This window comes from Mustela lutreola, chromosome 7 (assembly GCF_030435805.1).
Source record: "Mustela lutreola isolate mMusLut2 chromosome 7, mMusLut2.pri, whole genome shotgun sequence".
Taxonomy (NCBI): domain Eukaryota; kingdom Metazoa; phylum Chordata; class Mammalia; order Carnivora; family Mustelidae; genus Mustela; species Mustela lutreola.
Window position 1 is genome coordinate 121,373,256 of NC_081296.1, and position 144,179 is coordinate 121,517,434.

Genomic DNA, 144,179 nt, shown 5'->3' on the forward strand with positions numbered 1-144,179 from the left:
AATGTGAAATCACAACCCACAGAATGTGATATTTGCAAATCATGTATCTGATAAAGGTCTAATATCTAGAATACATAAAAAACAACTCAACAATAAAAAAGACAACCCAATTTAAAAATGGACAAAGGATTTGAACAGACATTTCTCTAAAGAAGATATAAATATGGCTAAGTCATTAATCATTAAGGAAATGCAAATCCAAACCACAACGAGATACAACTTCACATGCACTAGTATGACTATAATAAGAAAATGGAAAATAATAAGTGTTGACAAGGACATGGAGAATTCGGACACCTCATATATTGCTATCAGGAGTATAAAATGGCTGGGCCATTTTGAAAAACAGTCTGGCAGTTCCTCAAGAAGTTAAACAGGGTTACATATGAACTACTAATTCCACTCCTACCCAAGAGAATTGAAAATACATGTTCCCATGAACTTTTACATGAGTGTTCATAGAGGCACTATTTGTAATAGCCAAAAACAGGAAACAACTCGAGTCCATCCTGATAGATGGATAAACAAAATGTGGTATATCCATGCAATGGAGTATCATCCAGCAATAAAAATGAATGAAGTACTGATACATAGTATCCATGGATGGATCTTGAAAATATTATGCAATGTAAAAGAAACCAGACACAAAAAGCCATGTATTATATTATTTCATTTCTATAAAGAATCCAGAATAGGCTAGTACATATAAACCGAAAGAAGAAGTGGTTAAACAGAGAATGGGGGAAAGAGGAAATCGGGAGGTATGAGGTTTCTTTTTAGGAAAATAAAAAAGTTCTAGAATTAGATAATGGTGATGGTTGCACAATGTTGTGAAGGTAGGAAATTCCACCAATTTATATACTTCATGATAGTTAAAATGGTGAATTTCATGTTACATGGAATTTATCACAATATAAAAATTATTTTAAAGTAAATTGATTAAAAAAAAAAAATCTTCCCACAAAGGAAACTCCAGGTCCAGATGGCTTTAATAGCAAAGCCTACCTAACATTTAAGGAAGAAATAAGATCAATTCTACACAAACTCCTTCAGAGAATGAAAGAAAAAGGGCCACTTCCCAGTTCATATATCAAGGCCAACACTATCCTGATATCCAAGTCAAACAAAAGATTTGATTAGAAGATTAAGAAGAAATGAATCTCTAAAGTACATAGACCCTTAACAAAATTTTAGCAAATCAAACCTAACAGTAGATAGAAAGGGAAATGAGGCATGTCCAAATCAGGTTTATCCCACAAATAAAATGTTTATTTACCATTAAAAAATTAATCAATGTAATTCCCCATACTAGAACAATTTTTTTAAAAGCCTGCATGATCATCTGATTAGAGTCATAAAAATTTTGACAAAATTCAAAAGCCATTCAGTAAGCAAGTAATAGAAGGGAATTTCCTAACTTGATAAGGACATCTTTTTTTTTTCTTCCTTTGGGTAGGTGCCACAGTGTGGAGCCCAACACAGGGCTTGAACTCACAACCCTGAGATTAAGACCTGAGCTGAGAATAAGTGTCAGATGCTTAACCAACTGGGCCACCCAGGTCCCTTGAAAAGAACATCTTTTTAAAAAAACTTTGGGAGGCCCAGATGGCTCAGTAGGTTAAGTGTCTGCCTTCAGCTCAGACATGATCCCAGGATCCTGGAATCAAGCCCCTTTCTCCTTGCTCACTGGGGAGCCTCCTTTTCCCCCTCCCTGCCTCTCCCCACTGCTTGTGCTCGCTCTCTCAGACAAATAAATAAAATCTTTAAAACAAAACAAAAACAAAAAACTTTAGCTAGGGGTGCCTGGGTGGCTCAGTCGGTTAAGCGCCTGACTTTTGGTTTCGGCTCAGGTCATGGTCTCACGGTCATGATCTCATGGCTGTGAGACTGAGCCCCAGCATCTCCAGTACAATGTGGAAAAGAAGTGGTCAATCAGACATTTGTGCCCTTTACCCTTTACCCAATCTTTGGAGAAGAGCATTCAGTCTTTTAGCATTAAGTATTATGTTAGCTGAAAATTTTTACTTTTTAAATTTTTTGAAGATTTATCTATTTAAGAGAGAGAGAGAGAAAAAGAGCGGAGTGGGGGGAGGGGCAGAGGGAGAGAATCTTTAAGTAGACACCCTGCTGAGAGTGGAGCCCAGGGTGCGTGGCTCAACCAGGGGCGTGACCCCATGACCCATGAGATCACAAGCTGAGCTGAAACCAAGAGTCGGATGCTCAACCGTCTTGGCTGAGACATCCAGGTGTCCCTTACCTTGAAAATTTTATTAACACCCAGTTAAAGGGAGAGATACACCATGTTTATGGATTGATAGACTCAATATTGTTAAGATATCAATTCTCAGGGCGCCTGGGTGGCTCAGTGGGTTAAAGCCTCTGCCCTCAGCTCAGGTCATGATCTCAGGGTCCTGGGATCAAGCTCCGCATCGGGCTCTCTGCTCAGCAGGGAGCCTGCTTCCCCCTCTCTCTGCCTGCCTCTCTGCCTACTTGTGATCTCTCTCTGTCAAATAAATAAATAAAATCTTAAAAAAAAAAAGATACCAATTCTTCTCAAACTAAGCTATTGGTTCAAAACAATTCCAATAAAAATGCCAGTTGACTTTGTTTGTTCGGAGAAATTGAGAGGGTGACTCTAAAATGTATGTGGAAATTAAAAGTATGTAGAATATTCAAAACAATGTTATGAAAGAAGAAATTTAGAGGACTTATGATATCTGATTTCAAGACTTATTACAGGGGCACCTGGGTGGCTCAGTCGGTTAAGCGTCTGCTTTTGGCTCAGGTCATGATCTCAGGGTCCGCTTCCCTGCTCAGTGGGGAGTCTGCTTCTCCTTCTCCCTCTACCACTCCCTTCACTTGTGTGCTTACGCTTTCTTTCTCTCTCTCAAATAAATAAAATCTTTTTTTTAAATATATTTTTTTAGATTTTTTGTTTATTTATTTATTTGACAGACATCACAAGTAGGCAGAGACAGGCAGAGACAGAGGGGGAAGCAGGCTCCCCGCTGAGCAGAGAGGCCGATGCAGGACTCGATTCCACGACCCTGAGACCATGACTCGAGCCGAAGGCAGTGGCTTAACCCACTGAGACACCCAGGCACCCCTAAATAAAATCTTTTAAAAAATAACTTCATGCAAAGCTACATAATCAAGACTGTGGTATTAATATAATGGTAGACATATAGATGAACAGAATATTATAGAGCTCAGAAATAGACCAAAACATCTATAGTCAGCCAACGTTCTTACAAAAGCACAGGTTATTTACTGGAGAAACAATAACATTTTCAACAAATGGTGCTTGAACAACTTTATATCCATATGAAAAGAGCTAACTTCACCCATTACCCCACATCATATGCAAAAGTTAACTCAAATGAATCCTAGAAATACAAGTTTTTTATATTGACTTTGTATCCTATGACCTTGCTAAGGTCGCTCGTTAGTTTTGGCTAAGGAGATGGGCAGGCAGGATAGGAAGGAGAGTGGAATGGGGGTCATGCTTGGGGCTGCCTGATTTAGATTAGGTGGTCAGGGAGAGGTGACATTTGAATCAATTTGAAAAAGGCAGGAAAACAAGCTGGGGACAGCCAGGCACGGACCTCCCTGAGAGGGGAGTTAGTGTCTTCCAAGGCTGCCCGGAATCTGCACACACACTGGTGATGGGAGCAGAAGCTGGGGGTTGAGCCCAGGTGTGCCCCTCAGTAACAGCCTGCGGGAAGGGGCTTCTTTGGGCTGGGGGAAATGCCTGCCGTACTTCTGTGCACCCAGACTGATGCTAGTAGCCGGTTGACAGCCTAGGGGGCAAGAGCCTATTGTCTGGGTAGCATGGGGCAAGGAAAGTCACTTGTCACTTCCGTGGGTGGCAAGGACACCAGCACCCTAGCTGGGGACCCACGAGCCTCCCTGATGTCTACTGGAACACAGCTTGTGTCACAACGTGGGACTTTATATATTTATTCCCTTATTTGTCATCTGTCTGTGTCATGGTCTCCTTGGGGACAGAGACCCTCGAAAAACAAGCAAGAGACCCCAGTTTCCATGTTATGAGCAATCTGACAAGCCCCCTCCCTTCCCCTAACCCTGTGAGTCCCCAGGGATTCCTGGGGAGGAAGTCAAAGTGGAGGGCCGGATGCCGGAGCATACAGGTGGTTCAGGCTCTGGGAACACACTTGAGCGGGGGTGATTCATAGTTCTCGTCCCACATAGTGAAACTGGAGACTACGCTGCACATTCCTTTTTCCCATAATTCTCACAACTGCTCTACTCTACTTTTGCCATTTCCCAGATGAGGAAGACCTAGCTTAGAGTTTAGGAAATTTCTCCAAGGTCCCACGGCTAACAGGTTGCAAAGGTGCTTCTCTCCAGTAGCCGGTGTCTTTCTTTCCATGCTTGTGCACACTGGCCAGGACGCCTGGCAGGCTGAACTTCAAAATGGAGCTCGAAGCCGTCGGCGTTTGTCACAGTGAAGGTGAGCTCGGATAGGCGTTCTGAGAGGCTGTTGGCTCCTCTCAGACACCAGGAAGCCTTGGGAAGGAGAGGGGACTGGCTGAGAGCCTGCTTCACGTGTGAGCAGCCATCCTGGCCCATAAACACGGCTACTCTGAGGATCCCACTGGGGCTGGCCAAAGACCCCAGACACAAGGGCAAATCCATTCATTTGGAGGGAGGATCCCATAACAAACGGAATCATCAGCCGAAGGACCTAGCTTGCAGCACCTGTGAACTCACGGGGTGGGGGGGACGACAGCCCACCTAGGGAGACATCAGATACAAAGCTGGGGCGGACTCACAGTAGGTGCTCAATCTCTGGTTGCTGTTATTATAACAGAGACTTCATTTCCTCATGCAAAAACTGAATTGGAAGCTGAATTTCCTTCTGAGCTGAGACCCAGGGAGCTCTTCAGGGTGAGGGCTATGGAAACCAGATGAAATTTGTTCCTAATGGGGGTTCTGTGGAAGCTCAGCAAATAGTCCTATCAAATTAGCAAGCCCAGTGGACACGAGGGAACACATTTCTTCCTGAGCCTGGGCCCTGCTTTCCCTCGTCCCTTGGAAATCAGATTATGAGGAGGGCAGGGTTAGGGAGGAAACTGAGCTAACACAATTACCAGCTCTGGCTTGTTCTCCTCGGCCTGGGAATTGGGCAGGGAGGAGGGGGAGGCAAAGTGGAGACAGAGCCTCTCTCAGGAAGCTGCAAATCCAAGAAAGTAGACAGGATGAACCTGTTCCTGGTGCAGGGCCCCATCTCCACCATCCCACCCTGGAATTAGCTGCCTCGTCTCCACGCTGTTCTCATGCAATGTCTGTAACAGAGCTTTCTGTCCTCTCTTGGAGATCAGTGTGGTCATTCTTTTTATTTTTTTTATTTTTATTTTTTTTTATTTTTTTTAAAGATTTATTTATTTATTTGACAGAGATTACAAGTAGGCAGAGAGAGAGAGAGGAGGAAGCAGGCTCCCCGCTGAGCAGAGAGCCCGATGCGGGACTCGATCCCAGGACCCCGAGATCATGACCTGAGCCGAAGGCAGCGGCCTAACCCACTGAGCCACCCAGGCGCCCCACGGTCATTCTTTTTATAGCCAGAATGCCATCTAGCCTCGGCTTGAAGCTCCCTAGTGATGGGGTGATGGGGTTTTATTACCCATTAAGGCCTCTATTCCATTATTGATTCAAAAGCAGCCAACTCTAGGCAACACCACTAATATGTGGTCTCAGATTGGCCACAAACGGAATGTACAAACTTGAGACAAACCGAGACTTAGAAAAGTAGCACTTTAGAGTCACACAACTGGGGCACCTGGCTGGTTCAGTCGGTGAAGTGTACGAGTCTTGATCTCAGGGTTGTAGGTTCAAGTCCCATATTGGGTATAGAGATTACTTATTTAAAAAAAAAAAAAAAACTTTCAAAAAAATGAAAAAAGTCTCACGACTAATGCTGGCAAAGCCAGGAAGGAAAAACATGGCTTCTTAGTGTCACACTGTCGACTAAGGATAAACTTATGGTTGGTTAACAGAACGCATAGGCCCTGAATATGTCCTTTCTAACTTCCATTGTGAGAAAACCCTCGGCTGCAGTCTGGCTGTGAGCCACATCAGGGGCTGGAGGAAGGGAGCTGTGTGGAGCCAGTCAGTCCTGCTCTGGAATCAGCTCCGAGTCTGTTCCAGGGCGCTGCAGGCCAGTGCTGGGTTTCCAAGCCGGAAGGCCAGAGGCAAGTGTGCACCATTTGAGGGCAGTGGCCCATGGGCAGGGTTAAGGTAGGTGAAGCTCACCCAATTCCAGTATGAAACCAGAAGCACAAAGAGGAAGGACGCACGGGAAACCACATGAGCATACTCTCCATCTTGTTCTTGTTTTTCTTTTTCTTTCTTTCTTTCCTTTTTTTTTTTTTTTTTTTTAAGATTTTATTTATTTATTTTAGAGGGAAAGAGCATGTGGTCAAGCTGCGAGAAGGGCAGAGAGAGAGAGAGAGAGACTGCCAAGCAGACTCCGAGCTGAGTGTAGAGTCCAACATGGGGCTTGATCTCACAACCCTGAGATCATGGCCTGAGCTGAAATCAGGAGTCAGAAGTTTCACTGACTGATCCACCCAGGCACCCTGTTATTCTTTTTAAATATCTTTATTGAGGCGTCCCTGGCCGGCTCAGTTAGTGGAGTGTGCAACTCTCAGTCTCAGGGTTGTAAGTTCGGGCCCCATGGTGGGTGGAAAGATTACTTAAAAATGAAATCTTAAAAAAAAATGAAAAGGTAGTATCGTCATTGAGATAAAATTCACATACCGTGAAACTCACCCATTTAAGGTGTACCATGATTTTTAGTGTATTTACTGAGCTGTACCGTCACTACAGTCTAACACATTTTCATCATCCACAGCCCTAGGTAACCTTAACGTACTTTGTTTCTCCAGATTTGTCCCTTCTAGAAATTTCATATAAATGGAACCATACAACATGTGGGGGCTCCAGTGACCAGCTTCTTTCATCCAGCATGATGTTTGCAAAGGGCATCTGTGTTGTAGCATGTGTCCCTACTTCATTTCTGTTTATGGCCAAATAATACCGCTTACATGGATAGACCACCTACATTCATCCACTCACCAGCTCATGGACATCTGGGTTGTTTCCACTTTCTGGGTATTATGCATAATTCTGCTATGGACATTAATCTACACATTTTTGTGTGGCCCTCTCTTCTCTTGGTTTATTCATGCATCTTCCTTCCCCCACGGGAGACAGTTCTCCTATATGTCATGTGTATCTTTCATTTAATGTTTTTATGGTAAATGTGCATTCCTCTTGTGTGCATGCATTTTTAATCTGCGTACATGGTATAGTGTTACAGTTCTTATTCTGTTTGACGTTCCACTCAGCCTTGTGCTTTTAGGATCCATCTATGTTGCTGTGAGTAGTATATTTGATCCATTACTGCCTGCGGCTGTGTGGCCCTCGGGGGACTGGGCTGCTACCACATTTGGCATACCTACTCCCACAGGGACAAATACTTCCCTGGCACCCCCCACAAACCCACAGTGGACATTGTGGTTCAGGTCCCCTTCAGGACCTTGGTGAGAATGTCTGGAATAGGGCGCTTGGGTGGCTCAGTGGGTTAAGCCGCTGTCTTCGGCTCAGGTCATGATCTCAGGATCCTGGACTCGAGCCGCGCATCGGGCTCTCTGCTCATCGGGGAGCCTGCTTCCTCCTCTCTCTCTGCCTGCCTCTCTGCCTACTTGTGATCTTTCTGTCAAATAAATAAATAAAAAATCCTAAAAAAAAAAAAAAGAATGTCTAGAATATGCGTCCAGGAATGGACTGCTGGACATGGAATCCGTGCATACTTACTGTCAGTAGTGCCAGTTGGGAACAAGATCGGGGACACAAGGAGGAGATGGAATTGCTTTCATCCATGTTTCCTGCAGAGCCATAATAGCCAAGACATACATTCACCATCCAGCCTTGTCAAGCCCCGGGACACCAGTACTGAGACGCACTGTGCCTACTGAAGAATAAAGATATACCTTCATTTCTCATCTTTTTCTTTCACGTCGTATCACTTTGTTAAGTTTTTAACTTAATCCCCTAAAGCTTCTGGTCTCATAAAGGAGGGTTGTTCTTTATCCCTTGTAGATTACAATTCTGAAGGAAGACTACTGTTCTAAACACTTTGCTTTGTTCTTGGGGTACAAAGATCTTTGACCCTATAATGACCATTTTCTCGTTTCAAACTGGGGAGAAGGTGCTGGCAGGGAACCGGCTCCGAGAACCCTGGCCAGCACTCAGGAGTGCCAAGGAATGGGAGGAAAAGGGAGAATTCAAATGATCCACTGGGAATTTTTAGCTCTGATGTCAGTGACTTCCTAGAGAGAGAGATTAAAATCCTCATGGATAGTAGAACCTGAGAAATTTCTTCCATGGGGGAAGTTCCTACATGTGGGGACAGTCACCCATTCGGGCAAGGTTGGGGGTTGACAGATCACGGAGAGTGTACTAAAGAGGAGTGGTTCCTTGGTTAAGTACTCACTCAGAGCTTACCTGACACACCCACACCCAAGGGGGCCTCTTCTTACACAGCAGATGGGCACCATCAAAAGCCTTTTGCAAGGAATCCATTTGTATGTAATATGAGTCCCTTTGTCCTCATTTTGGTTTCCTGAGTTTGGATTTCTCTTGATTGGCTTTTCTGAAAGGGAAAGCCACAGTCCTGGACAGACCAAAGCTCTCTGCACTGTCCCAGCAAGCGCCTGGGACGGGACACAGTGACTGTGTGTGCCTCTTGCTTCCTTGGCCTGCTGCTACTTCTCCCTCCTCACCAGTGGCTTGTTTTCAAACTCTGCCTCTGTGGAGATGCTTCTATGGCTGGCTTAACTCGGAAGGATTTAGGACAAAAAGAGAACCCAGCATTTCCCAACACTGAGGTTTATTTCTAGGATTGGGTTCTCATAAATCCCAAGAGAGAATAGGTAGGAGAAGGTGACATCTTTGAAGTCACCGGGACTCCCTGCTTCTGCTTGTCCTCAACACGGTGCTTGCTTAACACCAGCATTGTGGACATGGGGTCAAAGGTCAGCAGGTCACTGGACTTGAGTGAAGACATGATTATGATGACAATAGGAGCAGCTCTCCTCATCCAAAGCCTGCTGCGTGCTAGACATTGTGTCGGGGGCCGTGCGTGTGCTTGCACAAATCCACACGATAGCACTGAAGGTAAGCCTCATCTCAACTTTGTGCGTGAAGAAATTCAGGGTCAGAAGTATTAAGTGACCTGGCCCATGTCACAGAGTTTCCTGGTTTTACTTTCTGCTTCCCCAGGCTACCTTGGACCTCCACTTTCCACCCCTCCTGGGCCCCCATCTCGCCCTGACTCACTACTTCTGCTATTCTAAGGCGACTGGGCTCTGATTCAGAGCATGAGGGAAGGAGGTTTCTTGGCACCAGGAAGGGACACAAGGCTCAGGAGACAGTTTACAGATGGAATAAAGCTTGTTAGTTCCCTCTCTGCTGGGACTGAGGGGAAGCAGCAGCTGGACAGAAATGCCCAGACGTGGGGGCGGGGGGCAAAGGAGGGGCTGGTCATGAGAAAGCGGGGCCAATGCAGTAGCCGCTTCTCAGTCTTACCCTCTGACCCCACTGCCCCTTCCAAAGCGAGCCCGTGTGCCCCTGAGGGAGGCAGGCTGAACAGCAGAAGCAGCCTGGGAAACTGGGCAGCTGAGCCTCTCCTAGGCCTTGAAGTCACACTGGGGCCCAAAGGGAAGGAAGTCGATATGACTGTGGGGCTCAGCAGGTGGCACAGATCTGAGCTGGGCTCAAATTTTCCCTCCAAGTGCCCACTTTCTCCCCACCCCCTATGCAACGACCTGGGCTCTCAGGCTGGCTGGCTATGGGGCTGGTAGACCTGCCGGGAAAGAGGAAAGGAAGATTGGGTAGGGGAATGTGCCGCACTCTGGGGAAGAGCCCACAGTGCACTCGGCATGGGGGCAGGGAGCAAGTAAAGGAGCAGAACTGTGGAGCTCAAATGTCTCCCTTTCTGGACTGGGAGCTCCCCTTGACGCAGCCTGCAGGCCTGTGGTATACAGCTGGGCCAGGAGTGCCTCCCACAGCTCCAGGACGGGCTGTTCCTATAGACCCAGCTGAATGGTAGCCCTCAGGGATAGGCAGAAGCATAGGCAGATTCTTGCCTTCTGGTGCCTAGAGATCATCCTAAGAGGCTTCCCATCATTCCAGATCTTGAAGGTGGGCACCCTGGAGCTTAAGCACCATCCAGGAATTGAAGAGGCTGTCACTTATCCTGGGGTCAGGTGTCCCCAGCAAGGGCCTGGATAGAGATCCCCCTTCCCCCTTTTTTTTTAAGAATTTATTTTTAAGTAGGGGTGCCTGGGTGGCTCAGAAGGTTACAGCCTCTGCCTTCAGCTCAGGTCATGATCCCAGAGTCCTGGGATCGAGCCCCACGTCAGGCTCTCTGCTCAGCAGGGAGCCTGCTTCCCCCTCTTTCTCTGCCTACTTGTGATCTCTGTCTGTCAAATAAATAAATAAAATCTTAAAAAAATAAGAATTTATTTTTAAGTAATCTCTACACTCAATGTGGGGCTCGAATCCACAAGTCCAAGATCAAGGGTCACAAGCTCTACCAACTGAGCCAGTCCAGTGCCCCCAGAGATCCCCTTTCTGACTCCTAAGTCCTTATTCCTGGCTCCACGGGCACCCAAGGCTGCTGTGGCAGAGTCTTTGATCTATTACTACACATCAGCAATCACAAGAGCCAACCCCAACTGCAAACAAAATCTATATGATCTTGCTGGACAAAAACAAGCTGATCGTCTTGAATGAAGACAGAGGCCTCTAGGGCCTGCTACCCCCAACCACTCCAGTCTATCCTGTAAATTTGACTTCTTTCTGAAGGAGACCCAGAGGCACACTCACCTCGGTCCTCTTTTCAGGCTCTCATCCCTCCTCCTGGCTCCCCCTTGCTCCTGTTGTCTGGTGCACCGACTTCGGGATCAGCCCAGCCAAACCTCTTCCCTCCCTTCCAAGTGGAATCCAAGGACTTGCTTCTTCCTGAGTTCTCTGTTCCACACATTAACACGAGGAATGAAGAGGTAAAAGCGGTGTAGCCGTTAAGGAGGCAGGGGATTCAAACCCCACTCCTCAGGTATATCTCAAGCAGGCTTGCTGGTCTTAGGGGGAAGGATGGTTGCTGCCTGGACCCCAAGTCAGGGGAGGAGAAAGGAGTGAGTAGGTCTCATGTAGCTGCTGCCTAGACTCTACTGGCTTCACTAGGAATACCCTCATTCAATAGGAGCCCACACACAGGTCCCTCTACAGAAGCACAAGCTGGGGGAGATGCAGGATTTGGACACGGCCTGAGTGGAAGGACAAGCTTGCCTTTATGCCAGCCCTTGCCCCACAGTCAGACTTGGAATGAGGCAGTCTCCACCAGCCTTTCCCAGGAGGCAAAGCTTGGCAGCTCCTGCCCAGGGAGTTCCAATCTGCTACTTGGGGAACAAAATGCAGGAATTTCCTTTGGGCAGCAAAGTTTAAGACAGGAATAAAGATCAAGGGGTCTGAGCTTGAAGTGGCTTCTCCCAGCTCATTTTGGAAAAAGATCTCACCAGGACCTGACAGCTAAGAAGATCACAGTGATTTGAACCAGTCTTCCCAGCCCTGCAACTGGGCAGATATCATTTAAAATTTGTTCCATCCTCTTCTGGTCCTGGAGTGCTCACAACTCGAAAGGGTCTGCTTCTGTCCTTAAGTCCCTGCATACCTCAAGCCCCACCACCTCAGCTCCCACCCTCTGGTTCCTTTGATCTCTTCCTCCAGTCACCCAGCATGTTTAGTGCTCCTCTCTGAAAGTCTTCCAAGGGATTTATTGACATCTCCAGGGGCTGAAATGTTAGGGAGGCATGCAGCAATCCAGGAGGGGTCAGACTTCCTGAATGGTGCAGGGATGGGGGGCGTTAGTCTGAGTTTAAGGACCTTGTGTTGATTTTCTGGGGGCTAGGGTGGTCCAGGCTAGGCTGACCTGGATTTTTCTCTGCACCAAGCCCTTCTCTCCTCACTGCGCGTCCTTGCCAGCCATTTTCAATCGTGCTGCTGTGGCTGTGTATTGTAATCAGAGCCTGGAGTCACGCTGGGTGAGGGTGAGATCAAGGGAAGCTCCTCCACCCAACCAAAAAACCACTTTAGGAACAGCAAGATGTCAGGAAAATGCTAGCCTCAGAGGCCAGGCCACGCCATTTTCTCTCGAACACGTGGGGGCTGAACTGGATGATGGAGCTAAACCCCTCCTCCCCCACCCCCGTCCACCTCCTTCAGGACAAGGTCAAAAGTGCTAATTTAGGTCTGAACACTTCCATGCCCTCCAGTGTCCCCCACCGTTGCTCTGGCTTCTCTTCTGGTGAATGTGTTCTATTTGAAAAGCTTCCCCACCCCCCCAAGTATAATTCCATTGCCTCTTTCCACCAGCAATTCAAAACTCTCCTGTCTCATGTTTCTCTGCCTGTCCTCTCCAAGTGCCACGAGTGTGCTCTTAGATCCCTATTCTAGGTCTGTCCTGAGGGTTTAGTGGGCTGGGGCCCAACTCTGCCACTTTTACCCCTTTGGCCTAACCAGACCACTGTTGGCTTCGTTATGGCTCAGCTTCTTCTTGAATCAGATGTTACAGAATCTCTCTCTCTCTGTCTCTTTATCTCTCTCTCTCTCTCTCTCACACACACACACACACGCAAAACAATCCCGCATGGAAAAGTCTGGTCAAAATTTTTCCTTGGCACAGACCCTGAGCATTTCCATGGCTTGCCACTTTCCTGATTCTCTAGGGCTGGTCCATTGCCAGACTGGGGAATTTCAGCTCTGAAGGCCAGAGACAAGTTTGCTGTCCCAGCTCCTGAGGTCTGGGTCATCTCCAGCACTACCACAACAAGACTACAGTTTCATGAAATCTGTCACTCCCCTCCTACCCCCTGCAGACTTGCAGACTTACTGTCATAAGCAAGGAGATGTGAGGCACCAACCAGCCAGGCCTACTTTTTTTTTTTTTTTTTTTTGAAGCTCCCAGCTCACAGGCATAACCCTGAGATTATTGGCTTCCCAAACTGGAGGGGATATTCAAGGCCTTACACACTGCTTTAGAAAGGTCCATTTTAATGGGGGATAATGTAATTCTTTTCCTATGGTTTCAGATTAAGGTTTGCTAATAAATAGTAAATTCTCTGAGAAACTTACTGTCTATATTGCTTGGCAGACCCCATTTAAAAAAGCCCTCTACATAGTATACACATTGTTAGCAATAAGCAAGGAGAGCCAAAAAGAGAGGATGTGTTAATGACAGCATACATTTTAGTGCTTTCTATATATCTGTCACTCTTCTAAGCTATATTTATAGTTGCTCATTTAATCCTCTAATGATACACAGAGACAGGCACTCTCCCCAGTTTATAGGTGAGGACCTTCAGGCTCTGAGCAGTTGCACACCTGCCAAAGAACTCGGCTCACCGACCAGTTCTGGTAGACATGACAGGGATGTCTCAGGAGTGAGAACTCCACAGGATGGGACCCAAGAACCCATGGAATTGAAGGAATCCTATTTTAGAATTGAGAGGGACCTCAAGAGTTTGAGTGACTTGCCCAAGGCTCATGCAGTGACTCTGCTGAAGAATTAGTAGAGAATCCACTTCTTTTGCTAGTTCAATGCCATTTCCAGCCCAGGTAGAGGTAGCTCTTAGGAGGAAGAGAGAAGTTAGCCTTCATGATTAATGTAGGGTCTTAGAGAGGCTAGAAATGTTAGAACACACTGACATGAAAAGAAAGTTAAGAAATGATAGTAGGGGTAGTCCTCAAATACCATCACTAACCAGTCTAGGACTAGTCAAGATGTTTGTCACCCCTTGAAAACTTATGCAATCTCCAACAGCCACATACTCATCTGTTTTTGGTACATGTGAGAATGTGCTGGTGTTCAGACCGTTATAGGATCATTATTTCATGGAATGTATGCATTCTTGCAGAGAGAAGTTCTCTCAAACCAATCCTGCCTATTCACTGACTTCCACTGTATTTTTATTTAAGATTTTAAAGGAATCTCTACACCCATCATGGGGCTCAAACTGACGACCCTGAGCATAGAGAGCTGCCCTCCACTGACTGAGCCAGCCAGGTGCCCCTTGACTTCCATTGCAAATTAAGGTTTTTACTCAGGGATTTTGGTGCATCTTGATGACCAAGTGTTTTGGAGGCCAGTCCATGGCATGTTCAGTGCCAATTCTGTGGATCTGGAAAGCTGCTGAACTCACCCAGCATTTCATTTCTCCCATTGCAGTCTTCCCTCCAACTGCCTTCCCTCCCAGCTTCCCAAGGCCACAAAAACATCTCTCACACCGAAGGATCCTGGGTTGGCATCCAGTTATCTCAGTGGTTTATTGCCTTTCTCCAGCCTTGGTGGGGGTACTCACAAAGCCAGATAAGAGGGAGACTTGCAAGCTGCCATTCTATACTTCAACTGGACTATTCCATTAGCTCATGGCTTTGAGTTAGAGGAGTTCATTTCCCAATTCAGTAATTGGAAATACTAGCTACCCCATTTCCCTACAATGTGACTTTCTTGTCAACAGGCACTGTAGGACCCTTCTGCACAGCTCAAGTAAACGCTGCTGAGTGGAATGGGGCAACTCCTCCTGCTTGTCCCCGGCCATGTTAGTGCTGGCCTCAGGGAAGTTTCTCTTTGCCTCTGAGACTCTGTTGAGTACCATCGCATCACCTCTGCACTAACGATGAAATGCAGTTAGGGTGTACATGGTTCAGATTCTTTTCAGTTTTCTTCTGTTGCATGTGAAAAAATTCAAAATTACTTCCAAGCCACTTGAATTCCTGTTCTTTCATCCCAGTGTGAGCTGAAATACCCCATCTTGGAGAGAACCACACAGATTGTCCACAGCCATCATCTTCTGTTGTAGGCAAGTCTGCCTACGGGCTTCAACGCCAGCCCATTGCTTTGTGTAGGTCGGAAGGAGCGGATGACAGCCTTCCTTTGGAAGCATCTATCTTCCTCACAGGAGTCTTGGTTGGCAAGAACTTTTCAGTTAATGGAAAGAGGCAGCTTTACAGTCAGGATATAAAAGGTCTTTTTCCTTTTTTTTAAGGAAAACGTCTGCAAACCATGCTTGGAACAGGGCAGAAAAAGCAACTTGGTATTTGGAAACATCAAAAACTTTCCTTTGGGGCTGTTTAATGTCCCTTTGCTGCATCACTCCCTTAGTTCCAACTAATAGGAGGTCAATTCCAGGATCTCACAATCCTGAGTCCGTCCTGGTAAAGGAGACCAAGTAGATACCTCCTTTCACTCTACATTTCGTTGTCTAGATGGGACTTTGTTCCATCCCTAGAGAGGCAATGACCACTGGCATGAACATGGAATACCGGTTTTTCTTCTTGTCCTCAGAGTGGCTTTGAATCAAGTTTCAACTAGGTAAGAACTGAAACAGGAAAGACTTTAAGGACCAGGAGTGTCTAACCAATCAAGTCTTCCCTGGAAGAGAAGAGGAAGCCGGGAGAAGTGAATAATAGGTTTATTTGCATATACACAAGAGAAGAGCTAGCTTTGCTGGGAGTCACAGGAGGAGGGGCTTGTGAGGAGATAAGGCTTCAGCAGAGGAAGGCACCTTGACAAACAAGGGACTCCTGGCTTAGTAAATCAGCACAGTTGCAACCTTCTTTTGCCCCAAGCCAACTACCCATTTAACTCATTTACTGCTGTCCTAGAGCCACTGGAATCACTTACAAAACCAGATGGAAAATAAAGTGGAAAGAAACGGTTTTACCTATCTGGACCTGCCACTTAAAAATTTATGTACAGGATGCAGAAAACAAACTAAGAGGCACTTTCGAATAGTTCTTAATCTAATCAGTGCCATCTGTCCTAGTAAAAATACCATCACGGAAGAATTTGGGGATCAAATGAGCCTCCAAAGTTGGGGCCTCAATTAACAAGGATTTTGGCGAAGGGACTCTGGAAGTGGTTCTTGCCAGGTTTTCAGGCCCACGATCACAAGACAGGAGATTTCTGGAAAGGAGAGTAGAGTGGCTACAGAGACTAGCAATTCTCTGCCTCCTCCAGTTATCTTGAGGGCTTATCTCCTGGCAAGTTGAACCTGGGGTGCTGGAAAGAGTCTCTCGTTGCTAAAAAAACAGTCTTTCTTGAACACTAAAATTAAACCAGAATGAACTTGACTTCTCTTTGGAGTACCCAAATGGGATTAAGGCTTTTAACCTGAAAAGACCCAAGTTCTGCGTTTGGAAACTGTAACCACCAAGTGGCAAGTTCCCAAGGGAACTTAACTTCTTTTTCTCTAGGAAAAGTGGATTGTCCTTAGAGAAATGAGAAGGGGCTAGCTACCGATTAGATTAAATAAAACAAAACAAAAAGATTAGGTAGGCTGGCTAGGAAGGGGAAGAGAAACACACACTGAGTGATTATATCTTTTTTTTTTTTTTTTGTATATAAAGGATTAAAAAATTCCAATTTAATAAATTTTGGAAAAGCAAATGTAAAATGACTTGGGCTTATAAAACCAGAATTTACAATTATCTGTGAATAGTCAAAGACAAATCATAGAACCATTTTGATTACAAATCCAAAGTAGTTCTAAAGGTTACAGAATCACTCTCCCACTCCCCCTCCCCGTGAGATTCCAGTTGTTCAATCGTAAGCATCCCCACTGCTACTCATACTCCTTCATCTCCTCCTAAGACAGTGTTTTCACACCCAAGTCACATCACACATACCAGGCACGTCTTCCCTTTCACAAAGCTTAGCCAGATGATGTCTCCTTTTGGCTTAGATCAACAACCTTCCTTTTATAAATAATCCCTCTTCCCCCAGTGCCTAAATTCATCCAAGTCTTCATCCTCCACATGGTCCCGGTCCCAGTAGGACAAGTCCTCCTCTAAAAGGAACGTTGGATCCGAGAGGCCACACCAGTCACATATCCGGTCCTTTCTATGCCAATGCTGGCTGCACCCAAATGGTCTAGCACCTCTGCACCCAAGAAAGTTAAGAGTGTGCTTCTTTCTCTCTCTCTCTTCCTCTTTTCTTGCCACTATTCTGCCTTTTCATGACATCTGTGATGACGAGATATCTGGTCCTTCCTAGATCTTCCTGTCTTGTGCAACCCTTCACTGATAACCAAGTGACTGCAGAACCACTGTGATGCTGAAAATCTCTCGGGTTTTTCCCCCTCTCAGTGAAATGGAGTCTCTTCTAGGAGCCAGGAGTCAAACCAGAGACTCCTCTCTGCCTCCTAACATACCAGCTCAACAGGACTCTGTTTCTTCGAGATGCCCCCACTGCTCTGGAAAATCTGGTCAGAACACCACAGCCTCTGCTACTTGCAAGCCTGCGGGAAGATGCCAGTTCCTTCCATTCTGATCAATCATTTTGGGTTGAATTAAATGAATATAGTACCACACTCTGCTCTTCACGACACTTTTTCATTAACATACCTAGAACGTCCGCTTAAATAGTCTGAGCACAAAGCTCTTGAGAGCGGTCTCTACCCCCTCCTCTCCTCACACAGGGCCCCGGGAGTGCCCACTGGCCCTTAAGAGTGTCTCTTAGGAGCTAGCACCTAACTGGTTAAAGTGTCACCCGCAACTAGTCATGTTTTCTGGCCCCCATACAGTGTGGGGCCCACACTGCTCAACCTGCCACAGGTGAAATGTATCAGGGGATCTGTGTTCTCTGGAATCTGATCTTAAGTGCTAACCTCTCAGTAGCATTAAAAACGCTTTCACTTTTAGTACATCCACATTAAATGCTCAGAGAAGAAGTGCTACTAAGAGAAAACATGGAAGATTTCTCTAAGGATGGACCCATGCTTTCCATTCCAGCCAGCCAATGGGCTGAGGGCCTGTTTCCATTCTCCCCTTCATTCTTTCAGCATTAGTCCCATTAGTCCGCGACTCACGGGCAGCACAGCTGGATCCAGCAGGCACTCACTGTTAAGACCAGAACACCTACAGCATGTAAACAAGGTGAGATGGCAAAAGATACAGATCCATAGATCCTTTCTCATGGAGAAGGGAAAGAAAAGCCTCTGAGACAATGAGCTCACACGGCCGGTGAACACACACGAGAACAAGTCAAACGTCTCAACAAGAATTTACTTTAACAAAACGCACAAGTACGCGATGCTCGAGTCTTACTAGAAAGGAGTCACTTGGATTTTTTCCTTTCCTCACACAGCACAAGCCAACGGCCAGCTAGACATTCAGACCCATTACTGAATAGAAGGGAGCAGCATCAGACACAAAATTTCAGGCCCTGGTTTTATGTGCCTTTAATACTTTTTTTCCTTTCCTCTGTGTTCACTAAACAGGATTAAAAAAATTTTTGTAAAGCTGCTTTTCATAGCTTTTTGTTTTCCCTTTGTATTTATCATGTTTTTAATTTCTTCTCTGAAGAGGAATTCTCTGAATCTGTATCTTCCAACTCGACTCGGTGCCTTTTGAGGCCACTATGGCCATGCAGAGCCCTGCTGCTGTCTGTGTCTGGGGGGTCAGTGGGGTCCTCTCTCATTCCAGCACTGGGGGTCTCACAGGCCATTTCAGACCCACAACAATCTTTGTGTAGGAGTGGCCCTGTCAGGGTCAAGTTATCATGGTCAGTGTCTGAATGTCCCGGGGAAGAGCATGCCACTGCCTCCAGATCTCCAAAGTTCTGCCCATTGTTGTGTGGATGAGGGGGGCGGGGGTGTAAGCGTCCATTGTTGTGGTTGGCACAGATGGTTTCAAGGCTCCTCTCCTCACTGTCATCAGACTGGGTCCTGGGACAGCTGCCAGACCCACTGCTGAGAGTGGAGCCAGATGCCTTGGGGACAGGAGGAGAGGGCGGCTCCTCAGCCCGGCTGCTTAGGGCTTTGCTCAGGGCCTTCCCATTGAGCTTCTTGGTTTCAAAAGAGTGTTCTACAGAGCCACCATTGTTAGCATCCTGGGAGGGGTCCTCTGGTGCCTCTGCCCAAGGGTGGCTGCTGTGCTCCTGGCCTGGGCCACTGCTGGGATTTCTAGCAGAAGTCCCTTCTTTAAAAGCATCCTTGCTGCGACCTTCAGGGGGCAGGTCCTGGTTCCTCTGGCTTGGGGAGTTGCTGAGACAGGCTTCCTTACTGGAAGAAGGGGCTGGGTTGTCCTTGTGGCTGGTTCCTGCCCTCCCTTCATCTGCCTCCCCAGACACGAGGGAGCTCTCTCCATCTTTGTTACTGGAGTAGGAGATATAGGAATAGCGGAGCCACTTGTACGCTTTATAAATCTTCCGTTCGACCGACTCCATGTCTGAAGTTGGTGAGGCCCGGCTGGGCTGAATCTCCAGCGTGGAAGTGCTCCGCTCAGGGGAGGAGGGCGGGGAGGAGGAGAGGTCATCCACCTTGATCTGAGGGTAGTCACAGTTGTCCTCTCCGATGTAGGCGCTGGCGGGCTTGCTGGGGGGCGCGGGCCTCTCCTCCCGGGCCGCCTTCTGCCGGCGCCGCAGGGTATTGCGCTGCCGCGTGGCTGTTCTGCGCTCGTTGAGCTCCTCCTCGTCGTCGGAGCTGCTGGAGCTGCTGGAGCTGCTGGACTCGTCCTCAGGGCTGGGAGACCGCGGCCGCGGGAAGAGGTCTGTGTCCAGCTCCACCTCACAGGCGTTCTCTTCGGAGTCGGACTCGTTGGAGAGGGCCAGGAGGCGTTTGTCCTGGTAGCGCCGCAGAGCCGACAGGCGCTGCTGGCGAGACGCCGCGTCCTCACATGTGGGCGGTGGCGGAGGGGACGCCACTGAGTTGGCGGCGGGGACCCGCAGGGGCCCCAGGTGGAAGGCGCTGTCGGCATTCTCGTCCACTGCGGGTGGAGGGGAACGGGGCAGCGAGGCCGAGGACTCGGAGTCGGTGTAGCCGGACCGCTCGCTGACCCCCGCGTGCAGCTGGAGGATGGTGCTCTCGCTGAGGTCGCTGTCGGAGTCAGAGCTCCAGCCCTCGATCTCGCGGCGCACCAGGGAGTCAAAGAAGGCCATCATCCGCGGGTCTTCCTGCACGGACTGGTTGGCGTAGTCATGTGACAGGCCACTCCCACTGTTCAGCACCAGGCTGATGTACTCTTCATGGGTATAGAGGCAGCGGGAATCATCCTCAATCCTACCGTCTAGGTCTCCTGTACACCCCGGCTGCTTGTATGGGCTCCAGATCTGCACAGAAGGCAAAAACAAAACCAAGGAGGCCTGATTGAAAGTACTCCAAAGCTGGTGGTGATAAAGAACACTGAGGCAGAGCTTCTCTAGGCCCTTCCTGTCACTTAGCCAGGACCTGCTAACCAGCTTTAAAAATACACTCTTTACCAGACTGGATTATGTGGGCCACATATGAAAACAGAGGCTTCTAGAGTCAGGTGTTGGAAAAAGCATCGTCTAGGACATAGCATTAGCCTAGGGTCAGGAGACCTAAATCTTGTCTCTTGACCCAGAATAGTCACAACCATCTCCCCTACCAGCCCCCTCCCCTTTAGCTTCCTCTGGGAGTAGCTTGGAAATTACAATAACCCCCTTCATAATTGCAAAGGGTAGGGGATGACTTGAAGATTGGCCAATGTGTTCAAAACTCTCAGAAGACTGAAGCTGTGCACAGAGAGGTACCACTTTTCCAAAGTGAAAACAGACCCAGCAGTCAGTCCTCTGTGGTAGTTAATATTTCAGCCTATAACTCCACTTCTCCCCAACTGCAACATTTCTATTTTTAACTAATGGGAATTGCTTACTGGCGCTTGATAAGAATAGCCAACTGCCTACACTGCATTTCCCTCCTGGACATGCAGGCATTAGTTACCCAGGAAACTGGTTTCTCTTAACCAGGTTGCTGCTGACCTGCTCCCCAACTCTCCTGTTAGCTGTAGGAATAGGCAGGACATCCCCCCAAAAGACCATCACCCCACCTTAACACTCCTCCATGCTATCATCAAACACATGGGCCGGTAGCCAAAAGAATTACGCACAGTTAGGACTCAAACTCAGGTCTGCCTGACTGCAAAGACCCAACTTTACAAGCAGAATAAGTTATGCAAAAATCAAGTTCAAGGTAATTAAGCTGTCACTGCAGATGAGAACAATTAGCTTCACCTGACTACCAGACTGGTCCACAGAGCAGCACACAGAAGCTCAGTTACATCAGCCGGTAGCCATGGCAACTCAGATGAAATTCCAGGCAATTCTCTTGCCTGACAGGCTGGTGTCTATCTTTAGATGGCACCCAACCCAGAAAACAGAGCTCTTCATTCTCTATCCTCTACCAAGACAATGGCTTTGCTTTCCCAACGCTATCCAAGGACAAATTCACCTCCTTTTGAGTACTTTCTTGAGGCCCCATCCTTCCCATGCTTTATTTGCAACTTCTGAGAGGTAGCACCTTTATGGAAGATCTTCAGTTCAAAAGGGGCTGGAGAAACCTAGGTTGGCTCTCTTCATCAACTACCAACTCAGGTTCATTTCTCCTTAAGTTGTTCACAGCCTACACCTCCTGGGCTGTACTCCTCGCTCCATCTTCACCGCCTGACCCAGGAGAGGTTTAAGGCAGTGGTTCTCACACTCAGGGGTGCACAGGAGTCACCTTCAGAATCTTAATGGTGTTCACTCCTGAGCCCCACCCTTAAGAGATTCTGATTCATGAAGTCATCAGCAGGTACCAGGGCTCTGCAATTTTAACAAGGGGAAGACTAACTTCTTAAGAAACACTAGAATACAGTTAGAAAATAAGTAGCAGAAAATAAAGGATTTGCCTGAAGAGATTCTCAAATTCTTTGTGAGACCCAATGTTCTGAGCCATTTAGACTGGGCCCTCAACAACGGGCTCAAGCTACACATAACTATTTCTACAAACAAATGTCCAAGAGAATTAAAGTTCGGTAGCTTAGAAAGGAAACTGAGGGGTCCCTTAGGACTTTGGGGCGGGGTGGGAGGGTCTTATCCTATATTCCAAGGCCAGGTCTCTTACTCTCCCAGTTTAAAAATGGTAAAATTTTACTAACCATGCTGTCTAATATAAAGATAAATCTCTACGTGCTTCACAGAAACACAAAATTTGTTAACAGAAGTACAAATATTAAGGGTGCAACAAGCCAGTTTCTAGGTTCTAATCTACCATCCAGTCCCTGAGTCTTCACTTCAGGAATGAAAATCATTAACACTGAAAGCAGCTTTTATTTGGGCCCTGGAATGTATTAAGCTGAGGTAGACTTTCATTCCTGAAGCCTGGAGTAATGGAACAAAACGCTGCATCAGGAGGCGAGACGTGAGTGTGGGTTCCTACTCAACTTGGGCTGACCTCAGATAAAGCTTAGCTCCCTGATCTAAACAGTGAATTAGATGGGTCTCATCCAACCCTAAGATTCAGAGCAAAACAAAACCATTATCCCAGACAGCCAGTCTGCAGTCCTCCAGGGACTTGTGGCACCGAGCTGCAGGGACAGGCAGAACAGGTAGGAACCCCAGCCCCACAGGGCCCTGGGCAAAATGACTTCACTCTCGAGCACATCTTTTCTCATCTGTAGAAATGACAATGATGAAATGACATAACCTATACCAAAGCACAAAAGAAATGTGGTGCTTTCTCTTTCACTTGGCAGCTGAATTCCTCACCCAGAAAGCTTTAGACCCATCCTCAAAGAGACTTTTGAACTTCAGAAGTATGGACCATCCCAATTATCTTAGTCCTCATCCTAAGAATATTTTGAAATATTTGTGAAAGTATTTATTTCTTTACACTGAAAGTCAGCAACTCAGAAGTAAAGCACCAAAAAACACAACCTTCTGCCCCGACATGTTAAATGTGGATAGACAAGCCTCCTCCTGGGGCACGTTTCATAAGAAAAGGAGGAGAGGGATGAGCAGATTTCTCTCCAAGCTTCTCTGAGCTTCTCTCCAAGCTCAAGAGATTGCTGGGGGGGAAAGATGCCCTTCAACTCTTATTCAAACATTGTCAAAATGGAAAGCAATTAAGTAGCAAGTGTTCTGATCTACACAGGTGCCCAGGATATCCCTGACATAGCAGCTCTAAGCCCTCTCCTCTTTGTACTATTATATTAAATTAGGAAATCTGGCCATTTACCAAGAAAATCTACACTGAAAGGGACCTAACTGCTATTTAAGGGTTCTCCACTCTCTCTAATATGGCTTCCAAGACCTTCTGGGCCCACCTCCTGCCCCCCTTCCTGCCTTATATCTTAGTCCTCCATTCTTATGCTCTTTCCTGTGGCCAAACATGGTCATTTTCTGAACAGGTCCTATGCTTCACTGCTTCTGAGCAATTATTCTTAAGTATAATGCTAGAACACAGTAGGTGATCAATAACTATTAATTAAACAAAATAATTAACTATCTATTGCCTCTACTTAGAATGTTCCTCATATCTTACTCCGTCCTTTTGCAGTCTTTATTCTCCAAATTCTAGCTCAAATCCTACCTGCCCAAGGTTATCACAGATGGGACAAAAAAAACTCTCCCTCCCCCAGAGCATTTCTGTTTCCATCTCTTGTGTAGCTACTGCACTTTTCATTGTATTTACTTCTTGTCTCTCTTATAGGGTGACCTACATTACCTTTTTCGCCTTTATGTTTCCCATAGAGTCTAGCACAAATGGCACACGTAGGTATATCATACATATCACAAATATAGTAAAAACATAGGAATGGTCTTTTGAGAAAAAAATGTCAGCACTTGCTCTGTCTTGCCCCTTCAGGCTTAACTATAAAACAAACCCCTCCTTTGCTAAACATGCACATTCAGGGGACTGAAGAAGAAGAAGCTGATCCCAACAACTGGGATTCTTCTCTTCTGGGCTAGGACAGCAGCAGTAAAGGACAAGGGAGAAGGTGGAGTAAAGTGGAGAGAAAAAAGGTCTCAGGCTGGTATAGATATTATGCTCTTTAAGCCACTGATGCTCTCAGAAATGGCAAGCAGGAAAGTGACACTTATTAAAATAGTCAGAAATTATCGGGCACAGGTAATCCACAAGGAACTCCTGGATGGCAAGTCACCATAGATATCCTCACTTGACAGATGGGGAACAGGCTCAAAGAACTGTCCAAGAGTACCAGCTGTACTGACTTAAGGTTTCGAATGGCTAAATGTGCCTCCTGGTGGGGAAGGATTCAGACCCCACTGGAACTTGGAAGCAGTAAGCTCCATAGTTCAGCCTGGATAACCTCCCAGAGAAAAAACACTTTCTTCTCTCACTCCTCTGAGAACTTGGCTGGTTTCCAAACTATGACCTTTAGGGTAAAGACTCCAGTTGACTAAACAATAATTGGGGAGACTAAGTACAGAAGCATCCCAGAGTGCACGGCCAAGCAGGAATCTCTCTTCTAAAGGAGATGTCCAAACAGAGCTCTGAGAAACAGAATGACGTCAACAGGCCTAGCAAGGACATACTACTGTGCCAGCCCATTAGTCATAGGCCAAAGGAGAAGAGAAGGCAATTCAAGGGACAGGGCCAATTCCATGACTGTCCAGTGAAGGACGACTGAGGTGACCACCTCGAGCAGAGGCCTCTGGCTCCCGTTGCCTTCCCTCCAGCATGGAGAAGGTGACAGGCCACTGGTAAGAACAAAGAACAGGGCTCTATCCTGACTTGACTACTAACTGGCTGTGTAACTGACCCCAGGTAGGTAGTTTATAATTGAAATCTCATCATCTCTGAAAAGAAAAAGTCAGTAAAAATGATCTAGAAGTCTTGCTCCAGTGCTGTGGGAAAACATGCGCAATCATGAAAGTCAGCACTGATCCACAGGACCAACGAAACTTTACATAAAGGAATCTGGAATGAGAACAAATAAAAATACTGACCCATCCTCCCACATTGTATTTCTGATAGCTTCCCTTGCTTAATACACAACTTGGCTTCACTCTATACGGAGGGAGGGAGGGAGGGAAGCAAACCAATTTTTACCTCTTCCCTGATACCTTCCCTCAGGTTTTCATTATTATTTTAGGGAAAAAAAAAATAGGGGTTTTAACTTTTGGGGGGTTATCATCTATCCTTACTTAAAAATCAAGTTATCAGAGAGTCCTAAAGGATTCATCATTTGCCCCCAAAACCTTCATTTTCACAGATGTGGAAAAGGGTCACTAGCAACTGGAAAGTGAGGGATAGGTAGTAGGCCACCCTCCTGTGGACACAGGCCAGGCTGGGTCTCTTAGCTGCAGGCTCTAGACAAATTTCTTGGCTGGGTTAAGTTCATTCAGTCACTGTGCAATTAATGCAAGTCCTTAGCCTCGATCACAACCACATGCAGTGGGTTTTGATATGTTCTGAGACAATTTAGCTATGGTTCTGGCAGCCACTTAGTGATGTCTGTGCCATATTAGTACAGCAATTAATGCAAACTACACACCAAGTAACTGAGGGGATGGTGGCTTCCAGATGAGGTTTGGAAAGCAGAATGCATCAGATTCAAGATCAAAGGCCAATGGAAATGCAGTGGCATACAAATGGTGTCTAGTTTCAAAGCCTAGTGACTATTTTTAAAAGTGATCCTGAAAAGAGGGTTTTAAACCACTTTTTAATATCATTTTTAAAATATTTTATAATGTTAAAATAATTGAAAAAAATTTTAAGTAATCTTGATCCCCAACATGGGACTTAAACTCACGACCTTAAGATCAAGAGTCGCATGCTATACTGACTGAGCCAGCCAGATGCCCCAAAATAATTAAGAATTTTGATAGACCTTTAGTATGTTTAGGTATGAGGTCCTATATATATTGTTCTAGTTTCTTCCAATTATGAATTGTAATAATTTGTCTAATGAACAGAAGGGGAAGGTGCCTCACCTTGATAATCTTTTCTACACCAGAAGAGCAGATCATGTAGGTGTGAGGGTTAAATCGGACCTGGTTAACAATAGACCGATGCCCTTTCAGCACCATGAAGGCTCCGTTGACCACCCTACCAATGCCACCTGGGAAGACAGAAGGAAACAAAAATCAAATGATGAAATGGATAAAAGTAATAGGTTCCAGTAATGGCACACAAACAGCTCTGAAGTGGAGCCAAGATGTTTTATTAACTATGCCACCAGCAGAATGCTTAATCTTCAGATAAAGTTGCTATGGAAAGAGGGAAGATGAAATATTCTCTCAGCATATGTGCTCTTACCAAGAGCCTTTATTTAGCCTTTAAGCATTGCCCACGCCCACCCACTGCAATTCCATTGTCAATGAAGCCACAGCCACTTAAAACATTTCTCAAGTTTTTGATCCCCAAGATAGAACCCAAGTGTTACCTTAGAAAAGGCCAGTCATGAACAGAATGAGACTGAACTACTTGGGAACAGTTAGGCATCTGAGCCAGGGACATGCAGAACCAGAAGCATACAATTACCTAAATGCACAAAAAAATCTCGGATCCATTTGCCCTTAATTGCTAGGATGAAGGCTGCAAACAAACAAACATACAAAAGCCACTGGGAAAATAATGGAGAAAATCCTTCTGTTACCCTGATAGCAGGGAGTGCTAGGGATAAAGAAAGATTTGGACCACTTTCCTGATAGGGAGAGCCCAAGTACTAAGAATCTGAATTAGAATAAGGGGCTAAAAGACAGGATGTATGGATTAAAATCAAGAGGCCACTGATAAAAAATTACATTTTAAGGACCATCCTATAGGCTTTCTTCTTCAGTGACTGGGAAAAGCACTAGATGCTTGGAATTTATAACACAAATGAATATGTCATCATTTATAAACCTGGAATAATCTCAAAGGTTCGACTTCAATGGATCACACAAGAACACATGCACCCATGTTCTGAACAAGGTTGCTTCTGGGTAACCATCAACAGCTCAGTACACATAGGCCAACCTGTGTTCCCAGCCAACTGGCAAAATATGATGCATTTAGACACAAACAAGTTAAGTGTTCATTTATCTAAGCCGTGAATACCATCTTAGCCCCCTCACCCCAGGAGTATGGTGCCATTAGGGAACAAAGTATCAGTAGGCAGCTTCCGCTCCACATGCCTCTACTTCACTCCCAACTCTACCTTGTTTAAACCCTCATTCCAGACATTTCTCATCTCACTGTCTACAGGGACAATGACTACACAACATTCCTTCTCTAAAAATAATCTGGTTCTGGAGAAGGGGTCTTCTGCTTTTGGCCTCCTGACACAACCCCCACCCCACCCCATTTTTTTTGTTTTTGTCACAACTCCCCTTTGACTCATGGAAGATACTCCTCTTGACTGCCGTGTACATAAACATCTCTTTTATGACAATAGGAGCTTTCAGATCTGCCAACTTAACTAGCACTGGGTGCTTACTCGGTCAGTGACAAAAATGTTCTTTGCCTAAATTTTCCACCATATTTGCTGTTATTTTTAAAAGAGTTTGTTTGTTTGTTTGTTTGTGAGAGTAAGAGAGTGTCATGGCGGGGGGGCGCGGGGAGAGAAGCAGAGGGAGAAGGAAAAGCAGACTCCATGGTGAGCACAGAGCCTGATGGGGGTCTTGATCCCATGACTCAGAGATCATGACCTGAGCCGAAATCAAGAGCTGGAAGCTTAAACTGAATGAGCCACTCCAGGAACCCCTGACATTATTAATATTTGAATTATCCAGGATGGATAACCCACTTAAAGCTATCCATATGCCAACCCAACATCATCAAGTTTGCTAATAAACCATGAAGGAGAATGACTCGGGCATTCTCCTTTATGGACACATAAACATAGGGCATATGTTTTCATGGATCAGGAAAGGTTAGGGGCGCCTAGGTGGTTCAGTCGGTTAAGCTTCCAGACTCTTGATTTCAGGTCAGATCACAATCTCAGAGTTGTGAAATCAAGCTCTGCGTTGGTCTCTGCACTGCACATGGAGACTGCTTAGGAGTCTCTCTCTCCTTCTCCCTCTGCTTCTGCCTTTCCTCCTCCCCAGCTGTGCTCACCAAAAAATAAACAAACAAATAAACAAATAAAAATAAAAGGAAAGGTTAAGCACCAAAGCAGGCTGCCGTGATGGGAAACCCTACATAGCCTCAGTGTACTGGGTTCCCAGAGTGGAGTGGAAGGAAGGGAAGGTAACCTGAGCCTAGTCAAAATAAAAATAAATGAGAAAATTAAGGAAAAGAGATCTATGGGAATGTAAAACAGCTGTTCCCATACAGGGATCTTACCCTCCTCAAAGGAGTTCCCTTGTTGTTGTTGTTTTCCTATGTAAGGTTGATTCAAAAAGTAGCATTCCCGGGGCACCTGAGTGGCTCAGTCGGTTGAGCGACTGCCTTCAGCTCAAGTCATGATCCTGAAGTCCTGGGATTGAGTCCTGCATCGGGCTCCCTGCTCGGTGGGGAGTCTGCTTCTCGCTCTGACCCTCCCCCTTCTCCTGCTCTCTCTCTCTCTCAAATAAATAAATAAAATCTTAAAAAAAAAAAAAAAGTAGCATTCCCACTCATGGGTCCCTTCTGAATTCTGTGTTTCTAACATCCTACTCCTACCCATACCTGCACTGGGGTAGTCACTAGCAAAGAAACTTTGGGTTAAACCTAGTACAATCTCTTATTTAATCTTACTGCCTCCAAGAGAAGTAATTTAAGTAACTCAGAGAATTTGATAGACTTCCTCCTAGTCAAGTAAATGGCAGAATCAAGATTTGAACCAGTCTGTTTGCCCATAATGCCCCCAATATCCTTTCCACTGCACTGTAACAGCAGCCTTTAAGAGATGAAAGGATTTGAACAGGGATGGAGTCTGAAGCTCATAAAATATTTGGAAATCTTTCTGGCAGTTACCGTATGAGTCGGTTTTCTTTTTAAGCCCTCAACTTAAAAATGGGAAGGGGCAGATTTTATCCAGTGGTATCCAGAGCACAAGCTCCACTGTATCCCCCAGGACATTTCATCATATTGCCAACACTGAATAGTTCATGAGAGCTTGCACATCTAGAATGGGGGATGCAATGGCTGGACTAAAGCAGGTGCTCAGTAAGTACTTGTTGAATGGCCAGTGTTTCAGGAGAGGGCGATTCTTTTTTTCTTTTCAGGATTTTTATTTATTTATTTGCCAGAGAAAGAGCACAAGAGGGAGAGTGGCAGGCAGAGGGAGAAGCAGGCTCCCCACTGAGCAGGGAGCCCTATGCAGGACTCGATCCCAGGACCCTGAGTCATGACCTGATCCGAAGGCAGACACCTGATTGACTGAGCCACCCAGGCATCCCAGGAGAAGGCAACTGTAGAATAAGTACTACCCATAGGAGGACAGATGGAAGGTCTCATGTCTTAAAGAATCAACTACCATAGACCTAAAGCTTATCAACCAAACTGACCTTTCTGCCAAAGCTGATTTGGAATACAACTTCAGTAACTTCTGGGCCTGAAGAATAACTAAAGGGTCTCAACATCTATAAACTCAGACCATGGGAAAACTTTCTATTCTCCCATACAATGTGACCTCATCTGGTTTCTCTTCATGGCAGCAACTTTATTTATTTATTTACTTTCTCTTTCAAATCATTTAAATAAGCTTGCAATGATTCAAACTGTGGAAGGAGGATTCAAACTTGTTCCCTTAAGAGGGATGCTACCATGACTGCTTCACACAAGCATGATCAAAGGCAGTGATGAGACCAGATTCCCAAGAGCAAGGGTGGTAAGAAGGCTTCAAGGCTCAGTTTGAAGAGCTTAGTTTCACAAAGTCTCTGAGCGGTAGCAAAAGAGACATGAAATGTAAGGGACCCTCAGAGGGCGCGGTTGCTGGGTCATGAACACCTCGAAGCGTTTCTTGACGGTGATTCAGTGTTGAGAGTATTCGTCATCTGGGGAGAACTGAGCAGGATGGGCCGAGCAGGTCTGCTGTCCCACAGGGTCAGGCTTCTTCAGCATACAGACCCAGTCTCCCTGCTCGTTGAGATAATACTGGAGAAACACAACCACACCAAAGCCAGAAGTTCCAATTCTGCCCATGGCAGCAATTTTAATACAGGTCTTTCCTCCTTCTTCCTGCCCAAACTGGTAACTAGGAAATCCACAGAGCCAAGAGACTGATGGTGACAATGGCTATAGGAAGAATTATGGCTGCCATTTGTTTAAGTCATCCAAGGCTGTGTACACAGAATCCGAACAGTGAATGGGCTTCAGGGAGGCTTGATAGTCTCTCTCCTGGTTTCTGGGTTTCAAATGACTGAATACAGCTGCTACTGTACAGTTTAGGTATAATGATTATTAGAGAATAGATTTTTATCAGTCCTGGAGATTTGTATAAACCAGATTTCTTCTATCTGAAATAGCTAAAGATGCCAGTATCAGTAAAATATCAAAATAACAACGTTATCAAAAATAACAGTATATATGAGAACTTAGGGTCTCCTCTCTCCATTACTTAGCTAGACTGTACCCATCAACAGGAGGATCAAGTTGGCAAAGAGTCAGGCAGGGAATATTCTTTGCTAAGAACTATGTAAGCTACAAAATGTCCCTTCAGCTGATGATTCACAGACCTGTAACCCTCAGGCAAATAATACATTATATGTTAATTTAAAAGAAAAGTCCCTTCAGGATCATCTCTCAGACAGCCGTTAGGGGCCTGATGCAGATCAACCTCAACCCATGGTTACTGAGCTGAGTCAAGACCTCATCACTAATAATGGACACCAATAACTGAAACAGCACATACCCGGGGAAAACCACCTCATTCATTCTTCAGCTGTCATTTGTTTACCCACTTCTGTACAAACCAACGGTCATTTCTCTCAGTCATCTGTTCTGACTGGCCCACCTAACACGTTGGCATCACTCTGTAGGGTTTTTTTCTTTTTTTTTTTACAAAGCCAAAATTCTACATCTCCATCTTCCCTTTGGTTCAAATGGGAATGGGATGCTAGGGAGGTGAAGAAGGCTATAAATCCCCTTACCTATTTTCCTGCAAGGTCTTAGAAAAGCAGTGGACTATCTTACAAGATTCCGGTATCAGTGACTGACTCACTACCACAGGGGGATCCCAGGAAACAAGGGACTCAGAGAAAACACCTTACTCAGAACCCCAACAAACACCATTCTAAAATGCCAAAGCCAAGTGTCCCTCCAGAGAAGACAAGGGGGTAAGTGTATAGTCCTCATTTCCCTTCCCTTTACCTATGCTCCCCTTTCTACAACATTCAGCCAGAGATTTGTCCCCTCAGGACTTTCAAGGGTCAGGACACCACTCCCATTTCTTGACAACTTGTTACTTCTGTTCTTTGTCAATTTTATTTGCTTTAACAAAATCCTCTAAGAATGATGATGTTTTCAGCTCAAGAAGTAAAAGCAGCCAGGTTAAGATTTCTTGATACTTTAGTCTAAGGCCAGTACTCTGTTACTCAGAAATGCAAATTTATCTACTGCCATCTTAATTTCCTGCCTTCCATCAGCCCCTTCCAATCATCTGGTCCCTGTTCCGGGTCCCTTACTACCACTTTCACACTTCACCCTCCCTAATCTCAGTGTTACCCACCATTTCCCCATCCCATTCTCAGAGGGGTGTTTGTCCTACCCATTAATTAATGGAAGGGGGGAAAAAACCCAAAAACTCTGACAGCAAAATTAATACTGGTATTTTATCCAGTTGATTGATTTGGGATTTATTTTATAACAAAATACTTAACATGTCCTGTTCTGTAGCCCCAACTGCCATTGAGGACCTCTTCCCAGTAAGATTGATAAGTTGCTCTTAGATTTCTGTTTTGTTTTGTTTTGTTTAAGTTTTAACTTTTTTTAGTAATCTCTACATGGGGCTCAAACTCATGAACCTGGGATCAAGAGTTGCATACTCTTCTGACTGACCCAGCCAGGTGCCTCCTAGAACATTGTTAATGGTGATATTTAAACAAACAAACAAACAAACAAAAAACCCTTGCACTCCTGGGTGGCTCAGGTCATGATCTCAGGTTCCTGGGATTGAGCCCCAGTTAGGTTCCCTGCTCAGTGGGGAGCCTGCTTCTCCCTCTCTTCCCAGCTCATGCTCTCTCCATCTCTCTCTCTCAAATAAATAAATAAAATCTCAAAAAAAAAAAGAAAAGAAAAGAAACCCTCAATGCTCAGATAAAAATGACAGATTATGGTAAAGGAAATGCTTTTAGCATTTCATGGGCAGATCCTATCTGGTGGGCTCTAGGTTGGAATATCAAACAAAATTATGCAGAATGTATTAATAGGGCAAGATAATGAGTAAATACATAAAAGAGTGGTACCACTTTACAGGGGGAGGGGTGCAGAGAAGTTGAAAAAGGTGGCAGTGGTTACTCAAATAATAAAATGGATATCAAATCACTGTAATTACACAGTCCTTCCCTAACCTCGGAGATACCAAAGAATCCAAAGGTTTAATTCAGTCCTCATTCTACTTATGGGACCTATCAGCAATATCTGATATAGTTGCCTCCCCTTTCTTCACTGCCTTCCTAGGACCACCTTCTCATGGTTTTTCTCTTATGTAATTGGTCACTCCTTCTTGCTTTCCTTTTTGGCTGCTCTCCCCGATTCCGTAACACTGGAATGCCTTAGAGCTCAGTGGTTGCTTCCCTTCTCTTGACTAGCTATACTCACTTGTTTGCTGATCTCACCCAGTCTTGTGGCTTTAAACACTACTTATATGCAAACAAAACTCAAATTTTTATCTCTAGTTCAGAACTTCTCTTGAACTCTTGAATTTCATACCTCTATTATCCAAACTGTTCAACATCCATCTCCACCTGGATGTTTAATAAGAGACATCTCAAACTCTACCTGCTCCTCTTCTCCCCCAGTCCAATCTATCAGGAAACCATGATCAGGATTTACCTTCAAAAAACGTCTAGACTGAAACCTCTATTACCTTGATTTAAGCCACCACCACCATCACTCACCTGTATCATGGGGGACTCCTACTAGTTCTCCTCATTCCTATCCTTGGCAGCCCCATGCCCACCATCTATCCTCAATTCCACAGCCAGAGTGATACTGTTAAATTAAGTTAGATCATGTCACTCCTCTGCTCAGAATTCTCTAATGGGTCTTCTGTTTCACCCACAGTAACAGCCTAATGGGACACCCTTTGTGCCCTACTTAACCCTATTATTCCCCTCCCCCTTACTCTACCTCAAAACACAGTCTTCCTTGTTATTTCTCAAACACATGAGGCACATTCTTATTTCAGAACTTTGCATTGGGTTGACCTAAAATGTTCTTACCCCAGATTTCTGCATGGCTAACTCCCTTACCACTTTGAGGTTTTGCTCAAATGTGATCTTCTCAAAGAGGTCTTACTGAACATCCTACCTAAAAAGCTGCAATTCCCTGACCCCCCAATACCACTTCCATACCCCCTTATTCTACTCTATGTTATCATTTTCCTTAGCATTTCTAACCTATTAAACATAATCTAATTTATTGTGTTTATTGTTTATTGTAAGTTTCTCTTGGTAGAACATAAGCTCGATGATGGCAGGGGTCTTTTGATATTTAATCAAGCCTCGAACAGTGCCCAGCATGGACTAGGTTTTCAATAAATGTTTGACAAGTGAATGAAAAGATATGAGTGCATTTGACTGCAGAATATTAGTATACCGGATAAAACTCAATCTCCATTAGTGTCCCCATCATCCAATGTGTGGGGTATCCAAGTGTTTCTCCATCTTCCTTCTGACAAATTTGGATATTTTTTTTATGGCATTTTTACTATAGTAAGAGCAGAGAAATAAAGGGGCTAAAATCCTATCCATCAGTCATGGTCCTCTGGAATGCTGTTTTCCATGAAAACTTTACTGATCCTCAAAATCTCTTCAAGCCTCCCTTCATTATCTTTTTCTATGGGCCCTGGAACCCCACTTTTAAATTCAGCATGTGCATACACACACATCCCCTTTTCTCGTCTTTCTTAGACTAGAAGTTCTTTGAGGGAAAGAAAGTATTTATTCTTTCAGTCACCCATAGGGTTTTGCATAATGTCTTTTTTTTAAAGATTTTATTTATTTATTTAACAGAGATCATAAGTAAGCAGAGAGGCAGGCAGGGTGGGGGGGAAGCAGACTCCCCATTGAGCAGAGAGCCCGATGCAGGGTTCAATCCCAGGACCCTGAGATCATGACCTGAGCCACAGGTAGAGGCTTAACCCACTGAGCCACCCAGGCACATCGGGTTTTGCATATTGTCTTTTTTTTTTTTTTTTAAGATTTTATTTATTTATTTGACAGAGAGAGATGACAAGCAGGCAGAGAGGTAGGCAGAGAGAGAGGAGGAAGCAGGCTCCCTGCTTAGCAGAGAGCCCGATGCGGGGCTCGATCCCAGGACCCTGAGATCATGACCTGAGCCGAAGGCAGCGGCTTAACCCACTGAGCCACCCAGGCACTCCAGCATATTGTCTTATGTTAGGATACTCAGTAAGTGAACAGACTGAAGTAAATCCCCGTATCATTTTCTCTGGAGCAAGGCTTGAAAGAGAAGGCTAAAGCTATTATCTACCAAAATGAGGTTTGGCAGGTACCTTTTGAGGCAATTAATCTATTTCATTCTTGATACCACTGGTAGAATTAAGAGGTTCCTGTTCTGAGGGGCAAGGGACTACTTCTTTACCTTGCTATGTCTAAAAGAGTTGTCCAAATAACCTGAGTAATTCCAAAAGGCCTGAGTGAACATCCCCTGTGTCTCTAAGTTTCAAACCACAAGAATTAAATCAGAGTAGGGAGGGGCGCTTTGGGTGGCTCAGTCAGTTAAGTGTCTGGGGATCAAGTCCCCATATCAGGCTTCCTGCTCAGGGGGGAGCTTGCTTCTCCCTCTCCCTCTGCCACTCCACCTACTTCTAATCTCTTTCTCTGTGTCAAATAAATAAATAAAATTCTTAAAAAAAGAAAATGATTAAATCAGGGTAGTGACAATACAGAGAGTGTTGGATGCCTCCTAAGGAATCACATAACTACCTAAGACTTAAAGAAAAAAAAAAAAAAAGTCCAATGGGGACAGTCAATGCTCAGTTAAAGCTCAAAGAGCTCCACAGGCAGCAGTGCTTAACTGCACAAAAAGTAAATTATACTAGTTCTTCTTTGATCATCTGTATATCACATGTGTTTATAACCAACTACTTGTGACCAATTAAAAACAGTTGTTCTTCCAGGCATAAGGGAGGGGGGAAAAAAGGCAGATGCCCAGGCCTAACTCACTGAGAGTGAAGACAGGTCTAGAAAAAGGAGGAGACACAGAGCACACACACATGTGCAGGCCCATGAAAATGCATTTACAGCTGTTTCCATTGGCCTGCTGGCAGTGGGGGTGGCTGCAGTGACTGGGCAGTGAAACTGCATGTTTTCCCCTCTGTTCAGGGAAAAATCTGTTACAGAACCTTACCCCTCTTCAACTACCAATGAATCAAGAGCAGCCTTGATGCAACAACTCAACCAGCCATTCCTGAGGGAGAGGAAGACAAAGTCTTGGACTCTAAGGAGTTTTTCAGAGAAGAGTCCAAAGGGAGAAAGCTTTCTTCCGGAGGAGTAACAGTCATGGCAGAGCAGCTGCTAAACACCCTCACCGGCACCCTCAGGAGGTGGATGTTATTACGCTGGCTGTACTGTTGATAGCACTAATGTTCTTGTCTTACAGATGAAGAAATAAGTTTGGCAAGATTAAACAATTTTTCCGAAGCAGAAACTAGACGAATGGATCAGGAGTTAAATGCAGGCCTACCAACTCTATTACATTATGTTTCTTTCCATAAACAGGAAGGTCTTCACATAGAAGCAGATCTCAAGGGAAACAAGTCTTATCTGTAAAAACCTTAAAGCCCTTTCCAACAAGAATTAGGGGAAAGGGAAGGAGAAGATAATAAGAAGATTTTCCAGAGACACCCACATGTTGCCAAATTCATTACTTCCATACCTAAGTTACTAGGGAGCAAATGCTTTGGAAATTACGGATCTGTGGACGACGATCCTACTCTACAAGGCAGTAACAACGTCTTATATTTGAAAACACACATTTTTCAGAAAGCTCCCGAGACTGTTAAATCATTTCGTGATATGAGGACTTGGGAGGGGAAGGGTTTTTACAGCAGAAACTAAAGCTCAGACAATTGCTGTTACATAACTTGCCTAGAATCACTCCATCAGCTAGTTAGTGGCAGCACTGGACTGGAATCCAGGTATGATTTTGAGCCTAATGCTCTTTCCAATATATCACACTGGCTCTATACATAATTGCTGGTCTGTTTATTTTATCTTCAGAATCACCACATTAAAACAGATGCTCTTCCTACATACTTGAGAGGTGTAAAACATTCTGATGGGCTTTTTCTTTGCCACAGCCAAATTCCCAGTTCTAGTCCTTTAATTTTTGGAGAGGTTTTTAGAAAATGAGTTATTATTTGACATCAACTGAAAACCTGAGCCTAACCTTGCCAGGTATTAAGTTTTATGGTGGTTATTAGCTCTCATATCTCAAAATGATTTCCTGGGGCACCTGGGTGGCTCAGTGGGTTAAGCTTCTGCCTTCGGCTTGTGTCATGACCTCAGGATCCTGGGATAGAGCCCTACATCAGGCTCTCTGCTCAGCGGGGAGCCTGCTCCCCCCCAACCCTCTCTGACTCCCTACTGCCTACTGTGATCTCTCTCTTTCAAATAAAATCTTAAAAAAAAAAGATTTCCTTAGCTTACAATGAAGCCCTATGCAAATTACTTAAGAGATTAAGAGTTTATACTGTTTATATAATAAATACATTTCATCTCTTTTGAGTTTGGCACTGCAATTCCCCAGTGACTTTCTGTCTTTCTGAACAGGAGAGTAGAGAAAAAAAGAATGTCCTTGCTTTTGGCTAATGCTCAGGACTGCTCTCCGTCTAGTTTTCTCAGCATCTGGTATGCACTGTGAAGCACAGAGCAGGTCTGCAATAAATGCTGATGGCCCGTTGGACCATTAAGGCATAGAACAGCAAGGCTGCTTCCCCATATTAGCCTGCCTTAGTATCTTCTGTTCAACAAGCATGCAGGCATGCACTGAGAGAACAAACTCAGCCTCGTCCCATATTTTGATTAAATCAAAGAGGAGACAGATTCGAGTAAGGATTTCCCCACGGATTTCCCCACAGACTTTTTGTCATCTAAGCATTCAAAGCTAGAACCCAAGGGCCACATCTAGTCCTCATATGTCTGGCTTGCCAAACACTGCTGAGTATTTTTAAAATTATGAATTGTCAACATTTAAATATAGAGACGTTACATATAAAAATGAGAGGGGCTAAGTATCCCAGAAGCCAGGCTTAAGAGTAGGGCCAGAACCAGGGGGAATTAAAAGCCTGTATAAAGAGCAGTTACACCATTATACTCCTCCTCTGAGCACATATGGCCAGGTAGCTCCCCATTCCCCAACAGGCAGAGACCTAGGGGTTGCAAGCTGAAGTCAACCTAAAGAGGTTATGGACTGGAGACACCAGGTGCAGTGGAGGGTGGGATCAAGCAGAAATCTGTGCATAGACCTGTGAGATTCACAGCTCCATTCCCTTATTTGGCTCTTAGAGTCATGGCTCAAATGCCAGGCAAATATCCTGCAGATCCTAGATAAAGATTCCCTTCTGGAAAGGTAGCTGATTTCAAGAGTAGAAAGGCAACAGAGAATGTCCAAAACTGAAAATTCAAAGATAGCATGAATTATAGGAAGAGAAAGGAACTGTTGCATTTTAAAAAAATAAGTTTTGTAATATCTTAATTTGATTAAAAATTATATACCTGTATTATTTTGATAACAAGAAGTACTTAATTATAAAAACTGTGAAAGTTATAAAAAAAGATTAAAAAGAACAGAAAGAAAAAGGAAAGCTATATTAACAAAGGAAAAGAATGTGGGTGGGTCGTCAGAAGAGTGGCAGGAAGGTTGAATTCCCCAAATGAGCCAAGGTTTATGAAAAATAATCACAAAAGGTGCTTAGTTACATGCAGAACAAGATGACGATCAAAGAGACAGACTTACTGTGATACCCTGATGATGTAATGTGGAATAGTAATAAAGAGAAAACAAACCCCTCAATTACGAGTTAGTGAATCCAACAAGAAAGACAAGCAATCATAAGGTCCTGTTCTTTGTCTTGTGTACAAAGAAATCCAAGCATCAAATAAAGAATGGGGATCCAGGACCAACGACAGCCCATGTAGACACCATGGGGGCCCCTAGCCAACTCTAAGTTTGAGCAGATCACAGGTTCTGTGACCTCCAAAAACAGTTTATGTGATCTTGAGTGTACTTCCTGAAACACCCTGCAACACACTTAATATCAAGGAGCCAAGATTTTCCTCTGGTCTAGCCAGGCTTCATCTGCTGAGCTTATTTAGTTAATCCTTAAACAAAGGTAGAACAAATCTGGAGGAGAGAAATCAGTACGGTAAAGAAACATAAAATCATTTCTTTTGGGGTGCCTGGGAGGCTCAGTGGGTTAAGCCTCTGTCTTCAGCTCAGGTCATGATCTCAGGGTCCTGGGATCAAGCCCCGCATCAGGCTTTCTGCTCAGCAGGAATCCTGCTTCCCTCCCTCCTCTCTGCCTGCCTCTCTGCCTACTTGTGATCTCTTTCTGTCAAATGAATAAATAAAAATTTTTAAAAAATCATTTCTTTGAGAAAATGCAAAACTGAACATCGGGGCGGGGGTGGGCCGAAGATGCTAGCTCTGGAGAGATCTAGAAGAGGACAGGAAAGCTACCTTCAAATGAGCAAAAGGCTACAAAGAGGAAGAGAGGCCATTCTCAGTAAGACAGCATTCAACTCCCGGGAAACAGAGTAAGACTTACGGAAGAACTTTCTAATTGCTGGAGTTACCCTGGAGCAACAAGCACTTTATTATGCTGGACATCCTGGCATAGATTTAAGTCACTCCTCAATAAAAGTGTACTTTACACATGTAAGTTGAAACTCAAGAAAAAAATTATTGTCGGGGTGGGTACGTGAACAGAAAATTTTATAGTCAAATACCCCTGTAGTATCCATGAGAATGAATGCCAGGATGACTTGTTTTCATGTTTAGTTGAGAAAATTGTATTTTTATTGTGATTTATTCTTTGACCCACACATATTTCCAAATTTGTTTCATCATTGAGAAATTAAAAAGATACAGAAAACAGCACAAGAAGTGGAGCTTAATAAAGTTTTTTAAGGTGAACACTATTATAACTGACATTCAAGTCAAAAAATGGCATTTTTTCTGTCCATTTCCATGCCTCATGTGCCTCATTTCAATTACAACCCTTTTCCTCCCATGAAATCGGCTATTAGCCAATCTCCACTGATCTTTATATTAATCACCTCCCTGCATTTTTAATGATTTTATTCATCCAAGTGTGCATTTCTAAATAGTTTCATCTGGTTTTTGTTTTAATATGTCATTTATGTTTCCTTTTTTTTTTTTTTAAGATTTTATTTATTTATTTGACAGAGATCACGAGTAGGCAGAGAGGCAGGCGGGGCGGGGCGGAAGCAGGCTCCCTGCTGAGCAGAGAGCCCAATGTGGGGCTCGATCCCAGAACCCTGGGATCATGACCCGAGCCGAAGGCAGAGGCTTTAACCCACTGAGCCACCAAGCACCCCATCATTTATGTTTCTTATACAATAGGCTTCTTCCTGTCCATCCTTTCCTTTTTTCAGTAGGATGTATTTACTAGAGAAAATGGGCCCTTTGACCTAACGTTTCTAAACTCTGGATTTTGTGGACTGTAAGCTCACAATGTAGTACAATATGTTCCTCTGTCCTCTGTGCTTCCTGCAAACTGAAAGCTGGATCCTGAGGTTTTATTCAGAGTTGTTTTATTTGGCAAGCCTATCAGTAGTATTGTGTTCTTTTTATCAGAAGGCACATAATGTCTAATTGCCTTTCTTATTAAGATGTTGCACACCTGTCACTCCTCAGTATTTAGATGCATTAATTCACTGAGGGCTGTGAAGCAATTGCATTAAAATTCTGTAATTTCTTTTTTAAAAGTATATTTATTAAACCTACATTTTTGGTAGATATTTTCCCTGGATATAGAATTTTAGGTTGGCAGGTTTTAATTCTCTAAGCGCCTAAGAGATATCATTCTATTATATTCTGGTTTCCATAATTTGGCCATCACTCTTACTGTTGCTCATTTACAGGTAATTTGTATATTCTCTCAGGTTGCTTTTGGGCTTTTTCTCATTATCTTTTGTCTCTAATAGTCTGACGTATGATGTGCCTAAGTGTATTGTATTTATCCTGTTTGTGGTTACTGAGTTTCTTGAATCTGAGAATTAGTCTATTTCATTTGTTTTAGAAAATTCTTCTAGCTATTGTCTCTTCATATATTGCTTCTGCTTCATTTTCTCTCTCTTATCCTCCTGGGACTTCAATTTCATCTATGCTGAATCATCTGTGCACCTCTTATCTCTTACACTGTGCTCTTTCTGTTCTCTGTTCCCATTGTCCTTTGATAGCTTTTATTAACCTGCCTTTTATTCACCAAGCCTGTCCACTCACTGCAGGTTAAACCCGCCCAATAAAGTCTTAGTTTTAGATACAGTTTTCAGTTTTATAATGTCTATGTGATTTTCTAAATAGATTACAATTCTCCACTGAAATTCTCCATCTTTTTTTTCTATTTTGTTTGTTTATAACATTTGAAGTCCTTATCTGTTAACTTCAATATATGGATAATACTGTGGATGGCTCCTATCGATTATTTTTTCACTCTTGATTACTAGCCACATTTTCATGCCTCATTATTTGTTATCATATGCTAGACATGGAGTATAAAAAAACCATAGAGACTGCTATGGACTAAATTATCTCCCCCAAAACATATGCTGAAGCCCTAAATCCTAATTTGACTGTATTTGGAGATAGGGCCTTTAAGGAAGTAATTAAGGTTAAATGAAGTTATAATCCAATGAGACCAGTATCCTCCTAAGAAAAAGGGACACCAGTGATGTATGTGCACAGAGAAAAGGTCATGTGAGCGCGCAGTGAGAAGGTGGTCATTTGCAAGCCAAGGAGAAAGGCCTCAGGAGAAATCAAACTTGCCGGCACCTTTCTCTTGGACTTCTAAGCTCCAGAACTGTGAAAAGATGTATTTTTGTGGTTTAAGTCGCCCATTTTGTGGGATTTTGTTATCGCAGTCCTAGCAGACGAACACACAGACCAAAGCTGATTTCCTCCTTATGGCATTCCCCATTCTACTCTTGAGAAAATAAAGTAAGGGCTTGATCAACCTCAATCTAATCGGGAGGAACCAGTTCAGTGCTGGGTTGCTTCTTTAGTAAGAATACATCTACTTCTGGCTTCAGATATCTCAAGTCAAGACCTAGAGTGTGCTTGTTGCAGGTGCCTTTCTCAAACTGTGGTCTGTGTCCTAAGCACCAGGAGATTACGGGATAGTTCACTGATCCTTCCTGGTCCAGCCCATCCTTGAGTGTAAGCCTTTTGGGCCTTTTTTTTTTTTATTATTTTTTCAAATTAATCTCTATGTCCAATGTGGGGCTTGAACGCACAACCATAAGATCAAGAGCTGCAGCTCTACAGACTGAGCCAGCCAGGCGCCCCACCTCTTGGGCTTTTAATGGAGAGTCTGGCAAGTCTCTGTTGTTCTCTGCTCTGAATGTTCTGTCCCTTAGAGATTTTAAGCTTAGCTCTTTATCCTCCTTTCCCAGGTATGCTCTGGCAAAAGCTCCATAGAGCAGGCCCCTCCCATGGCGGGGTGCAAGGGGGGGTGGGCGGTGCTTTGTCTTCAAAATACTGTGTTAAGGTGGGACCCACCTGCATTCCGCCTCTCAGGGCCAGTCCCATAGTTCCCAGGACAACCCTAGCACTCAGCAAATGTCCTACAGGGAAGATTGGCCATGGGATTGGGGCACCTCTAGATTCTGTCATATCAACCCACGTGACCAGAGCAAATTCTGATTTCTTCTGTGGTGGCCCAATCTGCAGGCTCTGTGCACATGCCCCAGGACAGACGAGGGGCAGCACCTGTGGGTGGGCTAGAAGGGCTCTGCCTTCTTCAGAACTTGAGTGTTTCTAGCACACTTTGTTGCCACAGACACCTTTATGGCTTTTGTGACTATTGTAGTTACTGTGCAGTGGGAGCCACCACTGTATACTCTGTGGGATCTGAAGCCCTACAAGTAATTTTTTTTTAATTAAAAAAAATTTTTTTTAAAGATTTTATTTATTTGACACAGAGAGTGATCAAAAGTAGGCAGAGAGGGTGAACCAGGCTCCCCGCCGAGCAGAGTGTGTAGGCCTCGATTCCAGGACCCTCAGATCATGATCTGAGCTGAAGACAGAGGCTTTAACCTTTAACCCACTGAGCCACCCAGGCGCCCAAGCACTTTTTTTTTTTTTAAAGATTTTATTTATTTATTTGGCAGAGAGAAAGAGATCACAAGTAGGTAGATAGGAGGGCAGAGAGTGGGGGAGGCAGGTTCCCTGAGGAGCACAGAGCCCGATGTGGGGCTTGATCCCAGGACCCTGAGATCATGACCTGAGCCAAAGGCAGAGGCTTTTAACCTACTGAGCCCCTAGGCACCCCTACAAGTACCTTTTAAATTTATTTTTTATTTTTTATTTTATTTATTTATTTTTTTAAATTTTATTTATCTACTTGACAGAAAGAGAGATCACAAGTAGGAGAGAGGCAGGCAGGGGGGGTGGAGGCAGGCTCCCCGGTGAGCAGAGAGCCCAATGCGGGGCTCAATCCCAGCACCCTGAGACCATGATCCAAGCTGAAGGCAGAGGCCCAACCCACTGAGCCACCCAGGTGCCCCTACAAGTACTTTTTTAATAGAAATTTTACATCATTCGTTTTTCCTCCTTGAAATAGTATTTCCACATTACCTATTCCCACCCCCTGCCCCCAGACATTTCAGCCTAATATATTTTTGCACCTTGGAGGTTTCTAACTCTTAGAGCAAATGGTTGGAAATTTATGGAGTATTTTTGGTTTCCTGGGTTTTGTTTTTGTATTCTAAAGTGAAAGAAGAGGAAAGGGGCAGTGGGAAAGGAGAATGGGTACTTTCCTAGGAATACTGATTTTATGAAAGAAAACATATAGAATTTGAGAATCTAGAAATGGAATACCTTTAAAGCAGCTGTGCCTAGAATACCCTTGGAAAGTCTGGGTATCCATTTCCCAGTTTTAATATTGGAATCCTAAGTCAGCTATCAGATCCCTGCTGACCCGAAGACTGCATAGTCATCTATACTTAAAAAGTCAGTCCACTGTGGCCCATACCTAAATCAGTACAAAAATAAGCTGGGAGAGGAAAAAAATCTGTAATACTATTGTTAATTCTTCCCTATTCTCTCTTTATACAAACATGAAAAAGATTCCAGAGAACAGCTTAGGGGAAGGGGGCTATCCATTTTTTATTTTAAAAAATCACATTGACTTGGGCGCCTGGGTGGCTCAGTGGGTTAAGCCTCTGCCTTCAGCTCAGGTCATGATCTCAGGGTCCTGGGATCGAGCCCCACATCAGGTTCCCTGCTCAGTGGGGAGCCTGCTCCACCCCCCCCCCCCAGCCTGCATCTCTGCCTACTTGTGATCTCTCTCTGCCAAATAAATAAATACAATCTTTAAAAAAAAATCACACTGACTTAATAATTAAAAGCTTTTTAAGATCAGGTAAAAGATATAATTAAGCCCAAAGATTAATCCTCAGATAATCAATCTATAAGACCAGGGGGTGGAGACATAATAGTCTAATGCTAGAATATCACTTCTGTTCAGCTAGACCGCTGCTGTCTCATCTGGTTGTGCTTCACAAGTAAGCTGCTTCACTCATGCTTTCTAAATTCCAGAAGGAAAAAAAGGTCTTTTGCAAATTGTTTAGTAACCAGACCACAGTAATAGGATGGTTACATCAAAAGTGGGCTTCAACAAGTTTTGAAAGGCAGACATTTGGTAACAATATTGTTAATTCAGCAACAAGCAAACCAAAAACTTCCCTAAACACTGAGGACTAGACAAATTTTAGGTAATAAACTTGGCATAATCCTCTATTACTTTCCTAATGGCCATTTTCCAGTTTGATGCCATGTATCACCTGGAGCAGATGGCTATATTGAGCTGTCCTGAGGATAAAAAACAGACATTTTTCTACCAGTAGGAAGCAACCAGTGGAAGACTGAACTGAGTACGTGAAGACACCATTATCAAGAATGAAGAATAATCCATGATGTTTGAAAGCTCAGATGGCCTAGATCCAAATTCATGGAAAGCTGCAGGCATTTTTCAGAATACATCTAGAGAAATGCAAAACTATTTCTTTCTAAATTTCTTTGATATCTGGGATCAGCCAAACCCCAGGGCCTGAACTTGTCCATCAACAAAGAAAGTTACCCTTTAGTTACCATCAGCAAGGAGGCCAAAGGAAAGGAAAAGACCCTAGAAAAATAAACAAGAATATGCAGATGGATAAAAAGAGAAAGCAAGATAAAAATATTCCAGGGGTGAAATAGGAGCAAGGAAAATGGACATAATGGAGATCTATGAAGTCTAAAGAAAGTTCTTGGGAAGAAATATGAGCATCACTAAGTCAATAAGGATCTGTCTGTATGAGGTTATAGTGAAATCTGGCTTCTACTTTTTTATGTTTAAATTTCCCTTGGTCACTTTTCTGATAAACTTACTATATTAAAAGAGAAATATCATCCTATTTCTACAGATCACTCCCTTCAGGGCACAACATATGCCAAAGGTCAATCAACAGAGCCAACATTAGCAGTAGGTTCATGCTAGGGATATACTTACCTGCTTCTGGATCTGCAGGAATTCTCCACATGTACAGGTTGAAGTCATCAGAGCCTGAAAGGATATACTGTTGGGATAAAAAAAAAAATACACATTTATTATTTATATCTTGACTGATAAAATATCTACATCTATCTACCTATCTATATAGAGAAAGATTTTTTAAAAAATAAATGAGACAAATGGGCAAATATTCGTAAGGCATCACACAGCAAATACCCTCTTTAATGTTATTTGCCAATTAAAAGGTTCACTGGCTGAAACTCAGCAATAAACCAAAACAACCTAATTCCAAAATGGGTAAAGGACTTGAACAGCTATTTCTCCAAAGAAAATATATAAATGCCTAATAAGTACATGTAAAGATGCTCAGCATCACTAATCATTAGGAAAATGAAAAAATCACAATGAGATACCATTTCAAAGTCATTGGGATGGCTAATACCAAAAAAAAACAAAACACACACACACACACACACGAAAAGTAACAAAATAAAACAAAACAAAAAAACAGAAAACAAGTGTTGGCAAGGATGTGGTGAAATTGAATCCCTGCGCATTGTTGGTGGGAATATTAAATGGTGCAAACACTATGGAATACAGTACAGAGGTTCCTCAAAAAGTTAAACATAGGGGCGCCTGCGTGGCTCAGTAGGTTAAAGCCTCTGCCTTCAGCTCAGGTCATGGTCCCAGGGTCCTGGGATCGAGCCCTCCATCGGGCTCTCTGCTCAGCAGGGAGCCTACTTTCTCCCCTCTCTCTCTGCCTGCCTCTTTGCCTACTTGTGATCTCTGTCAAATTAAAAAAAAAAAAAAAAAAGTTAAACATAGGGGCACCTAGGTGGCTCAGTGGGTTAAAGCCTCTGCCTCCAGCTCACTTTATGATCTTGGGGTCCTGGGATCAAGCCCCACATCAGGCTCTCCGCTCAGTAGGCAGCCTGCTTATCCCCCCCCCCCCCACTGCCTGTCACTCTGCCTGCTTGTGATCTCTCTCTCTGTCAAATAAATAAATAAAATATTAAAAAAAAAAAAGTTAAACACAGAACTACCATATGACCCAGAAATTCCACTCCTAGGTGTATGTTAAAGAACTCAAAGCAGGGACTTGAGCTATCTGTACACCAATATTCATAAAAGAATGCCTACAACAGCCAAATGTGGAACCCAAATGTCCATCGATGGATGAATGAATAAATAAAATTAGGTATACACATATAACAGACTATTATTTAGCCTTAAAAAGGAAATTCTGACCTGTGCTACAATATGGATGAATCCTAAATGCATTATGCTAAGTGAAATAAGCCAGATACAAAAAGACAAATATTGTATGGTTCAACAAATATTGTATGGTTCACCCTAGGTGCCTAGGGTACTCAAATTCATAGAGATAGAAAGTAGAATGGTAGTTGCCAAGGACTAGGGGGAGGAAGGACAGGAGAATTGCTGCTTAATGGGTATGGAGTTTCAGTTTAGGAGGATGAAAAAGTTCTAGAAATGGATGGTGGTGATGGCTATACAACAATCTGAATGCAGCTAATGCCACAGAACAGCACACTTAAAAATGATTATAATGGAAGGTTTTGTTGTATATATACATATATTTAAGTTTTGTATTATTAAAGCATAGTTGACCTACAATACTATACTACTTTCAGGTGTACAACATAATGTTTTGACATTTCTACATATTATTCAACGTTCACCATGATAAGTGTAGTTACCATCTGTCACCACACACTATCACATTATTATTGACTATATTATCCCTATGCTATACTTTGCAAATCCGTGACTTACTTATAACCGGAAGTGTGTGCCTTTTAATCCCCTTCACCTATTCCACATCTCCCTAACCCCACCTTCCCTCTGACAACCACCAGTTTGTCTTTCTCTAAGATTTGTCTTTCTCTGTCTGACTGATATCACTTAATATAATAACACTCTAGGTCCATGCACATTGTTGCAAATGGCAAGATCTCATTATTTTTTTATGGTAAATATTTCATACATATATATATATACACATACATATATATATATATACACACATGTGTGTGTATGTATACACTTGTATACACTCATGTATTCACTCATGTATGTGTACACACACACATACACAATCTTCTTAATCCATTCATCTATTGATGCACACTTGGGTTGCTTCCATAGCTTAGCTACCATAAATAATGCTGCAAAAAACACAGGGGTGAATGTATCTCTTCAAATTAGTATTTTCATTTTCTTTGGACAAATACCCAGTAGTGGAATTACTGCATCATAGGGTAGTTCTATTTTTAATTTTTCCAGGTGCCTCCATACAGTCTATATAGTGATTGCTATGTTATGTATATTTTATCACAATTTTTCAAAAACACTTCTAATGCAGAACAAAAAAATTAGGAGCTTCCCAGAGATCTTTTTCCAAGTGTAAGCATCCTGAACGTCCCTGCTGTCAACGGACATCTTTGAACAGGAAGCCATCACCACACAGCCATGAGTTAGTGCTACAATCATAAGCAATCCCCATCTACGTGGCAGTTTCAAACTACTTGATCTCAGATAGGACACTGAACCAGACTGATTTTAATGAGGACTTATAAAAGCATTGTCTAACAGCAACAAGTCAGCAACCCTGACAGCTCATTTATTTGCAAAGATTAACAAAAGTATACTGCTTTAAGCTGAAGTCAGCACTACTTTCTGCCTTTTGGCATCATCCCCTTATTTCCTAGAAAAAGAAGGGCCTATAGTTTTGTTTTCTTCTTCTTTTTTTAAAAAGAGGCACGGAGGGGAGAGGCAAAGGGTGAGAGAGAGAGAAGCTTAAGCAGGTTGCAAGCCCAGCACAGAGCCTAATGTGGGGGCTCCATCTCACAACACTGAGATTGTGACTTGAGCTAAAATCAAGAGTTGAACACTTAACTGACTGAGCCATCCAGACCACCAGGGCCTACAGTTTTCTACAGAAAACTTGACTTAAAAATGACACTGAACAATTCCAAAAACTGTGAAGTTCAACTGACACACAACTTCATGCCTTATGTAAATACTTTACAATAATTAAAAAATCAATTCACCAGTCCTCAAAATACTTGTAAGAAAGTGAGAAAGGAGGCAGAGAAAGGCATGTTTAAAGATAAAGAAAATGTTATCCATAGGGGTTAGGTGATTTAGCTCAGGGCACAGTGGAAAAAGAAAATGGGCCCAATTTCCTCACTTGGTAGCTCTCTATTATTTTCTGAATGTTTGTGTTCGCCACCAAATATACATTTTGGAATCCTAATGCCCAATGTGATGGTATCAGGAGGTGTGGCCTTTGGGAGGTGATTAGGGAATAGGGTAGAGCCTTCATGAAAAGAATTAGCAGTCTTAATAAGAGACCCAACAAGGCCGCCTGGGTTGCTTGGTCAGTTAAGCAACTGCCTTTAACTCAGGTCATGATCCTAGGGTCCTGGGATCGAGCCCTGCGCTGGGCTCCCTGCTTGGTGGGGAGTCTGCTTCTCCCTCTCCCTCTGTTCCTCCCCCTGCTTGTGCTCTCGCTTATTCTCTCTCTCCAATAAATAAATAAAATCTTTGTTAAAAAGTCTCATAATAGGGGCACCTGGGTGGCTCAGTGGGTTAATGCCTCTGCCTTCAGCTTGGGTCGTGATCCCAGGGTCCTGGGATCAAGCCCCGCATTGGGCTCTCTGCTCAGTAGGGAGCCTGCTTCCCTTCTTCTCTCTCTCTGCCTACTTGTGATCTGTCAAATAAATAAATAAATAAATCTTTAAAAAAAAAAAAAGACTCATAATAAAGAAATCTTTTAAAAAAATAAATAAATAAGAGACCCAACAGATGTCCCAGGTGCCTTCCGCTATGTGAGGATACAGAGAGAAGTTCATGTTCTGCAACCCTAAAGACAGCCTTCACCAGAACCAGCCATGTTGGTACCCTCATCTTGGACTTTCAGCTTCCAGAACTGTGAGAAAGAAACTGTAATTTATAAGACACCCTGTCTGTGCTATTCTGTTATAGGAGCCGTAACAGACACTCTCTAAAGCTCATTTAATTTAGGATTCTATGCTTTCTCTGTGAGGGAATGGTGGAAATCTGATTAGAACTAGAAGTCTCTAAGCTGCTGGGTCATGGTTACTTGACAAATCACTTCATAAATATTCTCAAGACAAGGAAACCCAAAGACTAATCCCAAAAGACTTCAATTAAAAAGTTTCCTTAGACACATTTAAAAATAACTGGAGTTTATCCAAAATCTATAAAGAACTTAGCAAACTCAACACCCAAAGAACAAATAATCCAATCAAGAAATGGGCAGAAGACATGAACAGACATTTCTGCAAAGAAGACATCCAGATGGCCAACAGACACATGGAAAAGTGCTCCATATCACTCGGCATCACGGAAATACAAACTAAAACCACAATGAGATATCACCTCACACCAGTCAGAATGGCTAAAATTAACAAGTCAGGAAATGACAGATGCTGGCGAGGATGTGGAGAAAGAGGAACCCTCCTACACTGTTGGTGGGAATGCAAGCTGGTGCAACCACTCTGGAAAACAGCATGGAGGTTCCTCAAAATGTTGAAAATAGAACTACCCTATGACCCAGCAATTGCACTACTGGGTATTTACACTAAAGATACAAACGTAGTGATCCTAAGGGGCACGTGCACCCGAATGTTTATAGCAGCAATGTCTACAATAGCCAAACTATGTAAAGAACCTAGATGTCCATCAACAGATGAATGGATAAAGAAGATGTGGTATATATACACAATGGAATACTATGCAGCCATCAAAAGAAATGAAATCTTGCCATTTGCAACGACATGGATGGAACTAGAAGGTATCATGCTTAGCGAAATAAGTCAATTGGAGAAAGACAACTATTATATGATTTCCCTGATATGAGGAAGTGGAGATGCAACAGGGGGGGTTAAGGGGGTAGGAGAAGAATGAATGAAATGGGATGGGATTGGGAGGGAGACAAACCAGAAGTGACTCTTAATCTCACAAAACAAACCGAGGGTTGCTAGGTGAGGGAGGTGGGGTTATGGACATTGGGGAGGGTATGTGCTATGGTGAGTGCTGTGAAGTGTGTAAACTTGGCAATTCACAGACGTGTACCCCTGGGGATAAAAATACATTATATGTTTATAAAAAATTAAAAAAAAACAATTTGAGTTTAAAAATGGGCAAAGGACTTGAAAAGACATTTCTCCAAAGAAAAAAATATGTAATGGTCATACACAAAATGGCCAATAAACACATGAAAAGATGCTCAACATGCTAACTAATAATTAGGGAAATACACGTCAAAACCACAGTAAGAATCTATCTCACACTCATTAGGACGGCTCATATAAAAAAAACCCCAAAATTCCTCAAAACATTAAAAATAAAATTATCACATGATCCAGCAATTTCACTTCTAGGTAAATATCCAAAAGAATTGAAAAGAGGATCCGTAAGAGATATTTGTACACCTATGTTCGTAGCAGCATTATCACACTAGCCAAGAGGTAGGAGCAATCCAAGTGTCTATCAACAGATGAATGTATTAAAAAAAAATGTGGCATATATACACAATGGAACATTATATAGCCTTAAAAGGGGAATTCTGACTTGTGCTACAACATGGATGACTCTTGAACATGCTAAGTAAAATAAGCCCAATCACAAAAGACAAATACTGTACGATTCCACCTATGAGGTACCTAGAGTAGTCCCATTCATAGAGACAGAAAGTAGAATAGTAGTTGCCCAGGGCGGGGATGGAAGGGAGGAATGAGGAGATGCTGTTTAATGGGTATGGAGTTTCAGTATGGGAAGATGAAAACTTCTGGAGATGGATGGTAGAAACGGTTACATTATGATGTAAATATACTTAATACTATTAAAGTATATACTTTTAAATTTTATTTTCTATTTTTTAAAAAAATTTTTAAAAGATTTTATTATTTGACAGAGATCACAAGTAAGCGGAGAGGCAGGCAGAGAGAGAGGGGGAAGCAAGCTCCCTGTTGAGCAGAGAGCCCAATGCGGGGCTCGATCCTAGGACCCTGAAATCATGACCTGAGCCGAAGGCAGAGGCTTAACCCACTGAGCCACCTAGGCGCACCTAAAGTATACACTTTCTAAAAGTTTCTTTAAAACAAGAAAAAAAAAGAAAAAGTGAGTCCCCGTTGCCCTGACTTTAGGATTCATCCAGTAACTCCCTGAAGTTTCTGATACTTTCCTTACAGGAAGTTAGAAGCTGGAATTCAGGAACCCAAGGGCTTTCCTCTCAAACCTTTTTACAAAACCACCTACTAGTTAGGGGGAAAGATTGGCCTAATTACATAATAACCGGGCACTTATGTGCCAGGTACTCTGGGACTTACGAAGACATGTAGGGTAATACCTGGGTTCCAAGGAGCTACAGTAGAAAATATACATGTGTGTATTCATAGACACAACTACCATGCCAGGAAGTAGAGATCACTAGGTACCATATTAAGACAAATAAGATGTGTGGTGAGTCGTAAGGGGCAAACCAAGATAGCTTTGAGCACGGAGCTGACCCTGGGTAAAGACGTTAAAAAGGTGAAAGGAAGGGGGCAAAGGGAAAGCAATGGGTGCTGTTTCAGGAGAAACAGGAAGCAAGGCATAGCTCAATCCTCCATGATACCCTGCTCACATCCCTCAGGCCTTGCTGCTTCATACGTTCTACCTCATTGCCAACTGCCAGTATCAAAATCAAAGCCTAGGAGCCAGCAGGCTGCTCCGGTGAACGAACATTGCTTCGAAGCTGCACTCAACCGATGACTGGCAGAAGTGGGTGTATCAATATTCCAGCTTCCTCTCCTGGGCGGGGAGAAGGAGTTAACTCTGAAGTGTGTGCTCAACACTCTCTCCTCCCAGGATCAAGCCCCAACTGCCCTCAGCTGTTGCTGACTCGCTAAGTCACCCTTTCTTTCCTTAGTGTACTCCCCAACTGCTCTAGCATTTCTTGCATTTCCAAATTAACCATGCGCATCTGAAACTTGAACCCAAAATAAGACACGTGGGGAGAGGATCCTAAGAGAACTATCTGCTCCTTATTTGTATACATAGTATATACTTATTACTCAACATCTCATTTCATGCTCTGTGTTTAAAAGGGGCTACAAAACTTCATACAGAATTCCTGCTACTCTGTCCCCGCCCCCAGAACTTTCTCAAACTACACAAACAAAAAATAAATATTAAAAAAAAGTGGGAGAGGGGGGCCTGGGTGGCTCAGTGGGTTAAGGCCTCTGCCCTGGCTCAGGTCATGATCCCAGGGTCCTGGAACAGAGCCCCACATCCACTCTCTACTCAGCTTCCCTTCTTCTCTCTCTGCCTACCTCTCTGCCTAGTTGTGATCTCTGTCTATCAAATAAATAAATAAAAATCTTAAAAAAAAAAAGTGGGGGAAAAAAGTGAGACAGGCTGGGCTTATCACAGGTTTAGTATTTCATAGTGAAGGATCAGTGATTTCTTATTTGCTCAGCTATTCAGCAGGGAAAGTCATGAAAAGGTAAAAGGGGACTCCCAGACAGAATGCTGACTCAGAAGACTGCCTTAGAAGGAAGAAAACTCCCACAGAGTAAAGGCCTCTGAGATTTAATATGACAGCGCCTAAAATATGTAGAAAATGCATACAATGTACAGGCTTCACCTCAGGAGTAAGGGCAATTCTTGACCCTCTCTTCCTCTTGGAACCATCACAAGGGAACAGCTTGGGATGATTTCCAAGACGGGGGTCTTGACCCACTGCCGTCTAGTCAGACCGTTTAAGTGTTCACACACTGGAATCACAAAACTGCCCTGGAATTCATTTATGGCATTTCATGGTTGTCTGCTGGGCCCCTTCCAGCATTAAAAGTTGGCTGCCTGGGATACTGCTGACTGTGGGAGACTGAAATAAAAATGAGTTCATCCTTTATTCATTAAACAAATATTTATCCAATGTCTACTATGTGCTGGGCACTGTGCCAAGGAAAGAAATACAGAATTGATTTAAAAAAAAATGCTATCCCTGCCCTCATGAAGCTTCTTATATTTTACTGTGTGGGGAGAGAAAAAATTACATGGACATGTAATGTGAGAGAAGAGTGGGCAGAGGAAAAAAAGTTAAGAATATATATGTGTGTCTGATGGTGTAAGTGTTATAAAGAAAAATTGAACAGGATATTAGGACATATATGGGGTACTGGGAGTTGGCTATTTCTGTTTTACATAGACTGATCACATAAGGCCTCTCTGACAACAAGGAATTTTGAGCAGAGCTCACATGAGGAACAAGTTGTATGAATATCTGGGAGAAGTGGCCTCCAGGAGAGGGCACAGAGTTCTGGGCTAATTTAAAATATAAGATAGCCAAAAGAATTCTTTTGTCTTTTTTTTTTTTTTAAGCTTTGCAAAAACACAGATTATTTCAAGCAGGCTGACTGCAGAGATATGTTTAACATCATCAGAGGAGCTGGAAATGGTCCCTCTTTTAAGGGTGTACTGGAAGGGGCCATCTCCTCCCAAGGTCAGGCTGGAGCCTACGACTGAGGCCCTGCTAACAGACAGTGCTCAAGAAGACAACTGGGGCACTGCTAGTCTTGACCCGCCTTCTCACAGTTAAGTACTTGCTGTGGGATACAAGGAAAAATGAGCAAGAGAACAAAGACCAAATAGTGCCAACACCAATCACCACCAAAAGAAATCACTACCCAAACTGCATAATTATATCCAAATTTAGTAACATGGTAATTACTTGAATTAACCAGAAAATTGAACTTCACCTCAAGTGGTGAAACTGAAGGTACAGGTTTCTTTCTCTTTCTTTTCCTTTTTATGTTGATATCTAATTTCAAATAGTCTCTGCATATTTTTACTCAGGGAATCTGGTGTTGAATCTGAGGCTGACCAGGAGTAAACTCTTCTGGCCTAGATAACAGAATGGTTCAGCAGCAGATAACCCTTTAAAAATAGGTAAGCTACAGAAATATAACAGAAAAAATGCTTGCCCCAAATTCCCACACTTAATATTTTTACTCCCTTTTATGATGGAGGACTTCACAAGCAAAATTCACATTTAAAACACTACCAAGGGGCACCTGGGTGGCTCTTCAGTTAATCGACTGCCTTTGGCTCAGGTCATGATCTTGGGAGTCCCGGGATCGAGTCCCACATCGGGCTCCCTGCTCGGCAGGGAGCAGCGTCTCCCGCTGACCTCTCCCCTTATGTTCTCTCTCTCTCTAATAAATAAATAAATAAAATCTTTAAAAAACAAAAAACAGGGGTGCCTGGGTGGCTCAGTGGGTTAAAGCCTGTGCCTTCAGCTCAGGTCATGGTCTCAGGGTCCTGGGATCGGGCCCCATATCGGGCTCTCTGCTCAGCAAGGAGCCTGCTTCCCCTTCTCTCTCTGCCTGCCTCTCTGCCTACTTGTGATCTCTCGCTGTTAAAATAAATAAATAAATAAATAAAATTAAAACAAAGCAAAACACTACCATGAAAAAACTTAAAGATTGCTGTTCCATTTTAGAAAAGCAAAAACTAAACAAGGTGATATTAAATTTATCACCAAGTAGGACATGAATGTAAAGAATCACCTTCTCTTAGGTCTTTTCTTTGACTTTATTCTAAACAGTGTGGGAGGTAAATGACAAATTAAAAACTCACTTCATACAAATCTTTTATTTTATATCCTAAGAGGAACAGGGCAGGGCTCCAAAGAAGGAGAAAAATATTTTGTAGTCCAGTATCTAGGCAATTAAAGCCCCATTTCCCAAAATGCTCTAGATTATGGGGGGAGGTGGGAGACCCACAGACTCGTTCAGATCAGAGAATGGGAGACATACTTAATTTTAGTTGGACTTTGTGGGTAAAATGGGTGACACACCAATGCAATCACAAGCATTAAGTTGTGGGGATCCATGTCATCCACAATCCTCCCCAGCTAGCTGACCACAAAGGTTAAAGGCTGACCACACTCTGACCCCCCCCCCCCCACTGTTCATTCATTCTACAGTCCCAAGAAGACAGTCTGTTTACTCACCTCCATGCAGCTCAGTCGCTTTTGAGTTAACTCGAGGCCAGGGCATTTTATCTAATCCTTTTATCTAATCCACTATCAATATGGAATATTAACTTGGTCAAGCAGACGGACACAACAGCTGTTCTTCTCAATAGATTTTAAGAAGGAACCACTACCATCAGCATGAAAAAAAGATGACTGCATTAGCACTCTGTCGCTGTCTCATTTGCCCACATATCCTTGTCAATCCATTAACCTTTACAGAAACAGCCATTCACCTAACACTTCTGACTCTCTGGTAGGCCACTGTAATAACCAGTGTCCCCTCCAGGATTTCCTGCCCCTTTCATCTCTTAGCACTCTCCAATTACACAAGTTCTGAGAAAGACCTCTATTTGCAAAGGCATTTTGTTAGCTGAATACCCAGAGAAGTCCATGCCTCTAAAAACAGAGACCACCTTTATAGAGTCACCCAAGTCACAAAAAATTTTTAATAACTTGAAGGGTCAAAGAGGGATCTAAGCATAGCCTGGCCTGCCACAGCAAAACTGCCTACTAAATAGAAGCTTCTTAGAAGAAAATGGGAAACAAAACAAAACAAAACAAAAAACCCCAAATGTATTAGCCATCGTCTAGTAAAGAAATTATTTTTCCTTCCCTAACACCTTTATTTAAAGGTGTTACAGATAACCTTACCAACAATATTCTAAGGCCTCACTGGGTTTAGAAACATTATAGAAGCAAAAACTGCCCCCTTCTTCCCACCCAAAATCCATATTAAAAAGAGGAAAATGTTCTAGACAGCAGGAGGGATAGGCCATCACCTGACATGCTCCAAGAATAACACGTTAATGTCTTAACAAGCCTTTTGCTAACACAGAAATATCTTTCTGCTCCATTTCTAAGTGTATGTATATGTATGTATGTTTGCACAGCATTTGATATTCCCAAACATCTGTTGATAAAGAAGGGAACATATCAATCAGTTTCTATTCATTGAGTACTGATCAACTTACACAGTTTTCTCCAAGGCTCCTTCCATAGTAATTGATTAATTAGTCTCTAGTGAATGGCATGCCTGCCTAATTAACTGTATTGACTAGGATAGAAAAACCAGATGGCTATTCTAGCCTAGATTAGTAACAGCAGAGAGACTGCTATTTAAATCTTACTTCTGACCTTTTGTCAGAAAGGGAAAAAAATGTGATTGAACAACTTCGTGATGTGCTCTTTCAAAGATTATTTCCAGAAAAAAGTTTGCAACTGGTATATAATATTCATATCATTTACACCCAGTACCTGCCACAAATGCCATCTAAAGCAATCAGTGCAATTTTGCTTTGGAAATGCCCAAAGCCCTTAAGTTTATTTTATCTTATTTGTGATAGGAGAAACAGAATTCCCTTGGCTCCCAACAAAAGAATAAAAATATGCATATCCATAAGACTACCACTATTTTCTGCTCAGGTAAAGTTACATGACTCCTGCTTCCACTTGCCATTTCAACTCCATTAGGTTCCTGGAATTCTTTGGTTTATTAAAATAACCAAGTAGGAAAATTCTATTAATAAAGAAATGTTCCATAAAGACAGCCAATAGTAGTCAAATAATCAGTAGGGAAGAAATATAAAAATGCTCTAAGTCTCCAATAGCTGCTTGTAACAAAGTAGGCTGCATTACTTAAATATTAATTCTTATTTGGCAAAACTCTTTTGGAAAGCTGGGCAAGAGGAAGGGCAATCAACCCAATGGGCTTTGGCATCAATCTCCCTCTGTGGGCCTCAGTTGCTGGATGTGGGGCCTGGGCAGTAGAGAGACAGCAGCACTCATTTCAGTCTGCATAGGAGTATTTATACTCATTGTTCAAGCCAGGGTCTCCAACCACTCAGAGGAAGAAACGTTACTTTCCTTTTTCTCCAAAGTCTGAAGACACCGGAAAGAGAGGCAAATCTCTACAGGAGATAGGGCAGGTAGAGCAGGAAAGGTAATATTCTGTTCCCTTCCTGGGTATCTACCAGCAATTTCCTAGTACTAGAGTCCAGCCTCTGAGCCAGAACTATACATTGAGGGAGACCTATCATGTTGTATCACCAGATCCTATCAATTCCTTTTGTTCCTAAGAAGAAATCAAGCTCACCTGTGTTCCTTCTCCGCTAAACACTTATAAACCAGACCATATCAAACAGGCTGCTATACTCCAGAACCTCTGAAGCTTTCAAAGCTCTAAAACTGCATCAGTAAATGAACTAAGGGATCTAATCCATGGGTAAAATCTTAATTCAGGATGTCTAATACCCAAAACTGCTAGGTTTCCAGAATTTCATGAACTCTTTAATTTTATATGCAAAATGATGTGCATATGTACATTTTCCTGAATAAGTGTTCATAGCTTTTAGATTTTCAAAAAGGTTCAGGATTCAAAAAGAGTTATACACGGCTGGTATTATTTTCATGCTACCTTCTCTCTATAAAAGCCTGTAAAATAATTCACCTAAATAATATATACAACAAGGAATTTCTCTTAGTCCATGGAAGGTGCTACCAACACTTCCTGTGTAGAACCCAGGTAGCAGCTCATCTATGAGGAAGAGAAGAGAGCATGATCACAAGCAAGAGACTCAGTCCAGTCTTCCTCTTGTGACCGATGACATCTGCTGTTTCAAACACTCTAGGCCTCAGCTTTGCATTGGGGTGAAATCTGTCACTGGGAGGATTCAACATGAAATGAAAAATGCCTCAGAAGCTAAAGGGCTAAAAATATACAAGATAGAAAAGGAAGATGAGGAGAAGAAAATAATAGCTTCAAGTCACAAAGCAAGTCAAAGGACCGACCCCAAGAGGGTGCCTTTATTTCAGATAAAGGAGAATATATGGCATGCCACACCCCCAGCAAGATTAATCAGGGCTACACGAAGTTATAGAAAGAATCAAGTTAAACTTTATGTGCTTCCCTGCCTGCACCTCTGCTATACCCACATAATGTCAACATAGAAAGGCTGAGTGATGATGTAATGTCTGAGGCCAGGCCACGTATTCAAGGCCATTTTGTTGGACTCACAGGGAACAAGTCAGCTCTTCTCTCCAGGGGATGAGTTAGGATGATTTCATTCTCATGATTTTGGGGGCCCCACCATCTATCAAGTTTAAAAGAAAGCCCTGGGTAAGTGATTGCAGTGCTCAGAAACTCCAATGCTCAGCCCTTTCGAGAAAATGTTATCATACTTTCCCATTCCTTCCCCATCCCATATTCAGCAAGAGGTAGAACTGTTAAGTCCAGGCTTTAGGTTAAAACTAAAGCAAAAGAAGATTTAAAAATTACCACAGCAGGGCGCCTGGTTGGCTCAGTGGGTTAAGTCTTTGCCTTTGGCTCAGGTCATAATCCCAGGGTTCTGGGATCGAACCCCGCATTGGACTCTCTGCTCAGCGGGGAGCCTGCCTCCCCCTCTCTCTCTGCCTGACTCTCTGCCTACTTGTGATCTCTGTCTGTCAAATAAATAAATAAAATCTTAAAAAAAAAAAAATTACCAAAGCAAGGACACGTGGGTGGCTCAGTGGGTTAAGAGCCTTTCAGCTCAGGTCATGATCCCAAGGTCCTGGGATGGAGCCCCACATTGGGCTCCCTGCTCAGCGGGGAGTCTGCTGCTCCCTCTCCCTCTGCCACTTCCCCTGCTTATGCATTCACTATTTATTGCGTTCCCTCTGAGAAATAAATAAAATCTAAAAAAATTTAAAAAATAACCACGCTGTCCATTTCCAGACTACATATATACCTATTAGCCTGAAAGACTGACTTCCCAGAAGCCTGAGCTCTGGTGGACTTTCACAATCTAGGGCAAGAACCATTTAAGGAACTGTGAAGGAAAGGGAACAAAAGCAGAATGCTGCCTTACAAGTGTGTGTGCCAGAAGAGCTAGCAGGTGGAAAATTGGCCTTCTTTTTAACCCTGTTAAGAGACTGGCTCACTGAGTATGCAGAGGGGAGTGTGAAGCTTGGGAGACAGAATGTACCCAGTCAGGATTCAGGGAGAAAAGAAAAAACAAAAAATCCGAGTATGATGGTGATAGCAAGGAGGAGAGCCCTTGGATTTAGGCAGCCTCCAGAGGAAGGAGTGCTATTTTACTGAAAGATTTCTATTCTTTCTTTCTTTCTTTTTTTTTAAAAAAGATTTTATTTATTTCAGAGAAAGAGAGCACAAGCCGGGGAGACAGGCAGAGGGAAAGGGAGAAGCAGACTCCCCGCTGAGCAGGGAGTCCAATGTGGGGCTCGATCCCAGGACCCTAGAACATGACCTGAGCAGAAGACAGACGCTTAACTGAGCCACCAAGGTGCCCTGGCTGCAAGATTCCTTGGGTTAGTTGTTTCTGTTGATGTTCAGCCAATCTGATGGCACTTATACCAGCTTATCTGATGACAGAAGTTATAAACTTGAATAATTAAAAAGACTGTATGAGAAGTAAATAAACTATGTATTTTTGGCCAAGAGCTGGGAAGACAGATTGTATATAGGGCTTTCAATGAAAATCACGAGGCCCCTGGCTGTCCTAGTCAGAACATGCAACTCCTGATATCAGGGTCAGGAGTTTGAACCCCACATTGGGTATAGAGATTACTTTAAATAATGTTTAAAAAAAAAAAAAAACAAGAAAAAAATTTAAAAGAGGTTGTTACTGGGCAGTCGTGTGTTTTTGTTTGTTTTTAAGATTTTATTTATTTGAGAGAGAGAGAGAGAGACAGAGCATGAGCAGGGGGGAGAGGCAGAGAGAGAGGGGAAGAGTACTCCCCACAGAGGAGGGAGTGGCAGTCATGTGTGTACCACAGCCTCTGGCACACAGTAGATGCTCAGTAAGTATCTACTTTCTTATTTTAAAAGATGGGAGGAGAGGGAGGCAGGAAGTAAGGGTCCAGTAGGAGACAGGAAAAGGGAACTTGTCTCCACTCACCTATGAATTAGGGACAGACCAAGAAACTAAACATGAGAGAAAAATATCCTGCTGGAGGCCAGAGGTTTCAAACTGGGGGCTCCTAATGTAGAACAGGTATGATGTACAGATTAATTTATTCATACAGTTAGGTTTTAATTTGTTGTGATATTTTAAAAATCGGGAGATTTTTACACTAAAATCTTGATCTCCGGCTTCCCTTGAAAAAACCCAGAGACCCTCATAGCAACAATGGGCTAAAGCTGAGTCAAAGCTTCATTTAGATGGGAGTCAATTATATTTAAATGGGGTGGGATCTCTTTATTGGCCACAGTCACCACCACCTCCACCACCTTCTAACCCAAATCACTCATTTTTGCTGCTTGCCTTGCTTCTGCTGGCATCAAGGTGTAGAGTGAAAAGGGCTGTAATGTGAATCTTGATCTCAGGGTTGTTGAGTTTGAGCATCCCCCCACCCCTACACCCCACTGGGTATAGAGACTACTTAAAAATAAAATCTTATTTATTTTATTTTATTTTTTATTTTAAAGATTTTATTCTATTTATTTGAGAGAGAGAGAGCATGAGAGGAGAGAGGTTAGCAGGAGAAGCAGACTCCCTGCCAAGCGGGGAGCCCGATACGGGACTCAATCCCGGGACTCCAGGATCATGGCCTGAGCGAAAAGCAGTTGCCCAGGGTGCCTGGGTGGCTCAGTGGGTTAAGCCGCTGCCTTCGGCTCAGGTCGTGATCTCAGGGTCCTGGGATCGAGTACCACGTCAGGCTCTGCTCAGCAGGGAGCCTGTTTCCCTTCCTCTCTCTCTGCCTGCCTCTCTGCCTACTTGCGATCTCTCTCTGTCAAATAAATAAATAAAATCTTAAAAAAAAAAAAGAGAAAAAGAAAGAAAGAAAGGCAGTTGCCCAACCAACTGAGGCACCCCTAAAAATAAAATCTTAAAAAAAAAGGGGCTCTACTGAGATCTCAAAAATCTGGGTTCTAGTCTTGGCTCAGCTACAAACATGTATTTTGTCTTGACTTATGTCCCCAACATCTCTGAGACTCAGTTTTCTTTCTCATCTATAAAAGGAGGGTTATACAAAATGATCTCTAATAGCTCTATAATTAGAATTTATCTACAATGCTAGCGTTGAGCATAGGTGAGACACAAAGTAGGCTCAGCCTATTTCACAGTCTATTCCCTGAATCCAATTTCTTGAAATGTTAATTTCATTCTGAGACTGAAGAAACACCTAGTGAACCTAGGTTAGTCTGAAAGGAAGTATAGGCTCTCTGGCACAGTATCTGGGTCCATTTGTGTGGAAAGACTAATCTCACTGTAATTAAAAGCCAGAAGACTGTCTTAGATACACAGATCACTTAGTGTCTTTCTTGACCATGTTCATTCCTATTATGGAAATTCTCAGATTCCTCTCTGGGATGGTTACCCAGCCTATGACTAAATGAAGAGTTCCAGAGCACAGAGCCTCCAGCTGTGGGCGTTCTTGAAGTATACAAAAACAAGAGCAAATATAAAGACCAATATAAGGAAAGAGTAGGCACTGGAATTTGAAAGCAGCAGAAAAAGTCCTGTCTGGACTAGTCAGAGAATATAATGTCAGTCCTGCAGATCATACTGTAACTGTGGCAGCTGCTGCTTTAGCTCTGAGTGTGGAAAGTCAGAGCCTATAAATCACCTCTGAGAGACATGTTCTAGCAATGAGAGAGTAAGTTTGGCCTCCTGCACAACACTTAGAAAGTATAAGGTCAGTAGATTAGTCTGACTGAAAATCTTTTAATTTATCCTCATAAAGCCCCTGGAAGTTAAGCAGGAAAAAATGGTACTTATCAATTCTGACTTATAGTCAGAGAAGCCTTAGGCTTAAAAAGCTAAAAAACCACACATTGACCAAAGTATTCAAGATTTGCTTCAACAAATATTTATTGTGCTTTCACTGTGTGCCAGGTATTAGAGACCAGACAATGATGAATTAGCTACACTTCATTTCTTAGTCCCCAAAGAGTGAACAAAAATAGCCTAACATAAATCTCTGTACTTCCTATTCCCTACGTTATATACTTCTGATCATCTCTATGGGGACTATGAACAAACTTGAAAGACTCTACCTCTGAAATGGATCCAAAGGTAGATTCAATAACTCTGTATCCTCCTTCACAGAAAACCACATATCCCAACCAAAAAACAGTCTAGTTTGTTAGAGAGGATACAGTACCCATAGACTTTTTCCATAGGATAAAAAAAAAAAAAAAAAAAATCACACATAAGTGGTGCCTGGCTGCTTCAGTTCGAAGACCATATGACTCTTGATCTCAAGGTCATGAGTTTAAGCCCCACGTGGGGTATAGAAATTAAATATTCTTTTTAAAAACACACATAATAAATTGGTCAAATCTGAAGAGAAAAAAAATCAAAAGCTATTCAATGTTTTTATCATTATGTATAACCTTAAAGGCAAAAACAACTACATCTTGCCAATGTATGTAAGTACCCAGGACAATCATGAACACTTACTCTGGTTCTGCCTGTGGAAATACCTGTCCCAATGTATTTGGGCAAAATGGTTATTATAATCTAGGTCAGAGTTTCTCCATCGGGGGCAATTTTCACCCAGGGGACACTTGGCAAAGTCTAGTGACATTTCTGGTTGTCTGGGGGATGACTAGGAAGACATCACTGGCATCTAGTGGGGACAGGCCAGGGGTGCTACTAACTATCCTGAAGTGCACAAGAGAACCCACAAAACAAAGAATTATTCAACCAAAAAGTCGGTATTGCAGAGGTTAAGAAAGCGTGGTCGGGGTGTTCTACATATTGGCTAGAGTAATAATTGGCTAGACTCATATTGGCTGGGTCTTTTAAGGGCTCCACGCAGACAGGTTCTGGCTGCTAATATAGGAACTGAAAGAAAATTAACATCCATTCTCCTTCATATCTTTCATCTTTCCCTCAGCCCCGTTTCTAGTAATAAAACCTAATAAACCATTACATTTAGTGTCTGCTTTTTATTGGCCATTGAAATAAAAATCACAGGAGAGTGACAGAAGATGGAAAATAAACTTAAAAGCAAGAAAGTCAAGAAGGAAGAAAGGAAGGGAGAAAGGGAGGGAGAGGCTTGGTTGTCATTTCCACATCTAAGTGAAATGAAATCAACCAATCGAAAGAGTGGATAATGATCTGTTCTGTTGTGAGTCTGATCTTGTCTAGAAACAATGCTTATTTCCACCCCAGGAACACACAGCCTGTAAAAACTAAGTCATTCAGGCATTTTGCTTCTTCAAGGAGACATCGCTTATATGACTGAGGCCACCTAGTGGTTCCCAGTGTGGATCACAGCTAAGTAGGCCGTAGGCCCCTTGACTCCAACATAGTTCTGTTAGATACATATTCTCTATTTACAAAAGGGAAGTCCCTAGTCTAGACAACCTAAAAGACATTTTCAGTTTCTCTAACATTTAACTCAATTCAACATGTGCCCCTACTGCATATACTAGTCTTTAAGCTCTAATGTTGGGGAGCATGTAGCAATTTCAGTCTGGGAAGAAAAACCACAGGTTCTGCTTTCAAAGAGCAGGGTCTTCACAGGTTCCCCAAGAACTGTTTCTTTTATGTCCCTTGCCCACAAATAACTCTAAAGAAGCAAGTAGAGCATATGAAAATTGTATGTTAATAATGATGATGAGCCCAAAGAAAACACCAAGCATTTGCATGAAATTACGGTCTCTCTCTTCCCATCTAGATGTGAAATAGCGTGAGATTCGTTCTGCTTGAGAAGGGGGAAAAAAAACCCAATTTGTTTATTTGATCAATGCTTCTTTATATTTTTCTTTATTCAGCTTGATTACTGAGACCAGTATAACTGGTCCACACACTGACACCCACTTCAGAACGTCTATGGCCAAGACAGGTGCATGAATGCCAAGCATGTTTCTAAGCTGCCAGTTCTAAGTCAACATCAGTATTTCAATTCCCAGTGAGACTCTGAAAAGGCTGGAAATGCTGCTTGGGTTCTCCTTCCCAGTTGTGAGGCTGGCAATAAAAAGTAAGAGTCAGCATCTGGCTTTCTCTCAAACAAAGCCGCTCAGCCCATCTCATCCACAAAAAAGATGCTATCCCAAGGGGCCATTCAGGATATATGTCTCTTGGATGGTACTTAGGGTGTTTCATTCATCATCGTGTTTTACTGATACACACACACACACACACACACACAGTCTCTCTTTTTTCAGGAGGCTCATTTTCCAGGGACTCCCTCCTTCCTTTTGAAATGACACATTCTTAGAATTTTAAAGTCTGTTCACAAACTTGGCAAATCTTGGTTGCTCAGAACTATACTGTGGCCAGCCTTGGTTCATGGTGTGTGCCTCGTATTACTCAGAGGCAGCTCTGATAAAGAAACTCAATAATATGCAAGAATGTCCACAGACACAGTGTGCCTCAGTAGTTTCTGACATGATGCAAAAGAGAAACAGACCAGCACAGAAGGAGCAGTCTGAGAGGAAAGCACGAATGTAGGATGCAGGAGACAGAGGGCACCTACCTGATCGCGATCCCCTGCAAAGCAGCAACTTTTCATGGTGCAAGAGTTGAAGTAACCCTGATTGTCAAACTGGAACACAGGCAGGCGGGAGTGGATGTCATAGAGCACAGGGGGCAGGCGACGCCTCAGGGCCAGGAGCTGGGTGCCGTTGCTATTGAATCGCACACTCATGGCACTCTGGAGGGATAGATTGCCACCATAGCGCAGGAGAGAACTGGAAGGCAGGAAGCAGAGGGATTGGGCATGAGACGGATGGACAAGAGCCTACAAAATAACCACATTTACTTCTTCCCAAAACGTGTCCAGAATCTCCTGCTAGGTTTGCACAACTGGAAGTATTTCTATGCAGTAGGCTAGACGATAACAATGGGATATGAATGGCTCCTTGATTTCATTAGAGCAAGTTATTTAACCTATCAGTTCCTCTTTTCAATCTCCAAAAGGTGAATTACCAGTTAATTTAAAGGAAATAAAGAACAAAAGCATCATGAAAGAAGAGACATATTAAAATGATTAGTTACTTCATTTTCCTGAGCTAACTACATAATCAAGCAGATACTCACCAAGTCCCTGCGAGATAAGTCGTGTCCACTCTAACTGGCTAATCGTGGATGACATTTAAGGGATATATTTATCCTTGTATTAGAGATACAAAGCACATCAGCAAGAAAAACAGATACTTTACTGCTTAATTTGGATATATTTCTTAAAGATTTTACTTATTTATTTGAAAGAGAGAGAATGAGAGAGCGAGCTTGAGAAGAGGGAGGGTCAGAGGGAGAAGCAGACTCCCCGCTGAGCAGGGAGCCTAATGTGAGACTCGAGCCGGGGACTCCAGGATCATGACCTGAGCTGAAGGCAGTTGCTTAAACAACTGAGCCACCCAGGTGCCCCTGGATATTTTTTTTAACAGTAATCATTTTATTACTGGGGCACCTGGGTGGCTCAGTCTGTTAAGTATCTGACTTCAGCTCAGGTCATGATCCTGGGGTGCTGGGGTGGAGCCCTTGTCAGGCTCCGTGCTCGGTGGCACGTCTGCTTGTCCCTCTCCCCCCACCACTGAGCTCCTGTGTACACTCTGTTATGAATAAAAAAATCTTCTAAAAAATCATTTTATTACCTAAGCATTTATTTTTGAATTTTTAATCTGTTCACAGAAACTTTATGTTCTAGATGGCATAACTAAAGAGTAAATATTAAACAAAAAATTTTAATTTAAATGCAGGGTAAGTACTGTAACAATTAGAGAAGCAAGATGACTTATTTTCCTGTACAATTCCCAACAAGTCTATATGTACTTTGGCTAATATATTTATCCAGCTTCACTAGGGAGACCGATACACTCTGGTTTGCCTACTATTCTTCTGGAGTCTCATAATATTCCTAACATTAAAACAAACTCACACAGTATGGTTCCAAATAATTTCTTTTGATGACTCAGAAGATACTTTCAGTTTTACAGTGAACCAGATTGGCCATGAACATTAACAATTATACAATACAAAACAGCAAAGGGTGTGTATCCGTGTGTTTATCTTCCAGTAATTAGTGCCCTTGATTAACCAGACTCTATTTCATTATGAAGGGATGAACTACTCACTGACCATATCATAACCAACTTCTTTTGTACTCTGTGTTCAACTCTTGGGGCGCTGAATTACTGGCAGGAAAGTGAGGTTAAGTATATACACGGGGAATGATGCAGAAATTTATGTGACATCAAAACTACGAACTCATTTTACCTCACACAGACATTGTTGTCCTGGAAAGAAAAGAGTCCTAGTAGTTTTAGGAAAAAAACAGCTTATAAATTCTAGGGAATCACAGAGCTGGAAACGGCCTTGAGAGACCTAAATTAGAGCCTGGCAGATTTATCTGAACATTTTTAAGAAAGAAGTTTTAATAGCATTTTACCAAGTGAAAACTTAAAGAGCTATAAACTACCAGAAGAGATTTAATATTGAATGGAGACAACGCATTTTCTTTTTTTGCGGTGAGCGTGAAGGGTAAGATTAAGGGGGACAGGAAAAGAGATATCCCATAGGAAAAGGAGCCCCTGAACCACATGTAAAGGCAGCAACCCGACCTAGTCGTCAAACCATCTACACCCACACGAGCGTGGGTCAGCCCTGTGTCTTCCAGAGCAGTCTTCTCACCAGAGGGAGGCAAGCTCTGGTACTGCAGCTCCATGTGGAAACAAGGCTTGGGGCAAAACAGGATTTAATCCTTGTAGGATTGAAAAGAATGGAAAGAGAAAAAAGACTTAGGAAACAGAGCCTAGTACTCCCAACATCAAGAAGAAGGCTGGTAGCCCTGCAGGCCCCAAGTAATAATCTCTGCAGAGAAATGTTCTCATAATGGTCCTCAACAGAGGCCACACTCACTCACATACAGAGAATGAATGACGGGGCTATTAGAGTCCAGGCATTTCCTTCACAGGGTGCCCTAGCTGCCACAGGCATGCGGTGTTATCTAAACACTGAGCTCAAAAACAATGAGAGGCTTTCAATCCCACAGCAGCACAGAGTGTACAAATAAACCACCATCTGTAGGACTGAAGAGGAGCTGGGGGTGGAAACAAGACTCCACGGCAAGAAACTTGGCCAGCCCCACACCAGCAACAGCAGCAGGGGATTGCATCTGCTTGGGCACCTCTGACAGGAAAGCTGGGGCCTCTGGCAAACGCCCTTTGCATCGGATAACAGGAATTTCCTCTGCTGATTCTAGTCAGACCTGTCGAAGTCTGCCCAGGACAGGCATCAGGCCCATCCCACCCCCACCAGAGCTCTTTGACCAATTTTCGCATTCTAGCCATCCTACACAGGTCTGTTTGTGGGCTCTAGGAGAATCACTAACTTTTCTCTCCTGTGCTTCCTTTCTCTCACACAGAGGGAAGGGTGTAGAATTTGCTCCTAAGCGTCTGGGGGTGCTGTCTAAAAAGCATCAGCTACTAAAACAGAATTCTTTGTGTTTGGGCACAAAATTCAACTCCTACCAGAGGGCAGAATGATACCTGAAATCCAGAGAGTGAACGATGTTAACCATGATTTCTCAGCAGGGGCTCTACAGCTGGCTCTCCTGGTGAGAATGGTAAGGATGATCTAGTTCATTAGGAAGATAAAGCTTAGAAGCAGTCTGCCCTCACAGTCAAGATACAAAGATTATGTCAAAGATCTGTAGTTTAAGGTTCCAAGTGTAAAGTGCCTGAGAAATCATCTGGGACTCTTTAAAAATGTGGATTTTCTGGATCCACCCCCAGATATTCTAATTCAATCTGGGAAGTGGGCCCAGGAATCTGAATTTAACAACCCCAATTAATTCTGATGCATGTGACTTTCAAACCACCTTGAGAAAGATGGTTGGTTTCATTTTTGGCATTTTGGGGGAAAGGAAGCAGGAAGAGAAGAGAGAATGGGGTCAGGAGGAAAACAAGGTGGAGAGAAGGTAGATTACCAGAGGTTCAAAAAAAACCAATTATACAATATGGCACTTTTTACAGCCCCATGTCCATTAGCAGAAAGGACTCCAATTCCTTTTGAAAACCAGAGTTCCTCTCTACCAAGAGTGCCTGAAATGTCTTTTTCTTGTCATCAATACATTCCCCAATGGAGAATTTTCTCATTTCCTCTTGGAGAACTGAGGGAAGACTGCCTCAATCTTTACTTGCTTTCTCAACTCTTGATCTTGATAAGGGAGATGGCACTATCCCCGCTCTTCAGAAAAATGGCCACCATTATGCACCCAGATAAGACGAGCAGTATCTTGAAAGGCAAGCAACAGATTAAAATGTATTCAACTCAAAATATCCTTATTTAGAAAAAGAAAAGCAAAAAATCTATTCCCAACCTATCTTCAAGCAATGATTTGTCATAAAATGATACAAGAATGGGGTAGGAGGTAATCCAAGGGTCAGCATGTAAAAGATCCAGGACGAAAAGCAGAAGAACCACAGAACAACAGGAAAAGATTTCTCACTAGTGTGGTCTCCTGAATTTTTCCTTTTTTGCTCCCTCCCACCCCCAGTATTCAAATGGACTTTTTTTTATTGCTCTTACGGAGTAAAAAGAACATTTTTAAAGTACTTGGCCAAGGATAAGGGCTTGGAATAGAAGAGAAACAGGCTAAGCCTGTTTCCAAGGAAAGTAACTGGGAGAAAGATACGTGTGATCATGTGCAACACAAGATAGGGCACTGCTAACTTTTCCAAGATTAGATTCTATGGAGCTAGATTTCCATAAAACCATGACTAAGTAATTCATCTGCCGGTACTAACATGATTTACCAATGCCCACCAGCATGAAATTCCTTACATTTTCCAAGTGAAAGCTTCAATAACACCCATGAAATGTACTGTTATTCCAAATCACAGACATCAGACCTGGTATTGTACCACCAGAGTGGCACAATCAAGATCCTATATAGGTGGGGGAAATCCCTTCCTCCCCTCCAGTTTCTGCTTTAGGATGGGATAACCTATAAGGAGTAAAAGACATTTTGTACTCGCACAACCCATAGAATATGACAAATCCTAGAGAACAATAGAATTAGAAAGCAAACAAGTTCAGGGAGTCACAGCCCACACCAATCTTATTTAAGAATGCTCAGGGTCATAATAATCCCTTAGCCATTTATTTTATGTGAGTTGGCAGGAGAACCTTTTCTCTTTTGTTTTTTCTAACGCAATCCTCAATTTCAAGATTGAGACTTCCCTAGAGGAAGCTGGAACTATTAGACAACTAGTATGAGAAAGATAACGCTGTGATCTATGTCTAAACAAACTCACTTTCCCCAGAACATGATTCACTGCCAAACCTCTCTGGCTTGAAATATAGATACAGGTTCAGCGTACCTGATAAGATTTCCTTCCCTTCTTGAATACCCAGAAATTTAAATTTGACTGAAGTTGGCAGAAGGGCCTGGTAAATTTCTGATAAAGAGATCTTTGGATAGGGGTGGCTGGCTGGCTCAGTCAATAGAGCATGCAACTCTTGATCTCATGGTTGTGGGTTTGAGCCCCATGGTGTGGGTAGAAAGATTACTTAGAAATAACATCTTTTTAAAAAATCTTTTTAACACATCTTTAAATGACCAAATGACATATCTAGTCCCTCCACAAAGCAAACATGGATGGCGGGCTTGCAGTATTTCTAATCACACCATCTTCCAGAAAAGGGACATACCCAAAGTTGAAGTGATTTGGAACCTAAATTTTTGCATTTGGCCCAGAGATTCCCAAAAACCACACAGAACCAAACAAGATCTCAAAATAAAGTAAGAGGCACTGCCATAAGCAAAAGATTTGTTATAGGACACTCATGAATTTCCCACAGAACAAGGACTCAACATTTAGTCATCTCAGCTCATCAGATGGCCTGGCTTACTCAGAATCCCCCTCCATCCCAAGCTACAGAAAACAGAGAGGGATTTCGTAAGCAGCCATTTCATCTTCACTTACAACTAACTACTCCTGGTCCTACCTTCTGACAGATTTTTACATTAGCATCAGCCCCAACCTCACAGTACATAAAACTGGAAAGGAAGAGTTTAATGAACAGTGGGTGGCAAAAGGCAGGAAAAAGCCAGGGGAAGAGGGAGACTGGGATGGCAGCTCCTATAGCAACAGTAGCAGTGCTGCAGGAGGGCGTGGGAATACATGCAGGTAAACAGGCAGTCCCTGATGGCAGGAGGGGAAACTGGGGTGGGTACATGACTGTTAGGGTACAAGATCACAAAGCTGGAGAAACGTTAAAGAGGAAAGAGGCAAAGTCTGGAAAAAAATCCTAAGCAGAAGAGGGTCTGAAAACAAAATCTCAATTTCTTACCTTCTAGGAAGAACTCCTACACAAATAGTTGAAAATGAGAGATGCGAGGGATGCAAAAGAAAGGGAGGGAAGGCCAAGCCAAACTGCTGACTGATGGGAGAAGAAACAGGAAGCCAGCCTGTTTCTCATAGGAGCCGCTCACTGAGAACATATCCAAACACCAAAGTCCCTTCTAGTTGGCAGTCACACAACTGTCTTAGAATAATGGCTTTGAAACTTTTTTCTAGCAACCTTTTGTAAAGTACATTTTATACCGCATCCCAGTACACCCACATCTTTTAGCATAACTTCATTAAACAATACTTACCACCTACTATAATGCTATGCACTGATTTTCTATTCTATATTTTTTTTATTTAATAAATACTTGTGACCATCTACAATGATGTCGTGGCCCACAGAATTATTGAAAGAGCTTCCTACCTTAGCCTCCTTGCTTCCACTCTTGGCCCATGCTTCATTTATCTTGAATAACACAGCCAGAGGGATGATGAACCATGAGTCAGAACACATCATTCCTTTGCTAAAGGTCATCCAGTGGCTCCCCATTTACACCAGAGTAAAAGCCAATTCCTTATGACACCAGTAAAACCCTAGACAACCATCTCTCCAACCCCTGTATCTCTGACCCCACCTTCTAGCACTCTTCTTACTTTACTCTACTTCAACCACATTATGCCTCCTTGCTGACCCTAGAACAAGTCAAACATGCTTCTGCTTCAGGGTCTGCATTTGCAGATCCTGAAGTCCAGAAAGGTCCTCTCCAGGGATGCCCATGATTCTTTCTTCAAGTATCCTCCTCAACCAGGCCCTTTCTGACACCCTGTGCAAAAATACCAGCTCCCCAGTACTCCGTCTCCCTTGCCTGCTTTATTGTTCTGTAGTACATGAATCACCACCTTATACACCATATATTTTTATGTATTTATTTTGTTTCTTATTTGTCTTTTCCCACTAGACTGTGAGCTTTTGTTTGTTTTCCCCATATATCCCAAGTGCTTGAACAGTGCCAGACACATAATCGTCATTCAATAAAGAGCTGCTGAATGAATGATCTAATGGATTGTGAGCAGCTGTTTGAAAAACTCTTGACTTTGTACATTAAAAAAAAAAAAAAAAAAAAAAGGGATCCACCAAAGTTCACATAGGTCTTGACATTTATCTATACATGAAACCCAATCTGAGAGGCAAGCCACAAAGCAGCAGAAAATTGGAAAAATTGCAAGAGGCAGGGCACCTGGGTGGCTCAGTCGGTTAAGCATCTGCCTTCAGCTCAGGCCATGATCCCATGATTCTCATTTCACACTGGTGGAAACCAAGGTCCTAAGCAGTTACGTGATTTGGTCCTGAGCACACGACAGATAAGCAGCAGACGTAGAACCAGCAAATTTTTTTCTGTTTCTTGGCTCAACAGGATTTCACAGAGGGGTGCCTTGGTAGCACAGCTGGTTAAGCGCTGGACTCTTGGTTTTACCTCAGGTCATGATACCAGATGGTGAGATCGAACCCCATGTGGGGCTCCATACTCAGTGTGGAGTCTGCTTGTGTTTCTCTCTCCCTCTCCCTCTGTTCCTCCCACCTCTCTAATAAATAATTCTTAAAAACAAATAAACTGCAAAAACAAAACAACAAAACAAAAAACCAAGATTTCACAGAATACATGGTGGAGATGGATTATTCTACCTCAGAAAATACTATCAGACGAGGAGGCATCATGGCCAGAGGATTTATCTAAGTAATTCACTTCACACCCTGTCCTGTCATTCATTAACTCATGTGTTCATGCATGCATTTACTGAATAAACATTTACTGAATACCTACTAACTATTTTACATACTGCACTAGGCCCACAGTTTCAAGTTTGAAATAAGATGAAGGAGATGGGGCACGTGGGTGGGCTCAGTTGTTAAGCACCTGCCTTCAGCTCAGGTCATGATCCCAGGGTCCTGGGACTGGAGCCCCTCTCAGGCTCCCTACTCAGCGGGGAACCTGCTTCTCTCCCTCTCCCTATCCCCCTGCTTGAGTTCCCTCTCTCGCTGTCGCTGTCAAATACATAAATAAAATCTTTTAAAAAAGATTTTAGGGACGCCTGGGTGGCTCAGTTGGTTAAGCAGCTGCCTTCGGCTCAGGTCATGATCCCAGCGTCCTGGGATCGAGTCCCACATCGGGCTCCTTGCTCCGCAGGGAGCCTGCTTCTCCCTCTGACTCTGCCTGTGCTCGCTCTCGCTCGCTCTCTCTCTGACAAATAAATAAAGAAAATCTTTAAAAAAAAAAAAAAAAAAAAGATTTTAAAATCTTTAAAAGATTTTATTTATTTGAGAGAGAGACACACACACATACACAGCAAGAGATGGAACACAAGCAAAGGGAGTGGGAAAGGGAGAAGCACACTTCCGCTGAGCAGGGAGCCCGATTCGGGATTTGATCAATGCCACCCAGGCACCCCAATAAATAAAATCTTAAGAAAGAAAAAAAAAAAAAGATGAAGGAGACAACCTCAAGAACCTATTAGGTATAAGGAAACCAAAAGTTTCCATCTATAACATACATAGTGTTGTAGTAAGGAAAACGTGTAGTGAGAGATATAGGAAGACTATCTACCCTCCACTGGGGACACAGGGGAGGGAGTGCTTACAATAGACTTCTAGAAGAAAAATCTCAGCTGACTCAACAGAAAGAGTCAGAGAGTTGACTCAAATTCTTAACTGGCAAAAGAAATGAGATAAATCCAGGTATATTAATGTATGGGTAAATTTCCAACACATACTGATGAGTGAAAAACATACATGCATACAGAGACAACTCTGTATGTTTTCTATGGATACATATGTTAGCATATAAAAGTAAAAAAAAAAGAAAAAGTTCTGGAGGCATATACTACAAATTCCTAACACTCATTACTCTCAGGGGAGGGGACAGGAGACCAGTACTGGAATAAGTAGTAGTCAGAATGGACTGCAGCTTTATTCGAAGTTTTAAAAGGAGAACTTTACTAAGACAGAATCCATATTTTTTTAACTTCTAATTCTGAAGCAAGTACAGATTCAGAGGAAGTTGCAGAGACATGTACAAAAAGATCCTTTGTACCCTTTAGCCACCCTCTCCCTGTGTTACCATCCTAGATAACAATAGTAAAATATCAAAACCAGGAAATTTACATAGATACACTCTATAGAGCTTATTCAGATTTTGCCGATTACGCATGCAATCATTTGTGTGTGTGTGTGTGTGTGTGTGTGTGTAGCTCTATGCAATTAGATCACATGCACAGCTCATGTAACCACTACAATTAAAACACCTGTGGTGCTCGCTTCAGCTATACTAAAATTGGAACGATACAGAGATTAGCATCGCCCCTGCGCAAGGATGACACACAAATTCGTGAAGCATTCCTTTTTTTTAAAAAAAAAAAAAAAGAAGAAGACAAGTATGTTACCATCATCACAAGACTCCCTCATGCTACCCTCCCTTGTACGGCCACATTCATCCCCACTCTATCCCCATTGCTAACATCTGGCAACCACTTATCGGTTCTCCATCTGTTCAACTATATTAGTTTGTGAATATTTACATGGAATCATGCAGTATGTATCTTTTGAGACTGGGAAGTTCGTTTTTAATCTATAAAGGAACTACCAAACTATGTTTCAGAGTGGCTATACGATGGTACATTCCCACCAGCAATGCAGGAGCGATCCAGTTTCTCCACAACTTCAGCAGCACCACTCGTATTTCAAAAAGCCAAATTAGAAGTCGGTCAATGTATTTTAAAACAAAAGTAGAGACAAAGCTAGACATTTTTAGCATCCTTATGGATATATCTAATGCCACCTATGAAATATTTTTGTAACAACAACCAAAAAAACCCCCCAAAAATAAAACCACCCACAAAACCCTGAATCACTTCAAGCCCCTTAATCTAAAAACAGTTTATAGGAAAAAATGGGTCAGAAGAAACATGCTAAACGACAGTGTAAAATGCAATCACTATAATCTAAAATGTGAGAAATTCCGTAAGATAAATAATAGTTATTTTAACAAATAGATTTGCAATGGAAAAATGTGAGAGGCGGGAATAGTTATTGATTAAGAGACTCAGAGGCCATATTAAATAATTGCTTTGTATGAACCCTATCTAAATCCTGAATCATTTGTAGCATTCATGAAACAATTAAGGAAATTTTCTTTTTTTAAGATTTTAAGTAATCTCCATACCCAACGCGGGGCCTGAATTCACAATCCAGAGATCAAGTTACATGCTCGGTCAGGCTCTCTGCTTGGCAGGGAGCCTGCTTCCCCCTCTTTCTCTCTCTGCCTGCCTCTCTGCCTACTTGTGATCTCTCTCTGTCAAATAAATAAATAAAATCTTTAAAAAAAAAAAAAAAAAGAGTTACATGCTCTACCAAATGAACCAGCCAGGTGCCGTAACAATTAAGGAAATTTAAACACTAATTAAATAGATGCAATGACATTAAGAAGTTATTGTTATTTCTTAGGTATGATAATACTGGGATTATGTTTTTTAAAAGAATTTTCTTTTTATGGAAAGTAATTTGGCAGTTCCTCAAGAAGTTTAACATAGGATTACCATATGACCCAGTAATTCTACTGCTAGCTATATACCTGAAAGAACTGAAAACAGATACTCAAAACAAATACTTCTTCATGAATGTTAATAATAGCACCATTCATAGTACCAAGAAGTGTAAACAACTCAAATACCTATCAAAGGGTGATTAACAAAATGTGGTATTTCCATACAATAGAATATTATCCAGCCATAAAAAGGAATGAAGTACTGATACATGCTATAATGTGGATGAGTCTTGAAAACATGATGATAAGTATAAGTAGCCAGATCAAAGGTCACATAATGTACGAAACAGCTGGAACAGGTAAATCCAAAGAAACAGAAAGCAGAGAGATGGTAGCCAGAAGCTACCAAGAGAAAAGTATTCTGGGGAGTCACAGCATAAAGGGTATGAGTTTTAATTTAGGAGAATGAAAATGTTTTGGAACTAGATAGAGGTTATAAAACACTGTGAACATGCTACATGCTATTGACCTTTTCACTTTAAAATGGTTAATTTTATGTTATGTGAATTTTACCTCAATTTATTTACTTATTTATTTTTAAAGATTTTATTTATTTATTTGACAAAGAGAGACACAGCCTGAGAAGGAACCAAAGCAGGGGGGTGGAAGAGGGAGAAGCAGGCTTCCTGAAAAGCAGAAAGCCCGATGTGGGGCTCGATCCCACGATCCTGGGACCATGACCTGAGCTGAAGGCAGACGCTTAACGACTGAGCCACCCAAGTGCTCCTGAATTTATCTCAATTTAAAAAAGAATTATCCCGGGGCGTCTGGGTGGTTCAGTGGTTAAGCGTCTGCCTTCTGCTCAGGTCAGGATCCCAGGGCCCTGGGATGGAGCCCCACACCGGGTTCCCTGTTCAGCGGGGGGTCTGAGTCTCCTCCCTCTGTCACTCCCCCTGCTCTCCCGCTGTCAAATAAATAAATAAAATCTTTAAAAAATAAAAAGGAAAAGAATTATCTTTCAGAGATACATATTTACAAAGTATTTACAAAGAAATGAGATCATGTTACAGGGAAATCGATTCAAAATAATTGGGAAGGGAGGTCACAGATGAGGAATAAATGAAGCAAGACTGTCCATGGGTTAATTACTGAAGCTGAGCAATAGGTACATTAGTATTCCTTTTACTAATATTTGTATCTAAAATTTTTTTTAACCACAAAATTTTTTTAAAGAGAAAAGATTTGATTTTACAATAAGAAAGTCCACTTGATTTAAGGATTTGATATCACTTCCTTCTGAATAGCAATATTCGGCAATATTAAAGGAAGGATATGAACTGGTACATGCTTCCAGAACTCCCATCCATTCCCCAGATGTTCTGAGTTCTCTTTTACAAAAGGCACATTTGTGCTTGTGCAAAGGAATGGGAATGGGGAAGCTCTGGCCTAAAATCCAAAGACCCTGGATCAGAATGAACACAGAAATAAATTCAACATGGACCTTCCCCTACGCCCCCAACCCCAACCCCTTTTAATAACCAGAGCTCCTATCTTGCAGGAAATGCGACGTTGCTTAATCATCTGGAATAGCCGTTGCAAATGGCAGATTCACAGGTCCTGCCTCAGGTCTTAACAATTCAATCTCTGGAACTGTGCTCCAGGAAGGAGCATTTTAACTAGATTCCCAGGTGATTCTGATGCCCTCTAAAGTCTGAGAATACCTGGGGCCCGGGTGCCTTCCAATGGACAAAGCTGATTCTAGAGCTCCACCTCGTGGCCTAAAAACAAGACAGCAACTTCACCAGAATCTCTGGCTTCCCCACAGAACTCTGAGAGGCAGTCAAAACCCAGGAAGAACCCTTACAATCTCCTTTAGGGATTTATGCCTTAGAGACAAAATTTTGACCCATGCCATTACACTGAAGGAATTAAAAGGTCCAGAAAACATTACAGAAAGCTTACTCTGAAAATGCAGACTATTTGGGTATAAGTATAAAACTGCATTCATTTGGTATTTACTGAACACAATAGTCTAATGATCAGAGATAAATAAAACATGGCCTTAAAAATCCATAGGAAAACGTGACAGAGGTGCCTGGGTGGCTCAATCGGTTAAGCGTCTGCCTTTGGCTCAAGTCATGATCCCAGGAATCCTTGGATTGAGACCCACATCAGGTTCCCTGCTCAGCAGGGAGTCTGCTTCTCCCTCTCCTCCCCACTGTTGTTCTCTCTCGCTATCTCTGTCTGTCTGTCTGTCTCTCAAATGAATAAATAAATAAAGGAAAACATGACAGGTAATAGTACAGCTCAGGACAAGCACTTCATTTCTGAGAAGCAATTCCTGGGTACTGGGAAGGAAATAAAAAATATACTCTAAGTCTAGCTGGAGATAAACACTCCTATCAAAAGATCACTAATGATGGCAAAAGCAGCAATAGAGCCACTAAGCCAAGCAACATGCATGCCACAGACTGCAAGTCCTTTACAGAGGCTCTGAATAGAGATCCCTTACTGCAGAAGAAAAAACTTCATGCACTGGCACATATTCTGTACCCAGACTGTGCTAGGTGTTGGGGACACAGTGAGTAAAAGAAGCTTTTTATTTTCTTTTCAGAGTACCATGTACATATGTATGTATGTATTTATTATTATTATGTTCAGTTAGCCAGCATATAGTACATCATTAGTTTTTGATGTAGCATTCAATGATTCATTAGTTGCATATAACACCCAGTGCTTAAGAATATGTAACAGGGGGCACCTGGGTGGCTCAGTCGGTTAAGTGTCTGCCTTTGGCTCAGGTCATGATCCCAGAGTCCTGGGATTGAGCCCCAAGTTGGGCTCCCTGCTCAGTGTGGAGTCTGCTTCTCCCTCTCTCTCTCTACCCCCTCCCTTGCTCTCTCTCTCTCATGCTCTCTCTCAAATAAATAAAATCTTTAAAAAAAAAAAAAAAAAGGTATGCAACAAAGGAGCAAGGGTGCTTTTCCTGAGGAGTTACCATTTGACTGTGGACCCTGACAACTAACTAAAATTTGGCCAAAGAAAAGCGCAAAAAAATTTGAGACATACTCCTCTATGTGTATTTGTATATGGAAGAGAGTACAAGGAGAGAGAGAAGGGACAATGGCACCAGAGAAGAAGCAGACTGCTTACTGAAGGAGTTTTTATTTTATCCAGTAAAGCAGGTCATACATTCATTCCAAAAAACATTTTCTTAGAGCATCCCACACATAGGTTCTGGGGATATGGCCATGAACAAAGATATCACGAATCCACTAAAACTCCTGGGTAGGGAATGGCAAGAGTGATGTTTAAGGAAGTGTACTACATGGCAGAAGCAAGAGGCAAGCTAAGAAGCCAGTAGTCAGTCCCTTCTGAATAGAGCTATGGGCCTGAGATGGAGGTAGGGCTTTCAGAACTGAAAACAGTGGCCAGGCACTAACACATAGCAAGGCTGGGTATGGCAGAGGGGCAGAGAGATAGAAAAGGAAAATAGGACTCTGGGCTTTAGGCCAGGATGACTGTGGGAGTGATGGTGACACTGATAAAAAGAAACAAGAAAGGAATACAGTTCTAGAGAGAAAACAAGTGCTTATTATAGGTTTTGGTGGATGGAACACCTGTCTGAGTATTGTATAGGTATGTAAAGATGGGTGAGTGGGGAAAGAAAGAAAAAAAGGAGTGGCTAACCAGAGGCATGTCCCCCAATTAGAGCTAATCATTCTGACAACTAAATGCCAATGGTCCCCAGCTTTTCTCTTGCAGTTTTCTACAGCACCATCCAAACTGCTGGGTCCTCCTGACTGTCCTCTCTCCCTCTTTTGTTCCTTCAAACCATTTCCTAAAGAGCTGGTGATATTGCTACAACCACTGGCATCACAGGGAAGGCAAGTAACCAGGTGAAGATAATAGTGATCTCAGATTTTTTTTTTTTTTTTTAAGATTTTATTTATTTGACAGAGAGAGATCACAAGTAGGCAGAGAGGCAGGCAGAGAGAGAGAGAGAGGGGAGGAAGCAGGCTCCCCGCTAAGCAGAGAGCCCGATGTGGGACTCGATCCCAGGACCCTGAGATCATGACCTGAGCCGAAGGCAGCGACTTAACCCACTGAGCCACCCAGGCGTCCCAGTGATCTCAGATTTTTTTAAATGTATTTTAAGATTTTATTTATTTACTTATTTGAGAGAGAGAGAAAAAGAGTGAGAGGTCAGAGGGAAAAGCAGACTCCCCGCTGAGCAGGGAGCCTGATGCGGGACTTGATCCTGGGACTCCAGGAACATGACCTGAGCCGAAGGCAGTCTCCCAACCAACTGAGCCACCCAGGTGCCCCGTTTTCAAAAAGATTTATTTATTTATCTATCTATCTATCTATCTATCTATTTATTTATTTGAGAGAGAGAGAATGAGAATTAAATGTACTTTAAATACATTAAGTAGGGTGTCTAGGTGGCTCAGTTGGTTAAGCATCTGCCATCAGCTCAGGTCATGATTCTAGATTCCTGGGATAGAGTCCCACGTCAGTTTCAGTCTCCTTGCTCAGTGGTGAGCAAGGAGCTTCTCCCCCCCAACTACCAGCTTGTGTGTCCTTACTCATGCTGACAAGTAAATTAAAAAAATAATAATTTAAATAAATACATTAAATATACTTAAGTAAAGTATACTAATTCTAAGTATATAGCTCAGTAATTTTTTTACTGAAGTATATACCCATGAAACTACCACCCAGATATTAAACCCTGGAAGCTTCCCTCATGCCTCCCTAAGTCAGTACCCTTCCCAAACGTCACCACTATTCTGACTTCTACGACCTGCCTGTTTTTGAAGGCCATATACACTTCCGTATCTATCTGGCTGCTTTCATTCAATATTCACCCATGTCAAAGTGGGTACCTACAATTCATTCTTATGTCTATGTGGTGTTCCATTGTATGGCTATTCTGCAGTTTACTTATCCATTCTCCTTCAATGGACATTTGTGTTGTTTCCAGCTTTTGGTTGTTATGAATAAAGCATCTGTGAATATTATTATACACAAATTTGGTGGAAGTCCGTACTCACTTCTCTTAGATATACCTAAGGGTGAGATTGCTGGTCATAGAATCACATGTGGAGTTTTAGCAGACATTGACAAAAGAGTTTTCCCAAGTGGTTGTACCAAATTACCCTCACCTAAAATGTATGAGATTTTCAGTTGCTCCACACTCTTATCAACACTTGGTACTATCAGTCTCTTTAATTTGAACCATCCAGGATCTACAGTGATAATTTACTGTGGTTTTAACTTGCACTGCCCTTAGGAGTAGTGAAGCTGAATGCTTTTCAAATGTTTATTGGCTATTTGGTCTACCTTCTTTTGTGAAGCACCTATTCAACAGTCCTGCTCATTTTAAAAGTTCCATTTTCTTTTACTGATTTGTAGTTCTATTGCTGATCTGTAGTTCTATTAGAATAGATTCTGTAGATAGGAATTCTTGTTCAATACATGTATGATGAATATTTTTTCCCAGATCATGGATGGCTATGGCTTGTCTTTTGGCTCATCTTTTCACTTGAGTGTCTCTGATGAACCGAAGTTCTTAATTTGAATGAAATCCAATTTAACATTTTTTTTCTTTCATGTAAAGTGCTTTTTGGGTCATGTTTAAGAAATCTCTGTCTACCCTAATGGCCTTGCATTCTGGTCTGGACAGGCTCATTCTTTAAAGTTTCAACAAACACCAGAGCATGAGCACCTTCTCCAGCCTCTGAAGCTGTACCCTGAGCCCCATTATAGCATAAGCAACCCTCAAAATGCAATGCGGAAGAGATGGTCTGGTTTGTTCAGAAGGCAAGGAGTTACATTTAATTTGGTCTCTACAGCAGCAGAATTGAGAAAGTCCCTGCAAAACAGACATCTAACCTAGAGGTCTCCCAAAGCCAGGTGAGGTCCTGAGAGCAATTTCTTTTTTAATAGTGGGAATTTGCACTCGGTGCCCAATTTCATATGTGTCATTTACACACCACGTGAAAACACCATCTTATAAGGTAAGTCTTTATAGGAATTCCTGGCTTGCCCTAGTTTTATTATTGAGTAGGAAAAAATCACTCTCCTTATTATCCTTGTCAAAGCAAGACACCATTACCTATCACAGAACAGTTTCTGACAGCAAGTGACAGAAATTAAAGATACAAGAAGGGAGAGAGGTGGTGTGTGAACAGTCAGCTGAAACAGGGAATGAAAAGGATGAGACAAGCTGAGTAACAGCAGGGGAATCTTTACTTTTTCTGAACTCCCTCAATGTTAGAAGATGGCAGATCTGAAACCTATTCAGAGGCCATTGCATCAGTCCAAGCAAGACATAACTGGGATGTTGGCAGTGACAAAGAATAGGATGGCTGCAAAAAGACATCAGCAGAGGGGCGCCTGGGTGGCTCAGTGGGTTAGGCCTCTGCCTTCCACTCAGGTCATGATCTCAGGGTTCTGGGATCAAGCTCCACATCAGGCTCTCTGCACAGCAGGGAGCCTGCTTCCCACCCCGCCCCCAGCGCCGCCCACCTGCCTCTCTGTCTACTTGTGATCTCTGTCAAGTAAATAAATAAAATCTTTAAAAAATTATAATAATAAGTAAATAAATAAATATAGAGCCATTAATATGCTGAATAACTTTTTCTTCTTGTGGGTCAAAGGTCTCTAGGAGAACCTAGTAAAAACTCTTTCCCAATCCCATGTGTACTCAGTTGAATACACAAGCACACACAATTTTACTTGCAATTTTAAGGGGTTCACAAATTTCCTAAAATATCTCTGTAGACTTTAAGTATCCCTTAGAACAGATCTACCTTGTTCCAGGGTTGTTGTCCCAGGGGATTCAGAATTGCCCCACGATCTAGGTTGAGGTTTCTAGGCAGCTGTGTTCAGGAGACAAATCATCTACTGCCAACTCAACATTATCAATCCTGCATGGAAATGACAAAGCCCCCTCTTTTCCTTCCCAAAACCAATTTATACTGAGAGAATTCAAACAGAAAAGATCTGTAATTTAGTCCCAAAATACCAGCAGATGAAGAACAGGATCCCAAGAATATTTCATGCTCCTTTTCTGCCTCATTCCCATAGAACCCCAAAGAACCTTAGAAGAGTTGAAAGAAACAGGTAAAAACATCCTAGTCCACTGTGCTCCTTCTTTTTATTCCAAGAAAGGAATCAGTTAAGAATATCAATTAGCCTTATTAGATGACTTTTCTCCCATATGGGCTTTGAAAACTACAGGTTACCAAGGAAACCATATAACCTCACCCATAATTAAAGACATAAGCAAAACAGGAAGAGAATATTTCCCCCCATAAGACACTGTAAGTGTTGGCAAGGGTCTGGAAAAATGTGTAGTCATGCATAGTTGGTAGGTTTGTAAATCACTACAGTCTTGTGGTGACAAGACAATGTGACCATTTTTATCAAAAAATAGAAAAGCATACCTCATTTGATACAGCAATTTCCTATAGATATTTTTGCAAAGGTAGGCCAAGATAGCTGTGCCAATCAAGCTCAAGGCAACGCACTGTTTATAATGCCCAAACTGGAAACAAGAAGTCCTGGCTGTTAGATACACCATATAAATGGAACATCATGCAGCCATTAAAAGAATGTGCTAGTGGGGGTGCCTGACTGGCTCAGTCAGTGGGGCATAGGACTTTTGATCTCAGGGTTGAGAGTTCGAGCCCCACATTGAGTGAAGAGATTACATAAAAATGAAATCTTAAAGGGCACCTGGGTGGCTCAGGCAGTTAAGCATCTGCTTTCAGCTCAGGTCCTGATCCCAGAGTCCTGGGATGGAGCCCCATTGCATGGAAAATTGTGTGTGCTTGTGTGTTCTCCCTCTCCCTCTGCCTGCTGCTCCCCCTGCTTGTGCTCTCTTTCTGTCTCAAATAAATAAATAAGATCTTTTTAAAAAAAAAAAAGGAAATATTAAAAAAAAAAAAAAAGAACATGCTAGATCTGTAAGCGCTGATAGGAATAAAGTTCCAATACATATTATTAATTGAAAAAAGAAGTTGAACATGGTTCCTTTAGCCTAAAGTTTTTTTTTTTTTTTAATATTTTATTTATTTATTTGACAGACAGAGATCACAAGTAGGCAGAGAGGCAGGCAGAGAGAGAGAGGAGGAGGAAGGCTCCCCACTGAGCAGAGAGCCCGACACGGGGCTCGATCCCAGGACCCTGAGACCATGACCTGAGCTGAAGGCAGAGGCTTTAACCCACTGAGCCACCCAGGCGCCCCTAGCCTAAAGTTTTTAAAGGATAGATATACATGCTAGTACATGTATTAAATTATGTTCTGATACATAAGAAACTGTTCATTATAGTTATCTTTGGAGAATATGACTAGAGACCAAGAAGAACCATACTGATGTATAAACATGTAGTAAATATAAGAGAGGTAATCTGGAGATGAGATTTTTTTCTTTTCTTTTCTTTTCTTTTTTCTTTCGTTATATTTCTCTAGATATAAACCTTATATTTAATACATGTTATTTTAAAAATAAAGCAATAATCTCACTTTTTTTTTTTTTTTAAAGAAGCCATGTTTAGTGAGGAGGTAAGTAGAAAGGGGGGAGAGCCCAAATACAAAACACAGTAGGAAACTGCTGGGGGTGGGATAATAGAAGGATTAAAACACTCAACCTCTCCTCTACTCTCCAGACACTGCTACAGCATGCACTGCTCAAGCTTTCCACTAGAAATGAATAGCTCAGGGCCCCACTCCAGTAGCCAGCTATTCATTACAATGGTAAGCATGGGAGGTAGCAAGCTGGGAGAAGACTGGCAGAGTTAACCCAGTTCCCGCCCTTTGTAATATGGATAAGGCAGAAGAGCTGTTCTTGAGGTGCTTGGGTGGCTCAGTTGTTGGGTGTCTGCCTTCAGCTCAGGTCATGATCCTGGGTTCCTGGAATCGAGCTCTGGATCAGGCTCCCTGCTTCTCCCTCTCCTACTTCCCCTGCTTGTGTTCCCTCTCTGGCTGTGTCTCAAAGATCTCAAGTGGCAGAGAATGTTACAGATGAACACAGGGAAACACAGGCAGGGAATGAGTATCCCCAAGCATACAGTGCAAAGGCACTATACGCATTTCAGTAGGGGGGAAAGCAAGAGCTGAGTGTGTATCTACCAAAGGGCGGGAGAAACCTCTGCTGCCCTACAGAGCCTCAGGGAGTCCTGCTCAACAAAAGCAGCACCTCTCTGGCCTAACAGATCTGCTGCAATAGTTGTAGATCCCTGTGACGGCCCCATGGAGAGAATTAGCTAGAACTTAAAATCACCAAGGAAGATAAACCTCTGTACTTAATTGCCTTTTTCATCGAGATCCATGAAATAAATCATAACCTCGCTTACTTTCCATGATATTCTTCTGCAATACTGCTTTACAAAGTAGGAAGTTACCTCCATGCAGAATTTCCAGAAGAGCAGACAATGCATGTAAGTCTTTTATTAAGCAAAGCTAGCTTTAAGTACAGGTGCCATAAAAAGTTGTCCATGGGCTTTAAGGAACATGAAAAAGCCTCCTACTCACCTCCACCTACACATTTCCCTTCGTGATGCCTGAAATTCTCCCATTAGTGACTTGTATATCATTGGTTGAAGATTGTCTTAAGTGTACTCTTTTAATAATGCAAACAGAAGGGAAAACACATTAGGTCCCTAACACTATAGTGCAGTGGCTCTTAACCTTTATTGTCTTAGCCACTGGTTTCTTTGAGACACTTAAAACAAAACAAAACAAAAAAACAAATAAACTCCCTTCACAGAAAAATGCACTTAGATGGGTACATAATATAATTTCCACACAATCTGGTGGATTCACAGTTCTCTCAAAGCCATGTAGAAAACCCCTCCTGCCTAGAGCTAAGAATCCCTGGTTCAGTGGCTAGGAGTTTAACAAACTCTCCTCCTCTGTCTCCTCCATCCCCCCTGCAAGAGTTCCCAGGCATCTGGGGAACTCTGGGCTTAAAGACAGAAGGCAGTACTGAAGGGAGGTTCTCATCTATTTGCCTAGAACTGACTTGTCTAGAGTCAGATTACAATTTATGAGTCCCTCAGCAAGGAGTGTGGATTTCTCAGACTGCCTGTCTCTTGGGGACAGGGCTCCCCTGGCTTCACAGGCACCAGTATATGTCAGGAGATGGCCAACTGAGATCAATGGTCAAACAGGTTTTCACGACCCTGCTGATCACATCACCTGAAAGTTGAGGCAGGGGCAAGTTTTAACACCATATGAATAAATGGGGCTCACCTCTGAGGTTTTCGAATATCCCAGAGTCCCACTCCTTCCTTTGAATTGGCTGTGGCCAATAACCTGGGCTCCACAGGGTTAAACATGACACTGTGAAAAGCGGATGGATAGTTTGCCAGGCAGAAGGGCTCTGTGAATAGAGAAATGACAATCAGCCCCAGAGCTCATTCAGTGCCTCTGGGCCAGAGGCAGTCAAAGCAGGAATGTGACCCTGTAGAAACCATCCTAGTAGCTGGAGCCCCAAAGCAGTACATCGCCCCAGCAGTCACCCCTGCTCATTCTCTGCACACACTTACGTCTGAAAACAGCAACTCTATCACATATAAACAAACTGGAAGCTATAATACTCAGAAACACTGAGTATTCTACCTCTTCAGATCCTGTGACAAACGGAAACGGTCACAGGAACTGGGAAGGTAAGCTGTTTTACAGTAAGACTGAATTCCACATGAGCTGAAAAAACTCACAACCGATTACTGATAGGATTATTGTACCTTAATCCAAATTTATTAGTTTTAGAAATTAAAAGTTTTTAAAACTACACAAAGATTTAATAAAGACAAAGAAAAACAATGAGAAAATTGAAGGTGAGGAAAAACAATAGCACAGTGTTCTCTCTAAATTGCTCCCTAAACAATCTAAGAGCCTCAGACTAGAATTCTATGATTTCATCCCCAGTATTGGAATATTTAAAAAAAAAAAAAAAAAGAAGAAGAAGAAAAGAAAGGGAAAAAAGGAACCTAACACCTGAACTCTTACATCCAGCCAGCTCCTAATCAACTTCACTCAGAAACCCTGCAGGCCGCTGCCTGTATTAGTGGGCTCCAGGCAAGGAAGGAATCACTCTGCTACCCAGGACATACTTTTGTGTGGCAAGTGTTTAGAAGCAACAGACAGAAAGCACTGCCCAGTCTAGGATTTCCACATGGGACACAGCAGAGACTCTGGGCAGTCCAGACAGAGGACATGGTGACTCAACCCCAGCTGCTCCTTGCAGCTACCTTATCTGCCTGACCCCAGAAACAAGCTTTTCCTATAGCCTGAGTCTCTGTGATGAGGCACAGCTCTGCATGTTAAACGCTTTGACTATAGAATAATAAGATCCAGATCCTGTCAGACAAGACAGGCAGGAGAGTAATACTGTGTACACAGGTATGATCAAGACAAAGCTGCACTGAAGGTGGGGGCAGGGGGAACACCGAGGGTGATGCTGGAGGAAATTCTTTGAACAAAAACAGAGTTAGAGAGTGAACAGTTTACTCAGGAAACAAGCTGAAAAGATGTGTTTCCTGAAAAACTTCAGAGAAATTCAACAAAACAATCCTTCATTTTATACTTCAGAAGCCCAAAGGGCATTCCTAGAGGAGGAACTCACCTGGACAATCCCCCTTAAACGGGGTGCATCTGCCATCGTTTTCAGTTTCTATACACAAACACCAGAACACCCTCGTTCTCTGTGAATAACCAAGAACTGTGTGTGTCAGCACCATACGGAGCTGGCCCCTGGTAGCTGCCCTCTACAGTGAAGCCCTGCATCTTCTATTCCTTGAGGCCACTGAACACCAACATACGGTGGCGTTTCCGACAGGCCCAAGGGTTTATGGAGGCTCACAAGCGACTGAGAAGGCCTAAGAAAGGTGCCTCACTTCTGGCTTGCGCACATGATGGGACGTCTACAAACACACATCTATGCCCCACCATGAGAGCTGCCTCTCCCTTTCCAACTCTCCCACGCAGGTTACTCAGGTCATAAACTGCTTCTGCAATGAACCTGACATCAAACTCTTCAACACAGTCCAACAGCCCTTTGACCCTACCTCCATGGGGAGACTCCCGGATGTCCCAGATGAGAACCCGGCCATCATCTGAGGAGCTGGCAAAAATGTTGTCATTCACCGGACTCACTGACAAGCCATATACTGCATCTTCGTGAGCAAACACATCCAAGGTCTCGCTGCTGAGAGACAGAGAGCAGAAAGAGGCACACAGGCACACACATGCACACAAAGACTGCAGAGTCCCAGCCCTCAAGTTCCTCACGTAGGGCTCTCCCTCATTTCCAGTAAAAAGTCAATCGAGCGAAACCCAAAGGATATTGTATTTCTTTAAAAAGTAGGTACCCAACTTTCAGGTAAAAAATAAAAATTCATTAGAAAAGCTTTTTATAGATTTCATGGTTTGTTTTTTTGCACTAAATGAGCATAGTTAAAAAAGTGATTCAATATATGAGTTTAGTGTTTTCACTTCCTGCGGAATGTATCTGCTTCTGTACAGAGCTGGGGGGTGGTGCTTGATTTTCAAAAACAAGCGAACTTCAAAGCAGTCAGATCTGGTATCAGCAGGGGAAGAAGAGGATTGATGTGGCTATCTGGTATGTGAGCAAGAGCATGGCCCTGGGACCAGGCAGCCCAAGTTCAAATCCCAGTACCACCTGACCCTAAGTTACCTAATTTTCTACACCTCAGTTTCCTCAACCACAATGACACTAGAATCATACAGCTTTATAGAATCACTGTGAGGATGAAACTGATGAACACATGTAAAGCACTTAGAATAGTACCCCACATAAAGATTAGTTATTATTATGCTGTTGTTTTCTTCTCTTCCAACCTCTTCCTTTAAATTTTCACCTAAATAGTCTAAGTTCATTCCAACTTTACAAATTCTTTCCTTAATCAAAATTTTATTTCAAAATTATTACAGAAATCTGTTTCAGAAAAGGACTGCTGGCTTCATGTTATTTCCTTCAAAAAACAACTACTTCTGTCTAAAGAGATATTTGCCTTTCTTCATGTGAAAACTGGAGTCAGTCACCTTCACATACCAACAATCTATTTACCTTTCGACATCATGGAGGATAACTTGCTCATCATTTCCTGTAAGGGAGAAAAGTAGACATTTGATAATTCCTGCAAAGTGCTACCTGTCCATATCACAATATGAAATTTTCAAGTTTTCAGAAAGCATATGAACAAAGTCAATGTTAATATAAATTAGGAGTATTAATTAGAAAAAAAGTTTTATAAAAATAATGTCAGAAAGATATAAAAGAATTTTCAAAAGCCTAGTAGCAATTAGGTGCTTTCCAAAATGAATTACTAAATGGATTATAATATATACATATATATATATGGAATTAAAAAAACAAAAAACTGTGGCCATTAAGAAACATAAAGGAGTAAATGATCATGGGCAAATTAATTCATCCAAGCTAGCTTTTTTTTTTTTTAAGCAAAACAACTGTGAGACTTAGAATACAGATAACTTATGCCTCAGTTTGTTTATCTATAAAATAAGGATAATTGTACCTACTTCATAGGGTCATTGCAAAGGTAAGAGTACATTCGCAAAACCATTCAGAATAGGGCCGAGCACTTAGTAAGTGCCTAATAAGTATCTCCTGATATTGATATCCTTATCATCTCACAACATTAAAATCTGATGATTGTGTGATTATAAGTGATGGGAAAATTTTTATCCACAACTTCTTTCTATTGCATTTTTCTTTATTCCATCAAGGAATCTAAAAATACTACATTCACAATATGTGTAGTCCTGCCTTCAAAGTGCTTATATAACCAAACATAAAAACCTGAATATGAAAAGAAAAGTAAAAAAATTCCCACTCTACACTGAAAGCACAACCAACAGTCACTTCAACAGAAAGTAACAGAAGCAGTAGAGATGTGGCCCGGGACATCCTAGATCTCTGGCTATAAACTCTATTGTGGGTGCGTACCAAGTAATCAAACCCAGACTAATGCCTCCTAGGTAACAGGCACAGCTGAGGTGCTGGGGATACAAGAAGAGGAAGAGGAAGATTCTGCCTGGCCCTCAAAGAACTTCCAGTCCATCTATGCAGCAACTAATAATGACAAAATGAGTTATGTTGTAGTGATATGCTCTATAATGGGGACACAGAAAAAGGAAATAATATTTCCTTCAGGAGTGGGTTTGAAAGTACATGGCAGAAAAGGAGAACGTTTTTATGGGGAAGAAGATATCTGAACAGAAACTCCAGTAACTCAAAACTCTTACCAGTGGAAGACTTAGGGGAATTAGTGGGGACTGGACAATTAATCATGATCCATGAAGGAAGAGCAAGAGCAAATGATACAAGGGCACCTAAGATGGCTAGTGGTTTAGTGGGCTAGAGTACAAGATACTGGGGAGGGAAATGAGACTCAAGAAGTAGAAGTTTACACTTCATCCTGAGGACACTGTAGGGTCAGAGGCTGACACGGTTAAATTTTATTTTTAAAAGAAAACTTGTAATAAATAAGGAGAGTTACAGACAGGTTGCAGAAATCACAAAGGCCACTGCAACAGTCCGGATCAAAGATAAGGACCCGAACCAGGGCAGTAGGTACAAAAAAGAGAACAGAAAGTAAAGGATGAATATGAGAAGCTTGCAAGTCTAGTTGGTGAGTGACAAGATACGTAAATGAAAGAAAGGAAGGTTTGAGGATGACTTCAAGATTTCTGTTAAGCTGAACTATGTGGAAGTGTCATTTTTTAGTTAAAAGTGCTTCAATATTAGCAATTTCTGAAAGTTAAATTTAATAGCTTAAATCATTTATGTGAATGCTGACAGTAACTGAGAAAAGGAATCCAGGGAACATGAGGAAATATTTGTACAGGAGGAAGACTAATACTCTTGGCTTTAAGATCTGCCGCACTTAAATTGCTTTTAGAACACATAGCTAGATATTCATGGCAAAATCTGCAGTGCAAAAGAGAGGTGAGAACTAGAAATGTTGTGGTCAGAAAGGAGTGTGGTTGATAAGGACCACCGTGAGGCTGGCTTGAGCCCAAGCCATTCTAATTGTACCCTAACACAACGTTTTTCGAACAGGAGCCATCCATGGATCACGACATCAATTTGAGTCACAAACTTTAAGTTCTTTAAGAATAAAGTAGCATTTTAAAAAAATCAAAATGTACCACACAGAGTAAGGTTAAGTACTATTTTAAATATGTGTGTATGTTTCTACATGCCAGACTGCAATGTAGGAAGTTTTCTACCAAAAACAAACAAATGACAGTGAAGAATCAAAAGAACAGAAGGAAGGAAGGAAGGAAGGAGGAAGGGAGGGAGGGAAGAACTGCGCTCCTATACCCGTCTAAACTGCTGTAATGCAGAAAAGACAGCTATGGGAAACCAGTAATTCTACAGCCCAGTGAAATAAAGAAAAACAAGGAGTTATTTTAGCACTCCTTTATCTAAAATCTCAGCCACGGTGAATTGCCCAAAGTAGAAATCTCCCTTCTCCTCACCTCCAGAGAATACTTTGGTGTTCCCACTGTTGAAAGCCAGGCAAAAAATGTTGGAATGGTGCTCTCCTTTCAGCTGTATGGGCTTGACTCTGGAGTGGATAGCTTGTTCCATGTGCCATAGCAGAACCCGGCGGTCATCTCCTCCTTGAGAGGGGAGTTAAGAATCTAGGGTTAAAATGACTGACACTTAAGGCTGACACTCAGTTTTGCCAGCCCTGAATCCCATCCTTTCCAAAACTGCAACTCCCCAATTCTGTAAGATTCTCATGGGGCACATAAACCCAGGACTCTACCCCCTTAACTATCAGTAGACACACAATCTCTAAGCCACTCACTTTTCCCCAGAAAAACGTGGACATATAGAAATGGAAAGGGATAAACACTGATATTGAAACCCTCAGAGCCACCCTATTCCTGACTTTCCAGAGACTGAGTTTAAATATTTCTTCACTTGGGGCACCTGGATGGCTCAGCTGGTTAAGCATCTGCCTTTGGCTCAGGTCATGATCCCAGGGTCCTGGGATAGAGCCCTGCATCGGGCTCCCTGATCAATAGAAAGCCTGCTTCTCCCTCTCCCTCGGCTGCTCCCCATGCTCGTACTCTTTCTCTCTAATAAATAAATAACATCTTTAAAGATTTTTTAAATAAATATTTCTTTACTTGCTACCTAAAAATCCTTCTATAAAGCCCCCCATTTAAAAAAAATATATATTTTATTTATTTATTTGACAGAGAGATAGAGAGCACAAATAGGCAGAGTGGCAGGCAGAAGGAGAGGGAGAAGCAGGCTCTCTGCTGAGCAGGGAGCCTGACCTGGGACTCTATCCCAGGACCTGACATCATGACCTGAGCCCAAGGCAGCTGCTTAACTGACTGAGCCACCCAGGCACCACCACCCCCCCCGACCCACCATTTTTTGTCTAACAGAAGCTGAGCTGGTTTCTAATGCTTGCAACCAAAGAACTCCACAGTAATACTTCTAGCATACTAGTTTTCTCTCCTTAATGTGACCTCATTGACTATGGAACAGCATGCAAGTGACAACTAAGGAACTGCCTGCCCCAGGCACCATCTAGACAGAGCCTAGCTCTCATAAAGCCCAGGCCAGCTCTTCCCTCTACATAACTCACAATCATCTGAATTAAATGAGCAGTATTATACTGCATGAGCCAGCTTCTAACAAATGAGAAGATGTATATTCTATGTATTTTTTATATTTGCAGATGCATTAAAAATGTCTGAAAGATGAGTAACTTTCAAGTGTTAACAATGATTAATAGTGGTAACTATTGTCAGGGAACAGGATTGAAAGACGGGGAAAAAACAGATTGGAGGGTTTTTACTTTTATTTGATATATTTGGCACTAACTTTCTACAACAAGCCTATACTATTCTCCCAATAAAAATTTAAGTTACAAAAGGGGCAAACACGAGCAGCAAACCACAGCTCTCTGTACCTCTTCTTTCCCTCCTCCATTCCCATCCAACAGCCACAAATTATACACATCCATATAAGGGCATACCGTGCAGCCATGAAATCAGTAAATCTGTAAGAACTAACTTGGAAATGTGTCCATCTTTATTAAGGGGAAATGTAAGGTATAAAACAATATGTGTATCGGGGCACCTGGGTGGCTCAGTGGGTTAAGCCTCTGCCTTCGGCTCGGGTCATGATCCCAGGGTCCTGGGATCGAGCCCCGTATCTGGCTCTCTGCTCAGCAGGGAGCCTGCTTCCTCCTCTCTCTCTCTGCCTGCCTCTCTGCCTACTTGTGGTCTCTGTCTGTCAAATAAATAAATAAAATCTTAAAAAAAAAAAAAAAAAAAACCAATATGTGTATCAAACTTCATTTTGTGTAAAACAAAATTTTAAAAAGCTCCATGACTGAAGGAACTTTGTCAATTTTGTACACTGCGGAGTCCCCAAAACCTAACTGAGTGCCCTCAAAGAGCAGACTTTGAACTAACATGTTCATATTTGCATATATATGCTTATATTCTCCTACTTATCTGGCTATTATAAAAACTGTTTATAGTGGAGACGCCTGGGTGGCTCAGTGGGTTAAGCGGCTGCCTTTGGCCCAGGTCATGATCCCAGGGTCCTGGGATGGAGTCCCACATCGGGCTCCTTGCTCGGCAGGGAGCCTGCCTCTCTGTCTGCCTCTGCCTGCCTCTCTGCCTGCTTGTGTACTTTCTTTCTCTCTTTCTTACAAATAAATAAATAAAATCTTTTAAAAAAATTGTTTATAGTGGACACCACCTCCAGGCTAGAGTTGGGAAACTTTTTCACTGTGGAAAATTTACATATAATGTGAAATTTACCATACTAACCATTTTTAACTATACAATTCAGTATATCTGCACTATTGTGCAACCACCACCACTATCCATCCCCAGAATCTTCACATCATCCCAAAATGAAACTCTGTACCCAGTAAACAATAACTTCTCCCATCCCCAGTAACCACCACTCTACTTTCTGCCTCTATGAATTTAACTGTTCTAGGTAACTCATATAAGTGGAATCATACGATAGTTGTCTTTTTTATTCATTTTGCATAATATCTTCAAAGATCATCCATATTGAAGCATGTATCAGAATTCCACTCTTTTTTGAGGCTAAATAATATTCTGTTATACACACTTACACACACCATATTTTGTTTATCCATTTATCAACTGATAGACATCTGGGTTGTTTCCACCTTTCGGCTATTCTGAATAATGTTGCTAACAACACGGATATACCAGTATCTGTTCAAGTCCCTGCTTTTAATTCTTTTGGGATTCTTTTTTTTTAAAATTTTTAATTTTTTATTTTTTATAAACATATATTTTTATCCCCAGGGGTACAGGTCTGTGAATCACCAGATTTACACACTTCACAGCACTCACCAAAGCACATACCCTCCCCAATGTCCATAATCCCACCCCCTTCTCCCAACCTCCCTCCCCCCAGCAACCCTCAGTTTGTTTTGTGAGATTAAGAGTCACTTATGATTTGTCTCCCTCCCAATTCCATCTTGTAATTCTTTTGGGATTCTTTTAATTCTTTTGGGAAACTTTTGTACTTTAATTTTTACTTTATACCTTCTTGTAGTACTTGACTTTTTGTCATAAACATATTTCCTTTTATAATAATAAAAAAAAATCAAAGACGGTACAGTAGCTAAGTCAAAGTTATTCTCCCTCCCCTAGAAAGAAGTTGCTTTTGCTCCTTCGGTTCCTTCTTTCTTTGTCAAAATCAAGTTCTATGTCCCCCTCCCCCTTCATTGTCTATCAAACTGAACCCTTTAGTGTGGCTCAGTTCCTGTATTTATGATTTGCCTGTTTCAACTATGAGTTCTCTGGCCTGGGATGTTTATCTAAAAATTCTGTATCTTGAGGCACCTGGTTGGTTTAGTCAGTGGAGAACATGATTCTTGATTTCAGGGTTATGAGTTCAAGCCCCATGTTGTGTGCAGAGATTACTTTAAAAAAAAAAAAAAAAAAAACCTTAAGAAAAATTCTGTATCTCTTTTATGTTAAAGTCATAAAAATAAAAGTGTGTGTTTTTGTTTTATTTTAATGAATAATGACACAAAGGAATTTTTTAACCTATTAATAGATTCTTAACAGGCAGTGGGCACTTTAGTTCTCTATAGTTCTACTCTTACTGTTTTTCCCCAACACTGAGGCATGGCTTTTGCTACTGTGTATCCTATATTGCAGAAGTATTTCTCTGTACCCACACCTCTACCAAAAGTGTAAAATTAAAAGATAAAAAGGTCCACATGTTTCTTCTACTTACTCATGTTTCTAATCTAATCTCTCTGAGCCTGAGTTTCATCAAATATAAAATGTGGATCATAACAGCTCTACCCTTAAGGGTTTTATAGATTATACAGCCAAGTATACAAGAAGGTTAAGTAACTTGCCATGGTCACACACATTAAGTAATGTGGTTGAGCTAAGATTCAAAAGCAAACAGTTAAGACTCTACAGTCACCATTCTTTTTTAAGATTTTACTCATTTATTTGACAGAGAGAACACAAGTAGGCAGAGAGGCACACAGAGAGAGGAGGAGGAGCAGACTCTCTGCTGAGCAGGGAGTCCAATGTGATGTTGAGATCAATCCCAGGACCCTGGGATCATGACCTGAGCCAAAGGCAGACTGATGGAGACACCCAGGCACCCCTATAGCCTCCATTCTTAACCACTATTCTGGGTTGCCTACCTTACAGAACCAAAAATAAACCGTAAATGAGAAAGCGGTTCATCTAATGGACAACTGAAGGGATCCCCCATCTTGGTAACATAACTCAAAAATGTGTAGGTTAGAATAGAACAAGGGAGCATAGGAATAAAAATAGAAGCTGACTAAACTGGAGTAAACTAAGGGGCCAGGAACAAGGGAGGGAACAAGGGACTCAGGACAGCCTGAGTTGAAAGATTTTAACAATACACAAAACTGACAATGGCTTAGGAGCCAAAATATTCAAAGAATTACTACAAATCAATTCTTAAAACCATTAGGAAAAGAGGCAAATATGACAATTCACAGAAGAGAAAATCCATATAGCCAAAAAATGTAACAGAGCATCTCAACCTCTAAAGTGATCAGGGGAGGGGCGCCTGGGTTGCTCAGTGGGTTAAAGCCTCTGCCTTCGGCTCAGGTCATTATCCCAGGGTCCTGGGATAGAGCCCGCCAACGAGCTCTCTGCTCAGCAGGGAGCCTGCTTCCCCCTCTCTCTCTGCCTGCCTCTCTGCCTACTTGTGATCTCTGTCAAATAAATAAATAAAATCTTTTAAAAAATAATCAGGGGAATGCATATTATAATTTACATACATTCTTACAAAAGTGGCACAAGGAAATGCACAAGAATGTTCACTGCATCCCTGTTTATAGTAGCAAAAAAGCAAACAAACCCATGGACAACCTAAGTATTCACTAATATATAAATTAGTAAGTTCCACTAGAACACAACCAAATAGAACACCATACAGCAGTTAAAATGAACTAGGAATATGTGTAACAACACGAGTAAATCTTGAAAACCTAATGGTAAGTAATGAAGTTTCAGAAGGATATGTAAAAGATAACATTAAGTTTACATTTTTAAATATATAAATACCATAAATTGTAGATAAACACATCTAGTAAAAGGGGACTTCGACTGTATCTATAAAGTTCTGTTTAAAAAAAAAAGGCTACAAGCAAATTTAATAAACTGTCAACATTTTGTCAAACCCAATTACTTTCTTTGCTTTTTTAATTAATTTTTTAAAATTTCAGTATATTTAACATACATATTATATTAGTTGCAGGTGTACAATATAGCAATTCAACAATTCTATACATTACTCAGTGCTCATCTCTCTATTTTTGTTTTATGTTATTAAGGAAGCATTGTTATGTCTCTTATTTTTTAATATAGTTTTTAATTTTTTTATTAACATATAATGGACTATTTGCTCCAGGGGTACAGGTCTGTGAATTGTCAGGCTTACACACTTCACAGCACTCACCATAGCACATACCCTCCCCAATGTCCATAACCCCACCACCCTCCTTACCACCCTCCCCACGGCAACCCTCAGTTTGTTTTGTGAGATTAAGAGTCTCTTATGGTTTGTCTCCCTCCAGATCCCATCTTAGTTTCATTTATTCCTTTCCTACCTCCCAAACCCACCATGTTGCCTTTCAATTTCCTCATATCAGAGAGATCATATAATTGTTTTTCTCTGACTTACTTCACTAACCATAATACCCTCCAAGAGTTCCAGCCACGTCGTCGTCGTCGCAAATGACAAGATTTCATTTCCTTTTGATGGTTGCATAATATTCCATTGTATATCTATACTACATCTTCTTTATCCATTCATCTGTTGTGTTATATCTCTTATTTTAAGTACGCTCCACACCCAAGTTGGGACTTGAATTCATGATCCTAAAATCAAGAGTCACATGCTCTAGCAGCTACACCAGCCAGGCGCCCTAGTACTGTCATGTTTCTTAAGTATAATAATGGCATTATGGTGCTGTTAAAAAAAGAGATAAAAAAGTGCTCATCAATTAGGGATGCATAGTGAAAAAGGTGAACTGATATGTCTGGAATTTCGTTTAAAATATTCGAGAAATAAAAAGGTAGGGGGGAATAGGTGATCAATAAAATGTTGGTAATTATTACAGATGGGTATACTACAATGTTGTGAATACTTGAACATTTCTATAAAATAAAACATTTTGGATTTTTAAAATGTTCACAATAGAGGGGCAGCTGGCTGGCTCAGTCAGAAGAGCATTTAACTCTTGATCTTGGGGTTGTGAGTCTGAGCCCCACAATGGATGTAGAGCTGACTTAAATAAAAATTTTAGAAAATGTTCATGATAGAAAAAGAAAAATGAAAACAAGACTCCCCAGGAAGGGCTGGTTTACTCATGGCAAAGAAATATAGAACTGATGGAACTTCTACTTATTCAATCAGACCAATGCCAGGTAGCACAACCTCTCCTGAATTGGAGCAGCTTAAAAAAAAAGAAGTTTAATAAAAAGGAAAATAATATCTACACCTATGCACTTAAAGACATAACTATTCTCTGGCATTATCGTTAGTGTTCATACTAGACATTCATATGATGATTTAATTTTGCCAAATAATGCTTAGCAATTTAAAATACGTGGTTATTTGTAGAACGCCTTGAGCAAAATGATGTGTCCTTAGTATCTAACACGATGATGACAGCCCAAGTCCATAGGAGATTGGAATCACTGAGTCAGAAATCATGGCTATGGCAGGGCCTGTTTCTTACACTTTGCCCTCGAGCTTAGTGTCAGAAGATATAAGGCGCACCTCCCCACACACACACACATTTCCTTAGGCAAGGTATTAAGAATTCTGTGCAAAGACAACACTTTTCAACCATGTGTTGTCAAAAACCACAGTGGGTGCAAACTAGGTTATCACCTGAAATTGCGGAGCTGCTTTAGAGCCAGTAGAGGGAGCATAACAGCTGTGGCCAAATCTCTGACCCCACAAAGCAAAGGAGGGCTAGTGGAACAAGGATAAATCAGTTCAGAACCTGAAAAAAACTGGCTAGTTCTCCTCTCTCTGTAAATCATCTAGAAAAATTCAAAGGAGCGGAGATGTATTGTGTGCTTCCACGCAGAGAGACTGTTGGACCTGCATATAATCAAGTGGAGAGAAGGATCCATAAAGCCAGCTCTGAGCGCTGGCCAGTTCGGTCCTTCTGCAAGGTTGGTTATCCCCAGTCTCTCTAGGGCTCCTGGGGAGCACAGAGACCTCATAGGAAGGCAAGGCCTTTCTGCTTGGCACCAGGACCAAGCAAGCGACAAGCAGAGGACAGGGCTTCTAAGCCTGGTTTACTCATGAATGACTGTTTAGCTTTAATTCATCTGAGAACTCCAAAGGAACATAAGCTACTCTGTTGCTGGTCATTTGGGGTTGATTTAATTCCGCACTAAACTCACCAATTCATCCCAAAATGTACTATAATCACACTGCGGCAACAGTTTTGAAGTTACAAAGAAGCTTTATATTTAAAAGAGTACTCTTGGGATGCCTGGGTGCCTCAGTGGGTTAAACCTCTGTCTTCAGCTCAGGTCATGATCTCAGGGTCCTGAGATCGAACCCACATCGGGCTCTCTGCTCGGTGGGGAGCCTGCTTACCCCCAATCTCTCTCTGCCTGCCTGTCTGCCTACTTGTGATCTGTTAAATAAACAAACAAAATCTTAAAAAAAAAAAAAAAAAAAGAGTACTCTTTCAGGATGCCTGGGTGGCTTAGTCAGTTTAAGCATCTTTATCTCAGCTCAGGTCTTGATCTCAGGGTCATGAGTTCGAGCCCTGAATTGGGCTAATTTTTAAAAATTTTTTAAATTTTTAAATTTAAAAATAAATAAATACTCTTTTCAAAGGGTTCTTCTAATAGAAGCAAAAACTATACAAGCCCTCATAGCATACTGTAACAAAAGTAATTATTTAAATTTTAAATAATTATAATTATTAATTAAATTAAATATAAATTAAATTATAATTAAATAATTATTCTTATTTTATAGCCCAGAAAAGCTGAGGCCCAGAAGGAAAAGAATTTGTTTTGGGCTTCCTCAGAAATTCAGGCAAGGAGAGGACAGGACTAAGAGAGCATTCTAAAACTTGATCCTTCAAATACTCCTGCAGCACATTGTCTGAAGAGCAAGAAACTAAACCATTTAAAAGTCCATCATTAGAAGTCAGGTTAAAATTACTGTTCAGTGAAATAAACCAAACACGAAAGGACAAATACTGTCCAATTCCACTTATATGAGGCATCTAGAGTAGTCAAATTCATAGTGACATAAAGTAGAAAGTAGCTGCAGAGGGGGCGGGGATGTTGTTTAAAGGAAACAGAGTTTCAGCTTTGCAAGATGAAAAACTCCTGGAAATGAATGGTGATGATGGTTGTATAACAATAACAATGCAAATGTACTTTATACAACTGAAAGGAATAGTTAAATCAGTAAAAATGGTAAATTTTGTGTTATTATATTTTACCACAACAAAAATACAAGAAGGTTTATTGTTCATGTATGTACCATATATTATGATGGGGGGAGGCATGAGGCATTTCTGTCCGTACTGACATGGAATAATCACTACGACCAAGAAGTGTTTGTGACTGTACTAACTATTCAAAACAATATTTTCTTTTTAAAAATGGCAGAATGGGATTAGATCCAGGATTTGCAGTCCTAGTAAATAAAGGTGGTACTATAGAAGGGTACATGAAGTACAAGTTCTGGAAGAAAAGTGCCTAGATGCACCATCCATGTGTCCTTGGGTGAGTTACTCTACTTCTCTAACCTCAGTTTTATGATTCTAAAATGAAGAAAATACCAAATATCTCACAGGGTCATTGTCAGTATAGATATAAATATGTAAAAACACTTACCCAGTGTGTCATATATTAGGTATACATAACCCTCAGAATGTTCTAGTTCCTTGTACACATCATTCATGAATTTGCCCTAATGTTTCTAACTCTTATTTTAGGTAGCACAAGAGTATGAATAGCATGATACATTTTTTAAAAGATTTTATTTGTAAGTAATCTCCACACCCAGTGTGGGGCTTGAACTCACAAGCCTGAGATCAAGAGTCACATGCTCTGATTCAATCAGCACCCTGATACATTTTAATAAAACATATACGTATGTACACACACACAAATCTGTAAATGGAAGAGCAGAATCAAAATGTTTAACAGAGGTTATCTCTTGGAAAGAGCAATTTTAGTTAATAACCCTTTATATTGTAGGGACATCTGGGTGGATCAGTCAGTTAAGTATCTAACTTTGGCTTGGGTCCTGATCCCAGGGTCCTGGGTTGGAGCCTCTGCTCAGTGGAGAGCCTGCTTCTCCCTCCCCGCTCTGCCACACCCCCGCTCCTGCTCTCTCTCACATAAATAAAATCTTTTTTAAAAAATCCCTTTTAGGGACGCCTGGGTGGCTCAGTGGGTTAAAGCCTCTGCCTTCAGCTCAGGTCATGGTCTCAGGGTCCTGGGATAGAGCCCTGCGTCAGGCTCTCTGCTCAGCAGGGAGCCTGCTTCCTCCTCTCTCTCTGCCTGCCTCTGTGCCTACTTGTGATCTCTGTCAAGAAGATAAATAAAATCTTTTTTTTTTTTAATCGCTTTTATATTGCTGTAGTTGGGTTTTTTTTTTTTTTAACTTACAGAAACAAAAGGAAAATTATTCAGCACGCCTTAAATCTTTTTAGCCTATTTACTCCTTCTTTGCAGTGTATATATCACCACTTTGTGAAGCCAAACTTTTTGTGTGGCCCGTATCTCTGCTGAGTTTTAAGAGCAGGCATGGAAATACAGAGGCTCAGCCTGTGGGCCACATAGCCAGCCACTTCAGTGAATGGGAAATGAAGTCTGTTTTGCTCTTTTCCCAAAGATGAAAATAATTAGCATTATTCTCAGCACAGAAATTCATTCACATACATCTCTGCTTGTGAAATAAGGATTATATAAACCCTTTTTACAGATGAGGATCAGAGAGACATAATGACTTGCTAATGCAAGGAGCTAGGCCTGGAGCCTAAAATCAACTTGTATTCCTCTTACCCCGAAGTGGGGAGGCCAAAATACTACTATGAATTTTAAGTGAGTCTGCCCTACCACATTACACAGGAAAGAAAAGCATTTTCCATTTTGTCTTCATTAATTTTCTCCTAGATATGCCTGGCATTTTGCTGGGTTTTTAAATCATTTTCAAGTGTAGAGTTTTGTGGCATTAAATACATTCACATTTTCACATTGTTATTCAAGTATCACCACCACCCATCTTCCAAAACTTTTACATCCTCCCAATCTGAAATTCTGTACAAAATAATAAATCTCCATTCCTGCCTCTCCCCTGCCCTTGGCAACCATGATTCTAACTCTAGAGACCCTATTTCTGTCTTCAGGAGTTCAACTACTCTAAGTACCTCATATATATGGACTCATACAATATTTGTCCTTTTATGATTAGCTTATTTCATCATAATGTCTTCATGGTTCAATACATATTTTGTGGCATGTGTCAGAATTTCCTTTTTAAGGCTGAATAATATTCTGTTTTATGTATATACCATATTTTGTTTGTCCATTCATGCTCCCAATCTTTGGCTATAGTGAATAATGCTATTATGAACATGAGTGTACAAATTATCTGCTCAACTCCCTGCTTTCAATTCTTTGGCGTTTATACCGAAAAATGAAATTCCTGGATAATACAGTAATTCTGTTTACTTTTCTGAGGAACTGAAAACTATTTCTGAGTATTGTTTTCCACAGTGGCTGTGCCATCCCACATTCCCACCAACCAACACTGCACTAGACTTCCAATTTCTCCACATCCTCACCAACACCTATTATTTTGTTTTGTTTTGGTCTTTTTTTTTTTTTTTTTTTTTAATGTCCAGCGTTTATAATTCAAGGGCCAGCGCTCTTTCCCCACCTCAAGTTTATAAATTTTTGATTGGCTTGTGAGGCCAACAGGGATACTTCTTGTCTAATTTGGTTTCTGGGAAGGCTTCATTCAGGTCCTCAATGGTCATCTGATCAAATGAAACTAGGTTCTTTAGCTTCTCCAGCTGTGTCTTGTATTCCACAATCCTGGCCTTTGAGACAAAAACTTGGCACAACTTTTCACATCTTCTTTTTCTTCAGCATCCACCTGAACAATGTATTTATCCTCTGGCACAGGAATCTTCAGGGCATCGAACTTCTTCTCAAAGTCATCTACCAAGCCAGCCTTCGTCACATTGGCCTTAGAGTAAGCCCAGTCGATAGTAGGGGGTTTCTCAGGGACAGTGGCCAACTTGGAGGTAAGTGTCTCATTCCAAAATTTTAGGGAGTTAGCAATGGCCTTCTGGTTTTGGGGTATGATCTCCCCAAAAGCTACCCAGTCAATAGTTATTAGAGCAAGTTTTTGCCCAGCCATCTTGAGATCCCTCACTGACCCTGGCTGCCTAGAGTCCATGGTCTTGTGTTGTTTTTAAGTAACAGTTATCCTAATGGGTTTGAAATGTTTGCTGACCTTTTTGACCTTCAAATAATACACCAAAATGACTCTCAAGTCCTTACTAAATATCTTGAAGCACATCATGCAGTCTGTTATTTTTCTTCATTGTTTTATTTTACATTTACCTACTCTAAAAGTCAGTAGTAATCAGGGGCACCTAGATGGCTCAGTCGGTTAAGCTCCAACTCTTGGTTTCAGCTCAGGTTATGCTCAGGAGTCATGAGACTGAGCCCTGGTTTGGCTCTGCTGGGTGTAGAGCCTACTTAAGATTCTCTCTCTCTGTCTCCACCCTCACAAGCTCTCGCTCTCCAAAAAAAAAAAAAAAAAGAAAGAAAGGGAGTAGTCACTCTTCCGCTCTCTCACTCCATCTGGACAAAAAAAGTTGCCTGCAGTTTACCCTCATTGGTTTGGTGCTTCACTACTGGAAGGAAATGATGTCATACATAAATTTGAGATATTTATATGCATACTCTCCTCAAATCACTTACGAAAACATTAAGAGCACTAATCTCCATTTACCCAAGCCTGCCACTTCTGTAATTAGACCTATTTTAGAGGCAGATGTAGCATGAGGCAGCACAGCATTCAAAACCACAGGCTTGGCATACAAGTGCAAAGGTTCAACTCTCGATGTCACTACCACTTACTAGCAGAGTGCCTTCAGGCAGGTAACTTAACCTCTCTCACTTGTATCCTCTCCTCTGCAAAACTGAGAAAATAACCCCACCTGTTTTATAGTGTTATGTTAGGATTAATGAGATAGATCTGTGTGGAGGGCTTGGCCCATTGCCTGATACACAGTGTGAGCTACAGAAATGTTAGCCAAATGTATGCCGTTTGAACTCCAACGATAGCTAACAGAGCTAAATTTATTCTGGGCCAGGGGCTATCCTAAGGGTTTTACATTTAGTGGCTCTTCTAATCCTTTTAACTATCTTATCAAAGAGGTATTGTTGTTATCCTTATTATCCAGATAAAACTACAGAAAAACTAACTATCCTGAAGGTACACAGCAATCAAGAGTGGGATCATGGATCTGAATCCCAGCCAGGTACTCTGGCTCCAGAGACTGTACTCCTTACCAGGATACAATTCAGCCTCTCAAATACAACAGGGGCCAGGACAAAGCAAATGAGGGAAACCTGTCAGAGTGACGGGCTGACTGGAGAACATATAACCCTTTTAAAGAACAAGCTGCTGGGTGCCTGGGTGGCTCAGTGGGTTAAGCCGCTGCCTTCGGCTCAGGTCATGATCTCAGGATCCTGGGATCGAGTCCCGCGTCGGGCTCTCTGCTCAGCAGAGAGCCTGCTTCCCTCTCTCTCTCTCTGCCTGCCTCTCCATCTACTTGTGATTTCTCTCTGTCAAATAAATAAATAAAATCTTTAAAAAAAAAAAAAAAAAAAAAAAAAAAAGAACAAGCTGCTACTGAGCTCCAGCCAGTTATAGCCATAGAGGAATGCAGCCTCAAGATTGCCTGACCTTTGAATTTTTCAAGAAAAGCCAGCAACCTAAGGAGAAGGCTTTTTTCTTAAAGATTCTATTTATGTATTTGCTTATTTATTTAGAAAGCATGTGCATACGTGTGCACACAGGGGTGAGGAGGGGCAAAGGGTCAAAGGGAGAGTCTCAAGCAGACTCCCCTACTCATGACCCTGAGAGATCATCATGCCCTGAGCCTAAACCAAGAGCCAGCTACTTAACCAGTTGAGCCACCCAGGCGCTCCCACAGACCGAAGGATTTTAATGTAACAGACCGAAAATCTCTCTGGTATGGTTTCAGATTCTACAGTGCAACTGATCTAAGAAACTTCCACTTGTTGAGTTTTGATATAATCTCAAAGAATATGCACAGTCATCTGATAAGGCATTAAAATACTCTTCCGTTTTAGAATTACATACCTGTGTAAGGCTGAATTTTCTTCATATATGTCAGCTAAACCAATATTCCACAACAGATTAAATGTAAATGCCTTCATAACGTCTCACATTAAAAAGATGGAAAGACGTGACAATGTTACTCCTCTCACTATTTATTATTTTGGAAAATAGTTACTTTTCGTTATATTATTAGGTTAATAAGGTTTATTATTTCCAGTCTTAAATGAATTTTTAAGCTTTACCAGCTTTAAATTCTAATACAGTAAAAGCTGATAAAGATGACCCACATAAAGTTCTTTGAGGTCTTCAATGACTTTTCAGAGGTCCTGAGACCAAAGAGTTTAAGAATTTTTTATTTCGAAAGTGGTTCTCACCCAGAGTGATCTCGCGCCTGAACCATCTGGCAACGTCTGAAGACATTTTTGGTCATCACAACAGGGGAGGTGCTGTTGGCATATACTGGTCAGAGGCCACGGATGCTGCTAAACATGCTACAGCGCACAGGACAGCCCCCCCCCCCCCCGTAACAAAGAATTACCCAGCCCCAATGTCAATACTGTTGAGGCTGAGAAACCCTGCTTTTGAGAAATATTCAATGACCTACCCAAAAAATGTTAATATTAAGAAAACAGTTACAAAGCAGCAGAGATGACCTAATTCTAATTTTTTTTTTAAAGATTTTATTTATTAGAGAGAGAGAACACAAGCAGGCAGAGCAGCAGGCTTGCTCTGCCTCCACGAGCTCTTGCTCTCCACGGAGCAGAAAGCCTGATGTGGGGTTTGATCCCAGGACCCCAGGATCATGACTGCTTAATTGACTGAGCCACCCAGGCACCCCCTAATTCTAATTTTTAAAAAAATTTTTAAAAGATTTGAGAGAGAGAGGGAGAGAGCATGAAAATACGAGCAAAAGGAGGGGCTGAGGAAGAGGGAGAGAGGATCTCAAGCAAACTGCCGGATGAGAACAGAGCCCAACCTGGGGTTCCATCCCAGGAGCCTGAGATCATGATCTCAGCTGAAATCAAGAGTCAGACACTTAACCGATGGAGCCACCTAGGCGCCCCCCAATTTTATTTTTAAAATATGTACATATGTATACAAAAAAGGCTAAAATATGTCGCATGTGTCAAAAATGGTCATCCTGAGTAGGTGGGTGTACTTCCTTTATCTCTTTATTTTCTGAATTTCCTACAGTTAATATATGATCTTTTTAAAAACTTCTGAATAAGTGGGAAGCCTGTCTTCTAAGTACCCTATTCTACTGACTAGCATGATTCAACAGGAAATTCTCAATAGTAAAGGAAGGAATTAATGAGATGTCAAAGAACAAAAGCTCCTCAAATAGAGCTAGGGGAACACTAAAAACAGATTCTTGTGTCTCAATAACAGTAAGGATTCACCAGGAAGTTATTTAGATAGTATGATGCACTATAAGGTACTCCCAGACCACAGATCATGTCCAGTCTCACTTCTTCCATACAGAACTAACCTGGACAATATGTCTCCTGATTATATCACAGACACTCTCTTCATTTATTCTGAATAGTTTCTGATTTTTTCCTTTTTAAAAATAAAAACACTGCCTGCCTAACTTTTGCAAAATTTCTTGCATAAGCAACATTAGCAACATAATAAAGCTTTCTTTTCTCTGCTTGAGCAATTCTATATAAGTTGAGCAAATGCAAGCCCAATGCTTTTTAATCCTTTGAGGAAGGCACATGATACCCACCCACAAACAGGTATAAACAGAGATGTCAACCCTGAGAGTCAAGGGCTGCTTGAAGCTGGTTGCCAAACATGCAAATCTCAATTGTTTCTTGCCAGTATGTGGAAGGCAAAAACACATGCTTCAGTCATCTATGGCAGGGAGTGAGTGGTATCTGTATAAACCATCAAACTTAATCAAGACACCACTAAAAAAGGAAACAAAACAATCCTCAGAGGTTCCAATTAGTCACTTGGCCTTAAGTAGTAACACAAAGGATACAAATGAAATTAGATACAAGACTTGAATGGAAATTCAGAATGAGAGAAGCTGTATAACAAGATTTTGACAGGCACCTAGGTTTGCAGAAAATTCCACCTCCTGAGTAATGTTCTTGGAAGGAAACAGACTTTCCAAAGTAGGGAAGTATAGGCTGACGAAGAATTAAAACTCGAGACTCAGCCAGTGACAGTGTGCCTCCAACCTGGAAAATCTCTACTGACTTCTCTAAAATAACGGGCACTGCCAACTTACTCAAAACAACTATGTTCAGGGACAATGAAACTGCACATAAAATGTAGTAGCAATGGGGTGCCAGGGTGGCACATTTGGTTAAGTGTCTAACTCTTGATTTCAGTTCAGGTCATGATGTCAGGGTCCTGGGATTAAGCCCTGTGTTGGGCTCTGCACTCAGCAGAGAGTCTGCTTGAGGATTCTCTCTCCCTGTCTCCCTCTGCTCCTGCCCCCCACCACTGTTCACACATACACACACTCTCTAAAATAAATAAATCTAAAAAAATAAATAGGGAAAGAATGTGGGGCGTCTGGGTGACTCAGTGGGTTAAGTCTCTGCCTTCGGCTCAGGTCATGATCTCAGGGTCCTGGGATCGAGCCCCACATCAGCAGGGAGCCTGCTTCCCCCTCTCTGCCTGCAGCTCTACCTACTTGTGATCTCTCCTCTCTCTCTCTCTCTCTCTGTCAAATAAATAAATAAAATCTTTTTAAAAAATAAATAAGGAAAGAATGTAATGGCAGAGAAAGCCAACAAAAGAGTTTAACACTTTACCTGAGTAAAGCCCTTTAGAAACACAGAACCTCATGAATTTCCCTATTGAGAGACCAGTTTTTAATCTAGACTGTACTACTTAACTAGTTGCAAACTACTGGGCAAATCACTTCTTTGCTCTTCTGTGTCCCTATAAGTAAAATTAAAAGCTTCAATTAGATGACCATTCATCTTTTCCAGCAATAAAATTCTATGATTATACAGAGACAGAACATTAGTAAAAGAGCACAGTGACAATGGTGAAATTAGGCCTCTAAACCAGATCGCTTAAACCCTTTTTTAAAGATTTTATTTATTTGACACAGAGAGACAGAGAGCGCGAGAGAGGAAACACAGGCAGAGGGAGTGGGAAAAGGGAGAACCAGGCTTCCTTCTGAGCAGGGACCCCGATGTGGGGCTCCATGCCAGGATCTGGGATCATGACCTGAGCCAAAGGCAGACGCTTACCAACCAAGCCACCAGGCGCCCCTAAACTTCTTTACTGATGTCATTTCACAACATGAAAAATAGTCTAGAGCCAACTAGCCATATACCTGAAAAGCTACAATTCCTGAAAATCCTTCCCAGGGCCAATCTATACATTTGAGGGCCAACTTTTACTCCAAATGTATTCTGGTACTGGGCAGATACTCCATAACATGGAGTTTTAACAACATAGCTTTTTTTTTCTTTAAGATTTTATTTATTCATTTGAGAGAGTGAGAGAGAGAGCATGAAAAGGTCAGAGAGAGAAGCGGACTCCCCATGGAGCTGGGAGCCCAATGTGGAACTCGATCCCGGAATTCCAAGATCACAACCTGACCTGAAGGCAGTCGCTTAACCAACTGAGCCACCCAGGCGCCCTTAACGTAGTTTTAACATCAACATCACACCACATTTTGGATAAAAGCACCTTATGGGAAAAAAAATCCCACTCAGCGGGGAATCATTCCCCAAAACACCTTTCCTTAAAATGAACTGCAAAAGAAAAAACCCACAGGAAGACTTTTTTAAAGGGGGAAGGAAGAAGGTACAAGTGAACATCAGAACAATAACTTTAAGAGGAGGTATATACAAAGGAAGGGGTAACTTTTAGGCTCTGGACGTAGCATTTTCTTAACAGTTTTAGCTGTCTCTACTGCTTTCTAATAAGAAAGGTAGGAACAAAGGACTAACCAACCATTCAGCCTCTCAGGCTCAACACGGTACCTTAAAAGTGGCAGCTAAAGGCCTGACAACAAAATGGAGGCTTGCAGGCTTTCTCACAGAGGCATTCCATGGTGAACAGGAAGAGCCAAGAGTAGGGCTTCGGTTTGACTTGAGTACCAGGCAGCTCAGGTGATTATGAGTAGGTAGCCATATAACTTACCATTGAAATTAGGACTTTTTTTTTTTTTTAAGAATGAAAGGAGTGTTAATAATTGTGCTGACACAGTGGGGAAATTGGGATAGTCCCAAGTAAACCAGAATATATGGTCACCTTGTTATCAGGTGACCAGATGCAGCAAGGTAGGCGGGGGACCTACAGAGTTACCTTATCAACTATATAAGGTAATCTTACCTTGCTGTATCAAGGGGTAGGAGCCAAGCAGAAGCAAAAGGGAAGATGGGAATCAGTCTTTCCACTAACATCTCCACTACTAGGATCTGTTATAAACCTATCAATTTCCTCAGGTGCCATTTTCTCATTGATTCCTACATGCCCCAATCCTCCAGAATGTAACTTCCATTTTAAAATTGGCCAGAATAAGAAAAAAATTCTCAGGGCACAGGGACTTGACCTCCAATGCATGTCAATTCTGCATCCTGAGAGGTGTGTGATAGAATCTTGGGTATCAACACTGCAAAGTGCAATGAGTGAGTAAGGTATCAAGGAAAGTGTGACTTGAAAAGTATGGGGAGAGCAGATAACAAAAGTGACAAACTGCTGTTGTCAAGTCTTTCCCTGAATTCCTGACTTAGCATAACTGATGTGAAGAGCAAGTGGATTCTAACCCTCCTTGTTAACCTAATCTGTGAATAACCTTGGAAAGGAAATGCCTTCTTTTTCACAGAAGCAAAGTGCAGTTGCTGGTGACAGGAGTAAATTTTATTTGCAAAACATTCTAGTTAAGCTCACTAAGGATTAAACAGGCTTATCATTTGGTCTAGGAGTCATACCTTCCTTTGTTGATATTGTGTCTGAGCCAATGTACTTCTAAATGACTTACCAGTATTCTCTGGGCAAATTATCCCATGTTACCCTGTTTAAACTTCTTCCAAAAAGCACTTTATCGTTATTCATCTATGTCCTTATGAGGAGACACCTATTTCTTATGGATAAAATCAGGCAAATGTACTCAACCAGTATGCTTTCAGGAGATAGCAAAATCAAATTACAGGCTAAGTAAACAGTATGAGTCATGTATGTTGTTTGCATTTTTGGTTGGGCTAATGGAGAAGAGGAACCAAACCGGTAACCAGAATATACCAACTCCTAATTATACTTCACTAAAGCAGGTAAAGTTTAACCCAGTGTGAAGTTACATGGTTTATGTAAGCAAGTGTAAACACACAAAGCGTAAGGAAGAAGGAGACTTTAGATGACTGTCAAGACCAACGTCTAGGTGAAGTGATTTCCAGCACCAAGAGAGATCTGATGGAGGGGTGTATATGGTAGCTATGACTAGAACTATGCTTACTGGCTTGAAGCCCACTGATCTATCCCCACAGCTATACCCCTTTCTTCATTTACACAAAAGCAGAGGGAAACGCAGTTAGCAAAGTATCAGTGTGATAGCAAGAGATGAGAATGTTGGGGAAAAGTCAGAGCCTACAGAACAGTCTAAAATTTTCAGAGTAGTCAGCGTATCTCAGCTGCTCCAGCAGACTCCGGCTGCAAATCCAGCTCTACCACAAACTACAGGAGCCTTGGAAGTCACTTAACTTCCCTGTGCCTCAGTTTCTTCATATGTAAAATAAGGATAACAGCACTAACCCTACCATTGGTAAGGTTAAGTATTAAATGTGGTCACATACATAAATGTGCCCGACATAGGAAACACTCCCAAATAATATGTGATAAATGAATGATGTGCTCAAAAATTAGCTATTTTTTGTTTAACATTTATCTGTTTGAACAGCAATGTCTCAGATGAACATCAGGTAAGGCATTCCTATTTAATTTGGTGGACCCTGGGGAGCACTGTAGATTTTTTTGAGGGATCAGCAGCAGATGTGTGATCATGACAGTTAAGTTCTGGGAGGCTTATTATGTTGGCAGCAGTGACTAGTAAGTATTAAAGCTGAAAAGAACAAAAACTTCGGAAGCAGCTACTGGAACCAAATTTTCTACAAAGACCAAGGTAACAGGCCAAAGTAGTAACCTTTCTTCATTCCTAGAATTATATTTCACTTCATTTTAACCAGAAACAAGGAATTCCAATATCTATTCTTCCACCAATGCCCTACCTGTTCTCTGCATTACAGAACCCTCAGCACTCATTGATCAGTGTCCTTTCTTGATTTTTTTAGCACCTAGTTATGACAATGAATACAAAACCTTCAAATGACTAGGCCATAGATAACACTGGCTATTCTCCAAGTGGCAAATAAAACATATGAAGTGCTTAGCAGAGAGCCTGGCATACATTATAAGCTAATTAAGATTAAAGAGGCACACACAGTATATTCCCATTAAATATTTTTAATGAACAAATAAACATAAAGATACCTGTGCGGAACAAGTTAACTTTATTTACAGCAAAACACAGAAATATAATTAATCATCTAAGAGGAGCAGCTGGAGTTACACATGTGCTCAGAAATTGCTCATTTTTCAGTTTTCAATTTTTAAAAGATTCAAAAAAGGTAAATTACACTCTAAGAAAAGGGAAAGAAAAATATAAAAAGGCAACTCAGAAACAGCACATGCCACAAAGCAATGGGCCCTACTTGACCTGCGGACTGCCAAATACTAACAAGGCAGCTCCGGGCAAGTCATCTTTCTACTTTTCCATTCCCCTTTCCATAATATGATTCTCTTTCCTTCTCTCTGACTCAATGAGCAACAAAGAAGATACAAAAAAGACTACCTAATGCAGTACTTCCCGAGCTTCAGTCAATCTCAATCAACTTTTGATTTCTGCCATATCCATGTAACACATTCACCATTATTTTTCTTTACATTAACTTTAAAAAATTTTAACCTCACCTTAAGCAATAAATTCATTAAAAATATTTTATATATGCTGGTTAGCTTTTCCATTTAAATACTGATTCAAAGATCACTTAAAATCAGCTTACATATCCACAGGCAAATAGTAACCTAACCTTATAACTTAAAATCAAAATTTTAAACACAACAGAGAATCAAGCAGAAAAGAAATGTAATTTCACATTCTCACAATAATCTGAGGTTAATCTTAACAGATAAATATTCAGTTCTTTAATTGTTAAAAGACAATTCTTATGTGGGTTACCAAAAATTGAAACTAGAACTGATTCCCTCTTAAGCTACACAATCTTCATTTGAATTAGGGTTTTAGTTCCTTTAATTTTAAAAGGCTTTAATACTACCCTTGAGTATCTAAATTCAGACTAAAACAATAAGAAAAGCAATTACTTCTTTCTTGAAACCATAAAAAAGAAAAAAATTAAAATTAAGTGCTGTTTATTAACAAATGGAAGTGCCCTTCACTTGGCTCAATGCAGAAGATAAATGAAACTACTTCTTAACTCACAATTCAGAAGGCAACATCTATCTGTGTTTCAAGTTCTACTGGTCAGTAAAGCTTCCCTGATCTAAAGGATTCCAACTGCACTTTACAACCAACTCTAACAATAATCAGTGAATGAGCACTTGTGTCGTCCCCAGGATACATAACTGAGGGCTAATGCTCCTCTTAGAAACTCTTAGTAAGGGGCGCCTGGGTGGCTCAGTGGGTTAAGCCGCTGCCTTCGGCTCAGGTCATGATCTCAGGGTCCTGGGATCGAGTCCCGCATCGGGCTCTCTGCTCAGCGGGGATCCTGCTTCCTCCTCTCTCTCTCTGCCTGCCTCTCTGCCTACTTGTAATCTCTCCCTGTCAAATAAATAAATAAAATCTTTAAAAAAAAAAAAAAAAAAAAAAGAAACTCTTAGTAAAATCAAAAACACACTGGCATTAAGTTAAGTCAGTGATGATCCTTTGAACAATACAGAACACAAAGACAACTTTTTGCTGTGCTAATAATGTGTAATAAGAGTTCAACCTCACTGGCTTATTTTATTTATTTATTTGACAAAGAGAGAGAGACAGCAAGAGAGGAACACAAGCAGGAGGAGTGGGAGAGGGAGAAGCAGGCCTCCCGCTGAGCAAGGAGCCTGATACAAGGCTCAGAGCTCCATCCAAAGCCCGGGGATCATGACCTGAACCAAAGGCAAACCCTTAAAGACTGAGCCACGCAGGTACCCCCTCACTAGCTTATTTTAAAATATAAGTGACAGGGACGCCTGGGTGGCTCAGTTGGTTAGGCGGCTGCCTTCGGCTCAGGTCATGGTCCCAGCGTCCTGGGATCAAGTCCCACATCAGGCTCCTTGCTCCGCAGGGAGCCTGCTTCTCCCTCTGACTCTGCCTGCCACTCTGTCTGCCTGTGCTTCCTGTCTCTCTCTCTGACAAATAAATAAATAAAATCTTTAAAAAAAAAAAAATAAAATAAAATATAAGTGACAAACCTGGGCATAATTCTAAATCTGCCAATCTCTGATAGGTATCAATTAGCTGACTGAAGAACAAGTGGGAAAAATAATGTGCATCTATAAATATCCATGTTACCTTATCCTTATGACATGATCTCTATAATTCATCATAGCAATGTCTTCCAAGGCCATCTCTAATGAACCCTTTCTTTCCCGCTAAAACTCATAAACAAGAGGATTATTTGCTATAATAAGTACAGCAAACCAGAGAAAAATTAGGTATCTACCAAAGTATCATAAAGCAGAGGGGAAACATTTTTTAAAGGGCCATGGACTGTTACAGATGATAAGTAAATGTTCCTAAAATGCAAGGTTAAGAGCATGGTTTATACCTAATTCATCATTTCTGTTCTAATTGCTTCTGCTTTACAAAATATGTACTCAAAAACTATTTGTTGGGGCACCTGGGTGGCTCAGTTGGTTGAGCGGCTGCCTTCGGCTCAGGTCATGATCCCAGCGTCCCGGGATCGAGTCCCACATCGGGCTCCTTGCTCGGCGGGGAGCCTGCTTCTCCCTCTGCCTCTGCTGCCACTCTGTCTGCCTGTGTTCACTCTCTCCCCCTCTCTCTCTGATAAATAAATAAAATCTTTAAAAAAAAAAAAAAAAACTATTTGTTGAATTAATTAATAGACCAAAAGATAAAATTTAACACCTTCACAGCAATAGATTATGGATAAATAGAAAGGCCCAGAAGAAAATCCAATAACTGATTCCCTAATCACCTTATTGAAATGTATGTACTATGAAAGCTTTTTCGAGTCACAAATCTGCCCTACCACTAGCCATATTTTTCCTGATAAACTAACCACTGGACCAACAAATTCATTCCAAATAAACACATGAGAAGTTCTAATAAAGCTAAAACTTTATTCCACTGGCTAAAGCCAAACACTTTACCTGTAGATAACATGCTCTTAGATGAACTGACAAAAAAACTGATTCCATAAAATTGACAGAATTAGTGATTGGTAAACAGTAATGATCATTAATTGATAGGTTCAAATCGAGCATATGGTTATTATCACAGCTATTATTTGATGTTTAAAAATACGCTTTGATGAGAATACTGGGGTTAAGCTTATTTACAAAGCATTTTTTTTTGAAAGATTTTATTTATTTACTTGACAGAGATCACAAGTAGGCACACAGAGAGAGAGGAGGGGAAGCAGGCTCCCCACCGAGCAGAGAGCCCCATTTGGGGCTCGATCCCAGGACCCTGGGATCATGACCTGAGCTGAAGGCAGAGGCTTTAACCCACTGAGCCACCCAGGCGCCCCTGACAAAGCATTTTTAACAGTTCTCATTGAGAGCTTTCTCAATTTTTCACATTGTACGGTCCTATACACAAAAGAATGTTAGATATTGAAAGTCCTATGCGCAAATAAATGTTAGATATTGAAAGTGTCAATCTCCTAAAAGCTTTTGGTGAGGGTCAAGCTAAATAACCATACGAAGCTTTGCAGCAACAGCAACCAGAGCAAAAGCAGGGGCTAGGCTCTGATGCTAAGAACTTAACAAGTGTTATTTCTAACCAGAAATGTGTCCTCACCACAACCCTGTGGGGTATTACTGCTCTTAATATATAACTGAGGAATCGGAGAGTGAGTGACTTAACAAAGCTTACCCAGTTAGCAAGTAGCTGATATTCACCCCCAGGCGGCCTGACTCCAGAATTCATGCTATTAATCTCTACCTAACTTATGATAATAAAGTCAGAGACCCCCATGAAACAGAAATAGAACTAAACAGTTATCACTTATAAATATTATGACCAAATAGATATAGTTAAATGTCTCTCCCCATGCACAACTCCTATTAACTAACGCTGAAACAGTAGTTACAGATGCTATTGGAAAAACTTCTGAAGGTGTTTTTCCTACATTTAGTCATAAGAATCAAGAAAGAGATGGGCGCCTGGGTGGCTCAGTGGTCTGGGCTGCTGCCTTTGGCTCGGGTCATGATCTCAGGGTCCTGGGATCGAGCCCCGCATCTGCTCCGCAGGAAGCCTGCTTCCCTCTCTCTCTCTCTCTCTCTCTGCCTGCCTCTCTTGTGATCTCTGTCTGTCAAATAAATAAATAAAATCTTTAAAAAAAAAAAAAAAAGAATCAAGAAAGAGATCATAATCCCTCCTGAAACTTAAAACTTCATACTAATGGGTTATTAATCTGCTAGTTCTACAGGTTCTGATTATCAATTAGTCTTAAATATCAATTTCAGGGAAAATAGTATTATTAGATGCAACCAAAGACTTAAAGGGTAAACCCAGGATATCTCCCAAATATGTGTTCTGGCATAAATTCCTTGATGTTGATAGGATCTCTTATATGAGTAGTACTTCAACGTACCTTGTGCCTTTTCATTCCACATCAAAAAGTCACAAAACTATCCTGTCTGCCCCATTTGCACAGGTCTGTTACCAATACTGTAAGAACAAGTGTCAGCTAATAATATTACAGGTTAAAAGTACCAAAGGGAAGGAAAACAAGCTCAGCATTTTCTCTGAGAGACAGGTCACACTGTTCAGCTCACAAACCTAAATTTTACCTAAGGTAATTCTTACAAGAGCCCTTCAGATAAGTGCTGGTACATCAGGAAGCAGACCCAGAGAGGCTTAGCAACTTGACTACAAGGTCACACATTAAATGACACAACAGTGATGTATAATGCTATACCCCTTACAGAACAGCAAAGTAATGCCCTTTTCTGATCAACAATAAAGAAAAACACTTTTTAAGTTAAATATATTTTAATGTTTAAAAAAAAAAAATCCTCCCACTTGTTGCTATCACAGTCTCACTGCCCAGCAGAACACCTTTCTCCTTCCTGATTTTCTCGGGCTTACTCTTAATATCTGCTGGCCTCATTGCGCCCTGGAAAAGGGACTAGCTATTAGAACAAAACAGCAATGATGTATCCTTAACAAACCACATTTTATAAGGCCACAGGAACCATGCAAATATTTTTGCCCTAGGTATAAGTTAATTCTGCCAAATAGTTATGTGTCAGTTACAAGAAATGTGAGCCTGCCCAAACATTTAGGAAATAAAAACAGTGAACAAACTATGAACATACTATCATTTTACTCACGGCTTTCTAAAGTCTTTAACCAACCCAGACAAGATACAAGAACAACAAAATGCAGAAAGGTAATCTCATTGCCATCTTAGAGTCTGGCCTCCCACCATATTATTGTGAAACATAAGGGATACACAGCATTAGCCTCAAAATCCTAAGAGCCTCTCCCCTGGTGTTAACTGCTAAAGGGCAATGACAGATAAGAGAATATGTAAACCTGACACTTTAAATAGTTTTAAATTGAAGAAGATTATTGAAGGACTTCTCAGAACAATATTTAATTACCTTTAACAAGTTAAGGTGTATTTATGACTCCCAGAGGGGGCTTCCTTATCTGAAGCAAACAGGAGGAAATTTCTGTTAGCATAAGTTGTACTGATAATGGAAGGTGAATAGCTAAAAAGGCTTTTAACCAAAAGTTTTTGTTCAGGAAATAAGAAAGAAAAGCTAAGTGTATTTGAGCTGGGGGGGGGGGGGGCCCCGCTGTGCAGGCCCTTCTGGGTCCCTGAAACAAGGACAGGAGTAGATAAAAAGGAAACAGGAAGGACTGAGTTAGAGGAAGTGTGGAGGGGAGGGAGGAGGAGTAAGGAAAGAGCAAAGGCGACTGAAACCCAGAAAGTAATGATGGAGATGGGCAACTCAGGCCTAGAAAAATAAGGAAATAAATGCCTGAAACCAGGTTTGCCAGAGCCTGCCCTGTGGAAAGGACTCTCCTCTTCTATAGGACTACAGTTAAGATAAATTAACAGGCCAAGACTAGAGAAAAAGGGGTTCATTTGAGACACAGGGGAAGGTTCTGAGCAAGGGTTAACTTACTGAGAATAGAGACAACATTTCAGTGTTTCTTCAAAAGTGTTGTTAAACTGGGTGAGTTGTAAGGCATGTAAATTATATCTTAATAAATCTGTTATTTTTAAAAAGTGTTAAGCCGGGAAACGTATGACTGTACCGTAACTAGTTCAGCCTGTAAGAGTACCCCCCCAAATTCCCTCACCAGTAGGAAGAATTTCCTTGTGTCTGGGGACATCTCTGTTGGAAAACATCAGTCTGTCAAGGAGACTAGAGTATAATAAATACAGAAGGAAAACAAAAACAAGAACAAAAACAAACAAACAAACAAAAAACGGTGAGCTCTCTAAAGAGATCTTCCCCATTTCTGCCCTCGGAATTTTTGGCAGTGTTGGGGAAGGAAGCTTTTGTTTGGAGTATGCCTTGAAGTAGAATATCAGGTTTCTTCAGCGGATGATCTAGGGCCAAAATCTACCTAGTCAAAGAGAAAACGATCTAGGGTGGAAAAGTCAAGTGAGTTCTGGAGAAACCCCAGAAGGTTTATCGTGAAAGGATCACACAAGTCTTATCTCTGCTACCCCTAAATTGGACTGTACGCCCGTGCCACTTCCGACTGTTACTCGCGATGAAGACGGATGCTTTGCCATGATCGCAGAAGTTTCTGGCCAGCTGCCCACTGACGTAAATTAGAAAACCATTCGGGGACCGGCCTGGGTGAAGCGAAGCGCCACGTCCAGCGCTGGGCTCCCGCTTCCTCCCTCTCAACGAAGGAAAAGGGACGCAGCAGGGTAGAAGGCGAGCCGTCTTCGCCCCCCCCCCTTCAACCGCTTTCGGGGAGTCGCCCGGCTGGCCGCATCCCCAATCGCCCACCTGGGGCCCGAGACACCCGCCCCCCCCCCCCCGGGGAGGAGGGCGGCGGCGGCGGCGAGCGCCCCCGCGGGCAGCAGGCGCACCTCCCCCGGGGCAGCTGTCGCCGCGGCCCGCCCGGCCCGGGCCTCCCCGGGAGCAATAGGCTATCGATTCAGCTGCCTGTCGCTAGGAGCCCCGGGAGAGCGAGGCCTACACCGCCGGGCCGGAGCCCCGGCCTCGATTTCGCCACTTTCCCCACACCAGAGGGGGAGCCCGGGGGCAGCCGAGCCCAGCTGGGCGGGAGGGAGGAGGCGCGGAGACCACCTGCAACGGGCAGCGGCCGGCAAAGGGGGTGCGGGCGGGGGTGCTGCAGCCAACAAGTCTCTGGGGGTCGCCCACCCACCACCCCCCGCCTCACAAGTTACGCGTTCAAGTTCTGGCCGGTGCCCCGTAGCCTCCAGAGCCCCCAGTACTGCCCACACCGTAAGAAAAACACGACGCGGAAGAGGCCACTACAGCAAAGGGGAGATGGAGCCGGGCCCCTTAGGGCGCCGACGGGGGAGGGCGGCCAACAGCTACCCGCCCGGCTCCTCTCCTCGCTCACTCAGCCAGCCCCCCGACCCCTCGGCGGCCAGCCCTGTCACCGCCCGGCCCCCAGCCCCAAGGCCCCTTCTCCCGGACGCCGGCGCCAGGGACTCGAGCTCCCCCTGGCCTCCGGCGCGCCTCGGCCTCCTCCCCCTCCGAATCCCCAAAATGCCCCCCGCACCTTTTAAAGTACACCGAGCAAGAGTTTCCCATCAAACTTTGTCAGGCGGTAATCTCGCCCCCCCCCCCATCCCCGACCCACACTTCCAGGGCAGTCATCAGGAGAGATCACTTTGCACTTGGGATAAAGCGAATTAAGGACCTGTCAACCATTTTAGGATTTTTTTTTTTTTTTAAACATTAGACATCCTCTCCTTCCCCTCCCTCCCCTGCAAGGGTTTGAATTTGACACCAAACCTTCCCACCGCAGATGAGGGGTTGAGGAGGGAGGGGGTGGAGGCGGAGGGCAGGAGGAGGGTGGCGAGGGAGAGCGAAAGGGGAGGTTGGAAGGGGGCCGGGAGGCGCGGGGCGGGGAAGGGGGTTGATTTACCTGAGACCAGCCACTGGCCTCCATTGTTGGAGAATTCAATGGCATTGACACAGCCGAAGTGGCCGAGGAGGTCCTTCTTGTAGAGGTTTCTGCAGCCTCGCAGGCGTCTCCTCTGAAAGTCCTGAGTGAGCAGGGGGTCCCCATGCAAGCCCCGCTGGGACAAGAAGCCCACCACTGACCTCATGCTGCCCCCCAGGCCAGCTCTCCTCTTCATGCTGGAACCGCCGCCGCCGCCGCTCGCGCCGCCGCCCCTCCCTCGGCCTCACGCGCGGCCGCCGCTCTCCCCCCACCCAACCCTCCCCCCGCGCTGCGATCCGGATGGTTCTTTAACCAGCCATGGCAGACGGAGCGAGGTGTGCAGACACTCGGTGGCGTTCGCGGCTTCCTGAGGGTCCCCTCCCTCTCTTTCCCCCCCTAGGCTCCTCCCTCTCCTCCGCCTCCTCCAGCAGCTGATCTTCAGCTGCGGCCGCGCTTCCGCGACGCGCGGCCCTTCCGCCGGCCGCCGGTGCCGGGGAACGCGGGCGGCGGCTGCCCCTCCCCCGCCGTGGGCTGCTGGCCGGAAGAACGCGGGCGGCTGGCCTGGAGACCGCGGGCGGCGGCGCGGCTTTCCCGCCGCAGCTCCTCCCGGCGCTGCGCCCCCTGAGTGCCGCACTCTGTGAAGTTGAGGGCGCGTAACAATCGGAGCGGTAGCGGGGCTGTGAGCTCGCCTTCCTCCCCCGGCGGCCGGCGCTCCTTCCCCACCCGCCGGCCCGGCATCGGGGCGAGGTCGGCTCCCCGCACCTCTTTTTTCCGGTGGGGAGAATGCAGCGCGGGGGTGGCGGAGGGGTGGAGGACGGGCTGTAGTCGCCCGCCCCGGGTTCGTCTCATCTCCCCCCCCCCCCTCCCCGAGCCCAGTCCATGGAAAGGGAACCTGGAGTTAGGGCTGGACACGGGGTAAGGCCGCTTGGGGGTTTTGTGAGTGCACCCGTCCCTCCCCTACCAAGTAAATGTTTTAATACTACCCGCATCCCACCCCACCGCCCCCGGTTCAGTTCTCCCTTCCTACAGCCATTCAGTAAAAAGGCTATACTGTCCGTCTAGTAGATAGTAAGAGTGGTATATGGGAAGGGGTGGGGGGGGGGGCGGGGGATTCTTAATATGGAGGGCGAAAATTGCCCAAACTGAGTTGAGAAAGCTCCGAGAAACAAAGTACTTTCTGTCCTTTAGTTCTAGGTACATTCATTCGTAAGACACAAGAAGCTTTACCCGAAAACAGCAATATATGTTATTTAATTGGGTGCAGTGAGCTCTTCAAGGTCTTGAGTGTGGAGCCCTGATGCTATACAGCTGTTAACCAGCAGCTGTGTTCCAGGCCAGAAGTAGCTGCATTACAGTAGACCAGGAGCCTCCCTGTTGACCCCAGCAAGAAGACTGGGTGTTAAGTGCTTTGGAATTCTACCAGATGCAGTAAAAGTCCCCCTGTCCGTGTGTTGTAGTTTTGCTAGAAGCAAAAAAGAAAGTCGTTGAAAGAAACCATGGTCGGCTACTGAAACAGGCAGGTGTCCGTTTCGCCCTTTCAATTTAGCAGGAATTGCATCCTCTGTATCAGAGATGGCACAGGGGCGGTTGAGTATACACCCATCAAAGGTGGGCTGAACACGGAAGAGGACACCCATCAGGCAAAATCACCTACTCCTACTTTTTGCAATATGGTTAATCATACCAATAACATATGCAATTAAGTGTTTAAAAGTCAACATAATAGCAAATGTCATTTGATAGCTTAGATAGTCACCAAATTTGAGGAATTATGGTTTTAATGGAGATTATTTTCCTAAATAGGAAAATGTCTAGTGCTATCTTTTTAAAAAGTTTTGTTCTCAGGATGCTTCATTGTGTTTATTCGTTATAATAGCCCCATAAAGATCAGTAGTCATATACCAGCTTGATGAATGATTTTTTAGCACCCAACATCTTTTTTTTTTTTTAAGATGTTATTTATTTGAGAAAGAGAGAGACCGCACGAACGGGAGGGGCAGAGGGAGAGAGAGAATCTCAAGCAGACTCCATACTGAGCTTAGAGCCCAAAGCAGGGCTGAATGCCAGGCCCCTGAGATCATGACCTGACCTGAAGCCAAGAGTCCCTCACTTAACTGTGCCACCCAGATGCCCCCCAACATCTTTTCCTCATAGCAATATCATAACGTGTAATTAAACATTTATTTTTGTTATTTTATCAGACTGTCCCCGACTCTGCTGTAAGCTCTCAGAGAGGGACCATGTGTTTCTTGTGTCCCGAGTCAGTACATCCTGGCACTCAGGGACCACTTGAATATTTGTTGAATATTTGAATGAACTTAAGGAGTAGGGAAGAATATGGAAGGGAAGGTAATGCCTTCTGTTATAGAAGGATTGAGTTTGAGATATCCGTACTTCATTCCAGTGGAGATGATTTCAAAGCCAGTTTCCTATCTCACTGTTCCTTTGCTTAACACAGTCAGTCCACATATTCAAAAACAGAAGTCATCTGGCACCTTCTAGATCAATAAGACATCATTTATACCTACCTTATTTGCTTGCAAGGGGAGAGATGGACACAGTGATGATGTGGTTGAAGTGGCCTTTACTGTGGCAATATATGACACACTCTCAAGCTCTCCCCTCTTTAAACATATACCTTTTCTCCACAACTTTAAATGTAACTTGCTTTTCCCCAATCCCTGGAATAACTGTCCCATTTACCGCAGCCTAAAAATAGACAAGGATCTGATCACAAGCCAGCCCAATTCTAGGACTTTGCTAGAAACTTCCTTAACTGTTCAGTGACCAACCAGAACAGAAATGTAGGACCACTCAGTCTCTTTATCTCCTACTGCTGGTCTGGGCAGCTTTTTGTAAGGAGAATGCATAAAAGCTCACTCTTCATTGTCCCATAATTGGGGTTGCCAGATAAAATGCAGGATGCCCACTTCAATATGAATCCCAGAAAAACAGTAGTTTTTAGCATATATATTTTCTGTACAATATTCAGAATATACTTAAAGTAATTATTCATTGTTTACCTGAAATTCAAATCAAATTGGAGCATCCTATATCTTTTGCTAAATCTGGCAGCCCTGCCTATAATATAATCAGCTTCAAAAGATCAAGTCCCATGATATCTATTTGCTTTTATTACAAATTTAACATGGTCTCTTATGTCATTTATTGCAAACTAATATTATACATAACTTTAACATTTAATCAACTTCAGTGATCATATGAGGTTGGCCTTTCTGATACAGGCATTTATAATAAAAAGTCCAGTGTACTTAACTTAAAATAGGGAATGAAATTGGAGTCTTGGATAATCTATCCACTACATAGAATGAACCGGGAAAGGGAAAAAGAGTGGAAAATTCATATTTTTCTCACCTAGGCCCAGAAACTCCTACATAATGACACCATTTTGAATTTCATTCTGGAAGAACATTGTTTTGAAAACTCATTCTGGAAAAACCAAGATATAGAAATTACTTAACATGGGAACCATTACTCCTTGCTCCACCATCAGAAGAATACTGATCAAACATAGAGTCCCCAGAAATTCATTTGTTCTTTAGCTTCTCTTTTGTTTGAGCCAATATCACTGAAGGAAGGGTAAAAAGATCTTTAAAAACTGACTAGATGCTAAGGAAATGCTCTAAAAACAAAACAAAAACTAAGAAAAGACTAAGCCCCTGCTCACATATTTACTAAATTCTAGCGTATTAAGAGCTACATATGGACACTAACATTCTCAGAAACTTTTCGCTTAAAAACATTTTCAACTCCAAAATAAAAATAAACTACTCATAGATAAGAGATATTAATTCAGACAAAGATCAATGCCCTAACTATACATATAATTTGGCTATCATTTAAATTTTAAAGGATGTTATTTATTGGCCATTTCAAATAGACAGAAGTCCATTTTAATTTTGAAAAAAAAAATCTAAATACAAATTCCTCCAACAAGATCTATAGGATCAGAAGATATAATTTTATAATTTTAACTCTTACATTTAGGTCTATGATCTATTTTGTTACTTTTTTTTTTTCCAAGATTTATTTATTTTAGAGTATATATGAGAGAGTGAGCTGGGGCAGGGGCAGAGGGAGGGAGAGAATCCTCAAGTAAATTCCCCGCTGAGCAGGGAGGCTGGCTCCATTCCAGGATGCAGAGTTCAACCCCTGAGCCAAAGTCAGCTGTTTAACCAACTGAGCCACCCAGGTGCCCCAAGTTAACTTTTTATATAGTGTGAGGAAGGGGTCTAACTTTATTCTTTTGCATGTGGAGATCCTGTTGTCTAAGCAGTATTTTTTTTTTAAGACTGTTCTTCCCCCATTGAATTGCTAGTAAATAGAAATGCAATAGATTTTTGTATATTGTCCTTATATCCTGCAAACTTGCTTCACCAATTTATTAGCTCTAATAGTTTTTGTGTTTCTCAAAGTTTCTATATGCAATACCATGTCATAGACTCATAGAATAGTTTTAATTCTTCCTTTTCAATCCAGATGCCTTTTATTTCTTTTTCTTACCCAATTGCCTTGGCTGGAACCTTAGGTACAATGTTGAATAGAAGTAGTAAGAGTGGACATCTTGGCGGCTTATATCTCATATTAGGGGGAAGCCTTTAGTCTTTTAGTCAGCACTAAATAGTGTTAGCTGTGGGTTTTATGTGATTTCTTTACAGGAATTGCAGAAATTCCTTTTTATTCCAAGTTGTTGAATGTTTTTATATGAAAAAGTGTTATTAGATTTTTTCAAATGCCTTTTCTTTGTCTATTGAGATGATCATATGGTTTCCTCCCTTGCTATATTATGTTGATTGATTTCATTAAACCAATCTCTCATTCCTAGATAAATCCTATTTGATCATGGTATTTAATCCATTTTATATGTGGCTGGATTCACTTTAGTAGTATTTTGTTGAAGATTTTTGTTATATAAGGTTGTCTTTAGTTTTCTGATGATATCTTTGTCTAGTTTTGGGATCAGGGAAATACTGGCCTCAGAATGAGTTGGGAAGTCCATCCTCTATTTTTTGGAAGAGTTTGTGAAGGATTAGCATTAATTTTTTTTCAAACATTTGGTGGGGGAGCATCTGGCTGGCTTAGTCAATAGAGCATGTGACTCTTGCTCTCAGGTCATGAGTTCAAGCCCCACGTTGGGGGTAGAGTTTACTTTAAAACTAAATAAATAGGGGAGCCTGGGTGGCTTAGTTAGTTAAGCATGTGCCTTTGGCTCAGGTCATGATCTCAGGGTCCTGGGATAGAGCCTTGCATCTGGATTCCTGCTTGGCAGAGAGCCTCCTTCTCCTTCTGCCACACCCCACCCCTCTACCCCCACCTTCACTCTTTCTCACTCTTTCTCAAATAAATAAATTTAAAATCGTAAAAAAAAAAAAAAAAAAAAACTTCTTATTTAAAAAATAATAAATAAACACATAAAGCTATTTAAAAATATTTTTTTTAAGATTTTATTTATTTATTTGACAGATCACAAGTAGGCAGAGAGACAGGCAGAGAGAGGGGGAAGCAGGCTCCCCGCTGAGCAGAGAGCCCAATGTGGGGGTTCATCCCAGGACCCTGGGATCATGAGACCTGAGCCGAAAGCAGAGGCTTTAACCCACTGAGCTACCCAGGTGCCCCTAAAAATAATTTTTTAAAAATAAACATTTGGTAGAATTCACCAGGGACATCACCTGGCCTTTTCTCCGTGGGAAGGTTTTGATTACTGATTTAATCTCTTTACTTGTTATAGTTCTATTCACATTGTGACTTTTTTTTTCTTAAAGATTTTACTCATTTATTCAATGAAGAGAAAGAGACACAGTGAGAGAGGGAACACAAGCAGGGAGAGAGGGAGAAGCAGGCTTCCGGCCGAGCAGGGAACACGTTGCCTGTGGATCCCAGGACCCTGGATCATGACCTGCCCCAAAGGCAGATGCTTAACGACTGAGCCACCCAGGTGCCCGTCTCTTTCTAACTTTTTAAGTTGGAGGGGTTGTTACTGATTTGAGATCTTTATTTCTTTTTTTTTTTTTTTTTAAGATTTTATTTATTCATTTGACAGAGAGAAATCACAAGTAGGCAGAGAGGCAGGCAGAGAGAGAGAGAGAGAGGAGGAAGCAGGCTCTCCGCTGAGCAGAGAGCCCGATGCGGGACTCGATCCCGGGACCCTGAGATCATGACCCGAGCCGAAGGCAGCGGCCCAACCCACCGAGCCACCCAGGTGCCCCGAGATCTTTATTTCTAAAATAGATGTTTAGAGCTATTTATTTCTATTTAAGCACTGTTTTAACTGCATCCTATAAATGTTTGTATGTTGTGTGTTTTCATTCATCTCAAAGTGTTTTCTTTTTTTCTTTTTAAGATTTTATTTATTTGACAGAGAGAGATGGGAGAGGGAACACAACTGAGGGGAGCAGGAGAGGGAGAAAGCAGGCCTCCTGCTGAGCAGGGAGCCCAACGGAGGGCTCTATCCCAGGACCCCAGGATCATGACCTGAGCCAAAGGCAGACACCTAACGACTAAGCCAGCCAGGCACCCCTCAAAGTGTTTTCTAATTTCCCTAATTTCTTCCATGACTCTTTGATTATTTAAGAGTGTATAGTTTCTACACATTCTCAAATTTCCCAAATTTCCCTCTGTTCATTGATTTCTAATTCTTTTTTTGAAGGGGGGCATTTTTACAGATCTTGAAGTGAGTTCCCAGGCTGTGTATTACTTGAATTCAGTAAAGTCAAAATATTAGTTGTTACTAAAATTTTTAAACCATATTCCAACTTACTTTCCAAACTTTTGGTTCAAGTTTGCCATGCATAATTCTTCATGATGAATGAAATCTAGTTTGAAATAACCTTTATGGAGTGAAAGTGGACAAAAATTCTCAATGGCCAGGATTATTCATTTGGTATTTACTCAGTGACATTTTCTGCGCTATTCTATACCAACCATCTGGGTTTTGTATATTTGAAGTTTCCTTGACAAAATCATCATGAGCCAGCTGCTTTTACATATTTTTAATTTTAGGCTTCCACATGAAAAATGAGTGGCGTGAGAAACTGTTGACAGTTATTTATTGCACCAGGTATGTAGGCATATAGCCAAGATATCTTTTCCAGAAATGGTCCCATGGATTTAAAATGTTTGTTGAGGGACGCCTGGGTGGCTCAGTTGGTTAAGCAGCTGCCTTCGGCTCAGGACATGATCCCAGCATCCTGGGATGGAGTCCCACATCAGGCTCCTTGCTCGGCAGGGAGCCTGCTTCTCCCTCTGCCTCTGCCTGCCATTCTGCCTGCCTGTGCTTGCTCTATCTCCCTCTCTTTCTCCAAATAAATAAAATCTTTTAAAAAAAATGTTTATTGAGCATCTTTAGCGTAATACCATTTAGAAAATAAATACTGTTCAGAAAATAAAATTGGGCAATTCCCTTTCCCCAAAGTAAAATATGCTCAAGGAGAAGTAAGAAGACTCTTTGGTACAGAAGTCAAATTTAAATTGTCTTCATGGGGGGTACCTGGGTGGCTCAGTGTGTTAAACCTCTGCCCTCGGCTCAGGTCATGATCCCAGGGTTCTGGAATCGAGCCCCGCATCAGGCTCTCTGCTCAGTGGGGAGCCTGCTTCCCCCCAACTTTCTCTCTGCCTGCCTCTCTGCCTACTTGTGATCTCGGTCAAATAAATAAAATAAAATATTTTTTTAAAAATAAAATAAATTGTCTTTATGGGAGTGTCTGGGTGGCTCAGTCGTTACCTGTCTGCCTTTGGCTCAGGTCATGATCCTGGGGTCCTGGGATTGAGCCCCGCATCATCAGGCTCCCTCTCAGCAGGAAGCCTGCTTTTTCCTCTCCTGCTCCCCCTGTTGTGTTCCCTCTCTCACTGTGTCTCTCTCTGTCAAACAAATAAAATCTTTAAAAAAAAAATTGTTTTGGGGCGCCTGGGTGGCTCACTGGGTTAAAGCCTCTGCCTTCAGCTCAGGTCATGATCCCAGAGTCTTGCAATCGAGCCCCGCATCAGGCTCTCTGCTCAGCGGCAAGCCTGCTTCCACCCTCTGTCTCTGCCTGCCTCTCTGGCTACTTGTGATCTCTTTCTGTCAAATAAATAAATAAAATCATTTTTTTAAATTGTCTTTATGGGCTCAATGGTAATCAAGGACAGGCTTTTGGAAAAAGAACTGACCACTGCGTGTGTTAATAAACTTGTTCCCCCTTCCTTCTGAAGAAACTGCATGAACTCATATCAATGTAATTAACATTCTTGGCTACAGATCCTATTTAAGTTGGAGCTGGTGATGTACCTGGTTATCAGTGAACTTGCTGGAAGATATTTATTATTTAAATCACAAAATGATAAAACTTATAGGATCTCAGAAATCACTTGGTCAAATCCCTTCACCATTTGTGATTTGTTTTGGTCACACTGAATCTACAGCATGAAGAAGGGTTCCTAACTCACTTGTTGTCAGGTGATGGAATCTTCCTGAAATGCCCCTGCTCAGGACTCTCCCTTTTCTCTTTCATGTCAGGTCCAGATTCCTTTAGCTGCCTATCAATTCCCTCCATGATTTGTCTCCACCATATCTATAATGAGATTCTGTTACCCCTCATCGCATACACACCAGCTAGTCTTTTCCCCTATATACCTCCATGTACTCTCCACAACCTTGACATATTTTGAGGTCCACCTCATCTATCCAAACCCTATACATCCATGAATGCCTTCTCTGACAAATCTAACTCACATTAATTTTTCCCCCTTAGATTCTTGTTATGCTTACAGTTAACATCACAATCTACCATTTTAATGTTCAGCGTCTCTATATCCCTATGTAGTTTTTAAAAATAACTTACATTTAGGGGCACCTGGGTGGCTCAGAGGGTTAAGCCTCTGCCTTCAGCTCAGGTCATGGTCCCAGGGTCCTGGGATCGAGTCCCACATCAGGCTCTCTGCTCAACGGGAGCCTGCTTCTTTCTCTCCCTCTGCCTGTCATTTCCTCTGTTTGTGCTCTCTCTGGCAAATAAATAAATAAAATTTTTAAAAAACCTTACATTTAAAGATTTTTATTTATTTATTTGACAGACAGAGGTCACAAGTAGGCAGAGAGGAAGGGAAGTCGGCTCCCTATTGAGCAGAGAGCCTGATGTGGGGCTCAATCCCAGGACCCTGGGATCATGACCTGAGCTGAAGGCAGAGGTTTTAACCCACTGAGCCACCCAGGTGCCCCTTAAAAATAACTTAGATGTATTTCAGCTTTGTAATAACCCTGTGCAGGTGGACATGAATTCACCATTCATTCGAGAAATGTTTATTGAGCACCCACTGTGGGCCAGAGCTGTAAGTAGGCATAAAGGATACAATAGTGAGCAGAAGAGAAGACCCTGACCAATGTTCATGGTACTTATAGGACAGGGGCAGACTTTAACCAAATAATCATGCAGTAAATGTAAGATTACAGCAATACTAATAATTGATAACATTTATTGGATATTCACCAGATGACTGGCAGCGTTCTGAGTCTTTTACAGATATGAATTCATTTAATATTCTCAACTACCCTACAAAGAATTACTATTGTTCCATTTTGCAAAAAAGGAAGATAACAGTTACGGTACATGAAAAGATGTGATACCTCAGTTTCCACATACATTCAGTGGGGTTGTTATGATAAATAGTTCTTATTGGTAGAGCCCTTAGATCAGTGTCCAACTTGTATTAGCTCTGATGATGATGATGGTGAGAGATTAAAAGAAGGAATCCTTTCAGAGACATTGAAGAGAACTGTGATCTTAATAACAGGTTGTTGTGGATGAGGCCAAGTGGATGGTTGGGGTAGTGGTCCAAGCAAAGGAAACAGCACATGCAAAGGCTCTGTGGGGAGAGAAACCCAGAAGGCCCAAGTGGCTGGAGGTAAGATAGGGACACCGTCTCTGGTGAGGGTGCAGTTAGACTGCTGCTTCATTCTGCAAGGACCTGCCCTATTTAAGATTTCAGTCTTTACCTAAGACTCACTGGGGTGGGGAGTCCATGTTTGCCAGCGGCCTTATAGGATCAATCATGCATTTTAGAGGCACCTGACTGGCTCAGTCAGTAGAGCATGCAAATTTTGACCTTGGGATTGTGAGTTCAAGCTCCATGTTAGATGTGGAGCTTGCTTTAAAGAACAAAACAACATGCGTTTTATAAGATTACTTTGGTTGCTATAAGAAGAAAGGATCAAAAGTGGCGAGGACTGGATTGAAGTAGATGATTAGGAAGTTTTACAGTAATACAGGAATGAGAAGATGGTAGCTTAGATAAGGCTACTGAAAGTGGCGTTGGAGAGAAGTAGATGGATTTGATATAAAAAGATAGACTCTGGTGATGGATTTGAGAGAGTGGGGAATGAGGGGACAAGACACAGGAAATGCCTAGGCTTTTTACTTGTATGCCCACTGAAATAGGACCCCTGGAAAAGGCTAAGTTTTGAGGGGTAACCATGAGTTCAGTTATATGCTTATTGAATCTGAGGTGCCTCTGAAGCTTCCAAGAAGAACTGACAGTAGCCTGAGCTCAGATACATGATCAAGGCAGGAGTCATTGAGATGGAGGTGGTGGTTAGGTCTTAGGCATTGGCAAGAATATTCAGAAGTATCAAGTGGGAAGAAGAGGGGCGCCTGGGTGGCTCAGTTGGTTCAGTGTCTGCCTTCAGCTCAGGTCATGAACTCAGGGTCCTGAGATTGAGCCCCACATTAGGCTCCTTGAGCTGCTTCTCCCTCCACCCTGCCTGCCATTCTCCCTGCTTGTATTCTCTTGCATATACACTCTCTCTGTCAAATAAATAAATAAAATCTTTAAAAATAAATTTTAGGGGCACCTGGGTGCTCAGTGGGTTAGAGCGTCTGCCTTTGGCTCAGGTCATGATCCCAGAGTCCTGGAATCCAGCCCTGCATCGGGTTCTCTGCTCGGCAGCGAGCCTGCTTCCTCCTGTGTCTCTGCCTGCCTCTCTGTCTACTTGTGATGTCTGTCTGTCAAATAAATAAAATCTTTAAAAAAATAATAAAATTTTAAAAGGTTACAGTGGGGTGGGGGAGAGAAAAAGGCTGAAGGCCTAGCATTGAGATGTTTGGATTTAATGCTTGAGTAGGGGAGGATATACTTACAAAGAGTGGGAATAGCCAAAAGTATTAAAAAAAAAAAATCAGAGTATTATTGTTATGGAAAGTGGACCAAAAGAGCATTTCAAGGAAACAGTGGTCAATTGTGTCAATTGTTGCTGAAACATCAAGAAGATGATTGAAAAATGTTAGATTTGTTGACACCAATAGTTCACTAAAGAGACACCCATGATCTCAATCAGAGCTTCTTCAAGGAGGATGGATTGAACAGCAAGTGGAAGGAAGAAAAATGGAGGTAGTTAGATGAGTAGCTAGAAAGGAACTTAAGATCCAGGAAGGATTTGTTTGTTTTTAATTGAAAAAAAAAAAAAAACTGAAAATGTTTAAAAGCTATGGAAAAGGACCCTATTCAGAGGGAGAAACTGAAAAAGATACACAGATGAAGCCAGACTGTCTACTGGGTGGGGTTCTGTAGAGGCAGGGCAGAAGGGATATAAAGCACACGAAAAAAATTTGGACCTAGTTAGAAAGAGAGTTCCTCCGTTAAAATAGGAGAGAAGGAAGGTTAGGTAAGGGTAACGGTAGAATTATATGTTTTCTAGAAAAAAGAGTGCCCATCTGATAGTTTCTGCTTTTTTCTGTTAAGGAAGTCAAAGTCATCTATTGAGAGTATAGGCCAAGAAGAGGGGAACCAAGTTTTGTTTTGTTTTTTTAAGATATTATTTATTTATTTAACAGAGAGAGAGAGGGAGAGAGAGAATCACAAGCACACAGAAAGGCAGGCAGAGAGAGAGGGGGAAGCAGGCTCGCCGATGAGCAGAGAGCCCGATGGGAAATTCGATCCCAGGACCCTGGGATCATGACCTGAGCCAAAGTCAGACGTTTAATGACTGAGCCACCCAGGCACCCCGGGAACCAAATTTGATGAGAGAGGGAATGATCGCGTTAACAGAAAAACTGGAGAGTGAGGTGACCCAACCTGAATGATGTTTAGGGCTCATTTGGAAACTCTGTGGAACCAATTTGCCCTATTACAGGACTTTCTAAAGCAGCGTGCAAACTGCCCGTAACTAGAGCCATAGAGAGCGCAGATAAAGTCCATTCAGGTTTGGGGATTTTCCAGGTAGATGAAGTGAAAAAAGGAAGGAATGAGAACAATGAATTTAAGGTTGTTAATGTTGACAAAACAGTGAATTTGTAGATCATACCCTCTAACCTGGATCAGGAGAGAGAGTAAGAAAGGAATTGAGAGAAAACTGATGAGGGTCAATGAATGAAGGTTCCAGTGAGGTCGAAAAAATCTAGAGGAGTAGTTAGTAGGCAATTTGGAAAGACAGGAGATTTTAGTTAATGAAGATGCTTGAATTAGAGATTCTGAAACTACACAGTTATAGATGATGACTGGGTCCAAAGGGCGATGGAAGGAGTGGGCGGCTCCAGTGAAGTCAAGAAAGATGTTGAGGTCAAAGAAATGAGCTGCCAGGACCCAAGTGGGTGGATCATCTTTTTGATTGTTGAAGTCACCCAGGATAATGGCAGTGCTTATGATAGGAGTAATAGGCCAAAGTCTTTGTTCAAATGAAAGGGGACTTACAGGAGTACAACAGATAAAAGCAAGAAGAGGAAAAGAGTTAGGTAGTAGGTGAGTCACATGGACCTCAGAGAACCTAATTGTTCTTATTCTTTTCTTTTTTTAAGGTAAATTCATTTTTTAAAAGATTTTATTTATTTATTTATTTGAGAGAGGGAGAGAACACTGGCTGAGGGAGAAGCAGGAAGCCTGCTTCCTACTGAGCAGGAACTTGATGCAAGGACTCAATCCCAGGACCCGGGATCATGACCTGAGCCAAAGGCAGATGCTTAACTGACTGAGTCACCAGGCATCCCTGTTCTTTTTCTTTTTAAGCAGAAGTGTAAGAATAATAGCCAGGAAATATCAATGAGAAGCAAACAAAAACAAAACAAAACAAAAAAACTAGAACCCCACCTCTAATAAAGGCAAATTTTAAAAACTATTAAAAAAAAAATAAAGGAAAACCGACTCTTACACAGATATAAAATGAAATGTGTTAAAGACCTTAGTTAACCACAATTAATGAGAGAACTGGTAAGATGTCCAAAGGTAAAGCCACATTTAAAGGTCAGGAAAATTGAAATGAACTTAAAAATACAGGCAAAACTGGCTTCTACCCATATTAGGGGAGGCAAGTCAATTGAATTTCCACTGGACAGAATTTACTGCATGGCTATAGACAAGAATTATTTTGCATCGTTCTCAACTGTCTATAGTTTACAGAGTTGCAAAATACTTCAAAAGCAATAAAAGGCTAGAATCTGATAAGCTGAAAGGGTCTGCTCTGAAGAATGCGTAGTTGTCCATTGAAAATACTGGTGATAGTTTTTGCTTATTCCAGATTTCCGCACGCCTCTCATCTCTGAGGTATGTGGAATCTGAAAGTATAAACAGCACCATTTGGGTGGGGCAACAGGAAAATCATGTCTTTAAGGGAGGGTCAGTCAGATTTTAATAAAGATAAACTGAGGGGAAAGCTTGACAAGACAGGGATTTTTGCAAGTTATGGATAATGAGTTCCAGCGAGCATAGTGGAAGGAAGAGTTTGGAAGGTAGTAGAGGCTGGGAGAGAGGCAGGATGTAGGGAGTAATATAGGCATAATAGACTTTCCAATTGTGGTTCCCAGTGGGAGAGTAGGGTTGCTCTCATCCCTTAGGGGGTTGTCAGATAAAACACACTAACAGGTTAAATTTGAATTTCAGATAAAGAATAGGATTAAAAATAAGTCTGCCCTTTTGTTTTTGTTTTTGCTTTTTTGTTTGTTTGTTTTGCTAAATCTGGCAACCCTACCCTAAGGGGACCTTTATCACTGCTGGGGAAGCTTTAGATTGTCACAACTGCTAGTGTGTGGGCCTTGCTATTGGCATTTAGTAGGTCAAAGCCAGGGATACTGCTAAATAACTTACAGTGTACAGCACAGTCCCCACAAAAAGAACTCTCCAGCCCAAAATGTCAGTAGTACTAAGGTTGAAAAACCTGGTATTTGAACAATGATCTCCAAATTTTTTGTTGCCACAAACTCTCTTTCAAACATTTTTTTTTCCCAGATTTTATTTCTTTATTTGAGAGGAGAGAGAGAGACAGCACAAGTTGGGGTGCAGGGAGGTTCAGAAGGAGAGGGAAACGCAGACTTTCTGCTGAGCAGCTTGATCCCAGGATGCTGGGATCACAACCTGAGCCGGAGGCAGATGCTTAACCGACTGAGCCACCCCTGGGGCCCCTCCTTTAAACACTGCTTAACATGAGCCTATATTATTGATACATTGTATAATAATAATAATAATATCCTGGTGTATTGTGTACATTTTTAAATTGCAAAAATGTTTTAAAATTTAAAAATTAAAGGATAAGATGAAGATTTTTAAAAAAGTATTTTAAAATATAAAACTTTATTATGTATACAAAAAGCCCTTTTTGCTCCCATGAAATTTTTGTTTGTTTGTTTGTTTAAATATTTTATTTATTTATTTGACAGACAAAGATCACAAGTAGGCCGAGAGGCAGGCAGAGAGAGAGAGAGAGAGAGAGAGGAGGAAGCAGGCTCCCCGCTGAGCAGAGAGCTCGGGACTCGATCCCGGGACCCCGAGATCATGACCTGAGCCGAAGGCAGCGGCTTAACCCACTGAGCCACCCAGGCGCCCTGTTTGTTGTTTTTTAAGTAGTTTCTATACCAAACATGGAGCTTAAACACACAACCCTGGGATCAAGAATCACATACTCTACCAACTGTATCAGTCAGACACCCTGAACTATTAAAGTACGAACAGAGATTCCTGGGTAGCTCATTTGGTTAAGTATCTGCCTTTGGCTCAGGTCATGATCCTGGGGTCCTGGGACCAAGTCCTGTGTTGGACTCCTTGCTTAGCAAGAAGCCTGCTTCTCTCTCCGCCTACTGCTCCCCCTGCTTGTGCTCTCACTCTCTCTCTGACAAATAAATAAATAAAATCTTAAAAAAAAAAAAAAAAGAAAGTAAGAACAATCTGATGTTGATTCATTTTTGAAATGGTTGCTTAACATACTATGATACTATGATTTCCAAAGTTTCTATGATCTATTACTTGGCTTTAGGGTAAATGAAACTCACAAATATATAAAGGATCCAAATGGAAAAATACTTGGGTGGCTTACTCAAACATGAAACTAATTTTTAGGTCCCATTCAATTTTATTGAAGTACAGCTGGTCAATTTTTATTTTCCATGATATAAACCAGTTCTATTTGCAAATTAGTCAGAAGATATTATATAAATATGTATAATTTATATAATATATATTTTATTCTGGAGAGAGAGAGTATGAGCGGGGAAGGAATAGAGGGAGAGGGACAAGCTGACTCTGCGCTGAGCATGGAGCCCAACTTAGGCCTCGATCCCATGACCCCAAAATCACTACCTGCGCCAAAACCAAGAGTCAGACCCCCAACCAACTGAGCCACCCAGGTGCCCCAGAAGATGTTATATTTTTAACAAACATATTTAAAATCCACTGAATCCTTTTTATTTGGAAGATTCTTAACACAGTAGAAAAGTACGAGTCTTTTTGTAAATGACATACTTCTAACAAGGTGCCTGGTTGGTACAGTTGGTACAATGTATGACTCTCGATCTCAGGATTTTGAGTTCAAACCCCATGTTAGGTGTAGAGCCTACTTTAAAAAAAAAAAAAAAAGTAGGGGCACCTGGGTGGCTTATTTAGTTAAGCGTCTGCCTTCAGCTCGGGTCATGATCCCAGGGTCCTGAGATCAAGCCCCTCATCGGGCTCCTCTTTGGGCGGGAAGCCTGCTTCTCCCTCTCCTGTTCCCCCTGCTTGTGTTCTCTCTCTCTCTTGCTCTCACTCTCTCTGTCAAATAAATAAATAAAATCTTTTTTTTTTTAAAGTAAATATCTATCTATCTATACATATATATATATATGTATAGGACATCTATACTTTTTGATAAAAAAAAAACCACCAAAATTAACATCACTTTTCAAAATATTTGTTTGTAATAACTTTCAAAAAAACAGTTGTTTTCTTGTTCATTACATGATCAACTTTAGCTTGAAGGAACAGTTATATACATGTTTCTTTAGTGTTTATAAAGTAGCATACTACTGACAGCCTCCTTGTCATTGAAAAAGTTAGCAAAGTCCAAATGTTTGTCTTTTTGTGAAAGAAAAGTCAAAGTTACTTATAGGTTCTGACAACTATTTTAATACTTTGGCCAGAAACACCTCACAAATCTGAGTGAAGCCAAATACCTTTGTCATCAGTCCCCATAAACTACTGTATTAAAGATTCCACTACATGAGTCTTGTTTCTGCAAAAATGAACACATTGCTGTCATCCCCTAAGCATAAAAAATAACATGGGCGAGCACCCATCTGCACCATGGAGCTCCTATGTCTCCCTCAAGATACCAAAATGACTCACTACCAGCTGGTGTCCAGACCAAATAAGGATGTCAGTGTCCATCTGCATATTAAACAGTAGCAAATCTGAATTTCTTAAAAAAATTTTTTTAGATGTAAAATATAAGTAGACATCTAACATTGTCTTTTAACATCCCAGTGGCCCATCATGGAGACCCTGGCTGTGCCCATCCTACCCCACTTTGGGCACCATTCCTTTAGAGGAGGGGGTAGCATGGGCCCATTTCCACATCATCGCTGAGGAACATGAGGTCTAGACAGGTTGCAGTTAATTGAAGTCACAGGGGGCCTGGGTTAGAGCTTACTAAAATGGCTCCCTCTTTCACCAGCTATGTAGTCTTGTGAACGTTACATAATCTCAGTCCTTCTGTTTCTACCTGTGTAAAATGGAATAATATTGTAAAATGAAGATGATACCTCATGAGACTGAGGAGAGGATTAAATAAAATAATTTTGTTAATATAACCATAATATGGGGGCACCTGGCTGGCTCAGTGGGTTAAAATCTCTGCCTTAGGCTCAGATCATGATCTCAGGGTCCTAGGATCCAGCCCCACATCACATTCTCTGCTCAGCAGGGAGCCTGCTTCCCTTCTCCCTCTGCCTGCCTCTCTGCCTACTTGTGATCTCTGTCTGTCAAATAAATAAAATCTTTAAAAATATATATGTATAACCATAGTACTTTCCCTAAACCCTCACAAATTGAGCACATTTCCCAAACCCTTCCCCTGAGCCTTGACCCCTCCATCTATTCACAAGGACCATGGAGGCTATCATTTGAGAATTCCTTCAATTTTAGGTGTCCCCATGGCAAAACTCCTCTTATCTAAGCACAGCGCTTTAACTATGCTCTGCAGCAGTCTCATGTTATCTTTGTGGACCTTGTTCCATCAATTATTCCCTTTCTCCTATATACTAATCTGCTCCAATGCTATTGGCCTTTTCCCTTAAGTTGGCAAGGATGTTCAAGTATCTCCCAATACCGAAAAACTGAAAAAAAAATTTTAACTTAGGTAATAAGTTAAAAATCCATATTCATGCTCTTCCTCTATTTCTGGAAGGAAACTAGAAATAACAGCTCCTTTAGTATTTATAGATCTACCCCATTATTTTATTTTATTTACTGAGAAAGAGAGAGCACATGTGGGTGCATGGGAGTGCAGAGGGAGAGAGAATCTTAAGCAGGCTTCACACCAGCCCAGAGACTGGGAGTGGGGCAGCGGGGGCCATCCAGGAGGCTCAGTCTCAGAGCCCGGAGATCATGACCTGAGTCAAAATCAAGACTCTTCGGATGCTTAACTGAGTGAGCCACCCAGGTGCCCCTACCTCATAATTTTAAATTGCATAACATAATGTTCCATAGTAAACAAATATTTCTTTTTTTTTAACAAATATTTCTTGAGTGCCTACATTTTTCTTCACACTGATGCTGTAGCTTATTTATTTATTTATTTATTTATTTTGAGAGAGAGAGAGCGAGAGCGCAGGAGCAAGGGAGGGGCAGAGGAAGAGGAAGTAGCAAGAGACTCTTAAGCAGGTCCCAATCCAGGGTGGAGCCTGAGGGCAGGGCTTGATTTCAAAACCCTGAGATCAAGAGCCAAGCTGAAATCAAAAGTGGGATGCTTAACTGACTGAGCCACCCAGGTGCCCTGAGGATATAGCATTTAAGTTGGAGCAGGAATCAGAAAGTCAGTAAGGTAAACAAGTAAAATACATGTTAAATAAGTACTTTGAGTTTTAAATAGAGTGGTCAGGAAAAGCCTCTCTGAGAAAAGTAACATTGGAATAAAGATGAAAAAGAAGTGAAGGAGAAGCCCTTATGGATATCTGGGGGACGAACATTTCAAGAAAAGGAAATAACAAATGCAAATGCCCTGAGGCCAGAGAATACTTGCCATTCAGTTATTGTTACAGAATCCATATATGAGTGATGTTAACAACTACTCACATTCAGTCAAGGTCCTATTAGTATATTTAGTCCTAATATACTGAAACCAAAAGACTAAATTGTAAAGTTAATGACTACCAGGATTCCTTTTTTTTTTTTTTTTTTTTTTTAAGATTTTACTTATTTGTCAAAGAAAGAGAGAGAACAAGCACACAAGCAGTGGGAGCGGCAGGCAGAGGAAGAAAGAGAAGCCGGCTCCTCACCGAGAGGGAACCGGGACTTAATCCCAGGGCCCTGTGATCCTGATCCTTCGAGGCAGATGCTTAACTGACTGAGCCACCCAGGTGTCCCTACCAGAATTCCTTATATGAAATAAAGGGGAATCAGAAGAGAATCTTACTATTATGTACACACATACAAAGTCATAAGAAAATATGCATAGCTGTTACCGTGCTCATTTCTGTAAGTGGTTACAAGGTCCTAGTTGACATTTGTAACTGTTGTCTTCCACTATCCATTCATTATTTCCTTTGCCCTCCACCAGAACCTTTGAGTTTTTTACCTGGGGGGGTGAACAAACTTTCATTCCTGAATCTCTTTCAGGATCCTGCTTTTGGGGCAACCCTGTCAGGACCCCTCTCATTCTTGAGAGCTTTTTCTCTATCTTCACTTAATGAACTTATATCGCTTTACCCACAAAAAAAAATAAAAAATAAAAAATTTTAAATCCTACTTTTTTTCTGATTGCTTCAATTTCCCACTAATCTTTCCTATTAGATGTATAAATGCTCAGAGGCTTACCAGAAAATCTCCTGGTTTCCAGAGAAACTCTCAGGAAACTGTCCTTATTATGTAAGAGATGCAATTCCACCTTGGTAATTAGGATCAATCCCCTCACCCAGGGAGCAGGCTTTTTTTTTTTTTTTTTGCCCACTGGTTCTGTGGCATGAAGAGCCCCAAATGGCTAGGTGATATCTCAATTTCCCATTCAATGGGACTATTACTGTGTTTCATGGTAGAAGCTTTTCCCTGTTGGGAGGTAGGGTCTCCAAACCAACAGAATTCAAAGTTGCAGAAATGGGAAGGAAAAATCCTGGAAATAGACTATTAGGTATAAGGATGAGGAAAGCCACTTCCCCTTTCCAACCTTTGATCTGTGGATCCATTCATTCTGGCACTATACACTGAAGGATGAGTTAAGTTGGTAAGACAATCCCAATCTTTCAAGATGCTCTCTGTCCACTGGCATTGGCATTGAAACCAAGCTACACTTCTTGTTTGGTGAAACATGTTTCTTGATTAAAAGCAATGCTGTAGGGGGCACCTGGGTGGCTCAGTTGGTTAAGCGTCTGCCTTTGGCTCAGGTGGTGATCCCGGGGTCCTGGGGTCGAACCCTGTGTTGGGCTCCCTGCTCAGTGGGGAGTCTGTTTCTCCCTCTCTCTCTCTCCTCTCTCTCTCTCAAATAAATAAAATCTTACAAAAAGAAGAAGCAGCAACACTATATAAAACACCATTATAGTAAATAATGCGTTCTATTTAAGTCCATGGATGGTGGTGCTGGCGGAAGCACCTTATGAGCAGGGAAGATAAATCCATACCTATAATCTAGGTCTATTTCATAAGGACAGATTGCCAGCATAATCAGTTTGCTGCTAATTGGCTGGCTGCTGCCCCAGGGAATGTCATACTGAGGGTTCAGCCCTAAGTCCTTAACTGTAGGTATGTTAGGCTTACTGGGGTCTTAGCTAGGTCAGACTTACTGAGGGGAAGTTGATGTTGTTGAATCCATGCATAACCTCCATCCCTTTAACATGGCCACGCTGTACTTGAACTTGAACAAGCACTGCTGTGTCTGGAGAAAGGTAGAGTCACATTTATACTTCATGTCATCTTGTACAGCTGATTGAGAGCTTCCTCGGCAATGGATGAATTTTGGTGAGCATTTTTATGGGACTCAAATATCGCTACAATCTTCCTTTTGAGAGGCCCATCCACATACCTCTCTACCACACCTTCTTTCTACTTATCTTCAAATGCTGCTATTCTTTGCAAGTCTCTAAGCATACAGTGAAATCATTAGCAACAACCCATTACTCAGGGTAAATGGGTTCTGGCCAGTTCACAGTCCAGATAAAGTGGACAACCAAATGTATTTCCTGGAGATCTACTCACTGGGAGGATTTTCCTTCACCACTCTCCTATCTTTCAAGGATACTCCTGTTCAGGGTTGTAATACTGGAGCAGTGTCTCCTGTTGGGTGCAGATTACCCATAAATTAAGCATGCTACAGGTAATTTATGCTGGTTCATTGTCAAACGTTAAATCAACTTTCAAATCCTCAAATAATTTTTGTCTTTTCTCTTCTGTTCTTGGTCATTCTGACTGGAAGCTTATGGATTTTAGTAATTTAAAAAAACAGCTTTTGTTTTCATTGATTATTGCCTTTTTTTTTTTTTGAAGATTTTATTTATTTCAAAGAGAGAGAATGAGAGAGAGCACAAGAGAGGGGAGGGTCAGAGGGAGAAGCAGACGCCCTCCTGAGCAGGGAGCCTTATGTGGGACCTGATCTGGGGACTCCATCCCAGGACTCCAGGATCATAACCCCAGCCGAAGGCAGCTACTTAACCAACAGAGACACCCAGGTGCCCGATTATTGCCATTTTTATCCATTTTTCTATTTTGTTGATTTTTTTTTTTACTTGAAATTTTTGTTAAATTTATGTGACAGAGGGAGATCACAAGTAGGCAGAGCAGCAGGCAGAGAGAGACAGGGAAGCAGGCTCCCCGCTGAGTGGAGAGCCCAATTCGGGGCTCAATCCCAGGACCCCGAGATAATGACCTGAGCCAAAGGCAGAGGCTTAACCCACTGAGCCACTCAGGCGCCCCTCTTTTGTTGATTTCTTTTATCTTGATTATTCCTTCTATTTCCCCTGGGCTTAATTTGCTCATTTTCTAATTCCTTAAGGTGAAAAGGTAGATTACTGCTTTTAGGTTTTCTTTTGTAATATACATGTTTAAAGCTATAACTTTCCCTGTGAACACTGCTTTACCTGTATCCCACAACCATCAAAATGTTTTCGTTATCATCCATTTAAAAATATCTTCTAATGTCTCTTGATGTTTTGAATTGTGGATTATTTATAAGTATGTATACTGATTTCCAGATATTTTTAGTTTTCTTAGAATCTTGTTGTTATTGGACTGCCTGGGTGGCTCTGTCGGTTGAACTTCAGCTCTTGGTTTCAGCTCAGGCCATGGTGTTGGGGTCTCAGGGTGGTCTGCATCAGATTTCCCATTCAGCATGGAGTCTGCTTGTCCCTCTCCCTCTGCTCCAACCCCAGGTCATGCGTGTGCTCTCTCTCTCTCAAATAAAAAAAAATACATGAAAAAAGAAGAATCTTGTTATTTATCATTTATTTCCAATGCCAGAGAAATTTTCTTTAAAATTTTCAAAGTTTAAAAATTTATCAGTACTTGTTCTATGGCTTAACGTATACTCTAGCCTGGAGAAAATATCATTTGCACTTGAATGGTATTTTATAGTTGTTGGGCTTAGAGTTCTATTAATGTCAATTAGGACAAAGTAGATGATTGTGTTGTTCAGTTCTTAAATGTCTTTGATGATTTTCTACCTGGTTGGACTATCAATTGCCTAGAAAGGGATGTTAAAATCAACTATGATTGAGGAATTGCCTGTTTCCCTCTTAATTCTGTCAATTTTTGCTTCATATATTTGGAAGCCCTGTTATTAGGGATACAGATATTTATGATTGTGATGCCTTCCAATATATTGACACTTATATTGTTATAAAATACCCCTTTTGTGCCCTCTGGTACTTTTCATCTTGAAAAGTACCAGAGGGCACACAAAATCTATTCCACTTTCATATGCTTACTGTTTACATGTCTTCTTTCTTTTTGTTTTTTTAAGATTTTATTTATTTATTTATTTGTCAGAGAGAGAGAGAGAGCACGCGCGCACAAGCAGGCAGAGTGGCAGGCAGAGGCAGAGAGAGAAGGAAGCCAGAGGTGAGACTTGATCCCAGGACCCTGGGATCCTGACCCTGAGCCAGTTAACCCTGAGTCAGTTAAGCCCTGAGTAGATGCTTAACTGACTGAGTGACCCAGGCATCCATCCCTGCATGTCTTCTTTCAATTTATTTTCAAACTATCTGTATCTTTATATTGTATTTTGTTTACTGTGTGTGTGTTTTATAGGTATAAATACCTGAGTTTGCTTTTTAAAGTGATTCTGCTAATCTCTGCCTGTCAGTTGAAGGGTTTAATCAATCAACATTTAATGCAATTATTAATATGGTTAGATTTAGGTCTTCTATCTTATTATTTGTTTTGTATTTGTCCCCTCTGATTTTTGTTCTTCTGTTTTTCCTTTCCTGCCTTTTTAATTATTTAAATATTTTTAAAATTTATTTTTAATTCATGTGCTATCTTTTTAGCTACACTTCTTATATCTTTAACAGTTGCTCTGGGTATTTCAGTGTACATCTTCAAATTTTCACAATCTCCTTAGAATTGATATTTTACCACTTTACATAGAATGTAGAAACTTTGCAGCTCTACAGAGCGATTTTCTATCCCCCCATTCCTTTATACTATACCTGTCTTATATATTGCAACTACAATTGTTGTAGTTGAGGTTGTAAACCTCACAAGGCAATTTTTACTTTAAACTGTTGTTGTTGTTGTTGTTACTTTTAATTATGAGAGGAGGAAAAAAAAAACCCTCTTGTTTATATACTCAGGTATTTGCATTTCTGATGTTCCTCACTCCTTCCTAAAGATCTGATTTTCTACCAGGTACCATTTCTTCTTGGCTCAAATAAATTCCTTTGGTATTTCTTGTAGTACACCCTTTTTTTTTTTTTTTAAGATTTTATTTATTTATTTGACACAGAGAGAGAGGCAGAGACAGTGAAAGAGGGAATACAAGCAGGAGGAGTGGGAGAAGGAGAAACAGGCTTCCCAATGAGCTGAGAGCCAGTGCAGGGCTCGATCCCAGGACCCTCGGATCATGACCTGAGTTGGAGGCAGATGCTTAATGACTAAGCCACCCAGGTACTCCCTGTAGCACACTCTTGCTAGTGATGAATTCTTATAGTTTTATTTGTTTGTTTGTTGTTTTTTAAGTAAGCTCTATGCCCACCTTGGGGCTTAAACTCACCACCCTGAAATCAATACCTGCAAATTTCTCCACTGAACCAGCCAGGTGTCCTCTCTTTGGCTCTTCTTTCTAATCTACAAGAGTTTTTCTTTTGCTTTCATTCTTAAGGATGTTCTCACTGGTATAGAATCCAGATTATCAGAGTATTTTATAGCACTTTAAAAATGGTCATCCATGGTGCAGCTGGCTGGACCAGTTGGTTAAGCATACAACAATTGATCTGGGGGTTGTAAGTTCAAGCCCCAAGTTGGGTGTAGAGATTACTTAAAAATAAAATCTCTAAAAATGGTGATCCACTGGTTTCTGTCTTCCATTTTCTCTGGTGAAAGTAGAATTTTTTTTTTTTTTTAATTCATTCTCCCTTATGTAATGAGTCATTTTTCTCTTGGTGCTTTCAAGACAGGCTCTTTGTCTTGTTTTTAGCAGCCTGAATATGCTATGCCTAGAGATGATTTTCTTTGAATCTATGTAACTTGGGATCTGCGAAGTTTTTTTTTTTTTTAAAGATTTTATTTATTTATTTGACAGAGATCACAGGTAGGCAGAGAGGCAAGCAGAGAGAGGAAGGGAAGCAGGCTCCTCGCTGAGCAGAGAGCCCGATGCGGGTCTTGATCCCAGGACCCTGGGATCATGACCTGAGCCGAAGGCAGAGGTTTTAACCCACTCAGCCACCCAGGCGCAACTGTTCGTTTTTTTGGTTTTTTTTAGATTTTATTTATTTATTTGACAGACAGAGATCACAAGTAGGCAGAGAGGTAGGCAGAGAGAGAGAGAGGGGGAAGCAGGCTCCCTGATGAGCAGAGAGCCCAATGCGGGGCTTGATCCCAGAACCCTGGGATCATGACCCGAGCCAAAGGCCAACGCTCAACGACTGAGCCACCCAGGCGCCCCAAGAATAATAGTATTTTTTTTTAAAGATTTAATTTATTTATTTGACAGACAGAGATCACAAGTGGGCAGAGAGACAGGCAGAGAACTAGGGGGAAACAGGGTCCCCGCCAAGCAGAAAGCCCAATGCAGGGCTGGATCCCAGGACCCTGGGATCATGACCTGAGCCGAAGGCAGAGGCTTTAAGCCACTGAGCCAACCCAGGCACCCCAAGAATGATAGCATTCTTAACATTCTTTCACACACACACACACACACACACGCACGCACGCACACACACACACACACTACATATACGTATATGTCAGTTCTGGAATTTCATTTGGTTCTTTTCTATCATTTCAATATTTCTGAGATTTCCTATCTGTTCACACATTATGAGCATTTTTCTTTATATTATCAAATATAGTTTAGTATCAGCTTTAAAATCTTTGCTAATTGCAGCAGCTGTGTCATCTTGGTGTCCATGTCTGTTGCTTATCATTTCTCTTGAGAAGATGTGATACATAGTCTTGTTTCTTCATATGTCAAGTAGTTTTGAATTGTTTGTTGTGGAGAGTGGATTCTGTTCTTTTCCTTGAAGAGGATCTATTTTGTTGTTGTTCTATGTTGCAGCATGCCATTCATTTGGATGGACTCAGACTCCAAATGCTGTCTCTGAGCTGCAGCCCAAACCTCAGTTCAGTTGTTTTTCCTTTGACTGGGCTGATTGCAGACTGCGCTGAGCATATGTGCTTCAGGGGTTCACTAGAAGCTGAGCAGTGCTCAACACAAATTTAGTGGCTCCCTCTCTCTCTCTCTTTTTTTACATTTTATTTATTTATTTATTAGAGTAAGAGAGAGAGCGAGCACAGCCAGGCAGAGCAGCAGGCAGAGGCAGAGGGAGAAGCAGCTTCCCCCTGATGCGGGACTCATCCCAGAACACTGGGATCATGACCTGACCTGAGCTGAAGGCAGCTGCCCAACCGATTAAACCACGCAGGCATCGCGGCTCCTTCTTTTTTGTTCCATCCTTTGTTGGATTCTCCTCTTATTGTCTGGCAGCTGTGGTTCCCCAACTCTCTCTTCTTGTTCAGGCACAAAGACTGAATTTTTCTATCAGTATTTTTGCATTCCAAGTAGCACTGGCTGGAACCTACCCTCAGGTTAAAGACTAAAAGAAAATTCACCCCATGCTATTTCTCATAAGTGTTGACTCCCTGTCAGAATCAGTCTGCTTTTGTTCACTCTCCAGTGCCTTCAGGGAGTTGTTTTTCAGTGTATTTTGTTCAGACTTTATGTCTTGCCCAGCACAGGAGCTAACTAGGACATATCATAAGTGGATAACTCCAGTAACATTTTATTAAGCTATCCACTTAACTTAAGACACAAGATCAAGAACCCACTGCCAAAGATTCTTGCATATCAGAGCTTTCTGAATACCACTTCATTTCTGATACTCATTATAATTGAACCCACATTTTTAAAAAATTATTTATTTATTTATTTATTTATTTATTTATTTAAGAGAGAGAGCACAGGCAGGTGAAGGGGTAGAGGGAGAGGGAGAAGCAGGCTCCCCATTGAGCAGGGAGCCCAACACAAGGCTTGATCCCAGGACCCTGAGATCATGAAGGCAGACGCTTAACTGACTGAGTCACCCAGGTGCCCCTCACGTTGGCTTTTTAAATTTTTACTTTTTAAAAATGTGCTTTTCGTTTCATTTTATTTTACTTACTTACTTATTTATTTATTTAATTTATTTGACAGAGAGAGATCACAAGCAGGCAGAGA

The 144,179-nt window shown here is 42.1% G+C and overlaps 1 protein-coding gene, 1 non-coding gene and 2 pseudogenes across 4 annotated transcripts; 1 reads left to right on the forward strand and 3 right to left on the reverse strand.

The window, feature by feature from the left end:
* Positions 1-15,544: 15,544 nt before the first annotated feature.
* On the reverse strand, positions 15,545-118,232 carry DCAF5 (DDB1 and CUL4 associated factor 5). Of its 3 annotated transcripts, none has more exons than XM_059182426.1 (9): positions 117,866-118,232; positions 90,123-90,266; positions 87,685-87,721; positions 86,663-86,799; positions 84,846-84,975; positions 64,223-64,436; positions 44,722-44,788; positions 25,829-25,956; positions 15,545-20,197 (listed from the first exon to the last, which is right to left on the reverse strand). In XM_059182426.1, exons 1-9 carry the CDS (start codon positions 118,077-118,079, stop codon positions 18,428-18,430), a joined length of 2,841 nt encoding a protein of 946 aa, XP_059038409.1. In that variant the 5' UTR covers positions 118,080-118,232; the 3' UTR covers positions 15,545-18,427. The 3 variants fall into 3 exon arrangements, with proteins under 3 accessions (XP_059038409.1, XP_059038408.1, XP_059038410.1); XM_059182425.1 differs by having other exon boundaries at positions 86,663-86,802; XM_059182427.1 differs by having other exon boundaries at positions 86,663-86,802; positions 118,045-118,185.
* Positions 25,963-44,703, reverse strand: LOC131836728 (H/ACA ribonucleoprotein complex subunit 3-like; annotated as a pseudogene).
* LOC131837391 (U6 spliceosomal RNA) lies at positions 73,344-73,446 on the forward strand. The gene has a single exon (XR_009356004.1). It is a non-coding gene; the product is annotated as a U6 spliceosomal RNA (small nuclear RNA).
* LOC131836727 (ATP synthase subunit d, mitochondrial-like) lies at positions 99,947-102,677 on the reverse strand (annotated as a pseudogene).
* Positions 118,233-144,179: the final 25,947 nt, after the last annotated feature.

Bases quoted from the DNA above. Each gene is read 5' to 3' on its own strand.
- DCAF5 (XM_059182425.1), bottom strand. From the start codon at position 118,079: ATGAAGAGGAGAGCTGGCCTGGGGGGCAGCATGAGGTCAGTGGTGGGC. The intron at 87,722-90,122 runs GTGAGGAGAAGG...TCTCCCTTACAG, and splicing joins CACCAAAGTATTCTCTGGAG to GAAATGATGAGCAAGTTATC. The intron at 84,976-86,662 runs GTAGGGTCAAAG...CTCTATTCACAG, and splicing joins CCGGGAGTCTCCCCATGGAG to AGCCCTTCTGCCTGGCAAAC.